Below are 144,179 nucleotides of genomic sequence, written 5' to 3'. Positions count from 1 at the left end.
TAATATCAATGGTCTCACTCTATTTAACGTGTCTGTGCTAATTTTCATGCTGTTGTCTCTGTTTCTGCCTTTCCTCTGTTTCTTTCGTACCTCTCGTACCTTTCTTTTCTCTTTATATTTTCCCTTGCCCATTTCGCTTCTCTCTTTGTGATTTTCTTACAATATAATGGGAGGTAGTGAGGAAGGAGTGGCTGCAGGATGCAATCCTCACAGGACTGTGGAGAATATAGTTCTCACCAACTTTCTTTCAATCCCCTTTCTGAAAGTTTCCTTCCACGATTATGCTTCCATCATGTCCATGACCCTGTTACCATTGAACGAACCTCAACAATTAAGTGATGGGCAAGATGGTACATTGAGAACTTTATTGGCTCACCAGCAATTAATACATCAACTAACCACATTCCGGATTGCCTACCTTCCCTCAGGTGGGAAAATAGCTGTTTTCCCAACTGGCTAGCTAGGAATTCCTGAAGACTGAAAATCAACCGGCAGTCTTTAGGACTCGAGGCTGCAAGAATGTAAATGGCCGGCAGCTTCACGTAGACAGAATCATAGAATCCCTACAGTGTGGAAACAGGCCATTTGGCCCAACAAGTCCACATCAACCCTTTGAAGAGTATCCTACCCAGACCCTTCCCCTACTCTATATTTTCTCTGACTAACACACCTAGCTGACACATCCCTGAATACTATGGACAATTTAGCATGGCCAATCTGCTGAGCCTGCACATCGTTTGGCTGTGGGAGAAACTAGAGCACCTGGAGGAAACCCGTGCAGACACGGGAAGAATGTACGCACTCCACACAGACAGTCGCCCGAGGCTGGAATCAAACCTGGATCCCTGGTGCTATGAGGCAGCAGTGCTAACCTCCAAGCCACGGTGCTGTCCTCTAGAGCTCCACTATGAGGCCAACAATTGGCTCAGATGCTCATGAATCAATTCTTAACAAACTTATTGGCACTCAATCTAGTGAGGTTTCTCAGTCAGCAGTTCTTGACCTTTTCAATAACAGGGCACGTGTCAAAAGACAAATAATTCCATACCCACTTTCTTCAGCTGAATTGGTTGCTCAGAAACATCACATTTAGTTACATTTACTATGGTTACAGCCTTACAGAGAGATCTGCAACATAGTGCATACAAAGTTCAGGAAAGATCAAATGCATTAATGTTTCAAATCCAGCACCACTGGTCTTCAACTGTGAGGACAGACACAGTTTCAAAATGTGCTCAACTCAACTCGTTCTAACTATTCGTGGCTATAAATCTGTTTCAGGTACTGCATTTGGTTCAGGGATCTGACTTTCCCAGGTGATATTTTGTATTTGTAATATTTGTAATGGTATAATTTTTACTGAATAATTGAAATTCAATGGATCAGAACAAAGCACAAAGTAAATTGCAATTCACCGAGCTAGTGAGTAACCTGAGCTGGATGGTGTGCACGGAGTATTTTGATCCAGGAAGGAAGTGATGAGAGGGATACCCCGAGCTCTGGTTCTGTTGACAAGGTTATGGTTTGTCTCTGTAACCCAGTGTTGAAGCTTCGAGCTAGCAGAGGTATGTTGTCACAACTGGTGAGAGTGTAGCATGGGTTAGAGATCCTTGGTTATTCATGTACCGCAGAAACACAGAGAAAAACACTTGTCCAAACTTCAGCTTCTTTGTTCAGTCCACAGCAAAAAAAAGCACGTGAACACCGTTACCTGATTTCTAAGGTCACGAGTGAAAACTATCATGGGATCCCAATTTTGCCCTTTGGCCACCTGCATTTAGAATATTGGCATTTTAGAACTGAAGGAGTGACATCTCACTTTTAATCTGCTGATTACTTTTTCACCAGCTTTATGAGTTGCAATTTTGCTTTGGATAAATATTGTTTGAGGTGAAACAGTGTTTGTTTTAGAATGACTTTCATTCCCTTTGTCCAAAATGTCATGGCACACTGGACAGTTCTCACGGCACACCAGTGTTCTACATGCAGCAGGGAATTCATGTTGACATGCCCAGCTGTCAGTTCAAAAATGAGGTTTCAAGACTATTTATGTACCGATCACTTCCAAGATTGTCATAAATGAAGCTATGACTGTGAATAATTTTTTGAATTTTTAACAAGTCAAATTAAACACTGAATACAAAGAAGTTTTAATGATTCGGAGTCCTGCTTTGTGATTTTATTGCAAAAGCCTCACTTGTGGAATAAACTGTACATTTATTGTGTAATGTAGACGATGTTTTAACTTTCAGGCACTGCCTTTCACCGAAGCGAGCCAAATACTATAAGTCAAAGTGGGGAGGCTTTTCCCTCAAACTATGTGCACTGAAATCTGAAACTCATTTAAAATGCACAGGTTTATGACTGCTCCACACACCGGTTATGAAACTCTTGCCCCCAGTCTAACTTGTGGGGAAGGTGCAGGGAGTCAGTTAGCATAACTTCTTTCGAACATAAATAAATTATCCGCACTTGTCTCATTCTTCATCTTTCGAGCTTTTTAACTCCTTTTCTGCAAATCTAATTCTGCATGTCCTCCTCCAGCTAAGATGGTTGGGAGCACAGATGTTTTTTGTGAATTCTGCCAGTGATATTCAGACATCATTTACTGTATGCAGTGGGGACGAGGCCTCACAGCTAGGTTTTTCCCTTCCTGTCCACACACTGAATGATGTGAAGGACTTTCCATCCTGAGGTTATCTACTTTGTAAGCTAGCTGAGAAATGATTGAACTAATCAAGGGTAACTGAATTCAGACTATAGTTTGATCCCAGTCCAAACTAATTGGCAATCTGATACTCTCACTTTAACATGACTGAGTAATGTAGATCTGAGAGATAGCAAGTATAATTTGAAATTGATGCAATCAGGACCTACAATGATTGTAAATCAAAGACGCTGTTGGATTTATAGTTTCACACATCAAATCATGTTCACTACAGAAATATCACGCAAAAGTTACGGGGTTTGCAGGGAAAATGTGACAGCCTGTCCCAAATTATGAAAGCAGGCACAAGTTGTCTCTTCCCATAAAACTGCTCCAAAGTGACTGCTTCCTCCATTAACTCATAGTGACTTTGGCCAGCTTTCAGCGGCTTTGTGAAGTCAATCCAAGGGCCCCTGAAATATGTACTGGGGCTGAACTAAGTCCTGTTGATAATTTTAAAGAGAAGGTCAGTGTTGATAAGGAACCAAAATGGATAGCTTTTACCTAGTGCCTAGGAATGGTCCAAAGCAAACAGATGCAATGAATTAATTTACTTGTTTTTATGAGAGCAAGTGTGGCAGCCATTTTTGTGCACAGGCCAAACCCCCTGAAGTTAAAGCAATCATTGATCAAATAACTCATCTTTAGTGTTCGTGTTTAGACAGGACAGGGAGAGAATTCACTAATTTCCTTCAAATATAGTGGTGTAATATTCATCCAAAGGCCAAGATAATTTAGTGTCTCATGAGTAGAGTGCTTCTCTTTCAATACATTTGCTCACTCCTTGCAACACTAGGGTTTCAATCAAAATTTTGAACCTAACTACCCAAGTGGGGCTTGAACTGATACAGTCAGTCTTAGAAAATCCTGATTTCCAGCAAAAATGGAGATGGATGATTGCTTTATATTTCTCCAATTGTTTTGTGTGTCTTGTTTTCTGCTGTGTGTATATCCATAGTCTGGGGATGCAGTAATTTTCCTGGCTAATAGTAACCAGTGAAATATTGTATCATTATTTTTCTAACAATAGGGGTCACTGTTTTGATTCTTGTTGCCACGGACAGAGATTGCTCTGAGTATATTCATCTTCAAGGATTCATTACAGAAGGCAACATATTGTTGCTGTGCACAGCAACTTGGCATATTAGTCAAAAATAATAAGGAGGTGATTATTTACATGTATGACTCTAGAATTCATAATGAATGAATTGTGAACTGTGTCAAGTGTCTTGTGGCATGAAATATGTCATGTTACAGTGCATCTTCTTAAAATGTGACTCACTTACTTTCTTCCTTGTGATCCTTACATGCAAGGTCATTTAAGCACCTTTTCTTTGGCAGTGGTACATTCGGCAAACTTTTCATCCTGCTAATGCACTGATACCTAAGAGAAAGCACGCTGCTCAAAGTGTGCAATGGAATTGCTTATTATCTGAAAAGATTTCGGAGCAGAAATAACTTGTCTGGCCTCAGCACAGATGGGTAGTGAGTTCTGATGAAGGAATGTGTCAATGAAAGACTCTGAATCGGCAAGAGTGCCAGCATGATTCCAAACAGTGGAACGTAGCTTTGCTTGGTGATCCTTTACAGCAGTGACAGTTAGGACCCTCGCCATAATGGTTTGATTTGGGGCCTTGACATTTTCCTGGGCAGTGATTCAAAAGCGTGAGATTTGCTGATGCTGACGTATTGGGCAGAACCTTCCCAGCCCCTGAGCGACATGGGCATTGGTGAGACAATTGCGAAAAAAGGATGAGATTGGCAGCAATAAATAGGAGATGCCTCGACTCTCCAGCCAGATGTTGAACCGAGAGGTGAGAACCACGCTTGCGAGCACCAGGAGGTCTGATTTACATCAATTTGAATGTATTAGGGTGCCATTGTGACACAATCCCACCTCTTTTGTCAACAGACTCTCATTATGCCACCCACCGGATAGATGTGGACAATTTCTGACATGTAAATCAGAATGGTCACCTAGCAACTCCAGATCCTGTTTGCACCTCTCGTCATCTATCTCGGAGGGTTATCACCAACATCTGGGAGCATGCTAAACATGCTCCCATCCCCACTATCCATGCTTGTTGGAATCAGGCATATACCATTTCCTCACATCACCCTCCCAGCCCTGAGGGGATGATTCTTTGCGGCCATGGCTGAAGACTCCATTTACACAACTCCCCTTGCCTGACACCCAGTCAATGTTATATTTGCTTACTTTCATCAAAGGCAGAAGTAATTACCACTGTCAGGACCTCCTGAGATTCCTGGCACTGGCGCCATGTACCAAATCAAGTGGTGCCAGCTGGGAGGTCCTCTTCACCCTAGTACACTGTTACAGTGCATCCCATTCCCCGAGCAGGACCAGGCTGGAGCAGAAATAGGTCTGCTCAAGGTGAGGCCCTGCTGCTTGTTTTGGTGTGGGGGTGTGTTACCACACAGGCAGACAGAGTGTGCAACCCAATCCTTGCATGCTGTGGTCTACACTACTGGAGCAGGTAAAGAGGGGTTCAGATAGATGCTGAAGAGCTGTGAGGGCAGCAACAGTCTTCAGAGACAGTAGGGGAGGACATGGAGCAGGAGGAGCATCACCTGAACCATGACTGAGTGCAGCAGCATCAGGAACAACAAGCCAGACAGGTGTTAAATGATACTTGGTTCCAGTAGATGACAGTCGAGAGTGTGGTGCTGGAAAAGCACAGCAGGTCAGGCAGCTTCTGAGGAGCAGGAGAATCAATGTTATGGGCATCACAATGATTAAAGATATGACGAGCTGGTGTCATAGAGAAACGTAGGTAATGAGACAAGTATAGAAAATAGCATAGAAATCTCACTGGGGCTCCTGGATAGAAGACCACAATTAAACTTCGCAAAATTGACAACCAGGGCAAATAGGGAGAGTGATAAATGCCAGCCGAGCTGGTGATACTCACATCCCGTAAATATATACAGCACTAGTTCACTCAGTGACAATGTACAGAGCTATAGGGAAATAACTACACACAATTCTAATCTATCAGACTAAATGAGAATAAAGCAGCAATTGGTATCCTTTTTATCTGGTCTAAGTCACATGACATTACTTTGAGATGTGAATACATTAATGTTCTGATTTGCAGAAATTAGGTCAGATTTGAAATCAAGTAGCATTAGTGTGAAGGAGATTGTGTGCTTCATCTGGTGGCAAACTCACCTCAACTTGGAAAGGCTTCGGGAACCTGGAACATGGTGTTGGATAGAAATAAATTAATTCACATTAGTTAATCAAGATTTGTACAAAATCGATTTCATGTTTAGAAATATATATACTGTAAGAAATTGGACTTTTATTCAATTACACTTAAATATTGCCTTCACGAGCTATTGTGATCAATATGCACTCTGTATCCCATCTGCTCATCCCTGGGTATCAGAGAACTACCCTCAATTGCTATATACTTTTCCTGTCTATTAAGCTATTGTATCAGATCTAAACAATAGCTTCTTTATAAACTATCTTAAAATTAATTACAAATAGTCAACTGCCAACTTTTAGGTATTTCTGTGCTCCTTCCACAAAGCCTCACAACACTGGATCTGCTTGGGACTCTGTTTAATTGCATCAGATACAAGACCCTAACACCAGGCTGCTGATTTAATTTGACCAGACATGATGTCCAAGGTGTCCTCTGGCATCGGTCAATATTTGCCTGAATGGCTTCGTTCAACACTACAAAGATAATACTGATCTTATTAACAGATTCAAGTAGAGTTTTAGAAAGTACAATGGGCATATTTAATTGAGAAAGACTGTTGCAGACTTTAAAATGGAGGCAGGAATAGTTGTGGACAGAGGCCGGGGGAATGGAGTGTAGACACTGCTAATCACCTGCTCCCATACCGTCTGGAGTCCAGCCTCAGACAGCAGCACCATCCCTCTCTCAAGTGGCTGTCCCTTGAACATAAGGCGCACACAAGCATCATGAGGTGATAGCTCCGCTCTGGAACAAAGTTCTGGTACTTACATCCCTATTGTCCTGTAGTGAGTGCCTGACTCAGTGGGCCCATTTGTTTGGACAGATAAGGTGTATTCTGAGTGATGTAGTCCATGTCTGCCCTGGGTTGCACTCCAGCTCTCCCACACAGACAGCGACTCATTACAGGTCTCCGCAGTATGTTCTCATCCATGGACAGTGGAAACATTTTCATCAGAACTTGGCAGAATGAAGATGTGGGTAAGTCCTGTGAGTTTTAAGTTTCTTAACTTGCCTCCTGTACAATTTCCTCTGATTTATCACAATAGTCTTAGTATTGTTTTAGTTATAGCCATGCACAACAGGCTTCATATAACTAACACACCATGACTGGTGGACTATTGCTCTTTTACTTTCCTCATGCTCTCATGCTCCTTATTATTCCTCTGCTTCGTCTGCTCTTAGTCAGATACTACTGCTGTACATGTGTGATCCGCATAGAATGCTCTCAGCAAATTTATTTCCAATTAATTATCTAACTGATTCTTAAATTACCTTTTTGATTTGAACATTTGTATTTCCAAAACAAAATAAAATGTTTTGTGTGTATATGTGTGTGTGCGCGCGTGTGTGAGTGTGTGAGTGTGTACGTGTGTATGTGTGTGTGTGTGTGTATGTGTGTGTGTGTGTGTGTGTATGTATGTGTGTGTGAGAGAGAGAATGAATGAGGGAGAAGGTGCATGAAGGAGAGTATGTGTGTCAGAGAAAATGTGTGTATGTAAAATACAGGCTGTATGTGGGAGAGAGTGAGTGCGATTATGAGTGTAAGAATATGAGTGAGGGAGTGGGTGTGGGAGTCTGTTTATGAGGGAGTGTGCGTTCATTTGTTACTGGACAAATACACGACATGTTGCTCCACCCTGCCCCACTGTAGCCATAACAAGAATAGGTCATGGCTTACTCTGCACAATACCGTTGAGCACACCAGTGTATGGTGTATGAAACAGAAGCTGACTTACGAGAAATCTCTGGTGACATCTTTATTTATCCTCAGAAATTCCTTTTACAATTTGGCAAGAATGCTGCAGCACAAAGACAAAACTGCCAGAAGCATATCACATGACATCACGTGCAGCAGACACTTATCTGGCCCTCTTTCGGGGGGTAAATGAGAACTGAGCGGAACTTTGTTCCATAGGAAGGTAGTGTGCAACTGAGTGTTGCGACAAAAATCTTGGGTGAACCTGTCCTCATTGCAGGTCAAAGGAAACTGTTCTTCATTGGCTGGACTTGATATGGATTTGTTGTTCTTGGCTGAAGCCAATCGATCCAGCTCCTGGGATCTGGCTGCTGGAGGGTTATGATGTTGTCCAACAGCTCGTGGCAAACAATCATAGGGATTTGGACAATATTCAGACTTAAGATGATAAGTGACAGGCAATCCCCATCTCTAAAGAGAGCTACTACAAGAATTATTACTGTAATGCTCAATCAAGTTTTCCATTTCAAAATTCTTAGAACTCAATTCTACTTTTCTCCCTGCCAAAATCCTCGAGCTTTTCCATTCTGACAAAACTCCTTCTTTGTGCTATGGAAATGTAATAGTAGCTGAGAGGTTTTACTTGTTTCCCTCCAGTTAGCCCTGCACACACATAAAAACCAGCCTGTGCATTAAGGTGTTGTTATGCTTGTTTTGTTCTAGAAGTAAAACTGCAGAATAGATGCGAAAAATGATATGCACTCCATTAATACAGACTCATTAATTCATTTTCTTTTCTTGCTATTATTGTGGAGGGCTATATTGCAAAACATCAGTGGAAAATGGAACTCTTCACCTCGCATAGCATTAGCTCTTGCCAATTTGTTTGAAAACATTCTCTTTGTGTTGTCAGTTGTGGAGGTTTCATGACATTGAGTCTTGCTCCCAATTGTTTCCCCTGTTTTTACATGTCCATTGTTTTTGTAACTAATAATCCCAATGTTCAAAGAGAGTTAACAGAAGAGAGACATTTATTCTTTCACATGCCTCTGTTTTGCTCCAGAATTGCTTGCAGCCGTGCACAGGAGATGAATTTAAATTCCTAGCCAAGGATAGTGGAGAGTTGGCAAGATGGAATTTGTTGGTACGAACATGGCCAGAGGATATTTTGACATTTCTGTGTATTTTGATCCAATTGTTTCTGCACCCTACATAAAACATTCTTGGGAAAAATTGTATTTGTAGCTGAGAGTTGCTTCTTATGGGACTCCTGACAAGCCGGATTTATGTAGTTTAGTTCCTACCATCTGTGTTAACAATCAGATTTGTAAAATATGGCCTGTTGTAATATGTGCCACGTGGTTATCATGAAGAAAATAGAGCCCCAATTATTTAGGGTCTTGGAAAAGTAACCAAGAGCTATTCACACCTTTTTGTTTCCAATAATTTTCAACACGATTGTTATTGTCTTCATGATTTATTATTTTTATTGTTTTTTTGTTTTAGTCACAGCTGCCTTACCCAGACACTAAGCTCCTGGCACATCAGAAGGTCAGCAGCAAATCTGCTGTGGCAACCACCCATTTTCTGCCTACTGTAGCTTGGTCAAATTGTCTCCAAGGAAGCCCATGGGATTAAATGTTTCGTAAGTTAAAAATGAAATCAAATCAGATTTGGATGATCTATTGCATAACTGTAACTCCATAAATGAAGTCTAAAAAGAAATCCGTAATCCTGGCCATTAGCATTGGTGCATAGCCCAGTGTCTCCTGCAAAGGAAATTATAGACTGTTCACTGTTTACTTTGTGCAGGAATGTGGCTGCTGGTGTGGTTGAAGTTCAAAGTCCATGAAGATGTCTGTCTTACAAGAAAACACAATAGTAGTGATTGGCCAATGGTATTCACCTCACATAAAATTCCTTGATTTAATTGGAATCAGTTTTTGTAGTCAAATTCATTATTGCCCAGTAATCATCTATTTACTCACCTACACTCTACTGTTTGTGTGACTACATTAAGAGCACCCTCTTTGTTGAATAAACAGTTCCTATCTTTTAATGTGTGTCCGGTCACAAAATAGCTCTCTCCTCCAAAAAGTCAAAGGATTGTATGTTTATGTTTGGATAGGCGTGCATATATTTGTAAGTGCATGTTATCGTTTTTCTGTGCAAGTATTGATACTCCCATGTCTTTGTGTTTGTGTCAGGTTACATAGAGATTCCTACATGTAATGTGTTAGTTTCTGTTTATCCTGAGGAAAATATAATAAACTAATGAGAAAAGCAAATGTATCAATTAAATTTTTAACTCTAAGTGAGCATCAATTTTTACAGCACTTTGGAAACAGTAAGTTGTAAAAAGAGATATGTTTTGAGGTGTTGGCTGAAAATATTTGGCTGGAGTTTGCTGTGTTTCTGTTCAGTCTGCACCGAGTCCGGTTAAGGGAAAGGAATCTATGCATCAGAAGCTTGCAAACTGGTCAGATTGTGTTGTCAAAGAATGATTCTGGGTGAGATGCCGTATGTATTTTGAACTCAGATTGTTCAGATTCACTGGCTGCATCCGCTGGCCACTCATTTAAGGAAAATACACCCAGCCACAACTTGGAGTCGCTGTCTCCCTCCGACAAGCAAAATGTGAAAGGCTAGTCATCTGATAACATGATTTATTGCTCATTGTAATCACTAACTTTGTGGAAGTCCTCTGCAGGGTTTTTGGAAGCATTGTGTGGAGGAGTCCCTGTATTTGCCAGGGAGTATTGCTGCATCTTCACTGAGGGGACGTGATGACCTGCCCATATAAAAGTTGGAGCAGTAGTTGGAATGAATGTTCATGGCATGGAAATGGAGCAGATGTTCCATGATTATTCCATCCTGCAGGTCTTCTTGATGTCACTGTGACAGCAGACTGTGGACTGTGCGAGATGTTACTTTTCTGCCTTTTATAGATTGGCCAGAGAGACAGCTGTAGTCTTGTGAGTGACTTTCAAACTGCACAGTCATCGTCCCATCAGGCAGTGGGATGTTCACCTGGCACAAGAAGCTCTTTATATCAAAGGCTAGCAAAAACCAGTCAATTTTGTATTCTTTTTCTGACAGTACAATGTGTGTTTCAGTTGGAGCTGGTGTAGTGCCTATGTGCACTCTGATGCGATATTCTATGTCAGCCCTATATGCAGCAGGGACATATGGCAGTCTTGATCTCCCAGGAGGTGATGGTCTTGCATTTGTTGTAAGGGACAGTCAGGAAACCTCCCCCGCTATGCACTCAGAAATATAGCTGATGGATGAGCTCGTGGCCTTGGAGAAGGTGCTGAGCTTAGGCTGAACCTGCTTCATCACCTTGTACCTATAAATGGCAAAACCTTCTTTCCTGGACTTTGTCACGCTTTGCTGTCACCCTCTTCACTGCTTTCTTAACATTCTTCTAGGGCAACCTGTCCTTCCTTCTCCTCAAGGAGAAAGTGAGACTGCAGATGCTGGAGATCAGAGCTGAAAATGTGCTGCTGGAAAAGCGCAGCAGGTCAGGTGGCATCCAAAGAGCAGGAGAATCGACGTTTCGGGCATAAGCCCTTCTTCAGGAATGAGGAAAGTGTGTCCAGCAGGCTAAGCTAAAAGGTAAGGAGCTCTTAGCCTGCTGGACACACTTTCCTCATTCCTGAAGAAGGACTCATGCCCGAAACATCAATTCTCCTGCTCTTTGGATGCTGCCTGACCTGCTGCACTTTTCCAGCAACACATTTTCAGCTCTTCCTTCTCCTCAACCATGATTTCAGTCAGCTTCAGACACGATCCTGGTGTAGCCAAAGGTGATTAAACATTCATTTCTCAGCTATCGTTCCTGAATAGCGAATCCTCTATCAAATAAAAAGAGACTGTTCATACCTTGAGAAGGTCTATTCAAGATGCAGTAAACTAATGTCTTCACAAAAGCCATTTCAATTATCTTAATGCAAATCAGTTCCTCCTCAATAGAGACAAAAAGTGCCAAAGAAATTCAGCATCAGTGGAGAGAGAAACTGTTAATATTTTGAGTCAAGATTAGAGTGGTGCTGGAAAAGCACAGCAGGTCAGGCAGCATCCGAGGAGCAGGAAAATCAATGTTTCGGGCAAAAGCCCTTCATCACCACTCTAATCTTGTTTCAAATCTCCATCATCTGCAATATCCACTTTCACCTAGTTAATATTTCGAGTCATGTTTGACTCTTGTTCAGAACTGGGCATGAAACATTAACTCTGTTTCTGTGTCCACAGATGCTGCCAGACCTGAAGAGCTTCTTCAGCAATTTTTGTTTTCTTTCAGATTTCCAACATCTGCAGTATTTTATGCACATTCCTTAGCAATGCCGTTCAGGCATCCACTTTGTAATTTATTCACCAGCTTACAGGTCAGGTAGTTTCGACAGCCATTTTAAGCCACAGTGACCTGGCTCATTTGAAGTTATTTTCTTTCGAATGAAAGTCCCAGGTATCAAAACAGTCAATGGAGTTAAAATTCAATAGTTCATATTTTACGATTTTTTTTGACAAATTCTATCAACTTGGCCTCTTGCCCAGAATCCTTCATCAAGAAAACTATTGCCATGACACCTTTATCCACAATGTATTCAATTATGTAATTGGTCAAACATGAGATAATAACTGTTTTTTATTCATTCATGGGATGAGGGCATCACTGGTTGGCCTGCATTTATTGCCCACCCTTAATTGCCCAGAGGACAGTGAAAGTCAAGCACATTAGTGTGGGTCTGGAGTCACATGTAGACCAGATCTGGTGAGGGTAGCAGTTACCTTCTCTAAAGGACTTTAGTGAACGAGATGGATTTTCCTGACAATCGACAATGGTCATCACTGGGCTCTTGATTCCAGACTTTTACTATTGAATTAAAATTTCACCATCTGCCATGGCAGTATTTGAATCTAGGTGTCCAGAATACTATCTGGGTCTCGAGATTAATAGCCCAATAATAATACCACTAGGCCAACACTTCCCATGACTTATTTTAGTAATTATATAAGCAAAGATGAACTAACGACACTTGTATACTCTTTTAGTAGCTGTCATTTGTGTGGTCTTGCCTGCCTAGTGCTCTCCCACACTGTTACCCCAGTAGTTATATAGAATAGTCAGTGGAAGGCTGCTGACTTGCAGTAGAGGAGATTAAAGGTCCCCTTGGAGGATGACTTCAACTGTTCTGAGCCTTTTGCAACTGGATTTGGATTGTATCCCCTCAGTAGTGGCAACAGTAGGGGCTGGCTGAAATACAATGAGGACAATGGTAGAGTGGCAATAGTGGGAGCATGAATGTTGTCATCCTGAAGGTTGGTGGTCTCCAGGGCCCCTCCCATTCGCCAGGATGGGGCCTCATCAATCCCAACGACCTGCTGGTGAACAAATTGCTGGACTCCAGGAGAATCTGCAAACCTCTTTGAGCACTGCTACCATGAGGATACGGTCTGATGCTGCAAGGCAATAAGCTTAGATCCATCTGGGTTCCCACTGCAGGTTATTTTACAGGAGATGGCTACTGCCTGTTCTGCTATGGATGACAAAGACACCGACCAAACCTGGAGTCATGAAGTTAGCTGTCACTTGGGTCGACAACTTGGTTTCAAACTCTAAACACGTAATGGTAAGGTCCTGGTGAGTGTTGCTGGACAAAGAGACCTTGGAGTGCAGGTTCACATTCCCTTGTAAGTAGAGTTGCAGCTAGATAGGATAGTGAAGAAGGCATTTGGTATTGAGTACAGGAGTTGAGAGGTCAAGTTGCAGCTATACAGGACCTTGATTAGGCCACTTTTGGAATATTGCATAGGTTTAGGGTGAGAGGGGGAAAGATTTAAAAAGGATCAAAGGGGCCACGTTTTCACAGAGAGGGTGGTGCATGTATGGAATGAGCTGCCAGAGGAAGTGGCGGAGGCTGGTATAATTGCAACATTTTAAAGGCACTGGGATGGGTATATGAATAGGAAGGGTTCAGAAGGATATGGGCCAAGTGCCGGCAAATGGGACTAGATTAGGTTGGGCTACCTGGTTGGCATGGACGTGATGGACCAAAAGGTCAGTTTCCGTGCTATATACCTCTATGATTCTACAACTCTGTAGGATGGTCTGTGCCATATTAGAGCCAGACTCCTCCATTCTCATTAACAGGAATAGAAAATGGTCTGTTTGTTTTCCAATGTACACAGCATTTTGGTGAGCATTCTCATTGGCTTTCTCATGCCAGGGTGGCATGGTGGCTCAGTGGTTATCACTGCTGCCTCACAGCACCAAGGATCTGGGTTTGATTCCAGCCTCTGTGTGGAGTTTGCACATTCTCCCCGTGTCTGTGTGAGTTTCCTCCAGGAGTTCCAGTTTCCTCCCACAATCCAAAAAATGTGAAGGTTAGGTAAATTGGCCATGCTAAGTTGCCCATGATGTGTGCTCAGGGATGTGTAGATTAGGTGCACTAGTCAGGCTTAAATATGGGATAATACGGCAATGGGTCTTGGTGGGTTACTCTTTGGAGGGTTGGTGTTGACTTGTTGGGCCGAAGGGCCTGTTTCTACACTGTAGGGGTTCTATGATTCTATGTTGCTCCATTTCATCTGAGTCCCCCAGAGCATAACTCCTCTGCAACCTCAAGTTGAAACACATACAATCATTTCTTTCTAGCCTGGCTGCAGTCCACTCATGACTGGTGACTCACCACATGCATATTCCTCTTAACTACACGGATTGTTGAGCTACTGAGGTTGTCCTTTGGTCAGTGAGGTCTTGCTTCTTCCTGTGGCAAGTCTTGGATCTCTGAGTCTGGAGTAAATCAGATGAGGAAGAGGTTAGGTTTGCAAGCATATCACAAGAGCTCCATGGCCACAGCATTCTCAACTTACCCATAGTGTCAGAAAATAGTGTGAGGATGAGCTGGGAGTTGAGAAGGAACATCCTCCTCATTGTTCTCAGTGATGCTAGATATCACAGGCACCTTCATATCATCTCCTTCATGCTTAGAGTCAAGAGATGCAAATAAGCTTGTTCCCTGTTGGTTCTTCTTTGTTCCTGGCAATTACTGCCCACCTGCAGGAGTGAGAGAAAAGTAATTTCTATATGGGGGCAACATGTAGGCACATCTGAATGGTCAGGAGTGTGTTGAAGCTACAGGAGCTGGATGTGATGCTGGATGTGATGCTGTTATAAGAATGAGATTCTGAGAGTGAGGTACCATCTGGTTACTAGGCCTCAGGGAGTGCTGGGCTAATGGTGCATCGAGAGGTGTCAGAGTTTGGTGATGCCATTAAGAAGGAGGTGTCATGCCCATCTGTGAAGGGTCATTGAACTTGTGGCACTGACTGCAGGACAATGGGGCTGGACCCTGGGTATAGATCTCCTTGGCTACTTCCACCCACCCCATTCCTTTCTGAAGGCTTGACAATTTCCTAGTGCAAGCTCAGACTAACAATACAACATTTAGAATGAAGTTTGCATGCTCCTTGCCTCAGTGGCAATGGTTATCGTCAAGTCAAGAATCCCAAACAAAGCATTCGCAAATAAGAGTTGATGAAACTTTGACCTGGTAATTTTAAGAGAGCATTTGGTTACCGTGAAGCCCAGTATAGGGTTTTAATTAAACGATAGTTCACATATTCCATTGAAAATTGTAAATCGGCTTTGTAACTTACAGATGACGTTATTGGACAAAAGCTGTAATTTTATCATGATAACCTCATTGTGATGAAATTTAAATAACTCACTCAGCTTTAAGACTTGATTGCTGTTAACATTGAACCACAGACTACTTTCCTTCAACTTTGTTAATGAATAATTAATAGTAAATGTGAGCATCAGATAGAATATTAATTTATGAAAGGGCAATCAATTAAATTAATCAATGTTTTCTTTGTAATCTGGACAGAAAGAAAACAGAAAGTTGGCAGGAATTAAGTTTTCCTCAATAGCAGAATATTCATTTCAACATTAAAAATGGTGAAGAGTGAAAGAAGTGATGGCTTGACCTATGAACTTCTGTCATTTCACGTCTTCCTGTACTTAGCAATATTCAGGCTAAACTACATTTGGCAGAGGCTGACTTATACTAATGCTAAACGTAGCTCACAATGCTACAAATTGATGTTGGCTGAACTCAGCACATTAAAAGGGGTGGGATAGGAAGGCCCTTGTCAGCAAAGTGGTCAAAAAGTGTATTTTACTGCATTCGGTGGCAAGGATTCAACTCTTCTTGTCTCCAGGACAGCACTTTAAAACAAAAGTTGAAATCAGCACCCAGGGAGGATTGGGAGAAAGCCAATGATGGGCTGGTTTGGTCCTTGCCACTGATGGAAAAGCCTGCAGGCAAAGAAGCCCTGCTGGGCAAACTTTGCATAACCCTTTGTAATAGAAACTGCAAAGTATTTTTAGAGAAGTGAAATAGAGCTGATGCAAATTGTTAAATGTTTTGGCTCAAACAATTAAGATCAAAGGAGCACTTTTTCAAACAAACTATTGAAAAGATATCTGCACGTCAACAGTTAGGCATGCCCCTCCCCCCATCCTCTTCTTTTCATTTAACCCGATCTTTCTGGATTTTTTTGAAGAGGTTTGTAAAATAGTTTGCATTCAAGAATATTGGAGAAAAGGAGTTTGTAATTAATTGAAGCCATTGGGCCTTTTCAGAGCTCGTCTACTAGTCCATTTTCGCCTATGATTTGTGTTCTTGATTAATATAAATCTCTTTTACTCTGTACAGCAGGAAGGATGGATCATTGCAGACCATATCATTGCTTGTTTGAACATTTTCCTTCTTTTATTTTTGGCTACCCAACGGGATAAACAAGATCCTGCACCCGGCTTCAGCGAGTGAATGGCTGCTTGGGTGGGCTTTGGAGGTTGTCTTTCTCCTCGCTGGGGAACATGTGATATTCCTGACACCAACGCATCCTGCATCACTTGACACAAATATCAATGATGAAATAGCCATCAACACAGACAGAAGCTCTCTGCCCATTTCCTGCTCTGAAATTATGCACACCATCAGAGTGAAGGGTAGCAATGATTTACCATCAGCACATCAGTATCTCTCAGTGGACAGAAATGAATATCTATCTACAAAAGCAAAGTTAATTAAACACTCCATGCATGTTGCAGACAAGTGAAGAAGCCTGAAAGTGCAAGTTTTGCAAATTAAAAATGTGTTGTGTCCCTTCAAATACTCAGTATTCAGATAACACTCTTTTCTCATCATTATTCATGAAGGTATAGTATATTGCTTGCAAGACTGGAAGTTATAGAAATTAAATGCTTTTGAGTTAGCTAGTTAGTCAAAATTTGAACCTGATGTTCCTCTCAGTCTTCTGGTTAAACTGCATCCTTTCCACATCACCTTAGTGCTTTCCCTTTACGATGGCTTGTACACTATAGTTACCATTTTCCCGACCAAGGTGATTTGTCTCTCAAAGTAATTTGTTAGTTGTCACCTACCTCGGGCTCCATCTCTTTTTTTTTTGCAAATATATTTATTTGCAAATTTTTAAAAACTTTACAAACATATAACATTATTGAAAAATAAAATCAATAACAAATATCAGTATATTAGAGTTATAGAGTCATAGAGATGTACAGCATGGAAACAGACCCTTCGGTCCAACCCGTCCATGCCGACCAGATATCCCAACCCAATCTAATCCCACCTGCCAGCACCCGGCCCATATCCCTCCAAGCCCTTCCTATTCATATACCCATCCAAATGTCCCTTAAATGTTGCAATTGTACCAGCCTCTGACAGCTCATTCCATACACGTACCACCCTCTGTGTGAAAAAGTTGCCTCTTAGGTCTCTGTTATGTCTTTCCCATCTCACCCTAAACCTATGCCCTCTAGTTCTGGACTCCCCGACCCCAGGGAAAAGACTTTGTCTATTTACCCTATCGATGCCCCTCATAATTTTGTAAACCTCTATAAGGTCACCCTTCAGCCTCCAACGCTCCAGGGAAAACAGCCCCAGCCTGTTCAACCTCTCCCAATAGCTCAAATCCTCCAACCCTGGCAACATTCTTGTAAATCTTTTCTGAACCCTTTCAAGTTTCACAACATCTTTCCAACAGGAAGGAGACCAGAACTGCACACAGTATTCCAACAGTGGCATAACCAATGTCCTGTACAGCTGCAACATGACCTCCCAACTCCTGTACTCAATAATCTGACCAATAAAGGAAAGCATACCAAACATCTCCTTCACTATCTTATCTACCTGTGACTCCACTTTCAAGGAGCTATGGACCTGCACTCCAAGGTCTCTTTGTTCAGCAACACTCCCTATCACCTTACCATTAAGTGTAGAAGTCCTGCTAAGACTTGCTTTCCCAAAATGCAGCACCTTGCATTTATCTGAATTAAACTCCATCAGCCACTTCTCAGCCCATTGGCTCATCTGGTCAAGATCCCGTTGTAATCTGAGGTAACCCTCTCCGCTGTCCACTACACCTCCAATTTTGGTGTCATCTGCAAACTTACTAACTGTACCTCTTATGCTCGCATCCATATCATTTATATAAATGACAAAAAGTAGTGGGCCCAGCACTGATCCTTGTGGCACTCCACTGGTCACAGGCCTCCAGTCTGAAAAACAACCCTCCACCACCATCCTCTGTCTTCTACCTTTGAGCCAGTTCTGTATCCAAATGGCTAGTTTTCCCTGTATTCCGGGTGCTCTGGTTTCCTCCCACAGTCCAAAGATGTCCGGGTCAGGTGAATTGGCCATGCTAAATTGCCCGTAGTGTTAGGTAAGGCGTAAATGTGGGGGTATGGGTGGGTACCGCTTTGGCGGGTCGGTGTGGACTTGTTGGGCTGAAGGGCCTGTTTCCACACTGTAAGAAATCTAATCTAATCTAATCCAGGAGATTTAATCTTGCTAATCAGTCTCCCATGGGGAACCTTGTCGAACGCCTTACTGAAGTGTATATAGATCACATCTACCGCTTCTCCCTCATCAATCCTCTATGTTACTTCTTCTAAAAACTCAATGAAGTTTGTGAGACATGATTTCCCATGTTGAAAGCCATGTTGACTATCCCTAATCAGTCCTTGCCTTTCCAAATACATGTACATCCTGTCCTTCAGGATTCCCTCCAAGAACTTGCCCACCACTGAGGTCAGGCTCACCGATCTATAGTTCCCTGGCTTGTCCTTGCCACCCTTCTCAAACAGTGGCACCACGTTTGCCAACCTCCAGTCTTCTGGCACCTCACCTGTGACTATCGATGATACAAATATCTCAGCAAGAGGCCCAGCAATCACTTCTCTAGCTTCCCACAGAGTTCTCGGGTACACCTGATCAGGTCCTGGAGGTTTATCCACCTTTTCCCATTTCAAGACATCCAGCACTTCCTCCTCTGTAATCTGGACATTTTGTAAGATGTCACTATCTTTTTCCCTACAGTCTATATCATCCATATCCTTTTCCATAGTAAATACTGATGCAAAATACTCATTTAGTATCTCCCCGTTTTCTGCGGCTCCACAGAAAGGCTGCTTTGCTGATCTTTGAGGGGCCCTATTCTCTCCCTAAAAACAAAAAAAACACAAATTACAGTACAACTACTGTCTCACAACTACTAACCTACCCTATAATACAAAACAAACCCTAACACTGTGCAAAGCAACACCAAAGAAAATAAAAGATAAGCAAAAAAAACAAATAAAAAAACCCATAAAATACAGAACAGCTAAGCTCAGCGCAAAGCTCTGGAATGGGAGCATTGTATACATACCCGTATTAACTCAGGTGATTCCCTCCAGGGCCCAGGGCTTGACAAAGCTAGCCAACCTGGTTAGACAAACACCCTAGTTAAGACAACTGACAAATCTATATCCAAATAACGCAGGTAGGGCTGTCATGTTTTATAAAAATGGTCTGTTGTGTTTGCACCATGTTTGTAAAAAATTCCAAGGGAATGTGCTCCATAATTAATATCTGCCATCCCAGCAAGCCCAGCGGGTTCTCAGACACCCAATTCATCAGAATATTCTTCCGTGCACAGTGTGCAAGAATATTAAATAGTTTCTTCCCATGCCCGTCTAAAGATGGTAAATTTGGTAGACCTAAGAGGAGAGATATCGGGTCTGCTTTGGCTTCAGTCCTCAATATCCTCCCTATCTCTCCTGTCACAGTGCTCCAATAAACACGGAGCCTGTGGCATGTCCAGAAGCAATGGGTAAGAGTACCTACACTTATTTTACATTTGGGGCATTCTGAACATGCCCCCTTTTTAAACTTCGCCAGACGGTCTGGTGCCATATGAGCCCTGTTCAGAACCTTTAACTGCGTAGCACATGCCCAGTTACAGACTGAGATCTTTCGAGTATTCTCCCACATATTCTCCAATGTTTCAGAAGAGATCTCCACTCCTAGCTCTTGCTCCCAGACCTCACATAACCGGTTAATATCCTGCCAGGCCCTGCCACCCAGCAGGCGATAGAGGGCACTAACTGAAAGGGCGCTTGTGGAACGTAGCAACAACCTCTCTGTATTGGGCTTATAGGGCTCAGTGAGAAACGCAGTCTTCTTCAGGATGAAATCCCTAACCTGACAAAAACGGAAAAGGTCTCTGCTGGGCAACCTGTATTTGCGTCTCAGTTGCTCAAAAGCCATCATAACCTCCCCCTCAAACAAGTCTCCCAAACTAGAAACTCCTCTCGCTGCCCATAGTTTGAACCCTGAGTCCATCATCACTGGTCGGAATCCTGGCATGCCAACAATAGGTGTAAGTGGGGAAGACTTGGATAAACAACCCTCACTCTGACTCATCACCCTCCATGCCTTGACTGTACTAATGACAATGGGGTTCCGGCAATGGTCCATAACTGTCCTCATTTTATCCATGAACAACAGGTTAATAAGAGGGCACTTTGCTTGGGAGGCCTCAATATCCAACCATGCTGAGCCTGGATTGTTACTGACCCAATCACAGACAAAGGACAGCAGGGAATTGATACCTCCTGACGTCTGGGAAATCAACTCCTCCCCCTCCTTGAGGCAACTGCAATTTAGTAAGTTTGATGAGGGGCCGCCCACAACGCCAGACAAAGGAACCAAACCACCCCATAAGTTTCCTCAGCATTGACCTGGGAAACATTACAGGGAGCATACGCATCGGATAAAGTAAACGAGGAAGAACATTCATCTTAATGACAGATATTCGGCCCAGCCATCTCTGGCGATCTCGCTTAATATTGTCAAGCAAGTGAGCAAAGTTAGTCCGAAATAACAGATCAAACTCGGGGGTAATAAAAATGCCTCGGTATTGGAACCCTGCCCGTGACCACTTAAAAGGGAACTTAGGGCTACCTTCAACCTCTGGTACATCTTTCAGTTCCCCAAAGGCAAAGTTACTCTTATATCCTGAAATAACCCCAAATGAATTGATACATTGTATCAAATGGGGTACAGAGGTCATCAGGTTTGATAAAAACAGGACATCATCTGCATACAGTGTAATCTTGTGTGCCCACGATCCCACTTCCGGAGCGGTTATGTGGACGTACTGATGAATGGCCTCTGCCAGCAGCTCTATCACCAACGTAAACAACAACAGTGAGAGGGGGCAGCCTTGCCGACTACCCCTACCAATCGTGAAATTTCCAGACTTCACCCAGTTGGTGATGACTGCGGCCAGAGGGTGGTGATATAAAACCACCACCCACCTAGCAAAGGCCCCATCCAACCCGCACTGTTCTAAGACATAAAAAAGATACCATTCCACCCAGTCAAATGCTTTCTCTGCATCTAAGGAAATCACCAACCCCTGAATCGATCATTGTTGACAAACTTGGACCACATTCAGCAACCTTCTAATATTATTCGAGAACCCATGGCCCCTTATAAAGCCTATCTGGTCCTCTTTAATAATATGGGGCAACACGCTTTCCAATCTCAGGCTCCATCTCTTAATAAAATTTCTATGTTCAATTTTTTATTCCACATCTTGTAAAAGCTTCAGTTTACTTTGATAGACTCCTGGTGTCAGCTATTTGTTTGTTTTTAAAAAGTGGAAATTTTGATGAAAATCTAATGCAATTCAATTTTAATAACACCCACACTTTGCACTTCATCTTAGTAGCAAGTCTCCATCTGCCTTTGGAGAAGTCCTTCCCTTTATTACATTCTCCACAAGCAGCAGTCACAGCAGTTCCTGCTGAGCTGAACACGCCCTCTTCCCTGGAGTTGGAGGCTGGTACAATCGCAACATTTAAAAAGCATCTGGATGGAGTTTGGGGGGACGTGGGCCAGGTGCTGGCAGGTGGGACTAGATTGGGTTGGGATATCTGGTCGGCATGGACAGGTTGGTCCAAAGGGTCTGTTTCAGTGCCGTACATCTCTGTGACTCTATGACTCACTTTCTCCTTCTGCTTTCTCTGTCTTTTCTGCCACCTTCAATGATCCATGCAGATATACACCCAAGTATACATGGCTCCTTTAGTCTGGGGAAACGTATCCTCTTTTTAAATTAACTTTGTTGCATCTGACCAAGAGGGCGTGTGAACATGAAAGAGCTGCTAATTTGTCTGTCTTCACCCAGGAGTGTTAAGATTTTGGGAATCATAGCCATTCAGAGAGTGATCATAACATCTGTCACCCTGGAGCCACTGTTTGTGTCGGATTAAACATTCTCATAGTTGACATCACAGCAACATTTTTGCATGGCTTTGCTTTGAAGATATATCCTGCTTTTAAGAAAAGCAGCCTGGCTGTGCCTCACGGTTTATAAACATCACTGCTGCCTCCTCGTGCTCGGGACGAGAGACAAGAAGAACTGCAGATGCTGGAGTCCAAAGCAGGCAGGCAGGAGACTGGAGGAACACAGCAAGGCAGGCAGCATCAAGAGGTGGAGAAGTTAACAGTTCAGGGTGTAACACTCCTCGCTGAGCTCAGGGGCAGCAGCAGGTAGCATTCAGGAGGAGAATGTAGCATTGGTACTCTACAGATAAAACAACATTCATTCAGAAAAGGTGGGTCGGCAGGTACCGTTTCATTTGATTAGGCATAGGTGGTACAAAGATCCTGACTCCTGTGCTCAAGATGCATGGCTAACCTATATCTAGCACTCTATTCCAGTGGATGATATGTTTTCCTTTCCTTAGTTGTTCACAGATGGCCTCCTGGCTCTTGGAGCTTCTCAGCAGCTGCCAGTATGAAAACGTACACAAACATACTGCAACACAGAGGACACTATCTTGAATATGGAAAATGTAATAAAACCTATAAATAGCTTGCCACAATTGGCCATAGGATAAGATGTCATGTGATTAAGTTTCTAGAAATATCTACAACCACTATTGAAACCCTACTGAGGCACTGGGCTTAATGGTGCAGATCTGATGTCAGTAAAAAAGGCCCACTCTGGAATTTGAATCAAATAATTATCCCTTGAATTTTTGTCTCAGAACTATGTAAGATAACTAACTATCACAGTGACCCTTCTTCAGAACTGATTGCAGACAGCAAATATCTAGAAGAAATGCTGAAAGTTGGTTGCGGGGAGGGGTGGTGGGGTGGAGGGGAGGGGGGGTGCAATGGGGAGTACATGATGGATGGTGATAGAGCCCAGAATGAGAGAGAGAACAACAGTTAGACAGACAATGGAATGGGGAAAGGTCAGTCTGGGGGAATGACTAGCTGCTAATGGGGACCATTAGAGCTGATCATGGGATGGTTGTGATAAGCAGCCCATGTGATGACACAGCCTGGTGTGTGGGTTTTGGGGGAAGGACATAAGAGAAGATGCTCCAGCTCTAAAATTATTGAACTTGATATTGAGTTCTGAAGGCTGCAGAGTTCCCAAGTGGAAAATGAGATGCTGTCCTACCAGCCTGAGCTAAGCTTTGCCGGAGCACCGCAGCAAGCCTGAGACAGCGATGTTGGCCAGGGGACACCACGGTGTGTTGACGTGGCAGGCAACTGGAAGCTCAGGGTCTTTTTTGTGGACAGAAGGTAAGTGTTCAGCAAAATGGTCGCCCAGTCTACACTCCGATTCCCCAAAATAGAAGAGACCACATTGTGATCAGCAAATACAGTTGACTAAATTGACTGAAATGCAGGTACAGGTAAATCACTGTTTCACCTGGAAGGTGTGTCTGGGGCCTTGGAAACTGAGGAGGGAGGAAGTAAATGGGCAGATGTTGCACCTTCTGAGATTGCACAGGAAGGTGAGGTTGGGGTGTGGGGAGGTGTTGGGAGTGACAGAGAAGTGAACCAGGGTGTCCCGGAGAGAGGAGTCCCTGTGGAAGACTGACAAGGGACGGGAATGTGCATCCAGTGGATGCATCCATTGTAGGACACCGTACTGAAGAAGGTGACTGGACCCAATACGTTAATTCTGTTTTCTCTCCACAGATGCTGCCAGACCTGCTGAGTTTTCTCAATAATTTCTGTTTTTGTTTCTGAGTATCCATTTTAACTCTGAGTGTGATATGTTTAGTAGTCATCAAAAAAATAATCCAGAAAAGTGCAATAATTTCTAATTTTTATAACTGATTCTGAATCTTTAGTAGTATGATATACAATACACATACATACTAAACAGTGAAAGTTGGCAGATATCTTAGGACTAAACCACATCTATAAACTGTTTGAAGTCATCCCAAAATCAAACATGCAAAAAGTTAAGTTAGTGAAAGACTATTATTATTCCGTTTCTTGTCGTGTTATTTAGTTTGTTTATATCAAACAAATCCAGGTGGAAATGTACACCAAATATGGGATGGTTTAATTTAGTTCAGTTACTTTTAGTGTTATATTATCACTGCATTTTTGACAAAATTTAAGATTGACAACAGCTTTCAATAACCTTCCCTGAGATTCTTCTGCCATTTATTGCAGTACTTCTGCTGCTTTATGTTGATGCAGTCACTTTAAAGGGGCATTGATGCTTGTATTATATCTGGTCAATATGGCAATTCAAATAATAGCTGCTTGCATCGATGTCACTTCTATAATTCAAAGTGTATAAAGTGATCTCGCCTGTATAAATGAGCAGGGGCAAAAATTGTTGCCAGAGCAAGATGGATGAAAAGACTAAATAGATATGACCACAAAGGATAATATATAGAGTGAATATATAGAGTGAAGGAAATGAATGCAATAAAGTCATGGAATAACGTGATGCCTAAAGTTCTTTCTTCATTTTCCTTAAGAACACATAAATTAAAACTGTATCTTGTCAAGTAAGATACTATTGCCGTAGAATTTGTTATATTTGATTATATGTTTGTCCTTGCTTCTGCAGCCCTGATATACTATCGTCCCAATCTGTACGATGATGAGTACAATCCAATGTCCATCCAGAGAATGCTGCAATGCGAATTATGTAATTGCAATACAAACCCGAATTGTGAACGCTGGACTCAACATTTTCTGAAAGGAAGTGGTTGTTCACTTAGGCAACAGGTAAGGAAGCTGTAAGTTGTAGAATTTAGTTAAAGAGAAATAAAATTCTTTGATATCATCGCAAATTCTTTGATATCAGTCTAAAAAGAAAAGGAAATGAAATCAAATGCCAGCCTTGGTTATAATGAGCACGTTTTAATTTTGTGATAAAAACAGAAGTTGCTGGAAAGGCTCGGCAGGATTGGCAGCATCTGTGAAGTGTCTGAAAATTCTGAGGAAGGGTCACTAGACCTAAGACATTAATTTTGATTTCTCTTCTCAGATGCTGCTGAGCTTTTCCAACAACCTCCATTCTTGTTTCTGATTACAGCATCTGCTGTTCTTTCGGTTTTTACTTTGTGATGGTGTCTTACTTTCCTCTCATTTTTGTAAGAAACAAGAAAAGACCAATTGATCTACTCAATATTTCTGATACAAGGCTTCATACGCAATTTGCTGATAGAAATATGGATAGATCTATGGTTCATCCAGTTTATTTGGAACTCCTTGCCATAGAGAAGGCAGAGTTCCTTGTGTATATTTAAGGCTGAGATTGATAAATTCTCGACCAGTAAGGGAATCGAGTGTAATGGAGAAAGGGCAAGAAAGTATACTTGAGGAAAATTGGATCAGCCATGGTCATTTGATTGGTAGAGTAGACTCAAGGGGCTGAATGGTCTCGTTCTGTCCCTATTTCTACAGCGTCTGATTCATGATATTGCAACTAGGAAGAATTATAACAAAGAATCGTTGTGGAAGATATAGAAAATCTCTCAACATGTTTTCAGCGACAGGAGAATGCATAACTGTAACATTAGATTATTGTCAAAGAGAGCACAAAACAGCAATAGGAATAGGGGAGAACAGCATGTGCTGTTAACCTGTTCTACCATTCAATATGATCATGCATTTTAACTCCACTCTTGACCTGCTCCCCATACTCTGAGACACCAAATACCTGTGTATTTCAGTCATAATATATTCATTGATGACAAACTAGCAACCCAGATTCATTAACTGAATTGTCATTCCGGCAGATGAGGTGAGGTTTGAACCCATGGAACTAGAGCATGAAACTAGAGACCTGTTGGACAAGTAGTCCTTGACATTACCACGACACCACTGTCTTCCTCCTCTATTGTCCATGACATTAAATCTTGCCTTCTAGTTACTGATCCTTTTGTCAATGGAAACAGTTTTCATTTTTGCTCAAAATCTTCATGATTTTGAATATCTCTATTAAATCTCAATTTCATTATATCTTCTCTTAGGAGGGAACAGCAGAACCTTTAATATCTCCACACAACTGAAGCCTTGCAATCTAATTACTTAAATTTCTTCTGCACCTTTGTTAATGCTTTGTTCAATGAAAATCACTGAATGCTCTCACGGCTTTGGGAGTGAAAGATTATTGATATCAGATTAAATATAGGGGCTCTTACAGCAGAGTGGTAGTGTCCCTACCTGTGAGATAGCAGGCTCGGGTTGATGACCCCCTGGTTTGGGGGTGTACAGGAACATCTCTGAACAAGTTACTTACACGCTATCTGTAAGATGAAGTGTAGAAGATATCATATATAAGGCAGGCGAAGCTTCTTTATGTGGGTATTGTGAGACTGTAGAATTCTCTTTAACGGTTAATAGTTGAAGCAGGAACAATGCCAATTTTTCAAGAATTGTTTGGATGAAAAATAAAGGATTTGAGGGATATGGGAGCAGGTTGACTAATAGTGATTCAAACTGATGGCTTATGAAGAGGGTAAGTCCAAATATGGTCCTGTTGATCTAAATGGCCTTTTGTACTTTGGATTCTATGAGTTGACATTTCTTTCAAAGTTGCGGCAGATCTCATAAACACTGTTTCAATTCAACAAACTATAAATGCACTCATCCATTCCGAAGACTCATCTGGTCTCCTGTTATTCTGTCAAGTATGTATGTGGCTCCATTTCTCATTGAGCTCATCTCCTTTCTCCTTCCAGGGATTTGACAGGGGATTGACGAGAAGAGAACTGCCTGCATGACTATATCCATGTATAAACTTCGATTGAGAATATGAGTGGAATGTTCAGCTGCAGAGAGCATCACTGCCAACATTGTTCCTGGCATTATCTGATGTGCACACTTCAAACAGGGGTCATGAGACAGTGAAATAGAAGTGGGTAAACTGATGGATTTGTGTGTCTCTGATCTGAGAGGTTCTGAACCAGCTTGATGTGGTACAAAGGGGGCATTGCAGTGAATTGGGGAAATTTTCACAGCGTTCTGTAAATGTCAGAATATTCATGTCTCTGCCTTATAAACTTGAACATATCTTCTCCCTGGACGCTTTTCTCTTGGATCTTCGCAATTCCCTTGTCCATCCAGAGTTTGCTGAGTTGAACCAACAGTAAGATTTCCTGAAATTCTGCTTGATGTGAAATTGATGATGAAAGGAGAACAAAAGTAAAGGATATTTATTGAAATTATGTTAAGGTCACTTTAATGATGAAGGATTGCAAAATGCGTGCATCTCTAATTTAAAGCTACCATCCATTTCTAGTTATCTCAGATTTGTCCACTGTTAGACAATGGCTTAAAAAGAGTTATTTACCTGCAATTTGTTTTGTCTTCTTCAAGATGTGGACTATATAGATGAAACGAAGTTGTACTTGTGTTAGGTTTGAGACTACTCAGACTGCGGGTAACTTTCCACTCGTTTGACTGTTATGAAGAGTTACGAGGTGTAAGTCTTTATTTCTAGAGTTGACTTAGAGAACCAAAAGTTCAGCCACAGAAGGAGGAGAATACAACACATTTCAGTGCAAATGCCAAAGTCACCCTGTGAATAAAGTCACATAGAGGGCAAAATGTGAGTCGATTCTACAAAGGAAATTTATTTTTAAAATCATTTTGAATAACTTAACTCAAATGGAACCTCCTGGAAGTGCTCCTGCATTTAATAAACATGTTGACACTCTAGCTTTCCTCATTAAGTGATTGCAACCCCAAGTTCCCATAAATCATGGCCCAGGTTATCAGCACCTCTGATCTTAACTGTACTAGGGCGCCCAACTGTCTACAATAAAGAACTTGAAACAGCAGGCTATAAAGGATTAACTCACTGCAACAATTTATTTTTCGTAAAAGATGCCAAGCCTTTGGTTCAAACTGCAATTAAAGGTCTCTTAAGGTGAGCAAACAGTTCACCTTCTTCGAGATTAAAATGATTTAATGATTGTGAAGGGAATTTGGAACAGTTTGCCGCTTAAATGTTTTGTCCGTGTAGTTAAAAATGTTACTACCGACTGATTTTTTTAAAACAAGAGATGCCGACCTGCTCTACAGATCAAAGAACAGCAGCACATTGAGTAACCTGACATTAGACACGCCTTTGAGGAAAATAAAAAAAATATGCACGGTTCCATGGAAACATCACTGTACTATGCTTACAAGCTATATTAAAAAAAACTATACATTATAATGATATAGAACTGAATTTCCAAGTGGGAATGATTTCCTGCTTTAGACCAATGGCACTGTAGAGCTGGATTTATGGATGGTCCAGAGAAGCACAGTCTTATTAAGTGTATTTTGGATGTTAAATCATGAAGGTTTATGAACCACAAATGTTTTCAGTCAGTTAATCATGAGATAATAAATGTTTGTGAAAATTGTAATTGCAGTTTTGTCTCATTTCTGACTCTTTGTTCTAGAGATTATAATCTTCAAAGGTCATATGCCTGAGAAAAGGGTTATCTTACAGTCTCTTGTTAAAAAGAGAAAACAGTTGCTTTGTTCCAAAATTAAAATAGTCATCACTTTGTTGTGCAGTGTGATTGTTTACATAGTGACTTATTTCACACACAATGTCCTAAATCTTTGATTTGAGTGTGTGTGCACTCATGACCCAGTTTAGATTCCATATCAGACAAACAGAACAATACCTGTGTGAACTGTTCAGCAAATTAGATTGCAGACTCTTGGGCATTGCAAATGGCTCCTCAAGCACGACTGATACTTGTGAACAAAACAACATCATTGAACAGCATTGTATCAAGTGCCATAGGCAATTTAGAAGGGACCTCAAAGAGACTATAAGCAGACTTCCCATGAGAGTTGGCTTCCTTGTAATGGAAATCGAAAAAACCTATGGGACACCATTCCCCAGATATTTTAGATGCAGAAAAGACCTTGAGGTGGCCAAGTGGGATGTTGATTTAGCTCTCATTTAGTGCACCTTGGTAAAGGACTCTAAGAAATTTGATAGCATTGGAAAGGGTGGGAGAAGAGCAAAATCCCATATTCTCAGGATTTGCTGGGGTCTACCAGTATTGAAGGGATGATAGGCACAAACTGCTTGTTCATCCTTTCAAGCCATCAGTCCCCAGCATGACTTGTTCCTGCCAGTTCTGATGTTGTGCCCTCAGCAAGCGACTTCCTTATCATCAGGGCTGTGTTTTTTTTCCTTCCTTACACAACCACAGCACCCACCTGAGCAGGATTGGTCACACTGTCAGATTGGCCCTTTTACTTAAAGAGGTAAAACTATCTACAACAATACTGGGGAGATAGCTTCCCATGTCTGGTCTTTAGGTCAGCTCCAACCTTCTGCCTGTTAATTATATGTTACACCCCAGTCTGTCTATTGCAAAGCAAGTTTCAATGCACACACCCCTTAGAGATTAGATTAGATTACTTACAGTGTGGAAACAGGCCCTTCGGCCCAACAAGTCCACACCAACCCGCTGAAGCGCAACCCACCCATACCCCTACATTTACCCCTTACCTAACACTATGGGCAATTTAGTATGCCCAATTCACCTGACCCGCACATCTTTGGACTGTGGGAGGAAACCGGAGCACCCAGAGGAAACCCACGCAGACACGGGGAGAACATGCAAACTCCACACAGTCAGTCGCCCGAGTCGGGAATTGAATCCGGGTCTCAGGCGCTGTGAGCTAACCACTGTGCCACTGTGCCGCCCACAAACAAGCAAACATGATGATATACAACAAGCAAACTGTCCCGCTAAATTTATAATCCTACTTGAAAGTATTTCAACAAAATTTTCAACTTAAAATTAACTGATGCAAAGCTGTTGGAAATGTGCCATTTCTTGATATCCAGAAGTGGAGCAGAAGTAGAAATCCCTTGTCCACATACACTGTCCTTAACTAAGCTCAGGCCAGGATTACACAGGCCCCTGCTGCTGGGTTTCCATCCTCAGAAAGACCCCATAAAATCCTCTGCGAGACCTTCCCACCACCTACACCCCACCTGATTCATGACCTGTGAGGAAGTTCATGGGCAACAGTTGAGGCCTATGCTGGCTGGTTGCCAGCTCTCTCCTTCAGTTGAGACCTTAAAATGAACACCGAAGGCTGATTGCCATTCAAATGTGACCTTTAATCCAGACAGTGAATGTCAGGGAGGTGAGCCTGGCAGTTTAAACAGCTTTAACATCAAAGGAGATTGCTGCCGCAATAGTCCCCTTGTTGCAATGGGGGACTTCCCCAAAGCCTACCCCGTTCTACTATGACATCCAACATGCCTTCCCTCCTCCTCCTCCTCGTGCTGGTGCCCTGGGTTCCTAACATTAAGAATCTGCAGAGTCCCTGATTTTCCAGCAATGGCCACCACTCCCTGCGGCACTACACAGTTGCTGGTCTTGATATGAGACTTCCTCCCAAATAAGAGTTTTGAGTTATGTGTCCAGCCAATTAAGGTTCGCAGAGCGTAAAATGGCTGCAGGGCTGCTGACATTGGCAGGGATACATTCCTCAGTGACTTGGTGGTGGGGGCGCAGGAAATCATCCTAAAATCTAGCCCGCAGTCGTGGAGCTACCGGAACAGTTCCAAAGAGAAATAGTTTCTGACAAATTTAAATAAAAGCCAGACTCTCCTGAAGTAAAATTCAATTGCCAGGTTTTATCCAGGCTTTTGGGGAAACCTAAGAAACTCTCAAAAGGAATAAGGGACATATCTAACAGTCACTATCAAAGCACAGATTGCGAGTTTGAAAATTTTACAATATGTATGTGTCCAACATGTACAGATATTGTCATAAGTTCATTTGAAATATTTTTGAGATGAGCTGAGAGCTTGTAGAGTACTGGTTTAATGTCAATAGCAAAAGATTAAAAGTCAATTCAGTAGGTCAATATTGGTATTTTTTTCAACATTTAATATTTTACAAGGTCTTATTCATGAGGAAATACATGAGAAATGGAAATTTTCAAAGAAGTTTGAATAGCTCACTTAGTTCATTGACACTTAGCTGATGGTGAAAGACTAGGAAATAATGGAGTTGCAGGAAATCTGAAACTGAATGATAGAGTATATTAAAAGCAAAATCTCAGCAGGTCTGGTAACACCTGTGGAGAGTGGATCAATTAATATTTGAGTTAAATGTGTTCTCCATTTTGAAGGAGGAGAATATTGGCATTCTAAATAATTCAAACTATTTTCTTAAAAGTGACATGTTCAGAGACTGACAACGACGGTGGTTTCAAGGCCCACCTAGATGTGGATTGAGGATTGAGTGGTTTACCTCAAGAGGAAACAAAGACGCACCTTACAGATTGGCATTGAGTCTTTGCTGTTCATGAAATTATTTCAGAAATAATATTCAGTGATGAGAGACTCAACAACACTCAACGTTTGTTGTGTAAATGTAAATTAAGAACAGTGGTGTTTCATCGTTCTGGATGGCTTTTCTTCAAGCACAAAGACAATAGCTGTTGCAGGTTTGAGGGTGTAAATATCCATAGCCACAGATTCTCTATTGACTACTTTAATTGGGAGGTAAAAACAATGATGATTACAAGATGATTAGGGGTTTAGATAGGGTTGACAGTGAGAACCTATTTCCGCTAATGGAGTCAGCTGTTACTAGGGGACACAGCTTTAAATTATGGGGAGGTTGGTATAGGTGTTAGGGGTAGATTCTTTACTCAGCGGGTTGTGAGTTCATGGAATGCCTTGCCAGTAGCAGTGGTGGAGTCTCCCTCTTTATGGTCATTTAAGCGGGCATTGGATAAGCATATGGAGGTTATTGGGCTAGTGTAGGTTAGGTAGGCTTCAGTCGGCGCAACATCGAGGGCCGAAGGGCCTGTACTGCGCTCTATTTTTCTATGTTCTATGTTCTATAATGACTGCAGATGCTGGAAACTAGATTCTAAATTAGAGTGGTGCTGGAAAAGCACAGCCGTTCAGGCAGGAACCGAGGATTAGGAAAATCGACGTTTCGATCAAAAGCCCTTCATCAGGAATACAGGCAGAGTTCCTGAATAAGTGAGAGGAGGTGGGGAGAAAGTAACATAGAGTACAATAGGTAAGTGGGAATGGGGATGAAGGTGATAGGTCAGGGAGGAGAGTGGGGGAAGGTAGCAAAGAGTACAATGGGTGAATGGGGTTGGGGATGAAAGTGATAAGTCAGAGGAGAGGCTGGAGTGGATAGGTGGAAAGGAAGATAGGCAGATAGGACAAGTCATGGGGACAGTGCTGAGCTGGAAGTTTGGAACTGGGGTGAGGTGGGGGAAGGGGAAAGGAGGAAGCTGGTGAAGTCCACATTGATGCTCTGGGGATGATGTGTTCCGAGACGGAAGATGAGGCGTTCTTCCTCCAGGCGTCAGGTGATGAGCGAGTGGCGATGAAGTAGGCCCAGGACCTCCATGTTATCGGCTGAGTGGGAGGGGGAGTTGAAATATTGGACCACAGGGCGGTGTGGTTGATTGGTGCAGGTGTCCCAGGGAAGTTCCCTAAAGTGCTCTGCTAGGAAGCGTCCAGTCTCCCCAATGTAGAGGAGACCACATCGGGAGCAACGGATACAATAAATGAAATTGGTGAATGTGCAGGTAAAACTTTGATCGATGTGGAAGACTTCTTTGGGGCCTTGGATGGAGGTGAGGGAGGAGGTGTGGGCGCAGGTTTTGCAGTTCCTGCAGTGGCAGAGGAAGGTGCCAGGATGGGATAGTGGGTTGTTGGGGGGGGGGAAAATGAGTTGGCACTTGTTACAAGGCCATCTGGGTAAGGGAGTCATCTTTGTTCCCTGCTAAAGGATAAAGCAGAAATTAAAACTGTCTTTCCAGCTTTTAAACTGAATTTCATGAGGTATAGAGAGAGAGAGAGAGAGAGAGAGACGTGCTGTGGACCACTGCAATCAAAATGTATCTGCAACAGATACTTGAAATAGAAAGAAATATTCCCTTGTCCAACCTTCAAGTTAACCTGAGAAAAGCAAAAGTGGGCAAGTTAACTTCAAGGATCATCACAGATTTTGAGAAACTTCTGCATTTTCAAGACCCTGATTCCAGCCAAAGCATCAACTCAACTGAGACACCTCAGTACGTCACTCTTGCACTGTAACAGAGAATGATATAGAGTCCCAACAATGTGGAAACAGGCCCTTCAGCCCAACAAGTCCACCAGACCCTGCAAAGAGTAAACCACCCAGACCCATGCCCTACTGCTCCACATTTACCCCAGACTAATATACCTAAACTGAGCTATAGGCAATTTTAACATCCGGCCTAACCTTCACATCTTTGGATTGTGGGAGGTAAATCCACACAGACACAGGAAGAATGTGCAAACTCCACACAGGCAGTCACCCGAGGCAGGAATTGAACCCAGGTCCCTGGTGCTGTGAGGCAGCGATGCTAACCACTGAGCCACCATGGAGTGAAATTCAATTTTGTCGGTTGTTGAATTATCTTCATCGGTATCACTGTGGAAGTGATAGTGTGGGTGAGCCAAATGAGTGAGACCTCAGATTTTTATTAACCTCTGGGGCAAGTGAATTAGAAATGAAATAATTTTCATTGAAAATACATGCGAGCTTGCTGCTGGCTTATTAAAAAAAGGGTCAGTCACTCAGAAGGTAGATTAGTGAAGGTGCTGAACAATTAAGTGGCTCACTAGAGAAGGAGGTTTCTGAAATATCCCAATCATGACCAACTGGAATTCCAGCACTGCAGGGAAAATAAAGCTGAGGCTGAAGCATTTTGAATGATCTTCAGTCAATTCTTCCAGCATTATGGGCACCAGCCTTCAGCCAGTTTGAAGGAGAAAGCGAGGACTGCAGATGCTGGAGATCAGAGTCATAAAGTGTGGTGCCAAAAAACCATGGTCAGGCAGCATCCAAGGAACAGCAGAGTTGATGTTTCGCAAACCTCAACCAATTTGATTCATTCCATGTGATGTGAATGGTGCTAGAGGAGCTGGTCCAGATAAACTGGGAGCCAAATGTTAGCAGGAGCAACAACAGCTGAACAGTTGGCGCCATTCCAAAAGGAGATCATTCAGACACACCCGCAGTGTATTCCCTCAATTGGAAAGATAGAGCAAACAAATCCTGAGCTACCTGGAATATAATGGAGTTTTAAACAAGATAATAAATATTATATAAATTAATGAAGAAAAGCTATATTTATGGCAGGTATTGGATGGTAAGTACAGTTTAGAACCAACCTGAATTCAATAGGTTCAGAAGAGAGGTGGAAAAGCAAATACAACAGAAAAAACTGGCAGCAAACAAAAAGGGAAATCCAGAAGTCTTCTTTCAGTACATCAGGAGTGGAACACTGATAAAAGGAAGAGGAGTGCTGTTTAGGAATTTAAAGTGGCATTTTGCGTAGAGGCAAGGGCCGTGGCTGAGGTGTTAAATGAATACTTGGCATCTGTCTTTGCCTCTGAGGTAGGTGACAGGTAGGCCCAGACCATGGTGATAGGAGAGGTATTTGATAAGCTTAAATTACTTAAAGATGACAAGGCACTGGGACTGGCTGCGATGCACCCAAGGATATTGAAGGAAGTGAGAATTGAAATAACACTGACAAGTCTTTCAATATTCACTGTATTCAAGGGTGATGCAGGAGGGGTGGAGAATTGTAATTATTGTATTACACTCTTGTTCATGAAATGGTGTACTGATTGGGGCGGAAATTATAGACCAGACAATTCTGACTTTACGTAGGTTGCTTTCAGCACAGCCTACTCATTCTCTCCTACTCCCAGCTCTCATCATCACTTTTTCAGCTTTTCTTCTATCCTGGCCTACTATCAATAATCTCCTTGTTTACCTATCCTTTCATATCTCGCTCACTGTCTCTCCTCTCTCTCTCTCTCTCTCTCTCTCTCTCTTCACTGGACGTACAGTTGGTTCTGCTTAAACATGTGTTTCTTCAAAGTGAATTGGCTTTAACAAGATTGAAGAATTTGGACCATTATTTGTAGAACGTGGATCTTCTTTACCTGTATTGACTATGATACAATTCTGGCCCCATTAGTTTAAATGGCACAGTTATTGCTCGATTTTCTTATAACGTGAGATTGCATGAGAGCGGAACTATTGTGTTATATCAGAACCAACTGTATATGTATTCTATTGAATGAAAAGAAAATACCACTCAGATCCTTTGGTGAGAAGCTTCCTAACTTAAAGTTACTCTTTTTTTCACTTTGGTGCAAGATAAAACACTTTACATTAGAATGAGTAAGGACTTTATCTGGTTACTACTTTCTTTCTGTTTTCCTCTCTTGCTAACTTTATCTTTCACACAACACTCTCTCAGCGATAAAATACAAATAGGTTTTACTTAAACATTTCATTAAAGCCAATTTAAATCCATCATCTAGTTTGTACTCAACTAATTGTCAAGAATGGTACATCTCTATGATTCTGAGTCCAGTTGCAATGGTCACATGGTGTCTTTATTGTACACATGGAGAACCAAAGCTGGACAGTCTAGGTGCTTTACCACCAAGTTTCAAATAAGCACAGTTTATATGTGTTTACAATATCAGTTACAGCTGGGTAAAGGGCAAAGCACAATGCCCTCCAATGGGTACAGTGGCTCAGTGGTTAGCACTGCTGCCTCACAGCACCAGGGTCCCAGGTTCAATTCCAGCCTGTCTGTGTGAAGTTTGTACATTCTCCCTGTGTCTGTGTGAGTTTGTTCTGGGTGCTCCGGTTTCCTCCCATGGTCACAAAGATGTGCAGGTTAGGTGAATTGGTCATGCTAAATTGCTCATAGTGTTAGGTACATTAGTCAGAGGGAAATGGGTCTGTGTGGGTTACTCTTTGGAGAGTCAGTGTGGACTTGTTGGGCCGAAGGGCCTGTTCCACTCTGTAGGTAATCTAAACGTACAAATATTATAAATGGAAGCACAACTTAACATTAACAGTGAGGCAAAAATTAAAGAAGGTAATTTAAACTCAACACACTTGCCAAGGACAGTGGAATAGAACTCAGATAGGTTCTATTACTTCCAACATTGGGCTAAAGATGGAAAATTTTCTTTCACGTATGTCCTATCTCCATAGTTCCAAAATAAAATATTCAATATCAATAGTATCAAAAACAAATTTCATTTACTTTTGCCTTCATGTTCCTCAAGATTATTTAAAGAAGCTATTGAGTAAAAAGTGTTAAGAGCTAAAGGATGATGACTAAAGACTAAATAGCACTACACAGCCAGATAAGTTAAGTGGAGAACTTCATGGATTTATGGGCAATACTGTTACAATGGGAAAAATCACAAGATAGTTTACATCTGTGTAGTAAGCCAAAATTGCCTTTGAGCTAATGGGGGAGTTATTAAGCCAAGTGACTAAGTGTTAAAAGAGACATGCTTTGAGAACGGTTAATATTGCTGAAGTATTAAGTAATCTGAAGAAACTGTGATGCAAACACAGTTTGCTAATGATAATACATTCACATCAATGAGAGCAAATTGGAATAAGAACTGTTGTAGGCAGAGTTTATTCTCTCAAGTATGACAAGAGTAGTAGCAGATGTCATTACAAAATAGAGTAAGAATGAAAAATCAGATGCTCAACAGTGAGAAGTAGTTTCTAGAATTTCCCATCAAGCCATAAAAGGTGACTTTAGAGTCTCACCATTGAGTAGTGACTACTTTATTTCTATAGATTTGCTTTTCCTTAAAGCCTCTACTCACTCTATTTGCATCCACCTTCAAATTCTCTCCTCCACCAAGAAGCTAGACTGTGTGACTTCACTACAGCTTGCTGAGTGCCTGCCCGAACCATCATGACACAGTTTCTTCTAACCACTTACCCAGCATGCTCTATGTCCACCATCGTCCTTGACCTTTCATCCACATAACACAGCGTCAGGTTACTATCAGCTTCCTCACTGGATGTGTTTAGGGCTGACAAAGACACATGCCTTCTTATGGCTTTTACCATGCTTTCTTAGTGTTCAGTCACTTAAGAACTTATTTGGAGCTGCCAGGCTGTGTCTGCTTCACATCACTTTCTTTATAGCACACTGGCATTGGTATGGAGTTACAGGTTGTCAGCCTTTAGAACATAGAACATTACAGCACAGTACGGGCCCTTCGGCCCTCAATGTTGCGCCGATCTGTGAAACCGATCCGAAGCCCATCTAACCTACAGTATTCTATTCTCGTCCATATGCCTATCCAATGACCATTTAAATGTCCTTAAAGTTGGTGACTACTGTTGTTGCAGTCAGGGCATTCCAAGCCCGTCCTACTCTCTCAGTAAAGAATCTACTTCTGACATCTGTCTTATATTTATTACTCCTCAATTTTAAGCTATGTCTCCTTCCTCACCATCTGAGGAAAAAGTCTCTCCCTGTCCACTCTATCTAACCCTCTGATTATCTTATATGTCTCAATTAAGTCACCTCTCAACCTTCTCTCTAGCGAAAACATCCTCAAGTCTGGCAGCCTTTCCTCCTAAGAACTTCCCTCCATACCAGGCAACACCCTAGTAAATCTCCTCTGCACCCTTTTCAAGCTTCCACATCCTTCCTATAATACTGTGACCAGAACTGTACACAATACTCCAAATGCGGCTGCACCAGAGTTTTGTACAGCTGCAGTATGACTTCATGGTTCTGAAACTCAATCTCTTGACTAATAAAAGCTAACACATCATATGCCTTCATTTTAAAAAATATTTTGATTAAAAGCTTTTCCGAATCTTTTAGAAAAGCAACTATGTATATATATTTAAAAAAAGATAGAGGTAGTACAACAGTGTCACAATACTATTAATAATAAACTACCTTCTATTCTACCAGAACAAGCGTATCTATATAACCTAAACTAAACTACAATCAAATTAAAGAAAAGCTAAATTAAGTTGAATTCAAATGAATTTAAAATAAATTACATCTCATTATTTTATTCTATTTCACTCACTGCACCTCCACTGAAGCTCCCACCCCTGGGAGCACCAGTCATTGTAAACATATTTTCCCAGCTTCCCATTCCCAGGGCCACATGGGCTGATCAATTGAACTCTCACAGCTATACCACGGCCCTGGTTAATATTGCCGATAAGTCTGCGTGAATGCAATTTAGAAAGGGCTATCACAACTTATAAAACTGTTCCGTTTTGTGGTACACCTTATTTGTGAGGTAGTCTTGGGAGAGATGCTCCATCACCAGCCTGCACCATCCCTGGGGGATGTCTCTGACATCCAATTCATTAAAATGTTCTTCCTCACATGTTACATGATCTCTTTCCGTGTTATCCCAGAGAGGGCAAATTTGGCAACCCCAGAAGAAGAAATATCGGGTCCACCTTGACATCAATTCCCAGGATTTCCTTCAGCTCCCTTACTTTGGCACTCCAGTATCTCCGGATCTTGCAACATGACCAATAGCAGTGTGTAAGAGTATCTATACTAATTTTACATTTGGGACACCCTGGAGACGCTCCTTTCCTGAACTTAGCTAGCCTCTCTGATGCGAGGCGAGCCCTGTGTAAAATCTTCAATTGCGTGGCCTGCATTTTTTTTAGGTTAGATTATTTACAGTGTGGAAACAGGCCCTTCAGCCCAACATGTCCACACCGACCCTCCGAAGAGCAACCCGCCCATACCCATTCCCCTACATTTACCCCTTCACCTAACACTAACAGGAATTTAGAATGGCCAATTCACCTAACCTGCACATTTTTGGATTGTGGGAGGAAACCGGAGGAAACCCACGCGGACACAGGGAGAATGTGCAAACTCCACACAGACAGTTGTCTGAGGCAGGAATTGAATCCAGGTCTCTGGTACTGTGAGGCAGCAGTGCTAACCACCGTGCCACTGTGCTGCCATTTTGTTACATTTTGAGATTTTCTTTCATTTTCCCATATAACTTCCAATGTTTCCAATGAAGTATTCTCAGGCAGCATGCAAGGAGCAGGAGAACTGACGTTTCGGGCATAAGCCCTTCTTCAGGAATGAGGAGGGTGTGCCAAGCAGGCTAACATAAAAGGTATGGAGGAGGGACTCGGGGGAGGGGTGTTGGGAATGCGATAGGTGGAAGGAGATTAAGGTGAGGGTGATAGGCGGGAGAGGGGGTGAGGGCGGAGAGGTGAGGAAAAAGATTGCAGGTCAAGAAGGTGGTGCTGAGTCCGAGGGTTGGGACTGAGATAAGGTGGAGGGAGGGGAAATGAGGGAGCTGGAGAAATCTGCATTCATCCCTTGTGGTTGGAGGGTTCCTAGGCGGAAGATGAGGCGCTCTTCCTCCAGGCGTCGTGTTGCCATGGTCTGGCGATGGAGGAGGCCAAGGACCTGCATATCCCTGGCGGAGTGGGAGGGGGAGCTAAAGTGTTGAGCCACGGAGCGGTTGGGTTGGTTGGTGCAGGTGTCCCAGAGGTGTTCTCTGAAACGTTCCGCAAGTAGGCGGCCTGTCTCCCCAATGTAGAGGAGGCCACATCGGGTGCAGCGGATGCAGTAAATGATGTTTGTGGAGGTGCAGGTGAATTTGTGATGGATCCTTCCATATCCGTCTGCCTATTAGACCTGTTAGACAATCCATTTTGCCCCCCACCCCATCCCTGGGAAGGAACAGCTCCCCAATCACCCATCTCCACTTCCCATCCCTGAGAAGAAATGGCTCTCAATCCCCCTCCCCTGCTCCTCTCAGGGAGGAACCACTCCCGGGAAGGAACCGCTTCCATTGAAAAAGGAGAAAAGAAATGAAAAAGGAGAAAGCAAAAGCAAAAGAAAGAGAGAGAGAAAGAAAATTGAAAGTCAGGTGGAAGCAGGCAGGTCCTGGGCTGGGGGCAGCTTGAACGCCTCTAATTCGGGAGGCACATTCATCCTAAGGAAGAAGTAACAAACAAAGAGGAGGATCAGGCAAATGTGACTGACAAGGGAAGTCAGGGACAACATTAAAGCAAAAGAAAAAGTACACAGTGTCGGGAAGATTAATGGGAAGCTGAAAGATTGGGAAGCCTTTAAAAACCAGCAGACAGTAACTAAAAAAGCAACAAGGGGGAGAAGATGAAGTATAAGAGTCAGCTAGCTCGTAGTATAAAAACCAAGAGTGGACTTTGGACGTTTGGAAAACGAGGCTGCAGAAATAGTAATGAGGAATGGCGGAGGAACTGAATCAGTACTTTGCATCAGTTTTCACAGTGGATGACACTGGCAGCACACCTGAACATCGACAGAGTCAGGAGGCAGAGGTGAGGGTAGTGGCCATCACTAAGGAGAAGATGTTGAGGAAGCTGATAGGTCTGAAGGTGGATACATCATGTGGACCAGATGCACTAAACCCCAGAATTCTCAAGGAAATAGCTGAGGAGATTGTAGAGGCATTGATGGTAATGTTTCACGAATCACTGGAGTCAGGGAGGGCCACAGAAGACTGGAAAATGGCAAATATAACACCCCTGCTTAAGAAATGAGGGAGGCAGAAGACAGGAAACTATAGGCCATTAGTCTGACCTCAGTCATTGGTAAGAGTTTAGAGACTATTATTAAAGATAATATTGCAGAGTACTTGGAAGTCAGTGGTAAAATAGGTTTGAGTCAGAACAGCTTCGTCAAGGGACAGTCATGAGCAGGTTGGACAAAGGAAAGCCAGTCGATATGATCTATTTGGATTTCCAGAAGGCCTTTGACAAGATGCCATATAGGAGGCTGCTAATCATGCTAAGAGCCCATGGTGTTCAGGACAAGGTACTGACATGGGTAGAGGATCGATTGACTGACAGTAGGGAGAGAATGGGGATAAAGGGGTCTTTCTCAGGATAGCAGTTGGTGACTAGTGGAATTCCACATGGGTTAGTATTGAGACCACAACTATTCACAATATACATTAACAATCTGGACAAAGTAGCTAGGACATTGTTGCTAAGTTTGTAGATGGCACAAAGATAGGCAGAGAGGCAGGTAGTTGAGGAAGCAAGGAGGCTGTAGAAGGACCTGGACAGGGTAGGAGAGTGGGCAAAGATGTGGCAGATGGAATACAATGTGCAAATGTGTGAGGTCATGCACTTTGGTTCGAATAAAAGAAGTGTAAACTCTTTTCTAAAAGGGAAATCTGAAATCTGAAGCACAAGGGACTTGGGAGTCCTAGGTCAGGATTCCTTTTAGGTTAACACGCAGGTTCAGTTGGCAATTAGGAAAGCAAATACAATGTTGTAATTCATTTCATGGTGGCTAGACTTCAAGAACAGAGATGTACTGCTGAGGCTGTATTAGTCTCTGGTCAGACTGCATCTGAAATATTGTGAGCAGTTTTGAGTCCTATATCTAAGGAAGGATGTGCTGGCCTTGGGAGGGGTCCAGAGGAGGTGTACAAGAATGATCGAGGGAGGAAGGGCTTATCATATGAGGAGTGGATGAGGACTCTGGGTCTGTACTCGATGGAGTTCAGAAGACTGAAGGGGGTTCTGATTGAAGTTTACAGTATCTTGGGAGGCCTGGTTAGAGTGGACATGGAGAAGATGTTTCCAATAATTGGAGAGACTAGAATCCAAGGGCACAGCCTCAGAGTAAAGGAACAATCCTTTCGAACTGAGATAGGGAGAATTTCTTTCAGCAGAAAGTGGTGAATCTGTGGATCTTATTGCTGCAGATGGGTGTGGAGTCATTGGGTACCTTTAAGACTAGATAGGTTATTGATTGGTAAGGAGGATAGGGTTGAGGCACATCAGCCACGATCAAATGGTGGAGCAGACTGGATGGGGCTAATTCTGCTCCTATACCGTATAGTCTTATGATCTTTTGTTTTAAACTGCATATGGGAAAATGTAGCCCGTGAGCGAAAACAAGAGTTTTTGATCACAGCAGCAAAAAAAATGTTCATGAATGTGAGCTATCCCCTTCAGGGTAAGAGATTAAAATTGCCTGGAATCTTCTGAATATCTTCATGAATAATTTATCGCATGTGCCCAAATGGGTTCCAAATACGGTAATAAAACGACTGGATGGAGCACCTTGGGGCAAAAAGAAACAGAAGTCAGGAAAATTACAGTTATTAAGAACGTATAAAAATACAAGCCAGGAGCAGGAATAAGCCATTCGTACCCCTTGAGTGTGTTCTGCACTATAATAAGAACATATCTGATCTGATTGTGAGCTCAACTCCAGATTTCTGCCACCAACCCCCCAGCTTCGATAATCTTTCACCTCCTTGCTTGCCAGGCATCTAACCCACCTCAATCTTGAAAATATTCAAAGGCTCCACCTCCACCACTTTTTGAGGTAGAGAGGTCATGACTCTGAGAGAGAAAACCATTCACCCTTATTTGCCTCCAAACCTTGGCTCCCAGGATATGTCATATGCTGAAGGAGCTCTGAAACAAAGACAGAAAGTGTTTAAGAAACTCAGCAGGTCTGGCAACGTCTGTGAAGAGAGAAACAGAGGTAACATTTTGTGTCCTACCTGATTCTCCTGTGGAACTGAGGAGAGGTGGAGAACTGATGGGTTCAATGCGGTAGAGGAAGGTGAAAAGGAGGGAGGGGAAGATCAAGGAAGGGAGACAGGGTGAACGCAAGTGTCACCGAACAAAAGGCAAAGGGAGTGGCATTGATTGGAGAGCAGGGAACAAAGCATGGATTGACTGTAACCAACACCATGAAAACAAGACCACTGTAGGAGACAGGGAAATCCCAAAACAGAAGGCAACATTCATAGTCTGAATGTGTTGAACTAAATGTTGAACCCTGAAGGTTGTAAAGGTGAAATTAGGGGCTATTAGTCTGGCTTGTGTTAAGCTTCACTGGAAGACTGTCACAGGTTCAGGACCAGAATGTGAGCATAATAGCAAGGTGGTAAGTTGAAAAGACAGGCAACTGGATGGTCTGGGTCATGCTTGTGGACCAGTTGGGTACTTATTGAGATCTCTGAGCTGCCAGCCCTCTGGTAGGCATTGCAGAATCAGGATCAAGATTAGAGTGGTGCTGGAAAAGCACAGCAAGTCGGGCAGCATCCGAGGACCAGGAAAATCAATGTTTCGGGCAAAAGCCCTTCATCAGGAATGAGCTGTGAGCCTCAGGAATGGAGAGATAAACCTCCAGAGGCTCCCAGCCTCATTCTGATGAAGGGCTTTTGCCCAAAACATTGATTTTCCTGCTCCTCAAATGCTGCCTGACCTGCTGTGCTTTTCCAGTACCACTCTAATCTTGACTCTAATCTCCAGCATTTGCAGTACCCACCTTCACCCATTGCAGAATTAGGAGGCTACTCCCTGTCCTGAGTTGGATAGCAAACTTGGAGGAAGGAACCAATTCAGAGGTAGGGTCTGGCAAGTAGGCCGAACTGGTGACAAACATAGACTCAGGACCCACTTCTTAGCCTGAGCCATTTGGTAATACTCAGTTCTAAGAATCTCTTGGCCTGGTAGTAGTACCCTATCTCTTAGCCAGGAGGCCCAGGTTAAAGTCCCACCTGCTTCCAGGGCTTCGTAATAACATATCTGAACGTCTTTGTAAAGTATCCAGTGGTAGTGTCCCTGCCTCTGAGCCAGGGGATCCAGATTCAAGACCCACTTCCTCCAAAAGTTAGAACATCTCTGGATAGGTTGACTATAAAATATGCGAAAGGAGAATAATCTCTGACTCTATTTGAATTTAGTATCTTCCGACTCTTCTTTCACTTTTGTTATTGTATTATTTGCTTGTTAATTTGTGTAATTTACCAACCAGATGATTTGGTAATCTATGTACAAAAACAAAAGAAGAATAAAATATGCTGGCATCTCCCCATGAGCTGCATTACAATATGAGATAGGAAAATAATATACATGGTGGAACCTGTTCAATTCTTTTATATTGCCCATCCAGCTGGGAAGAGGGAGAAATAGTATAATTGGAGGATAATTTACCCTGATTCAATTTTGCACATCTCGTATCAGTTAGGTAGAAAGTAGTATTGACACGCTTGTAAACAAATTATTTTTCTCTCTGTTGGGCAAGGTATGATGCCTTTAACCAGAAATGCCAAAACAGAAGAAGAGGTGAAAATGATTTCTCAAAAATGTATTAATAAAGATAGAATTAAGGGATTTGTTGGCAGAGCTCTGAGAAATTCATTTCTCCTAGAGGTCATCCAGAGGACTAAGGGCTGACAAATATAATTCTAATGCGCGTCAGAGTCAGAGGAAATTGTGACCCGATAGTTTGACATTTACAGTAGATTTCTGTCCGAGCTTATTGCGAAGAAAGAAACTGAGAGCAGAGTAAGAAATAAAGCAGTGAATCCAAGCCAGTATAAATACACGAACTTCAGATTGCACCAAACATTTGTTGAATCCTTTGAGTTGAATTATTCTTCCTAATTAAAGCCACTGTAGGTTGATTTCTCCTGAGTTGATTTCAATTGATGTCAATATTGTGATGTAAAATAGAATGGCAACTCATTAGCTTCTGTGCTACTGTGTACCAAAAAATAGTTGAGCTCTACCAACCTCAATGTATTTAATAAAAAACACTTGAAGAGAATCAATGAAAGGTGACAGTAAGGACATGTAACTTTCAATTACTAAGTTATAATAGAAGAAAAGGGAGCTAAATCAATCTTGTTAAGGGAACATGAAAGCCAAAGGGATATAATCATATAAGTTTCGCATGACATTTTTATGAGGACTTAATTTCATTATTTTTATTGTTTGAAAGTCCCTTGAAGATAATGCCATTCAATTGACAATAATTCCTGTGCACCACTATTCTTCATTGTTTGACTACTGTAAAGCAAAATGTGAAAGACATTTTCACCTTTTCCCCTTTTGTGTGCCATTTGTCTTCTTCAGTAATAAAGCAATCAGTTTTGCATCACTTTTAGCTGTGTATTTAATCCCCATGAAATACAAAATATCAAAGTAGCAATTAACATATTTTTGCTTGAGTATCCTGAAGGAACATGTAAAGAAAAGTCAGTCAAACAGAAAACATTTTGAGATTTAGCCATGATTTTAATCCTCAGTTTTGTTCCAGTCAGTTACATACTGAATGTATTAAATACGGGGACTGATAAATTACTGCCACTGCTCAATTTCTGTATCATTTCTCTTCACTGTACAGCGATGTCATTTCTTGGCAAACTGGACAAACAGCCAATTAATGTTCAGAGTGGAGACCGGTCCTGGATACCTTTCTCATCATCAGCCAAGATATCCAAGTATCGATAGAAATTAGTTTGCCCTTATGGAATTTTTGAAGTGAGCTGCTTGTGTTAATGGAGGAGCTAGAGTCAAAAAATGTGGTGCTGGAAAAGCACAGCCAGTCAGGCAGCCTCTGAGGAGCAAGAGAGTCGATGTTCTGATCATAAACCCTTCATCAACGGCTTTGGGCGCTGCCTGACTGGCTGTGCTTTCCCGGCACCACACTTTTGACTCTGATCGCCAGAATCTGCAGTCCTCAGTTTCTCCTAATGAACGGCTTATACAATTACACATTGCTTGCCACTGATAATGGTCCTCAGTATGTTCTGCAAAGGCTATCAGAGCAGCTGCAGGGTCAGCTGATTGTGATATCTTGAAAGTCAGTGGAACTCTGCTCTTTGTTCCTCCTGACTCCACAGCAAAGTTTTTTAAAAAAAAATTTTTTCTCCAATGTATAGTTCATCAGTACTCACAGGGTCCCAGAAGAATACGGAAGGCAAAGCCTGCACTGTTCGTGGGAAACTAATTTTGAAAATATTCCTTCAACAGATATTAGGCCTCTTATCAAACACTTACAAGATTACCTCTGGCATCTGTCCAGTGTGTTTACAAATGGACCCCAATAATTTAGCCAATGGGACAATGTATAGGCTGGACACTTGCTGACTCATAGCAGCATTGTTGCCGATTATACTCCCACAGTGGGTTTAGAGTGGGTGCAACACAAGCTAATTTATGCCACCCACACAGTCCACCCATCCATACCCCTGAACAACTTTGATTGAATAACTGATTTCTTTTCCGTCTTTGTGCTTCTTCGCAAGTCCCTCTTCTGTTCCAGGTAGTGCTTGTGACAATGAAAAACAGGTGAATGTCTGTCTCTTTGTAATCACTGGCCCCCTAAGGAAATTGCATTCTCAGAAATCAATGTTCCAAAAGCTACAGGTTCCTTTGATTTTTGTCAATGAATTGTGGATCAAAGCCACTGAGTTTTCTCTGATGGCCAGAAGACCAGATAACAAAGATGAGAAGTTATGTTGCAGCATTACGTAGCCCCATGGTTAGACTACACTTCGACTACTGTGAACTGATCTGCACATCAGATCTTGGGAAAGAAGTGTTGTTTTCTGAAAGACTGCAGCAGAATTTAACAGAATGATACTTGGGCCCTAATTGTTAGATTGAAAGGAAAGGTTATAGAAGCTAAGTGCGCTCCTTGGAAAGCAGAGATTAAGCGGTGACTTGGTTTAACATTTTCAAAGAGGCTAAATAAGCTGGGGCTGTTTTCCCCTGGAGCGTCCCTGTCATCCCTGGAGACTGAGGAATGACCTTCTTGAGGTTTATAAAATCATGAGGGGCATGGATAGGGTAAATAGATAGGTTAGACTGAGAGAAGATATTTCCCCTGACTGAGGACTGCAGGTGGAAGATCTAAAAGTTAAAAATAGTTCTTTCAGGAATGAAAATAGGAAATAGGAAACAGGCAAAGAGCAGTAGAAGTTAGGAATGCTCATCCACAAATATCAATTGATGGTCTCAATATAAAAGTCCAGAATTAAGATTCTAATGATGATCATGAATCTACTGTTGATTGTCAGGAAAGCCCATCTGGTTTACTAGTGCCCTTTAGGAATGGAAACTTGCTATCCATGCTTTGTCTGGACTACAGGCGACTCCAGACCCACAGCAATGTGGTTGACTCTGAACTGCCCTCTGAACAATTAGAGATGGGCAATAAATGCTGGCCCAGCTAGTGGCACCTTTATCACATCTATGAATTTTTAAAAATGTTCAATACAAATCGATACATTTTTAAGATCCATTGCAATTAAGGGGGAAATAGGGAAAGCATAACAATGTGGAATTAGGTATTGAATGGTGGTAGAGGCTGGATGGGCTCAATGGCCAATATCAGTTTCTATTGTTCACTTGGATCAAGCTTTTGGTCATGTGCTTTACAGTTTCTTTGTACGCCTCAGGGTCAAATTTTGCCCAGTAATTCTCCTGCAAAGGGCTTTGGGATGTTTTAATTTGTTAAAGGTACTGTTAAGTCCAAATCGTTGAGTAGAATTTGATTTTGAACATTTGAAATGAATCCTGTGAGGTGTGCATGATGTCAAGGGAGAGTGACACCCTGCTGCCATTTTGGACCAACAGTACACAGACGTGATCTCCTGCAGGATGTCTCACCAGTCTCAGCTGGACAGCCCTGGACACTTTGGATCCCACCTATTACAATCAGCCTTGAGAAAATGTCTGCCTCTCAGCTGGCATACTGTGTGATAAGGACAGACAAGAAAGAAAGAATGTTGCCAGGGTTGGAGGGTTTGAGTTATAGAGAGAATAAGCTGGGGCTCTTTTCCCTGGGGATGACCTTATAGAGGTTGTAAAATCACACAACACCAGGTTATAGTCCAACAGGTTTAATTGGAAGCACACTAGCTCTCTTATCTGTCTGCCAATTGTATGTTATGGAGGTACCTGTAATCCAGGCTGGGTTTGAAAGAAGAAGGATGCAACTTCAGTTGGAAGCATGAGGGTTAAGGTGGAGCTGAAGACAGTCACTAAGGAGAGGATCTGACTGTGAAAGTGAGTTTTGGCAAGCACTTAATCAAACTCTGGGAGGTAGAAACGTTCCTGCAAAAGAGTCAGATTGAATCCAAAACATTCATTTGGTTCCTTTCTCCACAGATGTTGCTAGACCAGCTGAGTTTCTCTTGTACTTTCTGTCTTTATGTCAGATTTCCAAAAACTGCAAAATTTCACTGTTATTTACAATAGCGCAGCGACTTGAAATAATTGAAACATATGCCAGTGGATTTTCAGTTTAAATTCACAGGCTGATGTTAACTCCCCTTTAAAACATGTTTTCTTTATAAATACTAACAAGATGACAAAATCTTTCTGAAAAATATTGCCAAAAAATATTGTAAGTACACCTACATGTTTACTTAACTGTTGATAATCAAGAGCTGGATTTATCCCAAGCAATTATATTTTGAAATAGTTAGTATTGAAATGTACATGCTAGAAGAAAGATATAAAAAGTGCAAACCTTTCTTGATACAATTGCTTGACTTTTATTTTCACGTTCCTCCAGAGCACCCAAGCACAAAGACTATAATTGCTTTTGCTTAATATTTATTTTTATTAGATTTATAGCTAAAAGTGGTGCAAACCAGGCTGCTTTGTTAAACACCAGACAAATTACATCGAAAGGGTAGAGGTGAAGCTATCCTCTGTTTTGTTTTACGTTTTTTTATTGTTTCAACAAGTTACAAAATGTATTAACCCCTGAATGTCCTTTCAATGTTCAAGTTATATGCATGCTGCATCGATAAATGTCAGATAATGGTTAATACAGACTATCGATATTCAATTTCCATAATTTGAGTTTAATAGCTGAGACTTTCATGGATTGAAGTGTTTTTAAAGAGGTCAAATACTGACCTTAAAATGGAAGCTTTCACCAGTTGCATACAACCAATCCGGGGAACACATATTGAAAACATGAAGGTGCTACATTGAAGTCACCATTTCATCTAAACATAGTGAAAGCAGAGAATTTTGTGTCAAGAAATTCACATTATTTTGGAAGATGAAAGATTGCCTACAGAGTATTCAACTTATTGGAAAGACAATAGATCTAGACTTGGGAATATATGAATAAACTATTTTTCAGTATCAACAAACGTCCCAAAATCAATGTAAAAGCACATAGTAAATAATAAAAACATAATGCAAGGCATTTCCATATCCAAATTGTTATGTTTATGTCAGCATAAATACTCGAATGTGGCGATCGATCACAGTATTTGAGGTATATCATTTTTACTGGTTTATCAAGGATGTCATTTGATAAGGTGTCAGTTAAAACAAAGTTTGCTATAATCAATCATTTAAGCTAATCAACTGGCTAGATTTCTCAGCCATGGGCTAATTTAACTGATATCATTTTTCTGACAATGATCTCATGGCACTATTTTAAAAAGAGGAGATCTGTGAACATTTGTCTGTTAACCAACACCACCAAATCAGAATATCTCATTACTGTTGATGGGAGTTCACTGTGTGGGCAAATTGCCTGCCTTGTTCCTTACCTTAGAACAATTACTGCATTTCAAAGGTTCTTCATTTGACTGTGAAGTGCTTTGGGATGTCTGGAGGGAATCAAAGGCACTACATAAATGCAATATTTCTTTAATTTTTTTTTCCAATCTTGATAGCCTACTTTTAGCAAGACTAGTGCAAGGAGAAATATTAATAATTCATGGGAAGCCCAGCGAACTGTCAGAAGTTAGAGTTTCTAAATCGCACTTTAGCTGACTTTGTCTCAGACCTACAAGACACATTTGGCATGGATAAGTGGTTGGTCATGCTGGCAAACTGCTGGCTGTATAACTGACCTGTCACTTTGTGGACCAACTAATAGAGACCGGACAATCTGCAAGGCAGGCCTGAGAAAATAAAAGTTTAGTGACATTTCCAATGAGAGTTTATTACTTTCAAAGACTTTCTCACTTAATGTTTGATCTATTGCCTGTTTGCTTTATTGTTATCACATGTCCTGAGACACAAGGAAAAGTGTTGTTTGTGTATTATACAGGCAGAATGTACCATACAAACACATCAGGGTAGTAGAATGGCATGCAGAGTACAGTGTTACAGTCGCAGAGAAGGTGCAGAGAGGGAGATGAACATTACAGTTTGAGAGGTCTGTTAAAAAGTCTGATGATGGTAGGGAAGAAGTTACTCTTGAATCTAACTTGTACATGTTTTCAGATTTTTATGTCTTCTGTCTGACAGAAGAGAGTGAAAGAGTGGATAAGTGGGCGGGGAGCAGATTTTGATTACACTGATTTCTTTCCCATGATTGGTGAATAAGTTCCTGCAGCAACTTAATTAAGTAATCCTAAGAATATTCATAAAATCTCTCCTGTTTCTCTTGGTTTCTGCTTCCATTCCAGTTACTAATTAAACAGCTCTGTTATGGCTTGTCTTTTGCTGGCATCTTCTATTATTCTCTGTTACCCATCATTTGATCTGTAGCTCTTTTATATCTTTATGGTTCTGTCTTATGGTGCAGTATCCCCTTTAATAATTTGATTTTTAAAAATTGTGTTTCATCTGTTTTATTCCATGCACTTCCCCAACCTCCTCTTTTATATTAACTGAAACTCATTGCCCAGGCAACATCAAACAGGAATTATAAAACTGATTATGTTAATGAGAAGATCCACTCTATCAAAGGAATACTCTAGAGGTAAGCTCTACAGCATCCTTAGCCGGGAGCATTCTGAAGCAATATATTTTGCTGAAAAGAAAGCAATTACAAGTCCTCTACTCCAACTAGAAAGGAGATTTGCTGGGTTGGGTGTAATGGATTCGATATGTTTTTTACTAGATGCTGAGATCCAATGCCAGTTCTGGTTGGATGGTACTACTCAGTTTGGATTGGCATAAATGATTGGTGATACTTTGAAGATTAACATATTCATTTTTCTTATCTTGACATTCATACCTTGGATAAATGGTATAAATTTGTGAAATAATTCATAGCTGACTTAACATTTTGATAATGGTTGCAATGCTCATGCCCATCCCAATGGCTGGTATCAGGCTCAGATGTAAGAGGGCCATTTGGGCTCTCACAGCTTCTTCACTTGTGGGAAGGCACTGGCGATGAGGGTGGGAAGACAAGGAAACACAATTGTGCTCACTCCCACTGGACATACACATGCTGCATATTGAATGTTGTACCTTCTGACTTGATGTGGAGGTGCTGGTGTTGGATTGGGTTGGACAAAAGTAAAAATCACACAACAGCAAGTTATAGTCCAACAGGTTTATTTGGAAGCACTAGCTTTCGGAGCAGTACTTCCAAACGAACCTGTTTGACTATAACCTGGTGTTATGTGATTTGTACCTTCTGATTGGGAGGCAGAGGTAGAATATAGAACATAGAACAGTACAGCACAGTACAGGTTCTTTGGCCCATGATGTTGCGCTGAGCATTTATCTTAATCTGAAATCAACCTACCCTACACACCCCTCAATTTACTGCCTCCATTTGCTTGTCCAGCAGCCGCTTAAATGTCCCTAATGTCTCAGACTCTTGTGGGTGGCACGGTGGCACAGTGGTTAGCACTGCTGCCTCACAGCTCCTGAGACCCAGGTTCAATTCCCGGCTCAGGCGACTGACTGTGTGGAGTTTGCACATTCTCCCCGTGTTTGCGTGGGTTTCCTCCGGGTGCTCTGGTTTCCTCCCACAGTCCAAAGATGTGCAGGTATTGTTATGTGCCCATAGTGTTAGGTAAAGGGGTAAATGTAGGGGAATGGGTGGGTTGCGCTTCGGCGGGTCAGTGTGGACTTGTTGGGCCGAAGGGCCTGTTTCCACACTGTAAGTAATCTAATCTAAATTACCATCATTGGCAGTGCATTCCTCACACCCACCACTCTCTGTGTAAAGAACCCACTTCTGACACCTTCTTCCAATCACTTTAAAATTATGTCCCCTCGTGACAGCCATTTCTGCTTTGGAGAAAAGTCTCTGGCTATCTACTCTATCTCTGCCTCTCATTACCTTGTACACCTCTTCCTTCTTCTCTCCAGTGTGAAAAGCCTGAGCTCACTCAACCTCTCTTCATAAGACGTGCCCTCCAATCTTGGCAGCATTCTGGTAAATCTCTTCTGCACCCTCTCTAAAGCAGCTGCATCCCTCCTATAATGAAGTGACCAGAACTGAACACAATATTCCAATGTGGTCTAATTAAGGTTTTATAGAGCTGCAACAAAACCTCGCGGCTCCTCAACTCAATCCCCTGTTAATGAAAACCAAAACACCATATGCCTTCTAAATAACCCTATCAACTTGGGTGGCAACTTTGGAGTATCTATCTACATGGACTCCAAATCCCACTGTTCCGCCATACTGCCAAGAATCCTGTTTTTAACCTTGTGTTCAGCATTCAAATTTGACCTTCCAAAATAAATCACTTCGCACTTATCCAGGTTGAACTCCATCTGCCACTTCTCAGCCCAGCTCTGCATCCTGTCAATGTCTTGTTGTATCCTGCAACAGCCCTCGACACTCTCTAAGCTGAAAAATGTGTTGCTGGAAAAGCGCAGCAGGTCAGGCAGCATCAGAATCGACGTTTCGGGCATAAGCCCTTCTCCTGCTCTTTGGATCCTGCCTGACCTGCTGCGCATTTCCAGCAACACATTTTTCAGCTCTGATCTCCAGCATCTGCAGTCCTCACTTTCTCCTCCTCGACACTATCTCCAACACCATTGATCTTTGTGTCATCCAGCCTACCCTTCCACTTCTTCATCCAAGTCATTTATAAAAACTAGAAAGAACAAAGGGCCAAGAACAGATTTCTGTGGGACATCACTGGTCACCAACCTCCAGGCAGAATATTTTCCATCCATACCATTTGCTGTCTTCTTTTGGCCAGCCAATTCTGTACCCAGGCAGCCAAGTGTCCCTGTATCCCATATTTTGTAACTTTCTGAATGAGCCTACCATGGGGAACCTTATCAAATGCCTGACTGAAATCCAAATACACTACATCCACTGCTCGCCCTTTGTCAACTTGTCTCGTCACATCCTCAAAGACCTTAATTAGGCTTGTGAGACATGACCTGCCCCTCACAAAGCTATGTGGGCGGCAGGGTGGCACAGTGGTTAGCACTGCTGCCTTGCAGCACCAGAGACCCGGGTTCAATTCTCACTTCAGACAACTGTCTGTGTGGAGTTTGTACATTCTCCCAGTGTCTGCGTGGGTTTCCTCTGGGTGCTCCGGTTTCCTCCCACAGTCCAGAAATGTGCAGGTTAGGTGAATTGGCCATGCTAAATTGCCCATAGTGTTAGGTGTAGAGGAATGGGTCCGGGTGGGTTGCTGTTCGGAGGGTCAGTGTGGACTTATTGGGCTGAAGGGCCTGTTTCCACACTGTAAGTAATCTTATCAATGCTGACTATCTTTATTCAAACTATGTTTTTCCAAACAGTCATAAATCCTATCTCTCAGAATCCTTTCCAGTACCTTGCTTACATGAGACTGACTGGTCTGTAATTCCCAGTGATTTCCCTATTTCTTCTCTTAAAGAGAGGAACAACATTCACCTCCCTCCAATCATCCAGTACTACTCTCGTGGAGAGTGAAGATGCAAAGATCATCACCAGATGCTTAGCAATCTCATTTCTTGCTTCCTGTAGTAACCTTGGATATATCTGATCTGGCTCTGGGGACTTATCTATCTGGATGTTTCCCAGAATTTCCAGAACATCCACTTTCTTAATATTAATCTGTTCAAGCCTATTAACCTGGTTCATGATGTTCTCACTGTCAACAATGTCAGCAATCAGCAGTGAATACTGAAGCAAAAAAACTCTTTTAGGGCCTTCTCTACCTCTTCAGACTCCAGGCAGAAGTTCCATCCACTAACTCTGATCAGCCTGCCCTCTTTCTGATCATTCTCTTATTCCTCACATAAGTGTAGAACGCCTTTTGGGTTTTCCCTAATCCTTCCTGCCAAGGATTTTCGTGCCCCTTCCTAGCTCTCCTCAGTCCATTTAGTTCTTTCCTAACTACCCTGTAATCCTCTAAAGCTGTGCCAGATCCTTGCTTCCTCAACCTTAAGTAAGCTTCCTTCTTCCTTCTAATGAGAAGTTCCTCTTCTTTTATTATCCAAGGCTCCGTCACCTTATCATTCCTTGCCTGTCTCAGTGGGATAAAGTTATCCAACACTCGCAACAAGTGCTCCTGAAACGGCCTCCACATTTCTGCTGTGCCTTTCCCATTGAACAATCCATACTCCATAGCTCCTGTCTAATAGCAGTATAATTTCCCCTACCCCGATTAAACTCATTTCCATACTGTCTATTCCTATCCCTCTCCATGGCTATGGTAAAGATACTGTTATTAAGCCAACACTCAGTTGTGGAAATGGTTGTAAGAGGGAGCAAATTACTGCAGATGTAGGAATCTATGTTGAAAACAAAAAATGCTGAAGGTCACAGCGGGTCAGGCAGCATCCATGGAGAGAGAGAGAGCAAGCTAATGTTTTGAGTCTAGATGACTCTTCATCAAACTGACGCAAAGTGTGGAGGGCACAGCATTGTGCAATGGTAAGGGCATGGAATGCTGTGGGAGAAAGGATGTTGCTAGTTCAGATTTAAGTGATCAGAATGTGAGTGGCAGAACAATGGTGTGTCTAACTACCAGACAGTCCCACTGCAGTGGGGGGTGGGGGTTCCCCTGCATTAAGTCCAGAAGGTTGTAAAGTGCCTAGTTTGAAGATGAAATGTTCTTCTTCCAGTTTGCTCAGTGATTCGCTGGAGCATTGCAGCATGTTGAGGACATACACACGGGCATGCAAGCAGAGCATTGTGTTAAAATGACCAGCTACAGAAGGTCAGGGTCCTGCCTGTGCACAGACTGGAGGTGTTCTGCAAAGCACTCACCCTGTCTGCCTTTGGTTTCTCCAATGTAGAATAGGTTGTAAAGGGGATTTGAAAGGAGAAAGTGAGGACTGCAGATGCTGCAGATCAGAGCCACAATGTGTGACGCTGAAAATGCACAGCGGGTCAGGCGAATGAAGGGCTTATGCCCAAAAGGTCAACTTTCCTGCTCGATGCTGCTGCGCTTTTCTAGCGCCACACTTTTTAACTCTCCTCAGGGGGATTTGAAATCCTCTGTAAGGATTTATCCTATCCATTATAAGAGACACTACTATGAAATAAAAATCATTTGAATAAAAATGAAAATAAGAGAGCCATGCATGATTGTTATGAAGTTCTTTTCAGCCTTAATGTGTGATCCCTATCTTGCTGACGCTTGGGATCATCTTGATAGAGGACAGATGGTCCCAGGCATGAGTTTTGAACTATTCTGGCCTCTTCACTCAACATGGTGATAGTGGATGTTTTCCTTGACCTGCTGCTATGAGCTGCCTGTACCTTACAAAGAAAGCTGATAGAAAAATGGAACTAGCATTTGCATAACTTCTTGTCACATTGTTCAGGAGGGCCAACGCTGAGTCACTTTGAGTTGCAGTTAATGCTGTTAGTCAAACAAATACAGCAGCCAAATAATGCAGGAGGTAAGATAATACAAAACTCAACTGCCTAAATGGCTAGTTAGTGTACTTGTTGGTGGTGCTGATTGAATGAGTACTCTCTGATCTTGAGAAAACACTATGAGACCATTAACTTTCAGGTGGAAAGGGAGAGGGATGTCACATCTACACATCACCGTCCTTCATGGAGAAGTTTATGAAGAAAAACACCTTTGACCACAAGTCCATCAGGAAGTGGTCAGTATGTAGTGTTCTTGAGACCCTTAAGGAAAAGGAGAGGGCGGATCCTATTGAGCGGTTCCCTGAGCAGACTGTCAAAGCCATTTGGCAGAATGCTTCATTGCCAGAACTTTCCAACAAGCACCAAGACATGGCTTGGCTGGTGGTGAGAAGGGCTCTGCCTGTGAGATCCTTTATGTACGCCCGGACTCTCTTCCGCACTGCACGCTGCCCACGAAGCGGCTGCGGGGGCGGGGGACGAGACTGTCACACACCTCCTTCTGGAATGTGCCTGTGCAGGACAAGTCTGGAGAGGAGTGCGGTGGTGTTTGTCGAGGTTTGTCCTGAGCAGCGCCGTGACGTGGGACTCCGTGCTCTATGGACTGTTCCCCGGGACGCACACTGAGACAAACATCAAATGTGCCTGGAGGATCATCAACTTGTTGAAGGGCGCTCTCTGGGCGGTCCAAAACCTGTTGATCTTCCAGCTGAAGGAGTTGACCCCGAATGAGTGTTGCAGACTGGCACATTCCAAGGTCCAGGACTACGTGTTGAGGGACGCACTGAAGCTTGGGGCTGCTGCCGCCAAGGCGCGGTAGGGAAAGACCACCGTGTAACATCTGCCTGCCTAAGAAGAACAAGGGGCCCAGTCATTTGGGCTCCACTGACATCTCAGCAGAAGAGCTGGATAGTAAATGTACTGACTTGTATACAGGGAAAATAAATTTCAATGTCTCTATGTAAAGAAATGTAACGTGCGCACAAGAATGGCATGACCAATTGTAAAGAGATCCAAATAATTTTATGAATAAAGTATATTGTTGAAATAAAAAAAAGTCACATCAGCACATTGGCTGTTCTGACAGTGCAGTGCAGCACTGCTTCAGTGATGTTCTGGACTGCCCACTTGCGTCCCATTGAATGAACAGTCTGGGAGAAGAATATAATCTCTCTCAATCAGTGGGAATGAAACAGGATCAGATCAGTTGCCTATTTTATATTTTGTTTGATACCTTATATAAAATTCTCTGACCCAGTTCCTGACATTTGCATTTCTAAGTCCAACTTCTTTTTCCCAAGTCTTGTGCACTCATTGACTAGGAAGTCCACCATTTCTTCTTCTTTGTTCCTAGGATGCAAGGGACACTAGCTAGCAAAGTATTTATTATCCATTCTTGGACAGAGTGCAGTTGAGCTGCCTTCTTGTACAGCTACTATCCATGTGAGTAGTACACCCACACTGAGGTTAGGGATGAAATTCCCAGGATCTTGACCCAGTGACACTGAGAAGTCTGGAATATAGTTCCAAGTCAGGATAATGAACAGCTTGGAGGGGAACTTGTAGGGAGTGGGTCTGCTGTCCTTGTCCTTCTAGATGGTAATAGTTACAGGAATGGAAGATGCTATGGAACGAAGTTTGGTTAGTACACACTGCCCGCTAAAATATTATGAAATTGGAAAGTGTAAAGATAAAATAAAGATTGTTCAAATATTAACTTTGTAACATAGTTTTATGGAAACAATTTCTATTTAAACAAAAGCAAAATAACGCCAGCTGGTGCTGTCATTCTGAAACAAAAATGGAAAAATGCAGAAAAACTCAGTAGCATCAGTGGAGAGAGAAACAGAGTTAATGTTTCCAACAAAAACAGAAATTGTTGGAGAACTTCAGCAGGTCTGACAGTATCTGTTGAGAGAAAGCAGAGTCAACATTTCAGATCGAGTGACCATCTTCAGAACTCTTGTGAATCTCTGATCTATTTTGCTTTCTTAAGAAGGGTCACTGGACCCCACAAAAAACCTGCTTCTTTCTCCACTGAGATGCTGCCAGAACTGCTAAGTTTCTCCAGCAATTTGTGTTTAGTTTCAGGTTCCCAGCATCTGCAAATCTTTGTGATTTTTGTTTAATGTCTCCAGTGCAATAGGTCTCTTCATCACAACCACTTCATGTCAATCCGGAAAGCCTCTGCTATTCTAAAATCTTTCTTTGAAAATAATCCTCGTAAATTATTTTCAAACTCCACACTACTGTATTTTCAAAGTGTGGACTTTTCAATTCCCATTGTCTGATAGGAATATCTGCCTGAAAGTGCTCATAATTACGTCAAACATAAATTTGTTTATTCTTTGAAACTGAATACTCCGAACTTGGAATGCTGAGTATTTTCAACATTTTGCTTCTAATCCTACATTCATATTCCTTTGTTGTCCCATTAATTTTCAGGCACCTCTTCACCAGCAAAAGTTATTCTTGGGCATTGTTTTCAAGTAGCTATATGTAGTCTCTTGTGAATTCCTGAACTATTTTGCCTCCCGCCCCGATCTATTTTTGTCAGCTCTGTCTGTGGCTGCCTAAGTCAATGACTTCCCATCTTATTTCTATTGTCTCATTACCTTAATGAAAAAATCCAGCTCTTTGACCAGATTTTGGTCACCTGTCCTAATTTATCCAATTGTTACTTGATGGTCGGAAAACATTTTATGATGTTAACATAGCCAAATATAAGTTGTTCCTGAGTTTGCCAGTAAACATTAATAATTTATCAAAATGACCACAGGAGATATTACAACCCACTCTTAATTTTGTGTTGTTCAATTTGACATGACCAGGGCTCAGAACCACAAAGTAATACAGCCATTTTTAGCTTGTAATTCTAGCAATTGTTTTATTTTTAAATTGGGCTGACACAGTCAAAAATTATGATGAATGGAAATTAAGTGAATGTCTGCCGAAGACCCATGGAATGCCCCACTTGAAGATGCAAAAGAAACTTCAAACAACAAAGGGGCAAGTTGCATGTCAAAACAGACTGGACTGTGATCTCTTGTGGACAACAAAGATCATGAAGGGCTGACAACTCCTCAAGAACATCACGCCATCCCTGCAGACGCATTTTGCACTTTTCCCTTTGAAGAATACACAAAAACAAGGGTTAAACTATCAGTTTCACAATTTACTGGAGTGTGTTATTCGGACTGTACATCTTATGTGTGGCGATGGGCTAAAGTACCTTAGTGTACTAGCCTGGGTTCAATCATTAGCAATGCTCTCAATTTCACTTTGGGCAAACTATTCCTTAAGCACCCTAGCATTGCAGGCAAAATGATTATCTCACTCTGCTGCTAGAAGCCAGCTCGCTGGAAAGCAAGATGAAAGGAAACCAGACAATAAAAGGACCCTGCTTCTGGTAAACTGCATTGCAATAGCTGCAATGTTCAATTCTCCACTATTCACGAATAATTCCGAGACTGACTTGTATGTCTGTCTAATTTAATATTTCTCCTTTTGGATGAACGTCTTATGTATATGTGTGTACATGTACTATATTACCAATTCTTCTCACAGTTAGTGGCTAATATACTCAATCATAGTTAACTCAAGAAAGCCTTGTTAAATTAACACCTTTTCAAATAAAAAAAAATTTACGTCTGGGAGATGGGTATTCACAAGTGGAAAGGGTTGTTCTTAAAGTAACCTTTTGTGATCAACAAAGGGGGATAAGAGATCCAATTGATTCTCCACACCAGAAGCTTAAGGATTTTGCGCTTTCTCCCTAGAACTGCAAACCCCCAGGAACCTTGCCCAGGTTTCTGGGTGTAACAAATGGATTGGAAAGACCAATTGAAGTGTTTCAGGCTCCTCACCCAGGAATGATCAATCTGTTATATTACTCCTCTAGCTTCCCCTACTGAATCAGATATCAACCCTCTGTCCATTCTGAGTATACTATGCAAATAGATACCAAATATTGTGGCACAGAATTACATTATATTTTGCTCAAAACTGCATGAATCCATGCAAGATTCTGTAAATCCCTTTTTTAGATTAGAATCAGTCTGAACATTGTGGCACAGACAGCCTCACACAGGGCACCTCACGTCTTCAATGCATTATCTGGGCCAACATGGCAGCTATTGTTAATAGTTGATACTTGAGAATGTAACTTTTAAAAAGTTCTGAGATTTACATATGAATGAACTGAAGCCAACATGGTCATTCTAAAAGATGAGAGACTTAGCAAACAATCCAAGGCTTTTTCAATATATAATTTCAGTTACATCACACTGTAAACTTTTGCTACAAATTCTGGTGTCTTATGATCTTATACTTCACAACCACCTGATGAAGGAGCAGCGCCCGAAAGCTAGTGCTTCCAATTAAACCTGTTGGACTATAACCTGGTGTTGTGTGATTTTAACTTTGTCCACACCAGTCCAACACCGGCACTTCCAAATCCCAAATCTTCTGAGGTAAGACTTCTGAATACTTAGGCATGTTTCAACACAAAGCTGTTACATTCGGAAATACCATTTGTAGTTTACCTGAGTCTGGAAGCCCCCTCTCTAGCTATCAGCTTCACAAAAGGACACTCTCTGGAAGTTACAGTCAGGCCCCAAGGAATCCCAGACTCTCTGCTCTGAGAAGCTTATCTTCTACCCCAAGTGCCTGAGGAGCTGGATTCAGTGATCTAAACTTTCAGACTGCATAAGTGCTGGAAATTTAGAGGTTTCTTCTGCATTGAGAAACTTATACCAATCCAAACTCACTGCCTTTCATGTCTATAATTTACCTGCTTATTACCTTGACAGCAATTAAATTGACAAAGGCTGAAGCTATCACACTGGTAGAGGTTATTTATTGCACAGAATCGTGGTGCTCGCAGCTATGTCTCTGCTGCAGAAAAGTGACAAGTCAGCTTTGAAAACTGAGGGATTTTGGTGCTGAAGCCTTAGAACAGACTGTTACACAATGTGAGAATGTACTCCTCAATCATTCGACAGGCACCATGACTCTACCGACATGATTTTGCCTCGCATTGGGTGTTTTTACTTGATGCAGCAATGCTAATGTTGTCCGTTAAAATGTAACAAACTCGATGTGGACGTCATTCTATTGACAAATCCAACAGACATTTCTTACAGTCAGCCACTCTACACAAAAATTTCATTCCTCAGGCATATAGTTTCAGGGCTGGAATTGAGCTCGAAAGTTACACAGATTATCGTGCTTCTGGTACTATGCCATGCTTCAAATGACTTTGGGTAAAGTGGAGGACAAGACCTTTATACCCTCAGATCATGTGTTTTAACTCAGTGGTGATATAATGAGTGTGTCTCAAAAATGTTATCGTAACATACTGACCATCAGACATGACATTATAATTCATCATGTCTTCCACAGCAGTGTTTAATGAAAATAACACAGTTCGGGGGTTGGCCTTAGTTTTGGGAGAGGGAGACGTGGTCTAGGTGTGATCTAATTTAAAAAGTCATCTGAGAGGTGAGTGTGGTCTCTTTTATTGTTGTAGTTATCAGAGGAGATGCGTCAAATTAAGTTAAATATGCTTTTGTAACATTGTGGTTGTAGAGGACATTAGTTTTTACCTAGGATATTAGTTAGGCCACTTTTGGAATATTACATGCAATTCTGGTCTCCTTCCTATCGGAAGGGTGTTGTGTAACTTGAAAGAGTTCAGAAATGATTTACAAGGATGTTGCCAGGGTTGGAAGATTAGGAGAGATTAAATAGGCTGGGGCTGTTTTCCATGGAGAGTTGGAGGCTGAGGGGTGACCTTATAGAGGTTTATAAAATCATGGATAGGATAACTAGACAAGGTATTTTCCCTGGGGTGGGAGAGTCCAGAACTAAAGGGCATAGGTTTAGGGTGAGAGGGGAAAAATGTAAAGGGACCTAAGGGGAAACTTTTTCACACAGAAGGTGGTACGTGTTTGGAATGAGCTGCTAGGGAAAGTGGTGGAGGCTGGTACAATTGCATCTGGATGGATGTATGAATAGGAAGGGTTTAGAGGGATATGGGCCAAGTGCTGACGAATAGGGCTAGATTAATTTAGGATATCTGATTGATGTGAACAAGTTGGACCGAATGGTCTGTTTCTGTGCTGTACATCTCTATGACTCTATGACAATACTGCGGGTGGAAAATCATGGAGGCCTGAGGGATGTGAGCCGTGGCGAGGTTTGTGGCAGGAATAGGTAAAGTATGATGGATCCCATCTCAAAATTAGAATCATCTCAGTGTCAACCAGTTGTATAACATGGAGACAGACCCTTCAGTCCAGGTACTCCATGCCGACCAGAAATCCTAATCTGGTCCAGACCCATGTGCAAGTATTTGGCCCTTATCCTCAAAATCCTTCCTATTGATGTACCCATCCAGATGCCTTTTAGATGGTGTAATTGTATCAGCCATCCAGCAACTCCTCCAGCAGCTCGTTCCATACCTACACCACCTTCTGCATGAAAAGAATTGCCCCTCAAATCCTTTTCATATCTTTCCTCTCTTACCTTAAATCTGTGGTGTTTAGTTTTGGACTCACCTATCCTAGGACAATGGCTATTCATCCTATCTATTCCCCTCATGATTTTATAACTCTCTGTAATGTCACCCTTCAGCCTCTGATGTTCCAAGGAAAAAGGTCCCAGCCTAATCAATCTCTCCTTAAAGCTCAAACCCTCTGGTTTATTGATCAGACAGAGCCCCATGATGGTAGGCCCCAAACAGTCCTTCCAGGTGAGACAGAGGTTCACCTGCCTCTCGTCCAACCTAGTTTTCTGTATTAGGTATTCCCTACGTGGTCTTCACTACGTCGGGGAGACCAAACGTAAACTCAGGGCACGTTTCACCGAGCATCTCAGCTGGGCTTGCAGGGGCTGACCTGACCATCCAGTCACTGCCCATTTTAATTTCCCTTCCCATATCCTTTCCAATAGGACTTTCCTTGGCCTCCTTCATTGCCACAATGAATTGAACCACAAATTGGAGGAACAACACCTCATCTTCCGCCTGGGCAGCCTACGGCCTGGAGAACTCAACATTGATTTCTCCAATTTCAAATAGCTTCCCTTCCCAGCCCTCCCCCTCCCTTCCATTCCGCTGATTAACCCTTCCCTCCAGCCACCAACCAAATTCATTCCTCCCATCGACCAACCAGATCGTACACTCTACCTGTGTTCACCTATCCCCACCTCACCACTTTGCCGCCCCCCAACACCCCTTTCCCCCTCTAATCGGAAGCTCCCCTTCCACCCACCTTCACTCCTGAAGAAGGGTTGTACCTCCACCTCCTAATGTTGCCTGGCTTGCTGTGTTCTTCCAGCCTCCTGACTGTCTTCCTTGGATTCCAGCATCTGCAGTTTTTTTTGTCTCTTACCAGATTTGTTGTATATGCAGAGATTAGGTTGACTGCCTGTGTTCCCTGGAATGTAAAAGAATGAAATGAACTCGCATTACAATGTGTAAAATTCTTACAGGGCTGGACAGACTGGATCGGGGATGACGTTTTATGATTGCAACAAGGGCTCACATTCTCCGGATATGCAGTAGGCCACATTAGACTGAGATAAGAAGACATTTCTTCACTCAGTGGTTGTGGAGGCAAAGTCAATGATAGATTTAAGAGAGAAATAGGTTGATTTCAAGAAGCTAATGATGTCAAATGGTATGGCATTGAGATAGCAAATCCATCATGATCATGTTAAGTGTCGGAATGTACTTGCTGAGTCGATTGGTTCCTATTTTTATGTGTTTCTGTTACATTGAATTAGGCCATTTGATTTCCCTGTCGGGGTTTCTGGTGATTGGTGAGGTAATAGCCGTCCCTTTGACTGAACCCACACCCTGCATTTCTTTACAGATCAGGGAGACACATCAAAAGTTCACAAGTTGTGTGTAGAGCAGCCCTTCTAACAAACTGTCCAACAGACAAGCTCCATCCTGCCACAGACTGGAATGGAATGCTTCACTGCTTGAGTACCTTGTGACTAATAACGTGGATATGTAAAAGGTCAGGACAGCAGTTATGTGGTAGCACTTTATGAATAGAATAAGTGTTTGATTAGTATCAGAGCCTTCAAACTTTCATATCACTTCTGCTAATGTTCATTTATATATTAAGATAACAAGTGCAGCACACTGGTTTTACTTCCTGAATATTTCTGCATCATTTATATTGTGACTTTGAAGCCAGAACTGCGACTGTATAGATTATATTTAAAATAAAGCCATTTAAAGCTACCAGATATTTCAAACAGAAAAGGAAATCTAAGTTAGATTTTGCTTTTATTTCTTCCGAACATTTCGTATTTAAGACAAGCAATAGGCGAGATTTGTTTTAATTTTTGAAAGATGCTTTTTCTAAATATAGTTCATTTAACTTTTACCTGAGTTTCAGTGAGTGTTATGCATCCTTCTCCCATACACCAGCTCCCCAGCTATGCATTCACCTGCTCTATCCTTCTATTCCTGCCCTCACTAGCTCGTAGCACCAGGACTACTCCAGATATTACTACTCTCGAGGACCTCCTTTGTAAATTCCTGTTGAACTCTCTGTAATCACCCTTCAGAATCTCAACCTTTTCTCTTCCTATGTTGTTGGTTCCAATGTGGACAATGACCTCCTGCTGGCAACCCCCTCCCCCCCAACCTTGAGAACTTTCTGCACCCTCTCTGAGACAATCTTGATCCTGGCACCAGGGAAGCAACACACCATTCTGATTTTTCGCTGCCTGTACCTCTGACTACAGAATCCCCCTAACACAATTGATCTCTTGGAACCCAACGTACCCCTCGTTGCATTAGAGCCAATCTCAATACCAGAAACTTGGCTGTTCATGCTACGTTCCCCTGAGAATCCATCACCCCCTACATTTTCAAAAACAGCATACCTGTTTGAAATGGGGATAGCCACAGAACGCTCCTGCACTAGGTACCTACCTCTCTTACCTTTCCTGGAGTTAACCCGTCTATGTGACTGTATCTGAGACTTTCCCGCCTTCCTATAACTGCCATCCATCACATACTGTTGCTGTTGCAAATTCCTCATTGCTTCTAACTGTCTGTCCAAGTGATCCATTTGATCTGGGAAGATTCACAACCAACAGCAATTATTGCAGATATAATCTGCAGTAACCCTTAAACTTTCTTTAAACTCCCACATCTGACAAGAAGCACATATCAGTCTACTAAAGGCCATTTTTGCTTCTTCACAAATTACAGACCCAGAAAATAACATCATCTTATTCTTCTACAAAACACTTCCCCAGGTTAGATTAGTAGTTACAGCTTATATTTAAAATTTAATTATGAGACATATCTCAAAAAACATATAATCAAGAATGAGCCCACTCTACTCACTACTGCAGACTTTCTGTAGGCCACTTAAAACGATTAACTTACGTGATTCTGTGTTGTGAACTTCGCCCAAACAGTTCCTCCATGATCAGTTATGATCAGTTTTTCATTTATATAAATGATTTGGATGTGAGCATAAGAGATACAGTTAGTAAGTTTGCAGATGACACCAAAATTGGAGGTGTAGTGGACAGTGAAGAGGGTTACCTCAGATTACAACAGGATGTTGATCAGACGGGCCAATGGGCTGATAAGTCCCAGATGGAGTTTAATTCAGATAAATGCGAGGTGCTGCATTTTGGGAAAGCAAATCTTAATGGTAATGTCCTAGGGAGTGTTGCTGAACAAAGAGACCTTGGAGTGCAAAGTCATAGCTCATTGAAACTGGAATCACAAGCAGACAGGGTAATGAGGAAGGCATTTGGTATGCTTTCCTTTATCGGTCAGAGTATTGAGTACAGGAGTTGGGAGGTCATGTTGCAGCTGTACAGGACATTGGTTAGGCCACTACTGGAATACTGCTTGCAATTCTGGACTCCTTCTTATCGGAAAGATGTGTGAAACTTGAAAGGGTTCAGAAAAGATTTACAAGGATGTTGCCAGGGTTGCAGGATTTGAGCTATAGGGAGAGGCTGCATAGGCTGGGGCTGTTTTCCCTGGAGCTTCGGAGGTTGAGGGAGGACCTTATAGAGGTTTACAAAATTATGAGGGGCATAGATAGGATAGACAGTCTTTTCCCTGGGGTCAGAGAATCCAGAACTAGAGGGCATAGGTTTAGAGTGAGAGGGGAAAGATATAAAGAGACCCAAGGGGCAAGTTTTTCACACAGAGGGTGGTACGAGTATGGAATGAGCTGCCAGAGGAAGTGGTGGAGGCTGGTACAATTGCAACATTTAAGAGGCATCTGGTTGGGTATATGAATAGAAGGGTTTGAAGGGATATGGGCCAGGTGCTGGCAGGTGGGACTAGATTGGGTTGGGATATCTGTTTGCCATGGACAGGTTGGACCGAAGGGTCTGTTTCTATGCTGTAAATCTCTGTGACTCTATGACTCTAAATGTTTATGCAGAAGAAAACATGGGTAGAGTTTATGCTGTGAGAGCAGTGAGGAAGACAGGGGCAAGCTACACTTGAAATTGATTTGTTTCCAAAGTGACATTCTGGTTTGGGTTTCAGTGTAAAGTTTAATAAATAAGTGACAACTTTCAGAGATTTATGTATATGGACACCGAGATCTCTCTGATCATCTACACTACCAAGAATCTTACTATTAACTCAGTACTCTTCATTCCTGTTGTTCCTCCTAAAATGAATCACCTCATAATTTTCCACATTAAACTCCATTTGCCACCTCTCAGCCCAGCTCTGCAGCTTATCTATGTCCCTCTGTAACCTGTAACACTCTGTGGCACTGTCCACAACTCATTAGTGGATAGCCTTAGTGTGATCCGCAAATTTACTAACCCACCCTTCTATGCCCTTATCCAGGTCATTTGTGAAAATGACAAACAGCAGTGGACCCAAACTAGATCCTTGCAGTACAGCACTCTAGTGATAATACCATGAGGCCATTACTTCCCCACAGACATTAAAACACTGAAAATGACTTTGATGTAACAGATTCGAGTGGCGTTGAAAAAGCACAGCATGCGAGGAGCAGCAAAGTCGACGTTTCCAGCAAAACATCGTCCTCACTTTCGCCTCTTTGGTGTAACAGTTTATTAGCGAACTAAATATTTCTTAATCTTTGAAAATATTTAAGCGGTGTCGAGGTGTTAAAGGAAAGAGCTCAATTTGAACTGTGCATGGTGAAATTGGCTTGCTTTTTACTTTTAGCCCCTTTTGCAGACAGGACCACCTCCCAGCTCAATGTTTACTGAACAAGTCTTCAAAACTGTGGAAATTGGTGTTCCTCAAAAACTGAATTTCCCTAATATGTACTATGAGGCATGAGATTTCATTTAACAGCAAATACAATATGAACAGATGCATGAATAGTAACAATTTGGAGGTTTATGGGGCACATGCAGGCAAATGGGACTGGGAAACCTGGTCAGCATGGATGAGTTGGACTGAAGGGTCTGCTTCCTATGTTGTATGACTCTATGACTCAGCGCTTCACTTTCCAGAATTCTAGTGTATGGAAACAAAAGGGAAGAATTATGGAAAACATTGAGGTCAAAATGCCCATTGAACCACCATCAACAAATTATCTGATGCCAAATGTGCCCTATTCTCAGTGTATTGTTTGGGAAATTAAGGAGTATTTGTTTTTTGAAAGAATGCTAAACTAACCCTCAGATTAATGTCGGCAAGGGGACGATGGCCAAGAAAGTCACAAGGAGCCATCCCCATGGCTATTGGCTAAAAGATTTCAGGTAGTTGATTGACACAGAGTAAATGACCTGTCCCTAGGGATATAGCACAACAATGAGTGCTCAGGGCCAGAGGGATGTTCTCAGCAGGGAGGTTTCATCTGATGATGCTCAAAGATTTGTTTTCCCAGATGGAAGATGGATCAGAGAAGGGGAGGAAAATCAATGGGAGAGTTCACAGACACCTCAGCTAGAGAGCAAAATGCTACCTTCACAACGTTAATGTGATCAACAAGGTCGTATCTGTTCATTATCTCCTCAACTAATGTATCATACTGAACTGCTGATCTTAACAACTTCAATGACCGGTGACAAATTGCTATGAATTGTTGAATGCCAACATTGGGTAACAATCATCATCAAACCCCAAATGAACACATAACTATATAGAGGTTGCATGGAATATTTGCACTGGTTTTGTTGTCTTCATTCAGATTGCATAAATAAAACCATTGCAAATTAATGGAGCAGATTTGTTCACTTAGAGAGTGAGAAGTCACTGAATTTCCTCTGATCTAAATAATATTAGGCATTGGTCAGTGAATTAACTGAGGGGTTTTAACTTAGCGATAAATTTCCCACTGTCTTCTCTCACACTCTAATATCGAAATCACTTCAACATTTTGTGTAGTTGTCTTGCAACTAGTAATTAACTATCCACTATTCTTTATTTAGCTTCTAACGTAAATCAATTGCTTTTCATATTTCATTTAATTATACAGATGATGGAGCCAGTCCGGAGAAATTTAGGATTCCTGTTTTGTGGCCAATGAAATGATCTATCACATGAGGACTCCTACCTTTCAAGTATGTTATTCATCTGTTGAAAATGCTTTCTATCTTTAAATATTAAAATCTAGCTCATAGATTCTGGGCCCTTAGAAAATGTAAGCCTTTGAATGGAAGAAATAATGAAACAAAATCTGAATACATATAAAACCAAACATAACTGTTGACAACGATAAAAATGTTACATAAGAGAGATTCTGTTTGCTTTTTGTCAGTAAACATGAACTGAATTCAGATGGCTGTGTAGCAAAGATTTTTTGTGGTTTGATTAGAAACTACACCATATATAAATATTTATTTTGATTTTACGTAAGGTTGATATATATTTACCTAATGTTTGCAAACAACAAAGTGTGTGATTGATGTCGTGATTATCTAAACTGAGTTCTGTACGCTGACTAAAGTATTGTTTGTGCTGGAAACAAATAACAATTGGAGTCTTTTCGAAGTAGTGTTGCAAATTTTCCTTTCCTTTCTAAGATTGTCTTTTATCCTGTGTATTACACAGGAAACAGCCTTGTAACTCTGAAACTATGAATTAGGAAGGGTGGATGTGCATTTTGACTTTTAGAAGTATTTTGTTCTAATCACCAGCTCTTCCAACTCTACTTGTTTGGAGTAAGAAACTTAGCATGCAAGAAATTGAAAACGTAGATCAGTCCTTAAATACCATAGTCTGATGCGGTGTTTTGCTTCAGTAACATGCAGCACCATGGCTGTATTTGGTGTTCTACTAAGATTTCAAAGATTCACAATTTCTTCGACATTTTGGGTAAGGCATTGAGTTATAGGTCATTGCATATATGCTAAATAATAGTAACTGAAGCAAAAGCTCTGAAAACCATTTATTAGTCAAAAATAAAGAAACTGAAGATAGACAGGGCCTTCAAATAATAAAAAAAAGAAAGTAAGAACTCAAACCAGGAAATAAGAAGGCTAAAAAGAGCCATGAAACGTCTTTGGCAAATAGGATTAAAGATTATCCTGAGGCATTTGACACATATCTAAGGAGGAAGAGGGTACCTGGGGAACAGGTAGATCCACTCAAGGGCAAAGGCGGGAATTTAGGCATGGAGCCAGAGGAAGTGGGTGAGGCCTCTAGCACATACTTTGTATTGGTATTCTCAAAGGACATGGCGGATGGTGAGTCTCAGGTCGGGTATGTTGATATTCTGGGGCACGTCAATATAAAAAAGGAGGCAGTGTTGAGTGTTTTAAAAAGCATTACATTCGACAAGACCCCAGGACTTGATTGAGTTCTATCTCAGAATGGTGAGGGAGGCAGGTGAGGACATTGGTGGGGCCTTGATTTGTCTTTAGTCACAGGAGAGGTCCCAGAGGACTGGAGAATAGCCAACATCATTCTTTTGTTTAAGAAAGGCAACGGGGAAATTACAGGCCAGTGAGCCTTAGATTAGTGGATAGGGAAATTATTGGAGAAGATTCTCAGAGACAGGATTCACTCACATTTTAAAAAAAACATGGGTTTCTTAGGGATAGGCAGGGAAGGTCGTGTCTCATAAACTTGATTGAGTTTTTCGAGAAAGTAACAAAAGTGATTGATGGTGCAGTAGTAGATGTTGTCTCTATGCCCTTTCGCAAGACCTTTAACAAGATCCACCATGACATGCTGGTACAAAAGGTGAAATCACATGGGAGTTGCATTGAGCTGTTAAGATGGATACACAACTGGCTTGCTCATGCAAGACAGAGACCAGAGGTAGCTTTTCTGACAGGAGATCTATGACCAATGGTGTTCCACAGGGATGAAAAATGTGTTGTTGGAAAAGCGCAGCAGGTCAGGCAGCATCCAAGCAGCAGGAGAATCGATGTTTCGGGCATAAGCCCTTCTTCAGGAAGAAGCTCTGAAGAAGGGCTTATGCCCAAAACGTCGATTCTTCTACTCCTTGGATGCTGCCTGACCTGCTGTGCTTTTCCAGCAATGCCTTTTTCAGCTCTGATCTCCAGCATCTGCAGTCCTCACTTTCTCCTAGTGTTCCACAGGGGTCAGTGCTTGGACCACTTTTTTTTTGTCATGTATACAAATGATTTTGAGGAGAATGCAGGTCACCTGTATCGTAAATTTGTATACTTCACAAAGATTGGGGGAACTGCAGATAGCTGCCGAAGGATACTGGAGACTTGGGCAGAAAAATGCAGTTTAATCTGCACAAAGGTGAGGTGATGCATTTTGGAAAACCTTATGCAGGAAAGATAGTAAATGGCAGAACCCTTAGAAACAAAAACATACAGAGGTATCTCGGTGTACAGGTCCACAGTTCCCTGAATGTGGTAACATAAGTGGATAAGGTAATCAAGAAGGCATGTGACATGCTTGCCTTCATTGGTCGTGGCATAGAGTACAAATATTGGCAAGTCATATTGCAGCTCTATAGAACTTTAGTTACTGTGTACAGTTCTGGTCATCATACTACGAGAAGGATTTGGAGACTTTGGAGAGGGTACAGAAACATTTATCAGAATGTAGCCTAGTTTGAAAGGTATTAGATCTGACAAGAGATTGGACAAAGTTGGTTTGTTTTCACTTCAATACTGAAGGATGAGGAGCAACCTTATTGAAGCTTACAAAATTATGAGAGGCATGGATAGATTGGATAGTTGGGAGTTATTTTCCCAGGGTAGAAATATCACATACTAGGGTACTAAGGTAAAAGGGGTAACTTTAAAGGAGATATGAGAGGCAAGTTTTTTACACGGGGGGTGGGAAGTGTCTGAAATGCACTGCCAGAGAAGGTGGTGGAACTGGATACGATAGGAAGCCATTGTATCTTAACAGATATATGAATAGGCCAGGAATAGAGGTAAATGCACCAGGTAGAGGCAAAAAAGGTTTTTAGTTTCGAAAGGCATCATGTGTCAGTGCAGTATTGGTGGGCCGAAGGGCCTATTCCTGTGCTGTACTGTTTTTTGTTCTATCAGGTCACAGTTAATATGCAGATCTTCGAGACAACTAGATATGATTTCTAATGAGGATTAGATAAGATTGCTTACAGTGTGGAAACTGGCCCTTCGGCCCAACAAGTCCACACTGACCCGCCACTGACCTACATTTAGCATGGCCAATTCACCTGACCTGCACATCTTTGGACTATGGGCGGAAACCAGAGGACCCGGAGGAAACCCACGCAGACACGGGGAGAACGTGCAAACTCCACACAGACAGTTGCCTGAGGTAGGAATTGAACCCAGGTCTCTGGTGCTGTGAGGCAGCAGTGCTAACCACTGTGCCACTGTGCTGCTTGAGGCAGATATTGGGACAATTTGTACAAATACCAACTTTCAGTGCCTTTGATCTGGCACCTATTTTCGGCAATGCATAACGACATGAGTAGTGCAAATGATAGGTACTATTTACCTCATTAACCCCACAGATACTGAAAATTGATAACCTTGTCATGTCATGTTTCTGTGATCATTTGTGGCCCCTGTGCTTTTAGGAAGAAAAGAGCTGTTTTCTAGGGAAGACACAAGGAAGGTTGCACAGTAAACAATTATTTGATAAATCTTTGGGGTCAGGGTCTACGTATGTGAACTGGATAAAATAAATCATACATGGTATATGACAAGAACTGGCTTGGCTTTTATTGGTCCCCATTTACTTGCTTGGAACACTTGATAAGAACGAAGCATACAACTATCTACAGCATTTTACGATGAATAAACAAATGATTATTGGCCACCAATAAGGCTGTTGGTTGACTAGAAAGAGATATTTTGTCACTGATGCAGTGATAACAATAGAATGACTTGGTACAGAAGCCTTTTTGCCATTCCCTTGTTTACGGTTTTGTTCTTAGCTCTCTGAGACTCACAGAGGATGCAAAGGACATATTTTTGTTTGGGTTATCTTCAGTAAATGTGTACTGATGTCTGAAATCTGACATCTCTGGGAGCATGAGAGATCTGAATTCCAGATCTTTTGGATTCCTGCTTGTGTCTCAACTTCATTCTACCTTAATCTTGTCAATTTCATGGTTTCCTTCAAGTTGACCTTTTACTCACATTTTCAAAGTCTCACTTTGACGTTTGTACATTACTGGCTGGTGCAAGAGGCAGTTTTGTATCTGCAGCTTTGAGAAGGCCAATGGAAGGCCCTCAGCAATGGACTCTGGTCTAAGCTTCAGGCTAAAATGACACACAATGCCACACTTAAAGGATACCTGACTTTGATGAACATGTGATCAGCATTTAGCTGAACTAATTACAGGTACATAAACATTGTAAATGTGTGTCAGATAGAGAGAAAAATGCCTGGTTTTCAGACAGTCGGAACTGGGATACTGTACTTGGGCAATGGCTTCTCTTCATCATTTTTCTTATTTTACTGTTGAAATTAGCAAGGGGAGCAGTTTGACAGGAGATATTCATTCGCTGTGTTCTGTATTATTGAAGATTCCATTTGCATTGCCAGCCCCAAGGAATTAAAGCTCACTGGCATAGTACCATTTCTACCTGAATTAATCTCTCTTTCTTTTACTCTTACCATGTCTCAGAAGAAAAGAAATTGGCTATGAAGAAATGCATGATTAAACCCACTACTATTTATGAATACATAGAGGGTTGATCCGATTGACTAAACATAAATTTGTAAATGAGGGTGATAGTCATGTTTGCAGGACATTTCAATAATAAGGTTTGGAAGAGAAAAAACCTGCTGCAAAACTATTGCAGGCGTCAGTGTTCATGGCTGGCTACCTTTTCAATTATTAAATGAATCATTGATTTCCTTCTTGGACCAACACAATGTTTTCTTCCAGAATACATTAATGAAATGGTTTTTCATGAAATCGCCTGCAAATATACGGACTTCACTGATACAAATCAGTGTGCTCCAGTAAAACGGTAACATTTGGAAATGGGATCAAGGGCAAAATCCAATATTTGCACGAATCACATTTTTTTGATCTTTCCTGTAATGAAGTACGTGAATATTTTCCAACTCTTCAACAGTAACTGACTCAGTTAATACTCTTGATTAGAATGGCCTGTGTTGAATTATTCCTTGGATATCAAAAAAATGGGTACAAGTTTGGATATAAACGTCTGATGATAATGAATTTGAACACAGTGAAACTTCATATTTTGCCAAATATTGTCTATTAAGTGATGGTTATGAAGGGAATGCAGCTGAGATAACATCCTGTTGCATGTTTCAAAACCAAGTTATAGCATTGAGACGAGATAATATTAAAGAATGCCCAAAGGACAAACTCAGTTCAAACAATGGACTTATTCTCAGGATCATTTTCCTATGATTTAGTTTGTAGGGAAAAAACACTGTTGTGTTTTTGGGCATACTCATATTGGAAAGTTTTGTTTAATTCTACTTCTTCCTGTTACAACTCACTGGGGTAGCGCACTGGAAAACACACACAGCTATTCCCACAGTCACCACAGAAGTTAAAAGTTTAGTCAAAGTCCCCATCTTGCCTGTCCAATAGACCAGGTTATCGGAAAAACAAACCTGGTTTCACTACTTAATGAGAACTCTGATTTATTATAAATAAATAGATTGTAACTACAGGTAAACAGCTGTACATTTTCAACATATCACTCTATTAGTTAAAGCTCTAACTCCTGTCTAAATCCCTCTACACATATTTACAAACAGACAAAAAGCATTATTTCCTGATGAAGGGCTTATACCCGAAACGTCGATGTTCCTGCTTCTCGGATGCTGCCTGACCAGCTGTGCTTTCCAGCAGCACACTCTCGACTCTGATCTCCAGCATCTGCAGTCCGCACTTTCTCCTAAAAAACATTGGTGCCATGGATAGGGTGAGAAAGTGTGAACAGAATTCAAATACCCCTGTCCACAGGATTTGTTGAAATGATCCTTTTGCTTGCCAGGCCTTGTTGTTTTTTTCAGTGTTTCTTCCCCAGGGCATTTCCCTCTTCTTCACAATGCGTACAGGTGATTTGATACATTAACTATAAAGTTTCTTAATTACCAGCCTCACAGGTGAGGGAAAATAAACTCACTTTCTTTGGGCTTTAGGTAGTTTACTGAAGAAAATGACACCAAGTCTCCTCTTCTGGATTTCTGAAGGCATCTGCCAGTATCATGCCCAGGTATAAGCTGCTCAGTTACCCTGGAACCAAGCTGATTGTTGCTGTCAACTCGATAAGTCAATCACCAAATGTTACCAACTGGATCTCACTTCGTACATACTATCTGGTGCTGGCCTGTCTGCTCGTCTTCCTCCCTACTTGAACAAAGCAGCAGGCGTAAATACAACTTTGCAATGAGTTTCAGCAACTTGATTTTGAAGAGTGCAACAATTCCTTCTATAATCCTTGTTTGTAAAGAGTAGATTTCTTGTTTCAGCACTGAGAAATGAAACGATACCTTCTTAACATCCCCTGATCAGGGATTGATAATTGAGTGATAATTGTGACAGAAGTTCTTAACTACCTTTGAGAGAAAATGACAAAGGTACGTTACTGCTCTACAATCGTAATAGGCTGAGTTGTAGAATCAAAGGTTGCAAAGTTGGCTTCTTCTATGGAACTCATAGCTTGCATGCCATCAGTGTCACCTTTGGTTCCAGTGCCACATGCCACCTTTGGTCCCAGTGACACATGCCACCTTGCTAAGAGTGTTAGAGTGAGCATGGGGTACCCCAGAGTTGGGGGATGAGAAGGAAATAATGCAGAAGGAGTAAAGAAGAGGGGAAGCTTCTTATAGCAGGGCAGAAAGAACTGACGGAAGAGATGGGTTTTCTCTACAGAAGATCTGGGACCTTCTGTAAGTGTTTCTCTCAATTCAATCTAAATCAGGAGCAGTTTAAGTTATCTGCTTCTTACAAAGAATGTGTGCACAGAACTGTGCCATCTCTTGAAGGCAGACTTGCAATCCCACAGCAAGACAAAGGTGGCACTGCCAATGGGTGTGAAGCCAACCATGGCCATGGTCTTGAAATTCTTCATGTCAGGATCCTTCTCACTTGTAGCAGATTGATATATCTAAGACCTTTCAGTTCACTGACCACTGATTCATTAGAGACACATGACAAATTCTCTTTATACATGGAGTAGGGACTTCATTTTGTTCTCTCCGAACAGAGAAGCAGGCTGAGGGTGTACGTGACTTTACCAGGGTAGTGGTCTACCCTACATTGCAACGTCCTATCAGCTGTCCACATTTGGCTTTGTAGGCATTGAATCTACACAGTAAGTGATAATTACCATCTCCAATAATGACCATATCCAACAAGAGGTAATCTACTTATTGCTCCTTGACATTCAAAGGCATTAGCATTGCTAAATCCCCCATTATCAATACCTCTGGGAGTTACCGTTGACCAGAAACTGAACTGGACTAGCCATAAATAAACTGTAGCTACATTCGTTGGTCAGAGAGTAAGAATTCTGTGACAAAGGACTCACCTCCTGTCTCCCCATTTCCTGATGATCTATAAGGCACAAGCCTTGAATCTGATGGGATATTCTCAATTTGCCTGGTTGAGTCCAGCTCCAAAATCACCTAAGAAGCTTGACATCATCTAGGGCAAAACAGCGTGCTTAACTGGGATCCATCCATCACCTTCAACATTGACTCCTTTCACCACCAATTCACAGTGACAGCAGTGTGTACCATCAACAAAATGGACTACAAAAAGAAATTGCCAAGACTTGCTAGACAGCATCTTCCAGGGTGAAACTGAGGACTACAGATGCTGGAGATCAGAGTCAAGATTAGAGTGGTGCTGGAAAAGCACAGCAGGTCAGGCAGCATCGAGGAGCAGGAAAGTCGATGTTTCGGGCAAAAGCCCTTCATCAGGAATGAGAACCTGTACCATCTAGTTGGACAAAGGCATTAGACAGAGGGGAACACTGCCACCTACAGGTTGTCACCACTCACCATCCGGAGTTGGAAATGTATCAACATTCCTTCACTGTTGCTGGGTCAAAATCCTGGAATTCCCTTCCTAACAACAATGTGGGTGTCCTTACACTTTGAAGACGACGGTGTTTCAAGTACGCAGCTCACCACTACCTTCTCTTGGGCAGTTAGGGATGAACAGGAAACACTAGCCTATATCCAATGAACAAAAGTTTTAAATATCCCTAGCATGTCTGTTAGACCTTGTGACCAACTCTTTGAGACCTTTGAAAATCCATGCATTAGACAGGACCTAGTCCTCTACCTAATACAAACTGCTCCACCCCACCCACCATGGCTTCTCAGGTTCTTTCTGCCAATTTGTGGTGCACAATGTTTGAACCACAAGACATACACGTTAATGCCTGACTCTGCCCTTTGATGGTCACATTTAGTTTATCTTCACTGAATGCATTCCCCCCCATCCCTGACCACATCCAAGTCACCATGCCCTGACTATTGTTCACTTCTAAGCCCAGACCTCACACTCTAAGGTCCCTCAAAGCTCTCTTCCGTTACTCCAAGCTACATCCATGCTCCTCCCTCATATTTCCTTCACACCTGACTTGCTCTTGCCAGTCACAAAACTCCACTCTGTATTTCTGCGATAATCTGATCTGAAATTTGTCAGACCCTGTCCTTGATGCAGTTCTCCCCTACTGCCTGACTGAGCATGACCCGAATGCCACCCTTAATCCTGACCCTCTATGTGAATTGCCTCAGGAAACTGACTGGTATTTACTTGAAAAGTAACATCTGATTCATATTTAACTTCAAAGTAATTTCACTTATCCGATGTTGCCTCAGTTGTTCACAGTCTAGGAAGCGAGATTAGGGTCCGTTTTGAGGAACATTGAAATAAAAACTTACCATGGGAACGATTTCAGAATCTTATAGGGTTTCAGAGAAGGCTCCCGTCTTTAGATATCACCTTCTACCATCCCCAATCCCATTACCTTCAACTCCGTGTCACATTTTCTAAATGGTGCAAGAGTAATTCTTAAAAGTTTTTCTGCCTTTGCCAAAGGAATAGATAATCGCCTACTTGGGTATCATGTCAGTTTGCACAGGTACAGACCCTTGATTTGATATTGTCCTGCAGGACGTAATTAAGAGAGGTAAGTGGGAGATGGCTACCCCAGGGACAGAGTCAGAGAGTTATACAGCACGGAAATAGATCCTTCCATCCAACTCGTCTATACCGACCAGATATCCTAAATTAATGTAGTCCCATTTGCCAGCACTTGGCCCATATTCCTCTAAACCCTTCCTATTCATATACGCATTCAGGTGCCTTTTAAATGTTGTAATTGTACCAGCCTCCACTACTTTCTCTGGCACCTCATTCCATACATGCACAACCCTCTATGTGAAAAAGTTGTCCCTTAGGTCCCTTTTAAATCTTTCTTTTAGTTTTGGACTGTCCCACCCCAGGGAAAACACCGTGTCTATTTACCCAATCTCCGACATGATTTTATAAACTTCTATAAGGTCACCCAGCAGCCTCCAACGTTCCAGGGAAAACAGCTCCAGTCTATTCAACTTCGCCCTGTAGCTCAAACCTCCAACTCTGGCAACATCCTTGTAAATCTGAACACTTTAATGTATTTATAACATCCTTTCTAAAGGAGGGAGACCAGAATTGCACACAGTATTACAAAAGTGGCCTAACCAAAGATTTGTACCGCCGTAACATAACATCCCAACTCCTATACTCAAAGCACTGAGCAATAAAGGAAACGCCTACTTCACTATCCCATCTACTTGAGACTCTGCTTTCAAGGAAATATGAACCTGCATTCCATGGTCTCTTTGTTCAGCAACACTCCCCAGGGCCTTACCATTAAGTGTATAAGTCCTGCCCAGATTTGCCTTTCCAAAATGCAACACCTCACATTTATCGAAATTAATCTCCATCTGCCACTTCTTACTGAAAGTCCATGATGCCCTCATCAATCCTCTTCGCTACGTCTTCAAAAAACTAAATCAAGTTAGTGAGATGGAATTTCCCTCACACAAAACCATGTTGACTATCTCTAATCATTCCTTGCCTTTCCAAATACATGTTGGAAGGTCATGATACAGCTGTACAGGTTTGGCCACTGTTAGAATATTGTGTGCAATTCTGGTCTCCTTCCTATCAAAAAGATGTTGTGAAACTTGAAAGGGTTCAGGAAAGATTTACAAGGATGTTGCCAGGGTTGGAGGATTTGAGCTATAGGGAGAGGCTGAATAGGCTGGGGCTGTTTTCCCTGGAGCATCGGAGACTGTGGGATGACCTTTTAGAGGTTTATAATATCATGAGTGTTAATGAATAGGAGAAATAGACAAGGTCTTTCACACAGAGGGAGGTGCATGTATGGAATGAGCTGCAAGAGAAAGTGGTGGAGGCTAGTACAATTCCAACATTTAAAAAAGCACTTGGATGAATATACGAATAGGAAGGGTTTAGAGGGATATGGGCTAAGTGTTGGCAAATGGGACGAGATTAGGTTGGGATATCTGGTTGGCAAGGATGATTTGGACTGAAGGATCTGTTTCCATGCTGTATATCTCTATGACTCTATGACATGCATATCCTGGTCCTCAGGATTCCCTCAAAAAGCTTGCCCACCACCGATGTCAGGCTCACCAGTCTATAATCCCCTGACTTTTCCTTACCACTTTTGTTAGACAATAGCACCATGTTAGCCAACCCCCAGTCTTCTGGCATGTCACCTGTGACCATCGATGATACAAATATCTCAGCAAGGGGTCCAGCAATCTCTTCCCTAGCATCTCACAGAGTTCTCGGGTACACGTGATTAGGTCCTGGGGATTTATCCAACTTTATGTGTTTTAAGACCTCCTCTTCTGTAATATGGACATTTTTCAAGATGTCGCTATTTATTTCCCCTCATTCTACATCTTTGATATCATTCTCCACAATAAACACTGATGCAAAATATTTGCTTAGTGTGTCCCCTATTTCCTGCGGTTTCACACATAGGCTGCCTTGCTGATCTTTGCGGGGCCCTATTCTCTCCCTAGTTACCCTTTTGCCCTCAAGTTTTGTATGAAATCCTTTTGGATTCTTCTTAACCCTATTTGCCAATGCTATCTCATGTCTACTGATTGCCCTCTTAAAAAACACTCCTACTGCTTTTATATTCTTCTGGGGATTCACTTGCTCTCTGCTGTCTATACCTGACATATGCTTCCCTCTTTTTCTTGACCAAAACCTTAATTTTTCCTGTCATCCATTTCCTACCCCTACGAGCCTTGCCTTTCACCCTAACAGGAACATACTATCTTTGAACTCTTGTTATCTCATTTTTGAAGGCGTTTCATTTTCCAGCCATCCCTTTACCTGCAAACATTCACTCCCAAACAACTTTTGAACCTTCTGGCCTAATACCATCAAAATTGACCTTCCCCCAATTTGGAACTTTAATTTTTAGATCCTGTCTATCCTTTCCCTGGGTGGCATGGGTGGCATAGTGGCTCAGTGGTTAGCATTGCTGCCTCATCGTGCCAGGGACCTGGGTTTGATTCCATCCTTGGGTGACAGTCTGTGCGGAGCTAATGCGTTCTCCCTGTGTTTGTGTGGCTTTCTGCTAGATGCTCTTACTTCCTTTCACAGTCCACAGTGCAGGTTAGGTGGATTGGCTATGCTCAATTGCTAATAGTGTTCAGGCATATGTAGGGTAGGTGGGTGAGCCATGCAAAATAATAGAGTAGGGGGATGGGTCTGGGTGGGTTGCTCTTTGGTGGGTTAGTGTGAGCCAAATGGCCTGTTGCCACGCTGTTGGGATTCTATGATTCTGCTTCTTTTCCATCACTATATAAAAACTAATAGAATTATGGTCACTGGCCCCAAAGTGCCTCCCCAATAATATCTCAGTCACCTGCCCTGCCTTATTTCACAAGGGTAGGTCAAGTTTTGCACTTTCTCCAGTAGGCACATCCACATACTGAATCACACTTAACAAATTCCTCTCCATCCAAGCCATTAACACTATGGCAGTGGGATGTACTCTGACTGACACCCTGAATTCACGCGTGAATTCATACCAATCTTCTCCGGAACTCATTTAGATTTCAGAATGCAGATGGAAACTGAGATGAAAAGTGGGAAACTTTGCAAAACCCTTTTCAATGATTTCATCCCCTGACGCAAAGCTAAAATTATGAGCTAAATTCCTCCACCCCCTATGACTTTTCAAATGAATTATGTTTGGCTGGGGTGGGAGGGGGGTTTAATGTTTTGAAAGTGCATATCTCTCTGGAATTTTCAGAACAAGTAGTACATTTTAAAATACATTATAAAAACTAATATTCAGTTTGCAGCAAATCTTTAACTCTGAGATGTGTAATGAAAAGTGCACATTGCTAATTAATATGTAGCTATGAAAGCAGAAACTCTCTTCTGTATATTTGTAGGAAGGGCAAGTTTGAACATGGGCGATATTTATGACCAATACGTATTAGGGCGAGTTGAGGTAAGAAAATAACTATTTCTGAAAACAACAATTCTCGTCAGGGAACAAGAGCTATGCATAAATGTGAGTATCTCCCACTTGAGTTTTGAAACAACACTGTAGGTCAATTTTTATGAATGAAAAGCAAACATCAGAGTTGCCTACTTTGGCAGTTGTGTGTTTTTTTTTCAGGGATCTCAGCTCGACTCAACTTTTGCCTGTACATTATGGACCAACTTTAAGACACTGCTGCCACTCCTTACTCAAACTGCTCTGTTGTCTGTCTGTCATCAAGTCTTATGAAAGGCAGAGCTGTCTTTAACATGAACGGTCAGAATGGTGAACTTGTTGATTTAAGCACCAGTAACATCTTGCATTTACACTGTGCCCTTACTGTAGTAAAGCATTAGTAAGCTTCCCACGACAAAGTTGCACCAGGCCACATGAGGAGATGTTAGGGATAACTGAACGTTTTGCAGCAGCATTTTAAACCTTTGTTGGTGATGGGAATTCATTTAGTACAGAGATGTAGAGTGGTTAAATGATGCTGATTGATTCACAAAACCCAAACATCTAGCATAATTTCCTAAATTCTGAGAATGGCCATCTCAGTGCTCTTTGCAGTGCTCCCCATGATATGCATGACAGCATCTGTAATGATCAGTGCCCCGAACATAATCAGACACTATTGGCTGATTTACATTAACCACAGGGCAGTTGTACAGTGCGCTGTGTTTGTGCCAAGTACAGATGGTGATTGTTTTTGCAGGACCTGGATGCACATGGCTGCTATCACCCATTCCATGGAGGTAGGTGTGTGTGTATATGTTATAGCCACTGCGTTAGTCAGAAATTGGGCAGGTCCCTTTGACCTTCACTCAGTCTGCACAAGATCTCTGACACCTCTACTGGAAGATCCACTGCTTACCTCAGTATCTCCATTAACTCATGATCAGGTCCACGCCCCCCTACAACCCACCCTCCCATCCTGGCACTTTCCCCTGCCACCGCAGGAACTGTAAAACCTGTGCCCACACCTCCTTCCTCACCTCTAAAGGAGCCTTCCACATCCATTAAAGTTTTACCTGCACATCCACTAATATCACTTATTGTATCCGTTGCTCCTGATACGGTCTCCTCTTCACTGGGGAGACTGGGCGCCTCCCAGCAGACCGCTTTAGGGAACATCTCTGGGACACCAGCACCAATCAACCACACCGCCCCGTGGCCCAACATTTCAACTCCCCCTCCCACTCTGCTGAGGACATGGAGGTCCTGGGCCTCCTTCACCGCCACTCCTTCACCACCAGACGCCTGGAGGAAGAACGCCTCATCTTCTGCCTCGGAACACTTCAACCCCAGGGCATCAATGTGGACTTCAACAGTTTCCTCATTTCCCCATCCCCCATCTCACCCTAGTTCCAAACAACCAGCTCAGCACTGTTCCCATGACTTGTCTGGACTTGTCCTACCTGCCTATCTCCTTTTCCACTTATCCACTCCACCCTCTCCTTCCTGACCTATCACCTTCATCCCCTCCCCTACTCACCCATTGTACCCTATGCTACTTTCTCCCCACCCCCACCCTCCTCTAGCTTATCTCTCCACGCTTCAGGATCACTGCCTTTATTCCTGAAGAAGGGCTTTTGCCTGAAACGTCGATTTCGCTGTATCTTGGAAGCTGCCTGAACTGCTGTGCTCTTCCAGCACCACTAATCCAGAATCTGGTTTCCAGCATCTGCAGTCATTGTTTTTACCATCCAGAGATTTATGATCAACTTTTGGCTCAAAAGGGACCTGGTCTCCAGCCATCATAAGTTGTACTGAGCATTGACTCCTCTGTATCCAAAGTGACCTCAAAGTTCTTGAATCTTTCTTTATCCATCACTGCTATTAGCAGCTACTGCTGATCCTGAAGAGGTGTGCTGACTGCGTTGTCACCTTGCCTCAAAACTCTGGTGAGCCAGGGCCATCATGTTTGCTCAGCACGTTCAATTTTCTCAATTTGTTAGTGGTGCTCGTTTCCCTGGTAGAGGGGACCGGGGACAGCAGGAAACTGATGCACCTCCTCCTTTTCATCCTTCACCACTTGAGGGGATGGGGCACCTAGAAGGAGGTCAGAGTCCCTTAGCTTTCTCTCTCCTGCCCAATGAATGAATGCATCCATGGCATGCACAATTGAATAAAACGTCTGAGTTTGAATTTTTTGAGGATGTGACAAAATACATCGATGAAAGTAGAGCAGTACATGGATTTAGCCAGGCGCTTAAAATCATCGAGATGTACAGCACAAAACAGAATCTTCGTTCCACCTTGTCCATGCTGACCAGATATCCTAACCTAATCTAGTCCCATTTGCTAGTCCTTGGCCCAAATCCACCTAAACCTTTCCTATGCATGCACCCATCCAGATGCCTTTTAAATCATGTAATTATACCAGCCTCCATTACTTCCTCAGGCAACCCATTCCATACACACACCACCCTCTGCGTGAAAAAGTTGTCCCTTAGGTCCCTTTTAAATCTTTACTCCTCACTCTAAACCAATGTTCTGGACTCCCCCATCCCCGAGAAAAGACCTTGCCTATTTATCCTATCCATGCCCCTCATGATTTTATAAGCCTCTATAAGTTGCCCCCTCAGCCTCTGATGCTCCAGGGAAAATAGCCCCAGCCTACATAGCGGCTCCCTATAGCTCAAACCCTCCAACCCTAACAACATCTTTGTAAATCTTTTCTGAACCCTTTCATGTTTCACAATATCCTTCCTAAGCAGGGAGACCAGTATTGCACACAATATTACAAAACTAGCCTAACCAATGTGCTTATTAGAAATGCATTGACTTTACACAATTGGAAAGGAGGAACCATCCTGCACACTGATTTCCACGTCAAACAGAGAAAAAACACTGGACTAGACAACACATAAAGCATTTACAGCTGGATTAAGAATACAAAGCTGTGAGTAGGCAAAAACACAATGCAATTCATTGAAGTTGTTGTTCAGGTTATCGAAAAATATTGGTGTGAAAATTGAGAACTCGTGTTAAATGCAGATCTCTGAGTAAAGCTGTTCAAATTGAATTATCTCCCCACAGCACTTTTGCAGGATTTGTGTGCTCCATATTCCTGCTTCAGATAGGAGTTGCGGCCTTTGTCAGTCAGTGCACCACATCAATGCAAAACACCTTTACCCAAGAGTGATAGCAACACTGAAGTAACAAATTGTGTGTGTGAAATTGTCTCCTTGAAGCTATTGTCACTTTGAGTTCCATTTTGTCATGTAAACACTGGAAAATGCAGTGTTAACTGTCACTTACTTAATTAGATTCCAGAAGCATCTATTCGGCAATGATACATCTCAGAATCTCAATGCATTTGTTGTTTTTCTTTCATCACAGTGGTTACCTAGGTCAAGTTTATGCCATGTCTCCCTTAGTTACCGCCATCCTTGACCATAATCTAGTTATAGCTCTCTTAAAAGCAAGATTTAATTTTTTTTAAAGATCACTTCTTTTGTTTTCCTATTTCACATATTTTTAATAAATGCTAGCTGTCATGATTGCTTTGTTTAAGGCCCCTTGTGATCACGTTTGTTCCTAATGTGATGATAATTGAAGATTAGTCTCAGGAAAGAAATTGAATGTAAAGTTATTGTAAATTCTAATTCAATAAAATTCCTACAGATTCCTACAGACGACTGGTAACCCTTGCCTCAGAAGTTCAGCAAGAAACCAGTTCTTTAGCCTATCCAGCTCAGGTTTCCTTAGGAAATCAATTTTTCCAAAAACAGTTTAGGTTTAAAAAAGGATTCCCTTGGTCCTCCCCCCATAATGCATCAGTCTGGTGACCAATGCCATCTGAGTATGATTACACTGATTCATTTTGTTTCCCAATGTTGAGGTCAGTGCTGTAGCCAGGGCAATAGGGTTTAGAAACATAACTGCATTCCTTGAGGTACAGGGTGCAGTACACTGCACACACATTGTACTGAGATGACAGTATTACAATACTGCAGAATTCATCATAGGAAGGGGTTTCATTCCATTAATGTTCAAGTAATCTGTGATCACAAATACCACTTCCTTAAGTTGTGTGTGCGCTACCCTGGCAGTTGCCATGACTCCTACAACTTGAGCAGTCTTATATATCAAAGGACAGTAAGACATAGGAGCAGGAATTAGTCCATTCAGCCCATCAAGTCTGCTCCACCATTCAATCATGACAGGTAGGTTTATCAACAGCATCGAGGAGAAAGTGAGGACTGCAGATGCTGGAGATCAGAGGAAGGGCTCATGCCCGAAACATTGATTCTCCTGCTCCTTGGATGCTGCTTGACCTGCTGCGCTTTTCTAGCAACACATTTTCAGCTTATCAACACCATTTGCCTGCTTTCTCCCCGTAACTCCTGATCCCCTTGGCATTCAAGAACTAATCAATCTCTGTTTTAAATATACTCAATGACCTGGCCTCCACAGCCCTTTGTAGCAATGAATTCCACAGATTCATTATTCTTAGGCTGAAGATGTTTCTCCTTATCTCTGTTCTAAAGGGTCATCTCTTTACTCTAAGGCTATGCCCTCGGGTCCTGGTCTCTCTTGCCAACATCATCTCTGTCCAGGACGCCCAGTATTCTGTAAACTTCAATCAGATTTCCCTCATCCTTCTAAACTCGGTTGAGTATAGTTCTAAAGTCCTCAAATGTTCTTCATATGTTAAGTCTTTCATTCCTGGGATCATTCTTGTGAATCTCCTTTGGACCCACTCCAGGGTCAGTACATCCTTCCTGAGGTATAGGATACAATACTCTAAATGTGGCCTGACTAGAACTCCACAAGGAGGTTGAACAGTTCATCAATTTCACAAACACTTTCCACTCTAACCTCCCTGGACCTCTCCATCAACATTTCCAATGACCAACTCAACATGGACATCTACTTCAAACCCATGACTCCACAGCTACCTGGACTACGCCTCATCCCACCCCCTCTCCTAAAAAAACACCATCCCTTACCCCCAATTCCTCAGCCTCTGCCGCATCTGCTCCCAGCAGGAGCAGTTCCATTCCAGAACATCCCAGATGGCCTCCTACTTCAAGGACCATAATTTCTCCTCCCATGTGGTCAACAATGCATTCCAGCGTATCTCCTCCACTTCCCGCACCTCTGCCATTGAACCTCACCACTCCAACTGCAACAAGGAGAGAACCCCCCTGGTCCTCACCTTCCACCTCACCAATCTCTGGAGACAACACATCATCCTCTGCCATTTCTGCCACCTACAAACAGAACCCACCACCAGAGATATACTTCTCTCCCCACCCCTTTCAGTATCCACAGAGACCATTTCCTCCGTGACTCCCTCGTTAGTCCGTGCCCCCCCCCCATCTACATACCCTCCATCCCTGCACCTTCTCCTGCCACTGCAAGAGGTGTAAAATCTGCACCCACTCCACACCCCTGCCCTCGCCTCCATCCAAGGCCCCAGAGGATTCTTCCACATCCGGCAGAGATTCTCCTGCACATCCAAACACCTCATCTACTGTATCCGTTGCTCTTGATATGGTCTCCTCTTCTTTCGGGAGACAGGATGCCAACTTGCAAAATGCTTCAGAAAACATCTCTGGGCCACACGTGCCAAACAACCCCACCACTCTGTGGCCAAACTCTTGAATTCCCCCTCCCAGTCCACCAAGCACATGCAAGTCCTGGGCCTCCTCCACTGCCAAATCCTAGTCACCTGATGCCTGGAGGTTGAACACCTCATCTTCCACCTTGGGACTGTCCAACCACACTGTATCAATGTTGATTTCCCCGGTTTTCTCATCTTCCCACCCCTTACCATATCCCAGATCCAACCTCCCAACTCGGCACCGCTATCTTGAACTAACCTTCCACCCATCTGCTCCACTCTCCAATCCAACTTCACCTTCACCTACCTATCGCATTTCCAGCAACCTTCCCCCAGCCCCAACCCCCTCCTCTCAGCCTCCTTAGGCCAGCCCCTCACCCCTGACGAAGTGCTTATGCTCAAAATGTTGACTCTTCTGCTCCTCAGATGCTGCCTGACTGACTGTGCTTTTCCAGCACCACACTTTTTTGTTTCTGATCCCTAGCATCTGCAGTCCTCACTTTCTCCGAGATATTTAAAAAGCCTAGTGTGTTTGAGAGCAGCCTAGTTTCTGCAGGACAAGGGCTACCTCTGAGTCAGGGCGCACAGATACAGTGCTGCCCTTGCTTTGACCCGGAGCAGGCAGTAGAGTTGATGAAGATATGGTTCTGTTGCTTGAACAGATTGGTGGTGTGTCCTCCAGCATAGCCTGGATAGAGTGTGTTGCATCATCCTGCTGGGCTCTGTTGCACACATTTGGAGCAGGTATTAAGGCAATATGTTGATTGTTGAGGAATACAGGGCGTGGGAGCAGTCTTTTGAGGAGAAGGAAGCAGACACTGAGGTGGAGAATGTTTTCTTTGTGAGTTCATGTATATCTGTTAGGCACTACCAAGCCGAATCAACCTGTTTGACTCCCAGTTACAACAGATGGGATTGGGTCCAGCAGACCATAATGGACTGTAAAATATTCATGGGCAATGATGCCAAAATCTGGCTTGCATTGTTGGGGTGAACTTTCCTCTTTGTTTATTTTCTTTGTGTTCCTTTCTCCTGCCAGTAAATATAAGCTCATCCTTAGAATTTATCTGATTGCCTTTAGGACAATGACAAAACGTGAATTTGCAGTGGACACTGGGAACAAAGTGGTGGTGACTTGGTGAGCTGTTCAGATGTAGTGAAGGTACAGGTAAACTGTGAGGGTGAGAGATTGAGCTTGGCTGTGTGAGGGACTATCAGCCATGATGGCTATGTGAGTGCAATGCTATTAAGTTGTCAGGAAGGGGCAATGCTGGATTGCCAACACTTATCATGGTGCACCTCCTTTAGATGGCATGGGTGCCAGGGGTGCTGGTGTTTTAATGAATATCTGCCAACGAATATCTGTGTAACAATTTCTCCCCCCCAACACCATCCAGCCATCGGACTCCTTAACACAGTATGAATAGACTCTTTCCACAACTTTGAATTGCTGCTGGAAAAATGTCTATTATTTATCATTCTTCTATTACACTGTAATGTGCATGTTTGACACTTCTTATGCACTTTACGCCATGTACAATTGTATAGTTTGTGCTGTCCATGTAGTACTCCTGGTCCTGGTCTATCTCATTTTTTTTACTGTATCAGCTGTAAACGGTAGTAATCACAAATAAAAGCTAGCCTCTACTCTACTAAGTGGTGGATTGTTCTGGAAATGGAGCATGGTAGAATGGAGCTGGAAGTAGGTGATTGGAGTGCTATGAGGGCAGAGTAAGTAGTTAAGGAGGTAGGTTTGGTAAAATACAGTGAGAAATCATGCTCGCGAAGAGAACCGTTCGAGGAACTCGACGAAACTGACACTTTGTCAAAAATAAACCATGAGATTCAGCCAAGCACGATGAACATAGGGCTTTCTTTAGCATTCATATTTTTAGGAGCTGACTGTTTTTTTGGCTTGCTATCAATTTGTCAAAACTGCACGATGGTCTGAATGTCGTGCACACCAAGTTGATTGACAGATGGCTCTGAATAAGGTGCCAACAGATCACTAGACCACGTGGATGGTTGGGGCAGTGTTAATGGACTTTCACTAATACTACATCCATTGGATTGATTTTTCAACCAGATTGTGTGACCTGGTTCAACAGATGAGCACTCAATGACTAACAATTTTTGTGATTAATTTTAAAACTTGAAAACTCAGTAAGTTCATGCAACTAATGGAAATCAACATTTAAAGTACATACATGGGCTTAGCTTATTAAACAGACATATGGAACGTTAAAAAGGAATGTTGGGATAAGCATTTCTTGAGCTGAAGGGCTGCTCTGTAAGGCTAGAAGCAAGACAGATGGTAGGAAAGGCAGCTTTCTCTGTAACCCAATACTTCAGAATTTCCAGAATCATACCTCCCCTCAGCTCTTTTTCCAGTGTCACCAGTGGTCAGTAGCTATTTCCTTCCTATCCAGTAAATTTTCAGGTGCGTTCCAGATGCTTGTTTTTCATGCCAAGTGCAAAAGATCAGTTCCACCAGCATGAATAGACTTTCTGAGAATCGAAAGGTGAGCTCATGTGTGCCGTAATCTGCAATATCAGACAGCAGGGTAAACTGATGAGGTACACATGGGAAAGAATATTAATTACTGTCATAAACTCCTGGTCTGTTGAGCTAATGGGCAAAATTTAGGACGTGTACAGTAGATCAGGCTTGTGGGGTTTATTAAAAAGTACAATTAAGATATTCTGCTTTCACTAGAATACATGACACACATTTCACAGTCATAACGGTCTGAGAGATACAGTAATCGCCATAATTTGGAACACGTCTGCAGAGAAAAGTCTTCTACACGTCTGATTGCTTTGTTAACTCCTGCACTTCTACAACTGGATTTCTGATAATTCAAGAAAATGTCTCAAGGTGCTTCTCAGACATGTAATCAGATATTAACAAAAATGGAAAAGGTCTGAAGGAGACAAGCAGAGGGGTAAACATGAGCTGTGTCAAAGACGTAGGCTTTAAATAGAGAGTTTCAAAGGAGGAGGGAGGGCCCACAAGGGGGACACAAAAAAAGGAACTGCCGAGCCAGCAAAAGAAATCAGGAAATCAGGCTCTGAGCATGAATCCACCAATCAACATGAACATCAAACACTCTGGAGGCAAAATAATTGACCAGAAGTGGAGGCAGATGGGATGCCCCCAAAGGTACCAGTACCAGCAGGTGGACTGCAGCAGCTCATGTTGACAATTCATCACCACCTTCTCAAGGGCAACGACGGACAGGCAATAAATGCTGGCCAGCCAGCAATGCTCACATCCCACCAAATGAATAAAGTAAAAACAAACTGGCCTGCTGGTTTCAAATCCCTGATCCTAATGTTTGACATGTTTATTTTGGGATTGCTAAATTAGCTCACCAGGCTGAATACGAGCCTTGGTAAATTGGATTAAATGCATTTTTCAGTTCTAAACTACTGGGAGGGGGAGGGGAATTGGAGGGTCATTATCAAACTTGAGTAGGGGCATCCATTGCTGAAAATGTGTTGCTGGTTAAAGCACAGCAGGTCAGGCAGCATCAGGAAGAGCGCCTCATCTTCCTTGTGGTCGGAGGGTTCCCAGGCGGAAGATGAGGCGCTCTTCCTGATGCTGCCTGACCTGCTGTGCTTTAACCAGCAACACATTTTCAGCTCTGATCTCCAGCATCTGCAGACCTCACTTTTTACTAGGGGCATCCATTGGCAGGCTGGAGGCTTAGGCAGGCCCTGAGCACAGAAATCCAGGCTAAGTCTGCAATGCAGTATTGAGGGGGCTCACTACAGTCAATCCAGAGATGAGGGAGTTTGTTTTATAAAGAGAGATTAAACATTTTAGGCTTTTACTCTCTGGAGTTTAGAAGAATGAGAGATCTAATTGAGGTATATAAAATGTTAAAGGGGATTGAACAATGTCAACGTGTAAAGGCTGTTTCTTCATATGGGACAATCTAGAGTGAGAGGTCATAGTTTTAGGATAAGGGGAAGTAGATTTAAAACAAGAGATGAGGTGAAATTCCTTCTCTCAAAGGGACATGAATCTGTGAAGTTACGACCCCAAAATTTGGTGGATGCTGGAACATTGTGTAAATTTAAGGAGGAGATAGATGGATTTTTTAAATTAGCAATGCGTTGAAGGGTTATGGAGAGTGAGCAGGAAAGTGGAGTTGAGGCCAAGGTGAAATCAGCCATGATTGTATTAAATAGTGGAGCAGGCTTGAGGGGCTGAATTACCTACTCCTGCTCCTATTTCTGAGGAGCTGTGATGTTTTGGTTGAGATATCAAGTAGAAATCCTTTCCCTCCTAGGAGGTGGATGTAACAGATTCCTTGGCACCACTTCAAACAAGATCAGGGAAGTTCTTGGTCTCTTGGCCAGTGTTTATCCCTCAATCCCTCAAAAGATAGCTGTCTGGTAAATTATTAGATAATTTGTAGAAGCTACTGCATATAAATTAGTTGCTGTGTTTCGTACATCACAACAGTCCTGGGGTTTAACAGGTGGGCAAGGTTTTAATATCTAGGCCTATATGTCAATATCGTGACTAGGTTGCAGGAGCTAAGATGTTTTCTGCTTCCACATGAATTGCATCAAAAAAATCCTTGTTTACAGGAAGAGTAATATCAAACCTTGAAACTGGTTGAATAAAGTCCTTTTAGTATTGTGCTATCAAAGAATAATGACACTATTCAAAAATTTCATTGACATCATTTGCAGAATTTCAGATAATAGTCGAGTAAACATTTCAACAGGTTCCGGTTAATATTCACAGCTTATCTGCTTAATTAGTTAATAACATAACTGGCTGCTGAATGGGAAAGTGTGACTTTGATCTAGTGAGTCACAGCACACCTTTGGAATCAGTATAGGTGCTGTTGATATGTACCTGAGTCAATAGTTTTTCAGACTATGGTAATGGATTGGGCTGCTATGTTAGACTCATGAAAATCTCATTGAAAGTTTTTGGTAAGGACAGAATCATAGAATCCTACAGCGTGGAAGCAAACCCTTCAAAGAGCATCCCATCCAGACACACCCACCTTCCCCCGCCACCCTATAGCCCTGCATTTCCCATGGCTAATCCATTGAGCCTACACATCCTTGACAGTGTGGGCAATTAAGCATGGCCAATTCACCTAACCTGCACATCTTTGGACCGTGGGAATAAACTGGAACACACAGAGGAAACCCACATAGACACAGGGAAAATGTGCAAACTCCACACAGGCAGTCGCTCAAGGTGGGAATCAAACCCGGGGCCCCTGGCATAATGAGGCAGCAGTGCTCACCACGAAGCCATTGTGCCACCTAGTTTTGGAGTCCATTGATTTGCTGTGGAATACTTTAAACATTGTAAGGTAACTTTATTTTATTGAGTGCCAGCAGTTCAGGATCCAGGATCTGAGCATATAATTAAGACAACCGTCTGGAGATTGGTGGAGTCAAGCCAAGTCTGGATGCCTTAAAATTGTGGTTAGGCCCTGATTCCAGATTCCTGGCTCCCCTTCCTGGTTCTGGCAATTTTTATGAGTGTGGAATAAAAGTGCAGGTGGCAGGTTCACACCCGAGCCTCCAGATTTAGCAGGTTCTATTGTGTAGATAGGCATCTCATAATTGGTCTCTGCCTCTCACCCTGCACAAGCTCTGGAGTGTGACCAGTCCTTCAAATGCTCGTGAAATTCAAAAGTCTACTTTGAAAAATCTGCTGTGCCTACAATATTTCAAAAAAAGCATTGACCAAACTCTGCCATCTTAGCTTTACTAACAGAAGCTTTAGAACATACGAACGTAAGAACTAGGATCAGGAGTAGGCCGTCCTGCCCATCGAGCCTGCTCTGCCATTCAATAAGATCATGGCTGATCTTTTCATGACCTCAGCTCCACTTACCCGCCCTCTCGCCACCTGCCAGTGGAAACATTCTCCATGCATCTATCTTATCCATTCCCTTCATAACCTTATACGTTTCTATAAGATCCCCCTTCATTATTTTAAATTCCAATGAACATAATGCCAGTCTACTCAGTCTCTCCTCATCAGCAAACCCCCTCAACTCTGGAATGAACCTCGTGAACCTCCTCTGCACCCCCTCTAGTGCCAGTCCATCCTTTTTCAAGTAAGGAGACCAAAACTGCACACAGAACTCCAGGTGTGGCCTCATCAGCACCTTGTATAGATTCAACATATCCTCCCTGTTTTTAAACTCAATGTCTTTAGCAATGAAGGACAAAATTCCATCTGCCTTCCTAATTACTTGTAGTACCTGCAGACCAACCTTCTGTGATTCATGGACAAGGACACTCAGGTCCCTCTGCACAGCAGCATGCTGCAACTTTTTACCATTCAAATAATGATCCTTTTTACTGTTACTCCTACTTAAATGGATAACTTCACATTTATTAACATTGTACTCCAACTACAGACCTTTGCCCACTCACTTAAAGTATCTATGTTCCTCTGCAAAGTTTTACAGTCCCCTGCACACTTTGCTCTGCCACTCATCTTAGTGTCATCTGCAAATTTTGACAAACTCCCCCAACTCCAAATCATCCATATAAATAGTAAATAATTGCAGTCCCAACACTGATCCCTGAGGTACACCACTATTGATTGCCAACCAGAATAGCACTCATTTATCCCCACTCTTTGCTTCCTGTGAGTTAACCAAACCTTTAACCATGCTAATACATTGCCTGAAATGCCATGCATCTTTATTTTATGTAGCAGCCTCTTGTGCGGCATCTTGTTGAAGGCCTTTTGGAAATCTAGGTACACCATATCTACTGGGTCTCTGTTGTCTACCTTGTTTGTAATGTCTTCATAGGATTCCAAAAGATTTGTTACACATGACCTATCCTTCATGAACCCATGGTGCATCTGCCCGATGAGAAAATTTCTGTCTTGATGACTTGCTGTTTCTTCCTTGTTTATAGACACAAGGTTCTTCCCCACTACAGAGGTTAAGCAACCAGTCTATAATTCTCCATCTTTTGTCTACCTCCCTTTTTAAACAGTGGCATCACATTTGCTGTTTTCTAGTCTGCTGGAACTTCCCTAGAGTCCAGCAAAGTTTGGAAAATTACCACAATTCCACTTGCTATTTCTTCCACAATCTCTTTTAGTACTCTGGGATACATTCCATCAAGGCCAGGAGACTTGTCTATCATCAGCTCCATTCGCTTGTCCAATGGTACCTCTTCTGTGATAATGATTGTTTCCACGTCCTCACTTACCTTTGTCTCTTTGTCAATGTCTGGCATGTTAATTGTGTCGTCCATTGTGAAGACTGACACAAAATACCTGTTCAATACCTTGCTTATCCATCATATCCCATAACGAAATGCCCCTTCGCATCCTCTAAAGGGCCAACATTTACTTTAGCCACTCTTTTTCATTTTATATACTAATAGAAACTTTTGCTATCTGTCTTCATATTCCGTGCTAGTATTTTCTCATGTTCTATCTTACTTTTCTTTATAGCTCTTTTTGTGGCTTTCTGTTGACCTTTAAAGTTTTCCCAACCTTCTAGTTTCATGCTGTTCTTGGCCACTTTGTATGTCTTGATTTTCAATTTGATAGTCTCCCTTATTTCCATAGACACCCATGGCAAATTATCCCTTTTCTTACAGTCTTTCCTTTTCACTGGTATATACTTTTACTTTTACCCCATTTCACACCTTTTAATCCCATCCAAATATACATAGACATTGAGATAAAACAAGACAGATGAACTTATTTTAATCTCTTAGAGATGTCAATCAATCAAAGCTAACACTACTTCAACCTACGTAGCTCACTTAATCCACTCATGATTCTTGGAGCTCTGCTAATGTCCATAATGAGGCCACATGAAGAAACAACTTTGAATAAATTGTCTGTTTGTTTCTATAAACTGTGTGTACTGTGTGTGTTGGTTTAGGAGGGGTGGAGGTCACATGGGTGTATGAAAGGAGCATTGAAGTTGCATGGGACAGAGGAGGGGTGTAGGTGGTAGGAAAGATGAGGGATAGTGGACCTATAAGGGGACCTATAATACCATTGGGATAAGCCCAAGCAAACTGATGTGGATCTTCTAAGCATCCCACCTCAACACCTACCTGCCTCTATGGCCTCATTTGATCTCCATTCAGGGTTAGCAGCCTGACTTGCTACCCTGCCTCCCCAGAATATAAGCATGATATGCAGGGGTCACTTATATGGAGATCGCTGTGCCAACTTCTATGCAATGACTTTGGTCCAGGACCGTATTGCCAGAGGTTTCCATTTTCAAAGGAAATATTAAGCATTGCTTACCATATTTCCCTTTTCATAAAATAACCTCATCCACTATTTGAATGAAGAGCTCGGAAGTACGTTATTACATTTCTTGAACCCTGATATCCGCTGACCATCAATGGCCCTCTTCCCATCCATTACATTCTCATATCACCCCCTTGCAGATACTGCTGACCCCTTCACAATTCCTATCTCTTCTGTGTATAGATACTGCAATGGAGTTTGAAGCTCGAACCTTCTACTTCAGAGATAAGAATGCAACTGACTGAGCCAAAGAGATGAGAGACTATTATTCATTAATAAACATAATTCTTGCACAACGCAACATGTGATGTTGTTTTAATTTTTCTCACAAATAAAAATGCATTGCAATGTCAAAAATACCATCTTACATGTATCTGTAGACCTTTTTTTCCCATGATTTTACCATTCACTAAATCTGGTGGCGTGGATTATATTGTTGGGGGTGAATTAAATTTCTGTAGGAATATTGCTGTCTGGGAATCCAGCTGATCAACAGCAGTGATGTGCTGAGGGGTAAGTTTAATGGGGTCCGAGTGGGATTGTTTCCGCTCAGGGAGAATAATCCTTGTCCAAGCGGCCTGCCGACCAATCAGATTGACTGGTGCCTTGGTGGTCCCAATAGAGCCAGACGATAGGAGGCAGCTTTCGAGAAGAAGAGAACCTGGAGGCAAGGTAGAGGTTAGTCAAGATCCTGCCTGATAAACGCCAGCAAGTGGGGTAAAGTCTGTGGGCCAGCCTAGACTCTGTGAAGAGAAGAATTGAGGATGGGTGAGCAATTACCATCCTCATGGTTTGCTCCTGTGAGCAGTGAGGACCCCAAAAGGAGTGAATCCACCTTCCTGCCTTTCATGCTGCCGGGCTGCTTGCCTTTCTCCTACGGAGGAGACAGAGAGAGATCCTTGTAGGTCTCGTTGGCTGCCTGATGCCTTCCTTACCCTCTGAATTTGGTGAACAAGGATGGGTGGGGAGGCAATGGGCTGGTCACCCATTTTGTATTACAAGTCCTGCTGCCTTTAAATGCAGTAGATGGGAGCAGAGAAAGTAACTCTGTTGCCTTTTACAACATTGGTTTTGAGACTTTCCCCTTTACCAATGGGTTTCATTTAGCTCCTTCAAAAAACCAATACAGATTCACCAGCCCGTATGGCCTCTCTGTGCTGCAGCCATTCTCTGATTCTAAGATTTGTGCTTGTACAGCCACAGCAGTTGAAATAATGTCATTTCTCATGGTTGCCTTTTTGTCCCATTGAAATTGTCCTCTCAGCTTCACAGATACCTCCTGCTGTCTCTCTTGTTTCCTGCCCTTGCATTTGGAATTTGCAAAGGGCACAGAGCACATTCCCAGCCTCACCAGAAGTTCATCTTCTCACTGTTAAACGTATGATAGTTTCTGCCAAATGGCAAATCTACTACAGTTTCTGGGAGAAAGTGAGGACTCTGATGCTGGAGATCAGAGTTGAGAGTGTGATGCTGGTCAGGCAGCATCGGAGGAGCAGGAGAATCAATGTTTCTGTCATAAGCCCTTCATCAGGAATTTCTGCATCACATTGTCACAATCATTGTGTCTCATTGTTAACAGTAGCTTTTTCTTACTACATGCTGTTGTGTACTGGATGCCTTGAATTTCATGCAGTGAAATTGCCTGGAAACTGTTGTAAAATGTCTGTCAGATTCACCACCTCGCCTCAGCCTAAAAAGATTCTAATGCATCTGTTTTAGCATTTAAGGAAAAACAGGGCTATGACAGTCTGGTGATTTGATCATAGGACTGTCAATCCAGAGACTCAAGTATTATTCTGGGGATCTGGCTTCAAATCTCTCTAGGGCAGATGGTAGAATTTGAATTCAGCAAAAGTCTGGAATTAAGAGTCTAATGATGACCACAAACTCATTGTTGATTGTTGGAAAACCCTATGTAAAAAGTGAGGTCTGCAGATGCTGGAGATCAGAGCTGAAAATGTGTTGCTGGTTAAAGCACAGCAGGTTAGGCAGCATCCAAGGAACAGGAAATTCGACGTTTCGGGCCAGAGCCCTTCATCAGGAATGAATCAGGAAAACCCTATGTGGCTCATTAATGCCCTTTAGGGAAGAAAACTACTACCCTTACTTGGCCTGGCCTCCATCTGAGCCCAGACCCTCTTAACTGCCTTCTGGGGCAATTAGTTGTGTGCAATAAGTGCTGGACTAGCCACATGCTGTGAATGAAGAAAATATATTCTTTGAAGAGGTGACAAGTAGGTTAGATCAGGGAAACCCAGTGCATGTGGTCTACCTAGACTTCCAAAAGGCCTTTGATAAGGTGCCACATGGGAGGCTGCTGAGCAAGGTGAGGGCCCATGGTGTTCGAGGTGAGCTATTGGTATGGATTGAGGATTGGCTGTCTGACAGAAGGCAGAGAGTTGGGATAAAAGGTTCTTTTTCGGAATGGCAGCCGGTGACAAGCGGTGTCCCACAGGGTTCAGTGCTGGGGCCACAGCTGTTCACATTATATATTAATGATCTGGATGAAGGGACTGGGGGCATTCTAACGAAGTTTGCCGATGATACGAAGTTAGGTGGACAGGCAGGTAGTACTGAGGAAGTGGGGAGGCTGCAGAAAGATCTAGACAGTTTGGGAGAGCGGTCCAGGAAATGGCTGATGGAATTCAATGTGAGCAAATGCGAGGTCTTGCACTTTGGAAAAAAGAATAAAAGCATAGACTATTTTCTAAACAGTGAGAAAATTCGTAAAGCTAAAAATAAAGGGATCTGGGAGTGCTAGTTGAGGATTCTCTAAAGGTAAACATGCAGGTTGAGTCCGTGATTAAGAAAGCCAATGCAATGTTGTCATTTATCTCAAGAGGGTTGGAATATAAAAGCACCGTTGTGCTACTGAGACTTTATAAAGCTCTGGTTAGGCCCCATTTGGAGTACTGTGTCCAGTTTTGGTCCCCACACCTCAGGAAGGGCATACTGGCACTGGAACGTGTCCAGCGGAGGTTCACACGGTTGATCCCTGGAATGGTTGGTCTAACATACGAGGAATGGCTGAGGATCCTGGGATTGTATTCATTGGAGTTTAGAAGGTTGAGGGGAGATTTAATAGAAACGTACAAGATAATACATGGCTTGGAAAGGGTGGACGCTAGGAAATTGTTTCCTTTAGGCGAGGAGACTAGGACCCGTGGACACAGCCTTAGAGGGGGTCAATTCAGAATAGAAATGCGGATACATTTCTTCAGCCAGAGAGTGGTGGGCCTATGGAATTCATTGCCGCAGAGTGCAGTCGAGGCCGGGACACTAAATGTCTTCAAGGCAGAGATTGATAAATTCTTGATGTCACAAGGAATAAAGGGCTTTGGGGAGAATGCTGGTAAGTGGAGTTGAAATGCCCATCAGCCATGATTGAATGGCGGAGTGGACTCGATGGGCCGAATGGCCTTACTTCCATTCCTATATCTTATGGTCTTATGGTCTATATAGAGTAGAGGCTGTGGCTCATCACTTCGGGTCATTTTTGATTAGTTTCATGGAGGGTTTGTCTCTCTAGGCCCGAGTAAATTTTCTTGACTGTCTTCCCAAACTTGCCACATTAACAACGCTCCATGCCCCTGTGCTTTCTCCCACTCACCACCTCCTGGTCTGCTGGCACTATTACTAAAGACTGGTTGTGAACTGGGTTGTCAGTGGCAATCTGTGACTGCCCTTCATGGTTCATTTTATTTGCCTCTGACCTGTCAGACAAAGAGTATTTAGCACCTTGCTTTGCTGACAGGGGACTGTATGACCTAGTCGAAGTGGGGGGAAGCTGCATGTTGCCATTGTCCATGGAAAGTGCCCTAGAGATTGGAAGTTACCAATCTAACTTTTATGTTGGAAATTGTTACCTTCGTGTTTCTATCAAATAGGTTGGAAAATGAGAAACTGTCAGTTCAGCAAAATCATAGAGGTGTTCTGCATGGAAACAGACCCTTCAGTCCAACTTATCCATGCAACCAGATATCCTAAATTAGTCTAGTTCCATTTGCCAGCACTTGGCCCATACCCGAGGTGATGGAATACTGAGGATGTAAATAGGCCTATTGTCATTCTCTAGTGAGAGTCTTTTCTCTCCATTCATCACTCTTTTTGGAAAATGGGATTCTTTGCTTTCAATGGCAGCGAGGTCCTCATAGCTAACCTCATAAAATTCTCAGAACTTTCTTGTCAATGACCATGTAGTACAGAGACTGGGAACTTAGGCTCAACTGTTCCATTTGGGAAGGGCAAAGGCAGATGTGCTTCAACATTCCCTCCCTTTAAGGTTTTTCCTTATGAGGATGGAATAGTCCAGGTTAGCTCTGGTTCTACTATTTTATAATGGCCTTTTGTAGAATGGGATTGACAAAGATCCAACTTAAAATCAGCAGTTTAGTTCCTTGGCCAGATATTATGTCTGTAACACCTGAGGGTTAGTACTAATTAATATACCCTACACTAGCAACTGCACAGAAATGTTAGGGACTGAGAGAGATGTCTAGATTTGTCCAAACAGTCTGCCCAGTATGATTCTTCACAAAATACCAATTAGTTGGCACTCTGCCCAATCACTCACATGGATGTAAGGAGTGAATATCATAGAATCGATACAATGTAGAAGCAGGCCATTCAGCCCATTGAGTCCACACCGACCCTCCAAAGAGCATGGAGCTTTGTTAATGCAGCACCCTCCTACCCTATCCCTGCAATCCTGCATTTCCCATGGCTGGTCCACCTAGCCTGCACATCTTTGTAGACTGTGCAAGGAAACTGGAGCATCTGGAAGAAACCCACACAGTTAAGGGGAGAATGTGCAAAGTCCACACAGCCAGTTACCTGAGGGTGGAATCAAATCTGCATCCCTATTGCTGTGAGGCAGCAGTGCTAGCCATTGTGCTGCCCTATAGTACTGACAGACAATGTGACCCTGGAGAAGATCATAGCTGATGCTGATCTGGTTCTTACCTATAGTTTACTGGGTAACAACTGAGAGCAGAAACTCTGTCTTGGTTTTGTTATTTTCCATTGCCCAAGGCCAACTAGAATGCACCTTATTGAAAGTATTTATCTAAAGGAAGTTTGTTTTTCAGATCAGAACTTCAGTTCTGCTGCTCTATCATGACTAATATTTTGAAGGTGACTGCATGCCCCCACTCAAGTACAACATAAGAATAATGCATAGCCACGTGGCCATAGTGATTGATAGCTGACATGCTAGTCTCATTGTCTCAGTTCAACTGACTTTCAGACAAGTTCAATAAATGGGACTTGTTGCATTAGCTAGTGGAATTAGTTTACTTTGTCATTTTAATGTAACAGGTTAACAAAATAGAATCCATATTAGGATATTTCGCAGTTAAAGTAAAAGCAAGGCTAGGGTTAGAACATAGTACATAGAACAGAGAAAAATACAGCGCAGTACAGGCCCTTCGGCCCTCAATGTTGCGCCGATCCAAGCCCACCTAACCTACACTAGCCCACTTTCCTCCATATGCCTATCCAATGCCTGTTTAAATGCCCATAAAGAGGGAGAGTCCACCACTGTTACTGGCAGGGCATTCCATGAACTCAAGACTCGCTGAATAAAGACTCTACCCCTAACATCTATCCTATACCTACCTCCCCTTAATTTAAAGCTATGCCCCCTTGTAATATCTGACTCCATACGTGGAAAAAGGTTCTTATGGCCAACCCTATCTAAACCCCTAATCATCTTGTACACCTCTGTCAAGTCATCCCTAAACCTTCTTTTCTCCAATGAAAACAGCCCCAAGTGCCTCAACCTTTCCTCATAAGATCTTCCTACCATACCAGGCAACATCCTGGTAAACCTCCTCTGCACCCGTTCCAGTGCCTCCACATCCTTTTGAAGTGCAGAAAATGGTGTGGCTGCTTGTGTCTATGGGCTAGCTCCTCTGATCTCTTCATGAATTTAGCCAGTAGGCATCTGAGCAACCCAGACCAAGAACACTCAATATGAGAGTTATCTGGTCTTAGTTGGGATGGCAGTGCCACCAGCTGGCATGTTTTCAGGGTTTCTGCTCCTGCACAATACACTGCTGGAAGTGGATATATGTGGACGTTGCCTGAGGACTCAATTGCAATGCCATTGACATGATAACACTAAGGCTTCACATGAGTAATATCTGCTCAGGTGGGGACACCAATGGAGTAACACCCCAATAAAGCATCAATGTCTTCACCAAAGAAGCCAGATTTTGCAGCATTAATGTTGGGAGAAAGAGAATAGTGACACATGGAACTTATATTATGCCCTGGAAGGATTTCCTTTCATCTTGAACTGCAAGTATTTGCCTCAGATGCTCTGATGCAATGCTGCCTTTCAGGGTGATATGAGTTGTTGTGAGACAAGGCGTGAGTAAACACATTTACGTTATCCAGCTGTATCTGCGTAACACAGGTTTGTGATGCATTCATTATATCAAATGTCCATGTAGAGGAAACCCATAGCCCTGCTTGTCCAAGTCTTCCTGCCCTGCTGTCTGGAGGACTAACCTAAAACTCATCATTGTGTGATGTGAATGCTGACTCTTCAAATTATTGGGGACCTGTGCTGTTTCCTTGATTGTCCACACAGGTTCACAGGAACTGTGATCAGTGGGTCTGGCAAGAACTACGATCAATGTCGTTGTTGTTGTGTTGCAATTGACGACAAGAAATGAGGAGGAACTGACACACCTGAAAGCCCAGAACAGCAGAAGCCATGATGTTCCAACATGGGAAAATACATGTATCAACAGTTTAATCTTGTCAATCATTATAATGTTTTTGATTTCTTTTGATAAGTTTGATCTGTATTTTATTAAGCCTTTTGGGGATGAATTATGACAAAGGGAAGCTGGGAAAATGATACAAGAAGCCATTGAAATGTCTTTGTACCACCATGTCCTTTTGTAGCAGTGGGGAGAAGCAACCGATGGACCAGCACACAGAGTTGGATTGAAGAGCCACTTCCTGTTTCTGAACTTGTTTCTGATGTGAGGAAGGCTTCTGCTTCATGGGGAGACTGTCAGTGTAACTCTGGTGGCTACCCATTGGGAGGACCTACCTTTCTGGGCACCTTTGATCCAAGGAAGAGTGCCATAGTGGCAGTGGCAATAAAATAGCCTATCTGCAAGGACCTCTCCTTCACTGGCTCTGCCTGACTGGCCAATGGGTCCCAATTATCTTTAATCGAGGGCATGTGGCCATTGCTGCACTCACATCCAGCAGATGCAGCCTTAGCTGAGGCCACTGCTGAGCTGGTATCACTCTGCTGGACCTACAGCATTAAGGGTTGGAGCCTCTTGTAGCCAACAGATTATATTCTGCAGCTAAAACCATAGTCCCAGATCCTGCAGCTCACAAAGTGGAGTCATCGCCTACTTTTGGCCCCATTGATGGAACTTCTGCCATCACAAAAATTCTTCAACCTATATCATTTTGACAGAAATTAGGCAAGAGAAGAGTTATTACATTTTTATTGAGAGTGTCGGATGAGGGTTGGAGTCCTGTCTTGTGTGTTTGATGATTATAGTCCAGATATCTTGCGGATTGACTGTGATGTTTCGTAAGTGATGCTGTTGTAAAAGAATATGTGCAGAGCTGACCATTACAGTCAATTGTATAATGTTTTAAAAATTTATTCCTGGAATGATTGATTGATTGACTTATTGTTGTCACATGTACCGAGGTACAGTGAAAAGTGTTGTTTTCGTGTTACACAGGCAGATCACACCATACAAAGTGCATTAGACCAGCAGATCAGAGTGCAGAATACAGTGTTGCAGCAGCAGACAAGATGCACGGAATGAGAGAAAGAGAGAGATCAGAATTAACATTTGACAGGTCTGCTCAAAAGTCTGATAACAGTGAGGAAGAAACTGTTCGTGAATCTACTTGTATACGTATACAAACTTTTGATATATTCTGCCCAACAGATATGGATTGAAGAGAGTATAACTGGGGTGGGAGGGGTCTTTGATTATATTGGTTGCTTCCCTGAGACAGCAGGAAGTATAGATGGAGTTAATGGTTGGTAGGCTGGTTTGTGTGATGGACTGGGTTGTGTTCATGACTCTCTGTAGTTTCTTGTGGTGTTGGGCAGAACAGTTGCTATACCACGCTGTGATGCATCTGGATAGAATGCGTTCAAGGGCGCATCCACAAAACTTGGTAAGACTTCTTGTGGACATGGTGAATTTTATTAGTCTGCTAAGGAAGCAGAGATATTGCTGAGTTTCCTTGACTGTCACGTCAATGTGGATGGACCAGCTCAGATTCTTGGTGATTGTCATCCCAGGAACTTGAAGCTCTTGACCATATCAACCATTGAGTCAGACAAGGACATGTCCTCCACTCCACTTCCTGAAGTGAATGACCAGCTCCTTCATTTTGTTGGCATTGATGGAGAGATTGTTGTCTTTACACTCTGCCACTAATGACTCAATTTCTTTCCTATATTCTTTCTTGTTGTTGTTTGAGATCTGACCTACAACACTGATGTCATCAGCAAGTGAAGATGGGGCAGAATGTTGTGAGTATACGGGGAGCATAGTAAGGGGTTGAGTATGTAGCTTTGCAGGGCATCAATGTTGAAGATTGAAGGTGGAGGAGGTGTTGACGCCTATTCTGACTGATTGTGGTCCATGGGTCAGGAAGTTGAGGATCTAGTTACAGAGACAGGAGCCAAAATCTAGGTCTCACAGTTTGGAGATGAGCTTGTTTCAAACTATGGTGTTAAAGGCAGAATTGTAGTCAATATACGTAGGAGTGCCCATTGTAGGAATTCATGCTATCCAGGTTCTTTAGGGATGAGGATAGGGCCAGGGAGATGGCATCTGCTGTGGACCTGTTGAGCCATTTAGCAAATTGCAAAGGATAAAGGCAACTTGATAGGGTGGAGGTGAAGTGAGCCATGACTAACCTTTTGACACACTTTATAATTATGATGTCAGAGTCACTGGGAGATAGTCATTGAGGCACACCACATGATTGTCCTTTGGCACTGGGATGATGGTGGTTTTCTTGAAGCTGATGAAGACTTCCCATGTCTGCTGCCCTAGTCATCCTGGACTGTCATTGGCAAAGAAGATATTTTCTAAAGAGCTTTCTGCTTTGTAACTAGTAGATGGTCCACACTGCTGCTAATGTGTGCCAAAGGAGGAAGTGAGTGGTTATGGTGCCAGTCAGGCGGGCTGCTTTGTTCTGGATAGCGTCAAAATCCGTTAGTGTTGTTGGAAGTGCTCTCTCCAGGTAAGTGGGGAGTTTTCATCAGACTCCTGACCTGTGCCTCGTAAATAATGGATAGGTTGGGAGAGTCAAGTGGTGAGCTCCCTGCTACAGAATTCCTAACTTCTAACCTGCTGTTGCAGCCATAGTACCATGAGTTAAAGTTTCTAGACAAAGGTAACTCCCATGTTTTTGATGGTGGGGGAGTCAGCCATTGACAGTCAAGGGGTGATGGTTAGATTCACTTTTGTTGCTGCTTTTTTTGATATATCTTGCAGAAATGTTTGCCTGCAACCATGTATGAAAAGCAATCAGTTAGAATGGAAAATTACTTAGCAGCTCTTGTATCCAGTTAAGCCTTGCATCCTGCTTCGTTCTATTCACACCTGAGAACATTATCTCTGTTAGAATCTCAGCACCTTTAGGGGATATTTTTTCAAATCAATGACATGAGTTTGATTCATAGGTTCATCCCATTAGAATTATGTTTCTCACCTCAAAATAGTTCGGGGAGGAAAATTATAATTTAGTAACCATGCTACAACACATTTTTCTTTCTTGAGGAACCAATTTGTCACAGAAACTGACACTACTTTTCAGTTCTCCTATTTCAGCTGTTCATGTCCTAGCTCTTATGAAAGACCTGTGGCTTCTCTCCAGAAAGGCCTGTGAATATAGAAGATTCCTACACTAAACTTTGCCACATATATGTCAGAATATCCCTGCTCTACATGTAACATTTTTGAAGGGAGAATCCTGTTTGTAGTGCTTTCTGTCCGTCTGCCATTTCCAAAGTAGAAAACACTTTGTATGGCTTTACATTGCTGATTCTGAAATGCAAAATGCTTTCTTTCTATATTAACCGAGTGATGTGTTTAAAAGTTGCAACTGCATTTATTCCAAATCCTGAACTGCATTCCACTTAGGATGCTGATTGTGTGGATGAAGGCAAAAAATAAGGTAATTGTGTGTTACACTCAATCACACCCATAATACAGCCTGGATTACTTTTTGGGTGAACATGCTTAAATAAGTGCGGCACTGTGGCACAGTGGTTAGCACTGTAACCTCACAGCGCCAGAGACCCAGGTTCAATTCCCAACTCAGTCGACTGACTATGTGGAGTTTGCACATTCTCCCCGTGTCTGCGTGGGTTTCCTCCCACAGTCCAAAGATGTGCAGGTTAGGTGAATTGGCCATCCTAAATTGCCCATAGTGTTAGGTAAAGGGGCAAATGTAAGGGAATGGGTGGGTTGTGCTTCGGCGGGTCGGTGTGGACTTGTTGGGCCGAAGGGCCTGTTTCCACACTGTAAGTAATCTAATCTAATCTGGCTTGGTGGTCAGTGATTGGGAGCACTACTGTGAGCGATTCCCTTCCTGACTCTCTATGACCTGTCTACCATCTACAAGGATTTAGTCAGGAATGCAGTGTACTAGGCTGAATGAGTGCAACTTGAAACCACCTGGGACCAAACAGCTCATTTGGTCCACATCTTAAGCACATACTCCCTTCACCACTGCTAGTGGCAGCACTGTGTAACATTGATAAGATGTACTGCAGCAGCTCAACGAAAGTTCAACACCTTCCAAAACTATGTCTTCTAGCTTTGAAGAAGGGGGCTAACAGGTGTTTGGGGACATCACCATTTTACAAATTCCCTTCACAGCGTTATGTCAGCTTGACTTGGAACTGTATTGCCCATTTATTTTTTTTCCCCCTGTCACAGGATCAAAATCCTGGAACTCCTTTCCGAAAAGCACTGTGGGTGTTCTGATATCACACGGACTTCAGTGGTTCAAGAGTTCTTCAGAGTTATTCTGCTGAGGGGATGCTGGTGATGCTCACATCCTATGAAAGGTTTTAAAGGGGTGCCATGCATCTCATTAAGTCTAATTGCTACCTGTTCTGTGCTGCACCTTAACAATGTTGGAATAATACTGCATCACCCTGCAGCCAGTTTAAAAGATAAGCTTATTCATTAACTGCTGCTGTTAAACTTTTATTATTTCTATTATGGGTTTTGTTGACTCTTGCCACTTACTTTATGCAATTTGTTCACCTCCCTTTTTCAGATATTAGTGAACTTACAGCTTGGAGGGAGAAGTGGATGGGGGAGAATGGAACATGGTAAGTGAGGCAGCATCATAGAATCCGAGTGACCACTTGTTAATATTTCACACAAAATGTTTGGTCTGATATCTTCAACTGAGGAGCAATGACCGTAGAGATTTGCAAAAGATAACTGTGCTAGGAAGGAGAATGAAAGACTTGCAATTATGCCTTACGCAATAACAGAATGGACTCGAGTGCTTTGAAACCAATGAAGTGCTTTTGAATCGTAGGCAGTGACATGGGCAGTGTGACAGTCAAAGTATGCTCATTAATTGCAATGGCACAGAATTTGCTGTTGGCAATGATTTTTTTTCATTGGAGTGTAATAGGTTGAAGGGTGACCTTATAGAGGTTTATAAAATCACAATGAGCATATATAAGGTGGATAATAAAGATTTTTTCCCTAGGGTAGGGGAGTTCAAGACTAGGGGGCATTTTTTTTAGGTTTATTAAAAGGACATGAGGGGCAACTTTTTTACACAGAGAATGGTTCAAGTGTGGAATGAACTGCCAGAGAAATTGGTGGATGCAGTTTCACCTGGACCAGCTCGGACACCTCCCTCCCCTTCCTCGATCTCTCCATTTCCATCAACGGTTATCGAGTCAACACAGAAATATTCTACTCCCAACGACTCCCACAGCTTCCTGGACTACACCGCCTCCCACCCCTACATCCTATAAAAACGCGATCCCTTATTCCCACTTTCTCCGCCTCTGCTGTATCTGTGGTGGAGGACCAGTTCCACCACAGAACACTCCAGATGGCCTCCTTCTTCAAAGACCACAATTTCCCCTTCCACGTAGCCGATGATGCCCTCCAGTGCATCTCATCCACTTTCTGCCTTCAAACCCTACCCTTCCAGTCTCAACAAGGATAGACCCCTCTCCTAGTCCTCACCTTCCATCCCACCAACCTCCGTATACATCGCATCATCCCCCGCCATTTCCGCCACCACCAGAGATATATTTCCCTTCCCACCCCATCCGCTTTCCATAAAGACCGTTCCCTCCGCGACGACCTTGTTAGGTCCCCACTCCCCCGAACAGGTTTCCCCCCCCCCCCCACCAACCCACCCTCCCCTTCCGGCACCTTCCTTTGCCACTGCAAGAAGTGCAAGACCTCCACCCAACCCTCTCCCTTCATCTCTGTCCAAGGCCCCAAAGGAGCCTTCCACATCCTTCATAGATTTACCTGCACTTCCACACATGTCGTTTATTATATCTGTTGCTCCCAATGCGGTCTCCTCTACATTGGCAAGACAGGACGCTTACTTGCAGAACACCTCAAAGAACATCTCAGGGACACCCGCACCAACCAACCCCAACGCCCCGTGGCCGCACACTTTAACTCCCCCTCCAAGTCTGCCAAGGACATGCAGGTGCTAGGCCTCCTCCATAGCCACTCCCTCACCACCTGATGCCTAGAGGGAAAATGCCTCATCTTCCCCTTTGGGACCCTCCAACAACATGTGATTAATGTAGATTTCATCAGTTTTCTCATTTTCCCTCCCCCCACTTTATCGCAGATCCAACCTTCCAACTCGACACTGCCCTCATGATCCATCCTACCTGTCTCTCTTCCTTCCTACCTAACTACTCCACCCTTCTCTCTGACCTATCACCATTATTCCCACCTTCATCTACTTATCACACTCTCAGCTAGTTTCCCCCCAGCCCCCCCCTCCCATCCCATTTACTCTCTACCCTCTTGATTCACAAGCCACATTCCTGAAGAAGGCCTTCTGCCCGAAATGTCGACTCTCCTGCTCCTCGGATGCTGCCTGACCTGCTGTGCTTTTCCAGCATCACATTCTGGATTCAGGTACAGTTACAACATTCAACAGACATTTGGATAAGTGCATGAATAGTAAAAGTTTGGAGGGATATGGGCCAATTGCAGGAAAGTGGGACTGGTTTCATTTGAGAACATAGTCAGCCTGGCCTAGTTGGACCGAAGGATCTGTTTCCATTCTCTATGACTCAGTGAATCTATGAATGTGTACTGCTAGACAATTCATTACATTACCTTTTGCCCACTGACTTTCTCATGCCTTTACACTGAGGTTTACAAAAAAATTAAACTCCAAAATAGCATGGCGCCTTCTACAGGTCACCTTAAAACTGTGTGAACAGAAGCAAGTGTGCCTCTTCTCAAAAAATTAGATTGAGGAATTTTGACTGAAACACATAGGTATGAAGTATGATAACTTTAAAATTGGGCTTGGGAGTTGTGATACTCTATTAACTATTCCCCTTCAACAGCGTACAGACTTGCTGCCGCCTGCTCTTGTCTCTGAATGTTGCATGCAGCCAGCACTAAGCACTTTGCCGAGAGACTGCATACCTTTGAAGAGGGCCCTTGTCTTCCAAGGCTAGCTGCACTGACAACTGACCTGCACTGCTTAAAGAACATTTGGTGAGTAGCACTGTGTTGGGTAAAGGTGCTGCTGGCTGTAAAGAAGAACTTTAGCAAGAGGAGCACTGAATAATGGCACAAGATGGCTGAGGCAACTCGAAGATATTCTGAAGCTACATTGATGCCAGAGGTGCTGAGATACGATTTGTCAGAAATACAGGAAGGAACAGCATGATGTTGCACTACCATTTTACCAAGTGATAGGATTCCCAAAAATGCAAAGAATCTTAGATGGCACCCATCTGACAGGATGTATTCCATTCATTCATGTTTCCTCTTGATACACAGACAACAATCAGGGAACATTCTGTCTGGATGTATCACTATCTAGTATTTGGATCAGTGGTGCTGGAAGAGCACAGCAGTTCAGGCGCATCCAAAGTGCAGCGAAATCGACATTTCGGGCAAAAGCCCTTCATCAGGAATGAAGGCTTGCTGATGAAGTGCTTTTGCCCAAAACGTCGATTTCGCTGCACTTTGGATGCTGCCTGAACTGCTGTGCTCTTCCAGCACCACTGATCCAGAATCTGGTTTCCAGCATCTGCAGTCATTGTTTTTACCTCACTATTTAGTATGGCAACTGGACAAACAAGATCGGAGACGGTTACAGAGAGTGGTGAACTCGGCCCGGACAATCACAAAGGCCAATGTCTCATCTACAGAATCCATCTACCAGGCCCGCTGTCAAATAAAGGCCACCAGCATTCTCAAAGATCCATCCCACCCTGGCAATGTTCTTTCTACCTTTACCATAAGGAGAAGGTACAGAAACCTGAACACATGCACAAACCGGTTTCGAAACAGTTTCTACTTGACTGTTGTTAGAATACTGAATGGACCAACAAACCCTTAACATTCACCTGTACCTGTGTTTTTATTTTTGCCGCTGTTTACCTATTATTTACTTATCTATGCTACTTAACTCTGCGATCTACCTGTATTGCTCACAAGACAAAGCTTTTCACTGTGCCTCAGTACACATGACAATAAATTCAATTCAATTCAGTTCAATTCAATTCAATTCAATCCAAAGTTAAAAATCACACAACAACAGGTTATAGTCCAACAGGTTTAATTGAAAGCACTAGCTTTCAGAGCGACGCTCCTTCATCAGGTGGTGATGAAGGAGCAGTGCTCCGAAAGCTAGTGTTTTCAATTAAACCTGTTGGACTATAATCTGGTGGTGTGTGAATTTTAACTTTGTACACCCCAGTCCAACACTGGCATCTCCAAATCAATTCAATCCAATCTCATTTCAAATATTAGGGGGCACAGGCTTATGGTGAGAGGGAAAAGGTTTAAGGGAGATGTGCATGTTTTTTACACAGATGGTGGTAGGCACCTGGAATACACTTCTAGGGAAGGTGGTACAAGCGGATAGGAGAGCCACCATTTAAGAGTCATTTAGACAGACACCTGAACAGGCAGGGAATAGAGGGATACAGACTATATACAGGCAGATGGGATTCTTTCAGAATGGCGTTATTGTCAGCACAGACATGCTGGGTTAAAGAGCCTGTTCCTGTGCTGTGCTGATCTATGGTCTATAATCTATGTTCTAAATTTTTTGTTTTATAACTGGTTTTCAGTTAACAACACACTGTTAGTCAATTCTCACTGCCATGATGCTTTTGCTTTAAGGAACTCCAAAGCATCAGCTCTCTGGAAAAATAAATCACTGGGTGGCCTTCCTGAGATAAAGACAATCCCTGACATATTGGTCCCTTTAGCTATCCATTACCATAATGAGACCAGCCCTGCACCACAAACCATTCTAAAGATGCAGAACCTTGATCTTTCTCAAGGTACCGTGATGTATAGAGTTATACAGTTATACAGCACAGAAACAGACTTTTCGGTCCACTCGATCATGCCGATCACATAGACTAAATTAATCTCATCTCATTTGCCAATATTTGGCCCTTATCCCTCTAAACCCATCTTATTCATATACCATCCAGATGCCTTTTAAATGTTGCAATTGTACTAGCCTCCACCACTTCCTCTGGTTGCTCATTTCATACACGTACCACCCTCTGTGTGAAAAGGTTGCCCCTTAGGACCCTTTTAAAATTACCCCTCTTCCTTAATCCTATGCCCTCTCATTCTGGACTCACCTCCCCTTGACTATTCACTCTATCCATGCCCCTCATGATTTTATAAACCTCTATAAGTTCACTCTTCAGCCTCTAATGCTCCAGGGAAAAATAACCCCAGCCTGTTCAACATCTCCCTGTCGATCAAACCCTCTAACCCTGACAACGTAATTACAAATCTTTTCTGAATCCTTTCATGTCTTATACCATCTTTCCTATGGGAGGGAGACTAAAAGTGAACACAATATTCCATAAGTGGCCGAATCAATGTCCTGTATAGTGGTGGAGTGAATGCCTCCTCTATATAACTTTGCTTTCTCTTGGAGCAAGGCAATCAGAAAAAGAAGAGTCAGACTTAAGAAGCAGAAAGAAAGACCCATTACCATTCGATGCGATTGTTATCCTAATTTATTATGGGAGACCTACAAGACTGCTCCATCTGACCGCTGTGTGCATTGTCTTGCATATCCCCTTCCCATTGTATTGCAACCGGAACCTCTGTGTAGCTCCCTTGTTTAAAATGAAGTTAATATGGAGAAATGACAGCACCATTACATTTTGGCTGCTTTTTAAACTGTGGCTCCAATGTTCTTTCAATTATAGTATAAAAGTTGGCATTCCGGTCTGAAGACCTGGAATTCTTTGATTATGTTACAAATGCATGAAAATCCATTTTCACATGTGCAATGTTTTAAAACAACTGCTATGGATACGAGAAGGGCAAAAATTTAAATGTTACCTTTCTGCTCTCTCTAGGATGTTTGAGTCACATTGCTGTATCTTATGGATCAGTGGACAATGTATATTTGCTAGCATCTCTCTGTTCCTGTGCACTAACAGCTTTGTGACTACTTCTAGCTTCTGCAGGTGCCTCTCTTTTCTCACGAACAGCTTGGAGCTAAATAGACTCATAATCATAGAGATGTACAGCATGGAAACAGACCCTTCTGTTCAACTTGTCCATGCCGATATGATATCCCAAGCCAATCTAGTCCCACCTGGCAGCACCCGGCCCATATCCCTCCAAACCCTTCCTATTCATATACCCATCTAGATGCCTTTTAAATGTTGCAATTGTACCAGCCTCCACCACTTCCTCTGGCAGCTCATTCCATACACGTACCACCCTCTGTGTGAAAACGTTACCTCTTAAATCTCTTTTATATCTTTCTCTTCTCACCCTAAACCCTCTAGTTCTGGACTCTCCCACCCCAGGTAAAAAGACTTTGTAATTTTACCCTATCCATGCCCCTCATGATTTTATAAACCTCTATAAGGTCACCCCTCAGCCTTCGCACTCAAGGGAAAACAGCCCCAGCCTGTTCAGCCTCTCCCTATAGCTCAAATCCTCCAACCCTGGCAACATCCTTGTAAGTCTTTTCTGAACCCTTTCAAATTTCACAACACCTTTCCGATAGGACGGAAACCAGAATTGCATGCAGTATTCCAACAGTGGCCTAACCAATGTTCTGTACAGCTGCAACATGACCTCCCAACTCCTGCACTAGTTTGAGTTTGCTATGCAGAAGGCAGTAACCCATGATCGCCACAAGTTTGCATCTGCTACTTGACACAGTTCATTGGCACCTCAGAGCTGTGCCATTTGATTTTGTTTGAATTTTTTCTATGGAAATCAGACGCACTGCTTAATCTTACCGCAGCTAAAGTAAGAGGGTGTATTACAAACTTAGGGAAGATCTGGGGTGGCACAGTGGCTCAGTGGTTAGCACTGCTGCCTCACAGTGCCAGGGACACTTATGCTGAAACATACGTGTTCGTACAAAATTAATCAATTTGGGGAAATATTATCACATTCAGAATTCAGTACAATTCAAACATCCTATGCTGCATCAATGTTTCTTTGACTGAACTCAATATTGTTTTGGGAATTTTGCCACCATTCACAAAGTCACACGTTCTAGCTGTGCTTCATAATTGGTTTTAAAACATTGATAGCTATTTCTATTTTATAAAGCCAATTGGTCTTCATCCTTTCACAGTGAATTGAAGGCAGAGCTGACAAAAAAAAGGTGGACAACCTCCTATAGTTCACTTTGGCTGCTGCCTGTGTACAAAGAGGTGAACAAAGAACCACAGCTTTAAAAAGAAGTCGGTTTCTGCTCAGTCAGTTTATTTTATCAATGATCCACATTTTGTGGAAGATGAGTGAATATGTGAAACGCACAATTGAAAGGGCAGAATCCAATGTCACCCTGGGGTAAGATTTGTGGCAGGGGTGCATTTAACTGGGCAGGAGGTGTTTTAGGTGAGTACGTGGCAGCCTTCCCATCTGTACCTTGATTTAAGCCGAGTTTGGGAAAGATTATGAAAAGTCTTCCCAACTGGTTACCAACTGAGGTCCTTAATAGGGCAATCCACTCCCACTGATATTCACCCAGCACTGACTGTGGCCGTCACCACTTCTCAAGTCTTAAAAGCAATCCTGATGGGGTTTGCTTCCTAACTGAGCTCTGGGTCAGGGAATGCAGTGGGAGTTAGGGACCTTTGCTCAAAGTAATTTACTGCCTGATTGAGAGACCCAGCGTTAGGAGAGGATGGCCCATTGGGAGCCAATACCTAATCTTTTGCTGAATCCCTGGGCAATTCTGGATGGCTGTTGTGTGAATCACCAGCAATCGTCACTGCATCCCAGTGCCCCTCAACAAATAAGGTACAGCTACCAATGTCTGAATGGACAGCAACACTCAGACAGGGCATCCTTTCCACCCTGGCACCCTTTTTTCTAGGCAAGACCTGGAAAGGAGGCCACAGGGTGATATCTCCAGTTGGTGGACAACACTAGTAAACCTCTCTCAAAGTTTTTTTTCAGTCTGACCAAGATTATTATAATGAGGAGATGGAAAATAGACATTTCAGGCAAAAGCCCTTCATCAGGAATGAGCCCTCATTCCTAAGGAAGGGCTTTTGCCTAAAACATTGATTTTCCTGCTCCTAAGATGCTGCCTGACCTGCTGTGCTTTTTCAACACCACTCTAATCTTGAGTCTGATCTCCAGCATCTGCAATTCCCACTCCTGCTAAGATTTATATTACACCAAGTGTGTTGGTCCTTTCTATTTTACACTTTCTTGAGGCTGAAGAAAATTAAAGAAATACATTAAAGACATTTTTAAAATTTCACCCATTCAGTCAATCCTCCTGTTTCTGTGGTCGTCGGCATGTGGAAATTCCCTTCCACTATCATCTGTCCGTGTGATCTTAAGCGGATGAATAACACTTGATGGATATACTCTTTGATTTCTCATTTCCTTTCGGTCTTTACATTTTGTGCTCTTTTTGCCTAACTGAGAGGCCTTCTAGAAGGGGAGCTGCTCCTTTTCCCGCTGAGCCTCCTGATCCAGGGGTTGGGATATAGGTCCTAAATTGACACGACAGCGAAGCATTTCTCTTGCTGTACATAACAGTGAATATCTGTGATTGTGGATGGTAACCGGTATCCTTGCATGGTCCAGCACAATGGAACTGATGTGCTATCATCACATGTGTAATCCTAAAAGTGTGCTAGGGTAGTAGGTATCCCAGCAATCTGGGCTTCTCTTAAATTTTGAAACTTTATTAATTTTTCAGCAATTCTATTTCAAATAAACCTCTTAGCTAGCACTTCAGTGCAAATGAAAATATTCTCGTGACTGCATTCCTGTGGAAATTATGCAAATTATAATGCCAATTGGTCTTCATCCTTTCACAGTGAATTGAAGGCAGACCATCAATGTTCTTGTGAAAAGTAACATAAAATGACATTGTGACTCATTGGGGTCCTGATATTATTACTTTGATTTCTTCCCCCTCCAGATTTCACATGAAGGGCTTATGCCCGAAACAATGCTCTCCTGCCCCTCGGATGCTGTCTGACTTGCTGTGCTTTTCCAGCGCCACACTTTTCAACTCTTCCTCTGTGTCTGCTTGGACATTCTGCAGCTTCTTGTCACGTACTGAAATAAGGCAAATTAAAATGAGGTGGCCTGAATTTAGTTCTTTACAAATTATTCCATAACAAACCAACTGTTTTTAATGGTTATGTACTTAGGTGTGACTGAAATGGAAGGGAGGATCTCAAGAAAATGACAATCACCAGAGAAGTGGTACATTGCTTGAGCTGCGGCTTGGATCCTTATGGACATCATCCCATGATCTTAAAAGAAGTGATGACTTGGATATTTGATTCTAATTTTGTCAAGTTCCACAGACTCAAGGCAGATTTTTTTTTAGATTGGTAGGGAGTGAATCCAACTCCTTTACTCAAAAAACAAAGGGAACCAGAAAACAAGAAACTATAAGCTAGTTAGTTCAACATCTGTCATCGGGAAAATGTTCAATGAAAGAAACAGAGCTGCCCAAGCAGTTTTAATAGGGAATCGTTGTTTCCTCTTGTGGGTGAAACTAGAATTAGCGGTCACTGTTACAAATATAAGCATTGCTCATTGTGGGTGCAGGGGGCTTCCTTCCTCAAATGACAGTGGACACAAGCTCCTTTAATACTTTTTCAATGTAAGTAGATGGATTCTTGAAACAAATGGGTGAAATGTTACTCGAGATTAGCAGGCATATGTAGTAATACAATTAGCCATGATCTAATTGAATGGTGGAGCAGGCTCAAGAGAGTGGGTCACCTTCTCCTGCTCTTAATTCATATATTTGTATATTCATATGCGACGTACAGAATAGGCCTCACTGATTGGCATGATATAAGTTCATGGTTCAGTTGGTTCTACCCATTATCCTGATGTCTCCACTGTCTACAATGTGCAGCAAGGCATTATACTCTAGCTTTTGTGAGGAGAGAAGATGTACCTGTACCAACTCCCTGGATCCTAGGAATTACGCCTAATCAAATGAATTGTACTTACTGCTATCATGCAATAAACCTTCTTGTTATCCAGGAACATATGTTGATGTATCCTCTATCACTAATCACTAGATGGGACTAGGACAGAGCAAAAAACTTGATTGCTGTCAGTGAACTACTCCAAACCGTCTTTACATAGCAACTCATACTGGTACAGGTGACAAATAAGACCATACCAAAGAAGAGTAGGCCATTCGGCCCCTTGAACTGCTCCACCATTCAATAGGATCATGACTGATCTGACATTCCTTCCATCCATTTTATGCCTTATCCCCACTTGGTTTCCCCAAATGATCAAGCAACTATCTCAACCTTAAATATACACAAGGGCTCTCACCCCACACCTCTGTGGCAGGGAGTTTCAAAATTCTACCTCAGCTCAGTTTTGAATTGGCACTCATTTATTCTGACACTATGGCCTTCTTGTCCTAGATTCTCCCATGAGATTAGATTATTTATAGTGTGGAAACAGACCCTTCAGCCCAACAAGTCCACACCGATCCGCAACCCACCCAGACCCCTACATTTACCCCTTCACCTAACACATTGGCAATTTAGCATGGCCAATTCACCTGACCTGCACATCTTTGGACTGTGGGAAGACACCGGAGCACCCGGAGGAAACCCACGCAGACACGGGGAGAATGTGCAAACTCCACACAGTCAGTCGCCTGAGGCGGGAATTGAACCCGGGTCTCTGGTGCTGTGAGGCAGCAGTGCTAACCACTGTGCCACCGTGCCACCCACAAGGTGAGAGGAGACATCCTCTCAGCACGTACCTGTCCAGTCCCTTCAAAGTCCAATATGCTTCAATGAGATCACCTCTCATTCTCCTAAGTTCCAGTGAGTAGAGTCCTAAACTGCTGAGCCTTTGCTCATGAGACAACCCCTCCATACCAGGCACCATCCTAATGAACCTTCTCTGAGCTGCTTGCAACAAAGTGACACCTTTCCTGAATAAGTGGACAAAAACTGCTCACAGTATCCAGATTGAGGTGCATGGATATGGTACAGAGCCAAGATCTTTTTCTGAGGGTGGGAGTATTCAAAACTAGAGGGCAGAGGTTTAAGGAGAGAGGGGAACAATGTAAAAAGGACCTGAGGGGTAATGTTTTCACCCAAAGGTGGTGTGTGTATGGAATGAGCTGCCAGAGGAAGTGGTGGAGACAGTTAAAAGGCATCCTGATGGGTATAATAATAGGAAGGGTTTTGAGGGATATGGGGGAAGTGCTGGCAAATGGGTAGCTTGCAGATGTTTTCTAATGTCTTTCGTTGGACAGTAGACATGGCGTCGCTAGGAAGATACCACTTCAATCCTGCCGGCTGTCAGTGCATGGTCAGGAGCCAGGTATTATCCTGATATCACAACTCGCCCTGTGTCAAAACAATCCCTGAAGTGAAGAGTTACAAAGATTTTATTAAAGTATGATGCTTTTGAAAGGTAGGCCAGGTCTCCAAACACACAAATTGTTTCTGCCTCTTGATGTCACATGCCATTTCGCGATTCCAGGTTTTCCACAGTACTAATTCTATCAGAAACAAACCCACAATAAAACAGCTCTGACATTGTTTTTGTTATATATTTGCTTCTATCAGAATCTGCCATAACTAGTCCTGCTTTTAAGTCAGTTCAAGGATGTAACATTTGTAATGACTGTAAAACTAAACAAAGGTCATGCAGTATTAAATAGCTAAAAGAAAACCAACTGTTTTGGCTTCACTTATATTGAAGGAGGCACATTCAGCTTCTTTGAAATTGACTGAGGGTACGTTACATTGCTAAAGATGCTGCAGTTGAGCTATGCTATTATATTTAGTTGCATGTAAAACAAACCAAGGCACTTCTCCCAGTGTCTTGGCTAAACATCCTTCCCATTCACCATTGTGTTAAAAAACTGAGCTGTGGGAGGATCTAAGATGGCGGCGATCTGAGAAGATCACACTGCAAAGCTTCGCATCGCAGCAGGAGCAGGACGGTCTTTTAACCCACCCAACCCAGGTCATCAGGATTTCTTGGGGTGTTGAAAAGATTGTGGAGCCTCAAGAAACATTTAAAAATTGACTTGCTTGTATTTTCAGCTGTCCAGAAATGCCTCAAAAGGGAGGAGGAGCATCTGAGGTCGGGCCTGCAGCTCAGCCTGCAGCAGCCTCAGAGCAGATTACTCTCCAGGACCTGGTGAATCAGCTCTCAAAATCTCGCGAGATGTTGGGGAAACAGATTGAAGAGAAGCTGGCTCCAGTCTCTCTCATGCTGCAGAAGCATGAGCAGCAGCTGGGAGACCTGGAGAAGAGGACGAATGAGGTGGAGCACAGGGTCACAGTGGTGGAAGCTGATGCCAGATCATTCAAGGAAGAGATCCAAGCCCTGAAGACGCAGGTTTGTAATTTGCATGACCAAGTGGATGATCTTGCAAACAGGGGCAGGAGAAAAAACATTTGGATCATCGGTCTGCCTGAGGATAAGGAAGGTGAGCGGCCTGCGGAATTTGTTGAAGATTGGCTTCAGAAATTCCTTGACTTGGAGACTGGTATGAGAGGATTGAAGATAGACAAGGCTCACCGGGTTGCAGCACGGAGGTCGGGTCTGGGTCAACACCCTCGTCCTTTCCTGGTGCGGTTCCATCATTACCGGGATAAGGTGACAGTCATGGAGGCTTCCAGACTCCAGGGGAAGGATTCAAAGGGCCTAATTTACGAGGGGTCTGAGATAATGTTTTTTCAGGGTTTTTCAGTGGCAGTGATCCAGAAACAAAAATCGTATGATGGTGTCAAGAGAAGACTGAAGGAGCTTGGGATTCAGTACTCCCTGAGATAGCCGGCAGTGCTTCAGATCACCTTAGATCGATCCATGCATCTCTTTGACACATCAGAGAAGGCAAGAGACTTTGTGGACAAACTAATCTAATTTAAACAATTGTAGTATGTATAAATATCGCTGCTTGGGTAAGCGTTTATCATTCTGTAAAAGAAATGGAACTTTGTTTTTCCCCTTTTTTTTCCTCTATTGATAATAATTTGGTTCATACAATGTCTGGCGGTGGTTAAGATGTACATTTTAAATTTCTAAGTTAGGACATACCAAAGGATGGATGGGGTATTTATTCCCCCTTTTTTTAATAAAAGAATGTTTTTTTATTCATATTGATATTCTATGGGGTGTTTATTCTTTTTAGCTTGTGCTTGCGATGCGGCTCTAGCTGGGAGAAGTGAAGGTGGTTGAGATGGTTAGATGCCTATTTATGGGCAGTTCGGGGTGGGTAGTTGCCCCCTCTGGGCAGGGGGTGAGTTCCCCTACTCAGTGCTATTGGCGCTTTATATGTTGGTTTGTTTTCTGGTTTTTGTTGTCTTTTCTTTTTAATAATTTTGTATGTTTGTTAAATGTAGTGGTTTTAGTTTATGTAGTTTTTATATTTGGTGGACCATGCGACGCTAAGACTCAGCAATTTGTGGTTCGGGTTCCTCCTCTCTGGAATTTAAATGTAATTGCAGAAGATTATGGCTAATGATTTGATTAAATGGTGTACCTGGAATATCAAGGTAAGTCACTCACCAATTAAGAGGAAGAAGGTACTCTTGAGTCTTAGAAAGGAGAAGGTGGATATTGCTTTGTTACAGGGGACACATTTGGATGACAAGGAACATCTGAAATTACAGCAGAATGGCTTTGACTGAGTTTATTTTTCATCATTTACTACCAGAAGTAGGGGAATGGCTATATTGGTAAGGAAAAATCTCTCATTTAAATTGTTGGAATATGTCAAAGACACATATGGGAGGTTTGTAATTCTTAAAGACTTGATAAATGGGGAAGAATATGGCATTTTAAATGTTTATTGTCCCCCAGCTCATCCTCTTAAATTCTTGGTAGATGCTTTTTCTAAACTGATAAGTTTCAAGTCTCGGCACATCATTATAGGGGGAGATTTTAACTGCCTCATGGACCCCACAGTAGACAGGTTGCCTAAAGGCCCCTCGATACCCCTCGGCACAAACTAAACAGTTATTGGGTTTGTGTGGGGAATTAGGATTGGTGTACGTCTGGAGGTATCTCCACCCTACAGGTAGGGATTTCACATTTTTCTCCAATCTGCACAGATGTCACACGAGGATTGATTTTTTTCTGACCCCTGCAGTAACTCTGGATCTGGTGGCATCCTGTACGATTGGTAATATTGGCATCTCTGATCATGCTCCAGTGTACCTCATGGTTAAAATTAAGGATGTTACAGTGGATTCAAGGTACTGGCGAATGAACCCCTTTATTCTCATGGACAACAAGTTTGTGGAGTATTTCTCTAGGGAATTTTGGAGATTCCTAGACATCAACATAGGCTCGGTTGATAGCTCATCTGTTCTCTGGGAAACTGCCAAAGCTTATGCCAGAGGGTTAGTTATTTCATATTCCACAAGTAGGAAGCGGCAGAAGGGTGAGCAGCAACATCTCCTTGATACACGGTTGAAGGCAGCCGAGAAGGCCTATTTTGACAGACCCTCGTTGGTCAAACTACAGAGGATTACGGCACTGTGGTCTGCGCTAAATTCCGTGCTCACGCAGACGGCAAAGAAGGAGTTGGCTTTTGCAAAGCAAAGTTATACGAGCATGGTGACAAGCCAGGGAAATACTTAGCATACCTTGCCAGAAAGAGAAGTGCCCCACAAACTATTACAGCGATTAGGGAAGGGTCTGGGAACCTAACATGTGATTCTAAAAAGATTAATGTGGCGTTCCAGAGATTCTACTCTAAGTTATATCAGTCTGAGAATTGTGAGGAGGGGCAGGCCAAAATGGAATCCTTTTTTAGAGATCTGAAGCTCCCGGGTGTGACTCCCGAACAACAGTCCTTTCTCAATGCCCCATTATCAGAGCAAGAAGTGCAGGAAGCTGTGAGGCAGCTTCAGAGTGGAAAGGCACCCGGTCCTGATGGACTTCCCAGTGAATTCTATAAGGAATTTATAAGTATACTGTCAGGCCCAATGCTGAATATGTTTAATGATTCATATAGTCATGTTTATCTCCCACTATCTCTGAGAGAGGCCAATATTTCACTTATCCTTAAAAAAGGGAAGGATCCGGAAGACTGTGCTTCATATAGGGCCATCTCGCTCTTAAATGTGGACTTTAAGATCTTCTCTAATGCTCTTGCGTTAAGGCTGGACACTGTGTAACCCTCTTTTATTAAAGAGGATCAGACGGGTTTCATAAAGGGTTGCAGATCATCCAATAACGTTAGGAGGCTGCTTAATGTAATTCAAGCATGCTAACAGCAGTCAATACAGGGATTGGTGATTTCTTTAGATGCAGAGAAGGCATTTGACCGAGTTGAGTGGCCGTATCTTTTTTATACTCTAGACTGGGATTGGTCTGGGCGAAGTTTTCATAAGATGGGTAAAGGTTCTCTACAGTGTACCTCTCGCTGCGGTCATTACCAACGGGGTGCAATCAAGCAATTTTAATATTTCTAGGGGCAGCCGGCAGGGCTGTCCCCTTTCACCATTACTTTTTACATTGGTGATTGAACTGTTGGCAGAGGCCATTCGTAGGGATCTCAATATATCAGTTCCAGAAGTGGGGTCAAAATTACATAAGATCTCACTGTATGCAGATGATGTTCTAATTTTCTTGACTATTCTAGCAGTTTCAGTGCCTTGCCTGATACAATGCATTCACACGTTTGGCACTTTTTCAGGGTATAAGATTAATTTTGTTAAATCAGAGGCTTTGCCTATGATGGTCTTACGAAAGAGTTGGCTCTTGAGAGTGACTATAGATTCCCATTTAGGTGGTCACAGGGGGGTTTTGTGTATTTGGGCATATTCATTACTCCAGCTCTGGACTGGCTGTTCAAAGCCAATTTTACTCAATTATTTGAAAAAAATTAAACAAGATCTCCAAAGATGGGAGGCACTTCCAGTTTCATGGTTGGGTCGGATAGCGCTTAATAAGATGAATATTCTCCCTCGTTTGCTATACCCTATACGGATGCTCCCCCTGATTTTCAATAAACAAACACTCAGGAGACTGAACAGTTTGTTCAGCTCCTTTGTCTGGCACCGTAAACGGCCCCTCATTAAATTATCCAAACTGCAGTTGCCCCACGGATTGGGAGGAGTAGACCTGCCAGACATTAAAACTTACTAATTAAGCTCGCTTTTGACCTACGTAAGTGATTGGGTTTGTGGGGACCCTCTTTCAATATGGCTAGATATCGAAGCCTCCAGGCAAGGTGCCCCCTTACCAGTTTGCTGTTTTTGGACAAGGTGAGGACAGTTAGGGAATATTGTCATAACCCAATAGTCATCAATACTGTTAAAGCATGGAGGGCAATTCAGCAGAGGGAAGGTAATATTGACAAAACATCTCTGTTTACACCTTTAGTGGGCATGGCGAATTTTCAACCAGGATGATAGATTCAGGATTTAAACATTGGGCAGCTAGGGGTATATCTTGCATGGGTGATTTATTTGAGGGAGATGTAATGATGTCCTTCGATCAATTAGTACGGAAATACAAGTTACCTAATAGAGACCTCTTTCGTTTTTTTCAAGTTAGGGATTTTATACAAAAAAGGACCACACTTTTGACTAATCCCTACAAATCTGATGCAGAAAGAGGGATACTAAGGGCTAAGAGCACACTCTCTGTCAGTACTCTATATCACCAAATGGGGGGTGCCACCTCAGATGAGTCTGATCGACTCTGCAAGATGTGGGAAAGAGAGCTGGATGTTGAGAGGCATGAGATGATATTTGGGGGAATGCAAGGAATAGGACCCATGCTTTACAGTTGAAGATTCTCTACAGGGTCCACTTAGCCCCAGACCGTTTGTCAAAATTTAAACTTGGTGTATCTTGAGCATGCCCCAAGTGCAAGGTCTGTACGGGTACTCTTTCCCATTGTCTTTGGTCTTGTGACAGGCTTCAAACATATTGGAGCGCTGTGGTGGGTGTAATGGAGAGGATTTTAGGTGTAGGGGTGGAGAAGGACCCTATTTCGCTCCTTTCGGGCCTACCCATTGTATTTCCTGCAGACTCGCATAAGGCAAAACTTTTCAATATTCTTACATTCTGTGCAAGGAAGAATATCTTGCTAGGTTGGATATCAGAAAACCCCCCCAGGCCTGTCGAGTTGGCGGAAGATTGTTATGGAGCATATTTGCCTGGATTTTCTCACAAATATGGTACACCACAAAACTGAGAATTTTTACAAGACATGGCAACCCTTTTTAAAATACCTGGACACAGATTTATCTGCCACACTATCAAGGGCTTTTATATCGCCGTCACGATTGTGTTTCATGAGTCCAATATCCAGGGAGGAGGAACTGTGAATGTATGAGTGTTTTGTTTGGCTGGGCTGAGTTATTACTATTTACTTGTTTGTTGTTAGGTATTTATTTAGTTAGTTAAATAGCTAGTTTAGTTTTTTTTAATTTTATACTTCTCTATATATGTTTATACATTCATATAGGAGGGTGGGTTGGGGAATTTTTTTTATTATTTGGGTTTAGTTTTGTACTATTTTTGTACTGTTTTGAATTGCATTGTTTTGTATTTTTTGTAATATTTAAAAATCTATTTTTTCTTTATAAAAATATATTATTAAAAACTGAACTGTGTCCTTTTGTGGGATCTTGCTGTGTTCAAGATTGTTATCATGATCAATAAGGCTATATAATATATTATATATATATATATATATACACAATCAGTAAGTTCACTCCAAAATGTGGTCCACTTTGTGCTCTGATATATTTTGAAGAAAGCTGTTAAAGGAGTAGCTTGGCACAAGTTCCTTTCTTTGTTAAATTCCTTCAGCTGTAAAGGCACTTAGCTTTAATATCTGTTAGTGCATTCGGTTCCACCCAACATGCAGAATAGAAAGTTTGGTTACGCATTTTATTGCAAGAAATTACAAAGATGGTAAAAGAACTCAGTTTCCTTTCCCCTTTTAGAGTTCCAGTGAACTAAGGCGACCTTTTACTCTCTCTGTCCTGCACTTTGCATCATTAATCCCTGTTAATGACTCCTAGTCACCTCACAAAAACCTCAGAATGTGTTAATAGCCCTGTCATAAAAGGTAAAATTAGGCTGGTGGCGTCATCTTTAACAGCAGGTATCCCCGTACTTAAACTGTCCCCAATGACATGTTTGCCAATTATATAATCATGTTTGCTCTAGTCCCTAAAACGTTATTACTGCACGTTGTACAAGTCACTAATTGAGTCCCACAGTATGCTGCATGGTTTAGATCAATTAGTTACCAAAGGGAAATCACTTGCTGGGAATAATTTGAGATCGGAGCCAACTTTCTCCTGTTGGAGAACATGTTATAAGGAAATGAGCTTTTTACGTTTTAATCATTTAACACCAAACTACAGAAAGCAGTAGATCGTTTTGAGTGTAGTCCTCCAAAGAATGTGGGTCATATTTCACCACCAGCAGTGCGAACAGTGGAGGTCACCCGTTATGATGACTCGCAATTGTCATAGCAAGCCAAATGAACAAAAATCTAAAGGCAGCAGAAGGATTACAGTACATATCACACAATGAGCAGTTTGAATGTGTTTTGGTTTGTTCAGCATGTTCCATTTTCGATAAAGTGAGGCTGTTGGCAAGAGGAATGTAAAAGTTTCACCCATCTGCTGAGTGTTACTGCTGCTGCCACTTTTGAGTTTATTGCTCCTGCATTATTACCTTTTTAAAGCCTAATGGACAGCAACAAAGAAATATCACCCTTCATGGGAATGTTTGCAAGATGTGCTTTGCTTTTTTAAAACAGTGATGGAAGCAATTAGCATCCTTCTCCTTCTATAGATCTGCTTTGAAATTAGCACGATATAATTTTTAACCACAGACTACTTAAATACTTAAGGGCCAGGAGACAGTAATGCCAAGCAACGATTTTTATTCGAATTATTAGCTGTACTCAGTAATAGATTAATGTTAACTGGTAAGTAGCAAGTTAAAAACTGCACGCTTTGTCAAGATAAAGTGTGTATAATGAGAGTGTTCTCATTTAGAAAAGTGTTACCAAAAGAAGTGGGTTGGAATAATTGACTTGAAAAGTGGCTCCAGTGTTTGGTTCCTTCATTTTGTCTGTCTGAGTTAGCTACAGTTATCATTAACATTGCACTATGCGCTAGGGGGCGGGGTGGGAAAGGGACAATGGTAAGGATCACTATCTCTGTTCTGGTCCATGAACCTTGTGGGAAGGTGACTGCATGCACATTGGAGTGAGGAGTAATAATGCAGTAAGGTGCCCATGCCTCAGGAAAGCAGGGGGTATGTTGGAAGGGAGGAGGAAACTGGCAACCCTGTCTCTGCAACGTACGACATTCATGAAAGATGGTTTGAGAGTTGGAGCAGAAAATACAAAATAGCAATCACTGAAGTGGTTCATGTCACAGAACGACAGAGTAGTTATAGCACAGAGGGAGGCGATGTCTGTGCTAGCTCTCGGTAGAAGCAATTCGCCGGGTGCCACACCTTGGTCTTTTCAATACATTGGTCTTTTGCAGACAACAATCCAATTCACTCTTGAATGCTTTGAATGAACCTTCCTCCAGCACACTGTCAGGTAGTGCACTCCAGATCCTAACCATTTGCTCAATGGAAGCATTTTTCCGCATATCATCATTACTTCTTCTGCCAATTGCCTTCAATCTGTGTCCTCTGGTTCTCCATCTTTCCACCAATGGGAAAAAAATTCTCCCTTGCTACTCTGTCTGGATTCCTCATGATTTTCAATGTTCAGTTTGAATATCAAATCTCATCTCAAGTTTTCAAGGAAGGTGGTGCCAACTTTTCCAATCTATCAACATAGCTGAAATTCTCCAACCCAGGAAACATTTTTGGGAACCTTCCCTGCACTAACTCCAATGTCTTTACGTTCTTCATAAAATGTGAAATCCAGGATTGGATTTGATAGTCCAATTGATGCAGAACCAAGTTCAACATAATTTCTTTGCTTTTGTACCCTGCGCCCCTATTAGTCAAAACTAGGATATTGAATGTTTGGTTAACTATTCTGTCAGCCTATTGTTGGTATATTCAATGATGAATGAACAGAGACACTCAGGTCCCTCTATACCAGTACCTGTTTTAGACACATACCCTTTATAGACTCGTACCCTTTACACTCTGTCTAATTTTACCCGTTATTTATTTTATCTACATGTCTTCTATTTTACAGCAGATCACATGGTTCAAAACTCTCATGGAAAACTGCTCCAAGAAATCTATAATTATCACAACTGATATCCAGTTTTCCTACTACATCATATTTTGGCTGTGCAGATTGCAGTCTGCACAGCATACGTTTTATGTTTGTCATGAACAATGACATCTTTTATTACTTCCAGATAAAAATATTAGCACAGGAACTTGTGGCAATTAAACAAGCATTGCAGGCATAAAAAAAGTGGAAAAATGTAGCTAATCTATAAAATAACAAGCTGCAGGAAGTTGCATTGATCTTCACCTTCCTCTGTCAATCCCAGGGAGGTTGTTATTCTGTTATGGTGACTGGCAATTCCCACTGGCAAAAGGTTACATGTTATTCAGTGCATGCAAAGATCATCAAATATCTCAAATTGCAGATTATGGATTTTGAGATAACACAAAAAAAATCGTATTGCATGTGTAAATCATTCAGTTTCTGAAGTAATAATTATAATCAAATGCTGTCTGGGTTCAGTTAAGTTCAAATGCAAGTCAAAACTGTACACTAATTATCACAGATAGGCTCCTCTATGTTTATATGCACCCAGAGTGTAATGGGAGTATCTATACATTATGGATGAGTACATTTTTAAGCTGGAAAGTCATGTTGACCTGAACAGGATGAATGTTCTGGGCCAAAGCCAACATCCAGCTCTCATCTAAAAAGTGTGGTCGTTGGGAGGGCAGAGAAACAAAATCATACCTGAGTGATCATGCAGAGCTTGTATATTCGTTTCCTGGAGATCAGTGTGTCATGGCTACAGGAAGATTTGTCAGTTTTAAGGTTCAGAAATGTGAATAAATGGTTTCAATTATGGAGAAAAAAAGACATTTGAGAAATCTCGAAGAACGGGAAAATGTTTGAAACATCCAACAGGTCAAACAGCAGCGAAGAGAAAGACACGTTAATGTTTTGCATGTGGCCTGTCATCAGAAATGAAGTGTCAATGATGAGAGGTTTGTTTGGTTTAATATTCAGTCCAATAAATGGACTTCATCTGCCAGAAGAAGCTTCAATTCTATTTCTGGTGAAACGATCATATTCAAATATGAACCTACCATTGCTTGGTACATTTTCAAATGTTTCTTTTAGAAACAATTTCTATTATTGGGAGAATCACAGACATTCAACTTATTCTGTAGTCAAAGCAATGATGGTAGTGCCTTGGCCAATTACAGGTGAGTTGCCAACCAACTAGTGCCCTTTTAATTTCTAGTCTAAATTGTTGTGATAACTTACAAAGTTGGAATTCTTGCTTTTGTCCTAATAAGTGCAAGGCAGAAGGTTTCTGCAGCATGGCTGTCTTTTTAGCATTCCCTAATGCAATATATTAGACTATCCAGTATTTTTTTAAAGCTCCATGACTTCTTAAACAATTGAATACAAATGTTCTTTTGTTTCTACTATATTAGTTTTCATTTTGCTTTGTGCAATTTCCTTTTAACCTGCAGTATGTGTTATAAAACCTCCTTGCAGAAATATGAGGTGTTCCCTGGTTTATTTTCAATAAAGGTTAACTGAACATCTCTTTGACTTGGCAAACTGCAAATGAACAATTGAGATCTGTGGAATAGATGGAGCGCAGAGAAAAGCAAGATGGAGAAGTGATTAGTTTAATATCAAGGGACGAGCTTGAGCACAATACTGTGAGCGTCACTAAACTTAGCTTTGTATCTCATCATCCTCGTTCATTTCCAGGACCTGTTGTTGACAATGTTTCCTGCACAGAGACAGAAGACTTGAATGTTGATGATTATTTTTACCCAAGCTGTCGAGAACCACAGGAAATGTTTTCATGGCTTAAGTTGTATACTTTTACAGCAGTCATGGCTTTAGCATAAGATATCGACATTCAAGCCACAAAAATGCTTGGCTTGAATGTACTGTTCAGATTTGCAAGTACCGTGATGTTAATGTTTCAAAGGTTCAGTAGATTTAGTCGCTTACGGTAAAAGGATACTTGACAGGGATGGATGGGAGTGTGTATAAAATCGACAGCATCATGTACAGGCTGCTATTTAGATCAATGCAAAATTAACTAGATTCGAATAGTAACAAAGTACTTCTGACGCTGGAAGTTTGAAACAAACACAGAAACTGCTGGAGAAACTCAACAGATCTGGCAGCCTCTGTGGGGAGAGAAACAGAGTTAATGCTTGGGGTCCGGTATGCCTGCTCTTTCAGAGTATTACTTTGAGTCCAAATTAACTTAGTCAATTCTGAAATAGAGTTACAATGGACTCAAAATGTTAACTCTGTTTCTCCCTCCACAGATGCTGCCAGACCTTCTGAGCTTCTCTGTGTTTGTGAAAGGAAAATACGGCCTAATCCATCACAGGAGGCTGTTAAAATCCTGCTCTGAGTTAAAATCAGCCCCATTAATTTCAAGTTTCTGTTGCTCAAACAGAACAAAATTTTAAGGATCTGGCAGGAATAGGTTGACATGGTGTGCAAGCTCTGCTAGGAACTCCTATCATAGTGTCTCCACAGAGGACGTGAGCCACAGATGTTGATGAGTTTTTGGGTTTGTATGTTCTGCAGCATCTGCAATACAGCATAATGAAAAACACATCTGTTTGCTGAGTCTCTCTAGGTAAAGCAGGACATTCTCAAGAGCTCAGCATTTGTTGCTACTCTGTTACTAATATTTACCAATCAAGATTATATTTAGCTTCTCTCAGCTAACCATTGTGACCACTACATTTAAAATGAAGCAGCTACAGAAATATGGAGACATCAACTTTTGTATTTCAGTATTTTAGATTATAATGTTCAGTGTGGTAACTTACCTCTGCCAACCTTTCTCCACTACTTTGTTTCCTTCTTTCATTCAGTCCATCTGCCTGGCTTAGTTTTCAGTCTTTTTGTCCTTTTTTTTGTTACTTTTTCCCAGTCCTTAATGGCAGTAATTCTCCCCCAAGCTCTGTAGGATAGCTGAAGCTGTTAACCACAATGCATTGTTTGGAATGTTATCAGCATTTGGCTTGTCCATTATTCCAGTAATAACATCATTTAAATTTTACCCGCATATAGCCAGTTTGAGAAAGTTGGCTCAAATACTGAATCATTCTTCCAAGATCTTACAGTTTATGTGTCTCGGTGGTCTGCACTGGGCGCACTCGTATTACTGCTTTGAATTGATGGCCTTCCAACTGTGTGGAGTGAAGCCAGAGTTTACACTGATTTTATATTCCGATAGCTCCTTCTTAACTGTTAGTTGGCAGCACTGTTAATAGCAGTAAACTGGATAATTTCTTTTTAGAAAGAACTGCAAATAGTTTACAAATCTGGTTCCTGCGTCCATTCAGAAGAGATGGTGCATTATGTAGTTTTGTGGATAAAAACAGAGTTGGACACATCCTCTGCTCGTTCAGTTAGACAATAACATTGCCAATGGTAAAAAGGAGGCTCAAACCTATCAGGTTGAGAATATTTTTCAAAAACATACCATTGTCTAGTATTAGAGAAATATAACATCACTGCTAATGCAATAGTTGCTATAGTTACCATTTATAAATCACATTGTGGTTTAACTTGGATTGAAATGGTGTTGATCCCCTTAAAAGTTGGTAATATTTGTAATATAACTGTTATACTTAGTTTGAAGGTTTGAAATCCACTGATGCGCTCTATTCTTTGAATTCTAGCTACCCTTCTGTTACTATGTCAGATTATGGGACATAAAAACATTGGATATGTCATTTTACATCTCATATTTCATATTTGTACAAGGGCAGGTTGTGGTGTCGTGGAAATTTCACTGGGTTAGTAATGACAAAGGATTGATAATTTTTGTAATAATCCAACTTCAGGGAGCAAAATTTGTTCTTCTTACCTGGTTTAGCCCACATGTGAATATGGTTCATACCTGTGATTCCAGGTCCACAGCAATGTGGCTGACTCTGAAACGTCCTTCAAGATGGCCTCCACTTGATTTTATCAAACACATTACTTGGCCTGATGCAACGAATGAAACTGGATGGAGCAGTTCACATTGTTGTTTCCGATGGTCAATGACTCCGCAAAGACATCCTGATGTAGTGATTTTAATGAGGTCTGCAAAGTGGACCTCATAGATACCCCAAATGACAGTCTCATATATTGGTACAGATCCTTATGAGTATTAATTGTCGCATACTTCTGGGATACCTCATCTAACTACAATTGCAAGTATGCATGGCTCATGCCCGTCTTCGTGAAGGTCAACCTCCTGCCAGCTTTGCTTATAAACCCTGTCTATGAGGGATTGGGTATTTATCCAGTTGCTAAAAAGCACTTTACCATTTGTTTAAAATCCCCACAAAGGCGAATTAACTGGTTGAACTCCACAATTGGTGTGATTGGTGCTCCCCATTCCACAAACTGGACTGGTTTGATGATTCATTTGCTTTCCAGGCTTCTGATTTCTACTTGTGCCCATGGCAAATGGCACTGAGCAGGCCTTGCAGAATAATAAATTGCTTCCTGGTCAATAAGCAAGGTGGCCTGGGCTCCTTTGATAGTCCCCACCACCTTCCTGAAAAACATCCGGCCATATAATTAGGACTTCCCTCAGGCAGCCATTTCTAATCAAAAAATGTTTGAGCCCGTCTAGGTGAATCTTTTTCAACCAATTTCATCCCATCAAGCTTGGGCCAGAGCCTTTTACTATAATTAGTGATAACTGAACCAACTGCTTCAAACAAAGTTTTACCCTTGATCTGTAAAAGTTCCCCGGTATAGGTTCACAGTCTAGTCGAATCTTCCACAAACTTAAGGGTAAGAGACAAGAGCAAATTTTGCTAAAGACTTGTTCTGCGATCACTGAAATTGACCTCCATTAAAACTGGGTGACCATTTAAGCAGACGCTTATTTTGAGTTTGTTGCTGAGCAACTTAACTGTTCTAAACCCAGATGTAGATGGACTTTCCATTGTCAGGTCACACGTGGAGATATTGGCTGATGGTTGCACAATGTTTAGTACCATTCGCAAGTCTTCAGGTACCAAAACAGTCCATGTTCAAATGCAGCAAGATTTGGACAGTATCCAGGTTTGGGCTGACAATTGGCAGCAATATTTGCATCGCACAAAGGCCAGGCTATGGCCATCACCAATAAGAGATCATCTAATTGCCATCCCTTTACATTTAATGCTGTTACCATCACTAAATCCCCTACTATCAACTGGTTACCATTGACCAGAAACTCAAACTGGACTTGCCACTTAAACACAGTAGCTATAACAGCAAGACAGAGGCTAGAAATACTGCAGCGAGTAACTCTCCTCCTGACTCCCCCAAACCATGTCCACGATCGATAAGGCACAAGTCAGGAATGTGATGGAATACTCCCCACTCATCTGGATGGGTGTAGCTCCAGCAACACTCAAGAAGCTCGACACCATCCTGAACAAAGCAACAAGCTTGATTGGCACCATATCCACAAGCATCTACTCCCTCCTCCACTGACACTCAGTAGCAGCAGTGTGTACTATGTACAGGGTGCACTGCAGAAATTCACCAAAGATCCTCAGACTGCACCTTCCAAATCCATGACCATTATCATCGAGACAGAGAAGGGTAGCAGATACATGGGAACACCACCACTTACAAGTTCTCTTCCAAGCTACCCCCAATCCTGACTTTGAAAGATATTACTATTTCTTCACTGTCTCTGGGTCAAAATCCTGGCATGCCCTCCCTGAGGGCACTGTGAGTCAACACACAGTAAGTGGACTGCAGCAGCTCAAGAAGGCAGCTCACCACCACCTTCTCAAGGGCAACTAGCCAGCCAGCAATGCTCACATCCCACAAGTGAATAAGAAAAGAAATTGGAGCTAGCTCCTGAGGTCCCCAGCATCACAGATGCCAATCTTCAGCTAGTTTGAGTCAATCCTTGTGATAGTAAACAAAGGCTGGAGGCCGTGACAATATTCTAGCAATAGGTGAAAAATTAGTGTTCCAATTAACTGCCCCAGCTAACTGTTCTACTGCAGTTACAACACTGGCCTCTACCCAGCTATATGGAAAATTGCCTAGGTGTGTCAGGCCAAATCCCACCCAGCCAAGTTCTGTTCCATCATCTCTCTTGGTTGTCAGCAAGTTAAGGATGAGTAATTGCTTAATAACAACCTACTCACTGATATTCAGTTTTGATTCTGTCAGAGCCACAAAAATTCTGTCTTTATTACAGCCTTGTCTCAAATGTGGACAACAGATTGGAGTTCTGAAGTGAGAGTGACTGTATTTGACATCAAGGCAACAGTTGACATAATATGGCAGCAAGGAGTCTGGTAAAACTGGGCACTGGGGAGAGAGTTCTCTACTGGTTGGAGTCAAACCTAGCATGTATGAAGATTGTTGTGGTCATTAGAATTCAATCATCTCAGTCCCAGGACGCCACAGCAGGGAGGTCCTCAGAGAAACCATTTAAATCCAATCTTTTCAGCTATTTCATTAATGATCTTTCCTCTAACGTAAGTCTGATGTGCAGATGTTCAGTCAATACATTCACGGATGATTGCAGAATAATGTACTACAACACCATACATGACTTCTCAGGTACTGAAGCTGTTACTGCTCACATGCAGCAAACCTGAACTGTGGCTGATATGTCGCATAAATGATACTGCCATTTATATGCCAGAGCTCAATCAATAGAGAATCTAATCATCTCCCCTTGCCATTCAATAGCATAATGACCAGTGACACCTTCATTATCAGCATCAGGAACTAAATTGTAACACTAAAGAAGCACGACCATCCAGGAGAAAGCAATTGGGTTAATTGATATGTTATTCACCATCTTTATCATTCACTGTCTTCACCACTGACACACAACAGCAGCAATGCATACCATCTACAGGATGTACTGCAGTAATTCATCTAGACTCCCTCAACAGCACATTCCAAATCCATGACTTTAGTCACCTAGTAGGCTAACTAACATGGGAACGTGACCATCTGAAAGATGTTCTCAAGACACATACTATCCTGATTTGGAACTATCTTGCTGTTCCTTCACTCCTTTTATTATTGCTGGGACAAAATCTTGGAAATCCGTCTCTAACAGCATTGTGGGTGTAAGTCCCAAAGATTGCATTGGTTCAAGAAAGCAATTAATCAGAACAGTCTGAAAGGCAATGAGGGAAGGGTAATAAATGTTTGTCAAGCCAGTAACACCACAGAACTTATAGCAAAATTCTGTGTCTTACAATTGTGTACTCCACAACCACCTGATGAAGGAGCAGTGCTCTGAAAGGTAGTGCTTCCAATTAAACTTATTATATTTAATGATAGCATAGTTCTGTTTTCTTAAAAGAAAGACCTTCCAAGTCATCATATATATATAATATATATGAAACACTGTATCAGCTGCCAATGGTAAAGAGGAGAGAGTGAACTTTTAATTCCAACATGTGCTTTTTTTGGCTAATTCAGCTAAAAGATGACTGCTAATGTAAATTCAGTGACTGTCTAGGAGAGTCCTTTGTAGACCCAAGGACTGTAACAGCTGTACAAAGTCAGGGACACTTCAAAGAGAATGCTTAAAAATAAAGACATAATTAGATGCTGACTACCCACCCCTTTCTCATCTGGAGGCAAACTCCTGCCAATATATTTGTGTTTTATCTTCCTATTGATAGACAAAAAAAATCTAACTGCAACCTCAGGTCTGTGTGTGCTCGTAACTTGACATACCAGTGCATCAACTAGTGCAGGGTGAAGGTCACAGTTTGAGAACAACTATTAACACCCTTGCACTGCAGGTAAAGAATCACAAGATTTCTTTGTGACTCTTAGCCACTGCCAAAAGGAACCAACACAAAAGAATTTCAAGCAACGTACAGCCTACAAAACTAAGAATAAAAATGAAATACTGGAAAACTGAAAATGCTGGAGAAACTCAAGAGTATCTGTAGCGGGTGCTCCTGAGTTAATGTTTCAAGTATTCACTCTTTTCAACCTTTCCCTTATTTTGGATACACTTCATTTTCCTAATCTTTGTATGTGTGTTATGTTATTGTTTCTTCAATATTTAGAAACCAGTAAACACGTCATTTTGTTAACTGAAGAACACTGGTGACATTGGTTCCTTTTAAAGCATAAGTTCATTTGGTTTGAGACCACAGGGCAAGGGAACCCTTTAAATTAACCTTGTTGTGACAACTAGATGAAGAGGAGACAGTTTATCCCTCCTCAATCAGAAACTTAATGATTTGTGTTAGCCCCTGTGGGATTGTTCATAACAATTGCTGATATGATCACCAGTTGTAAGGAGAAGAAGGAAAACTGTATGTTCGAGTTGGAAAACTTAGAGTTACGGAGGTTGTAGGGTTTGCATGTTATCGTTCAAAACAGAAATTGCATATAAACAGAATTCAGGTCCATTCTTTTATGAGAGAGTTGTATTTCAGTTAATCACACTACATAAAACTCACCTCCTACTGATTACTAGTCTCCATATTTATACAGCCAATTCAAATGTAATTAAATCTTAATTAATATACACATCAACTGTTCCATTATTTCATGAGGTCTCTGGAATTAGGTGATAGCAACAAGTTCTCTTACTTACAGAATCTAGGTCTAAATTGAGCCAATGATTGTGGGAGTTTCCTACTGAAACGAGAGAGAGAGAGAGTTTTCACTCCAGTTCCAAGTAAAGGCCTGAGCAATCATTAACTACTCATAAAATGTGAGGATTATTGATGTAGAAAACTAGAAATGCTCATTTAGGAAATGAATATGGCATGCTTTTTGATACAAATGATGTGCCACACACATTGTGCAATATCTAAGCTGATAAAATGATATCTTTTTATTTTGTGTTTGCAATTATGACATGATAATTGGAAAAAAAAGTATCAAGATAAAGGCCTGAATGTTGATAGAAATGAAAGGCTCTGCATTTTAGACAAAATGGGGTCTCTGTCCAGAGGTCCCACTATGCCCCTTTCCTGCAGCCAGCCTGTGTATCACAGATGCAGCATCACATTTCAAAATGCATCTTCCTTTATGCAGAAGAAATTTTCATCACCCAGCTTCCTGAAATGCTACTTTGTAGGTATTATTAAGTTGACAAAAAAAAGACTAAATTTGCCAGACACCTTTGAAGCGATCAGGTGGAATTTTTGGAGAAACTTTTGGGATTTTTGCATGTAGACAATAATGTTTATCAAGGGTGGACACGGTCTGTGGAACTGTGAAGTCACTTTAATCCCTGGCTCTTTAAAATTTGAAAAAAAAAGCTTTGCCTCAGCTGGGAAAATAAATCCATCCTTATAATATCAAAAGTTATTTGTTAACATCAGTCTAAGGACTATTATTGCAATTTTAGTATTGCTTGACCACTTCCAAAACCCATCATTATCACACTGGGCCTAGATTTCAGTGTAAGATTTATTTAAATCAGTGCAAATATCTGTGGAAATTCAAGTTGTCACTTGTAATGTAACTGGTGCTTGAAATTCCTTAATTTATTTCTGCTGGCTTGGCTGATTTCAGGAAAATTGTGGTGGAACCATCATATTCTGAGACTTCAGAGAGACCCTTTGGTCAAGATTGCATGAAAGTAACCAAGTAATGGAAATAGCAGAACTGAAAGCAAGCCGTGGATGCTGGAAATAACAATAGGAATTGCTGGAGAGACTCAGCAGGTCTTCTGAGAAAGTGTCATATTGGACTCGAAAAGTTAACTTAATATTTCTGCTGCTTTATCTGTTGAGTTTCTCCAGCTTTTATGAAAGGCATTGTCTTCAGAATTAGTGCTTTCAAAATAAAATAAGATCAATTGTTCTCTGCTAAATAATGGAGACATTGGATGAGGTGGAGTGGCACATTGACAGGCTATTCTCAAATGGCATAGATGACTGTCATGTTCTTTCTCTTTCTCTTCTGTGGGAACATTCATCCTCCTCTCATGACCAGGCTCCACAGATCACCTGAGTAATAAGGTATTTTCATTGCTTTGTCATTCCTGCCATCAGCCTAATAGTGCTTTCCATAAGTGGACTTCTTCTGTAACCACCTGAAAGCTTTTTGAATAGCTTCCTCAATGAGGCATATCCCGGAGGAGTCAATATTTACTTTCAGTGATCAGCTTATTAGTTTTAACATAATTTCACACACAGTTAACAAACTCTCTTCACAAATACAATGGGGCACATCACGACGGATGGAACCACTTCTTATTTGGGCTGGTCATACAGCAATGTAGAAAATGGCACAAGACCAGTCTTCAGTTCCAAGGAACTATATTACTAGCCATGAAGAAAAGAAGTGAACTGATCTTTTAAAGAAGGCTAATGGATCTCCGGTTGTGTTGCTTATAGCAAGTCAGAGTACATGCTGTTTAAAAAACACAGGGTCACTCCCGCTTAGTTAGACCTGTGTCACATTAAGGCCAGAAAATCTCAGTGTGTCTTCTCCCTGTGCTTACATAAATAATAAATTTAATTGAAGCAGACTGGAAGCTGCTTGTTAACCTTAGGTTTCAGGTCATTGACTGTCTTTCTCTTCGGAATTGGGAAGCAGATCCAAAGGCACAAAGAAAATCTGTGAGCGCCTGATGTTTTTTAATCACCATCGCTGACTGCTTCTCTGGAAGTGACCAAATTGCAGCTCACCATTTTAAGATGAAAAGCTGGAAGGAAAGCACCCTGGAGTAACTAGTGACCGGCACAGCTTGATCGTCCATGTATGTCACAACCCCACCAAGCATATCGCAAGATATTGTTGTACCCGAGTGATTGTGGGGCACAGATAATCCAGAAAATCAGAGTTTTGGGGGCAAATCTGTACCAAATACAATAAGAACATAAGAGCATAAGAATTAGGAGCAGGAGTAGGTAATGCAGCCTCGCAAGTCTGTTCCACAAATTAACACAATCATGACTGATCTTATTTGGCCACAATTCCACCTTCCTGCCCACTCTCCATAATCCTTTAATCTATTATTAATTAAAAGTCTGCCTACCTCCTCCTTGCATCTATTACAATTCCTCAGATTCATGACATTTTGAGAGGAGTAATTTCTGCTCATCTCTGTTCTAAGTCTCTGACACTAAAACTATGACCACTCATTGTAGATTGTCCCATTAAGGAAATATTCTCTCGACATCGGTTTTGTCAATCCCCTTTAGCATCTCATATACCTCAATTATATCTCCTCTCCTTCTTCTAAATTCTTGCGAGTATTGGCCTAAACTGCTCAATTTCTCTTCGTAAGGCAAACTCATGAATCAACCTAGTGAGCCTCCTCTGAACTGCCTCCAGTCCAACAACCTCCCTCCTGAGGACCAAAACAATACACAATACTCCAGGTGTGATGTCCCAAATGCAACTATAGAGTTATGGAGTAACATCATGGTGGTTCAGTAAGTAACAATTATTGGCCTGAAATCTGTCTCCTCCTTCCCTCTATTGCTTGATACAAGGCAGCCCTTTGCTGTTGATATCATGGAATGACTAACCTACGTTTGTAACCACCTCATGCAACAGATATCTCCACTGGAATAACCATTAGATAAGGGATTGAGTGCTAGACTACGCAATCATCTTGAGCTTCTTTCCTGCTTAATTTTGCCTGACTCTTTGCCTTTTCCCTTTGCGGTCTTGGCCATGCCTGCCAATGGATTGAAATGTTTCGTATATATTGCTATGATGGTAAGGATTTTATCTCACCTGAGCTTCCATTCTGATGACATATCCTTTCAAATTTCCTCTTATACTCAAACTTCTTCCTGATGCAACCATCACAATTTGTATCTGAAATTATGTACAATTACAATATTCATCCATTAGGAAATTGGATGGGAACAACTCTGTATCTACATGGACATCATGGCACCATCCAAAGGAAGAATTTTACTTTTGATGGAATACTCTTCTTACTGACTTGAAATTGAAAAGAAATTTTGGTTCAATATGAAACATTTCACACGGGAGTTTATTTGTTGAAAATCTATCAGAGATATCATTTGTTTTACTTGAATTCTTAAGAGTAAGTTGTCCAGAATATCAAGGTAATTCAGGCTCGTTATTACATTTGAAGATACTGAGCTATCCAAAAGAAACTGAGCCATTGGCATTTTCAATATTAAGATGCTATGGAATTTACACTTGAATATGTTCTTTGTCATTTCAGTGTGCAATTTTAATTGCTTCTATCACAATGCAGCAAGGATTTCTGCTATCTTTGTAATTTCATCTGTCTGATTTGTCTGTAAATGTATCCAGCAGACAAAAAATATATAATTGCCATGTTAGAGCCTTGTGGAGCTATTTAAGGATATCTTCTGAACTTGCATGAACAGATATAAAACCACGATGAGATTAAAACAAAGCAAATCTTTTTTTGCAAAGTGAAAATTGCATTTTTTTTCTGACCCTTAATTCACAGCTTTTGGCCTTTATTTGTGAGTTTCACCTTCACTTATTGATAATACTATGTGCAACATTGTCACAAAAAGCCTGCTTGAATTATTCCCCTAAGACATGGAAGTTACTCTGTATATTACACTGAGATTCTTTTTCCCTATGGGGGCAAGTATAGGAAAGATCAGTATGTACATATTCAGCAAGACAGACACTTACTCCTGCTACCGTTTCATGTAGTGCTTTGAAAATCATGCTGTAACTTTCAAAAGCTGTTGATTTCAAAGGCTGTTTTCACGATGTATGTGCCTTGTATTCTTTGTATGTCCATTAAGCTGTACTTGATTTTTACATCTGAACTGGGAAAAGCATTTTGCCTGAATAATGTTGCATCAAAGGGGGATTGATTTGAATGGATAAAGGTAAAAGAATATGCTTAAGCTGTATATAAAAGCTGTAGTTGAGAAAGGTGCTGCCTGACCTGATGATAAACCAGACGTGCCAGAACACCTTCAAATTCAGTTCTTCATTTGTGTTGAATTAGATGATCCCAGTCAATCAAGTGGTTGTGTATGTTAAAGAGGAGGAACAAAATATACTGGCTGCTTCTACTAGCTTTGCACATTGAACCCCGACATAAATATTGCTGATTATAATCATTAGGTTGAAATTCTTGTTATCCCTTTGTTTGGTTATTATTGAAAACTTAATTCTATGCAAACAAAATCATGAAAAATTGACAGATCGGGGGCAAGTATATACGTTTCAAAAATTTCAAAACCAGCTCCAACAGATCTTGAATCTTGAGGATGATCAGCCATGATCATAATGAATGCTGGTGCTGGCTCGAAGGGCAGAATGGCCTACTCCTGTAGCTATTGTCTGTTGTCTATTATCGCCACTTCTGGAGGTGGGTAGAGTAAAGGACACTCTCAGAGGGTGGATTGTTCTTGCAAGATTATAGTCAGGCTGAGGCCTCCGAAACACAGGAACTCAAGGGCTGTGAGGACAGCTTTGAGAAATAAGTGCTTTTACAGTTCTCGATGTGGATGAGGAGAAGCAGTGTATCTCTTCCTGTTTCCTCCCTCTCCCAAAACCTTAACTGCATTTCTGGCATCACAGCCTATTTTAGATAAAGATAGCTGCCTACCAAGTTTGGGGATTGGATTATAATTGGATCAAGGATCTAATCATCAGTCTCCAGAGGTAACATGCATCTCTCTGCAACCTCTGACCGCTTTCGGTAGCTCACCCATTGATCAGAGTGTCATTAGGGCAGATACCTGCTTTGAGAAAAAAATTGCCATCATTGAATTGGATGGCCACCGGTCAAAGTCCCAAAGTACTATGAACACTTTCACCTCAGAATTCCTAAAAATGAATTCTCTTAAAAGAGGGCTGATGCAGCCAAAAAGTAGGCTGTGGATATAAATTAAGTTGCCGCCTGGACAGAGAGAGAGAGAGAGAGAGAGAGAGAGAGCCATGGGTATCACATGGAAAGATGCAGAGGAAACTTTGGACAACAAGGGGGGAAGAAGCAATTCAAAACTGACTGGGCTGTGATGTGACAACGAAGATAATAAGTGTTGATGACCTCCTGCTCACTAGCAAGTCAACCCCTGCAGGTTATATCTCAAGCTGCAGACATATTTTGTATTTTTTCACTTTTGAAGAATATGTAAAAATAGGGGATTAAAAAACCACTTTCAACTCTACTGGTGTGTGTTAGTTAAACTGAACGATCTTGTATGAACTAGTGGGACTGAGGTTACACGTGTCTACGAGCTTGTGCTTATGTAATAATGTGCTGTGAAAATCAGTCTACAGACCATCTCATTCCAAATGCTAAAAGCCAGCCAGGCAAAAAGAAAACAGGATAACAAAAGGTCTCTCCTTCATCCTGAATTCCAGACTTCAGTCGCAGTTGAAAGGAATCAGAACAAAACCTGCAAAGTTAAACACGTTGAAACCAACTGTTCAACTTACCAATGTCAATGGTACCAATAGCCTCCTTTGTTCAACTGTCCACTTTTCCACACAATTCAGAGACTAATCTGCATATCTGCATTATTTAGCTTTTATCTGTTTCGACTCACCCCTTATTTCTAATCTGTACATACATGTGTTGTGTTACTATTTATTCTTGCATTAGTAATTAATGAACATATTCATTGTTAACTAAAGAAAGCGGAGTTAAATTGGATCCTATCACCACCGCCCCCCCCCACCTGCATCTACCTATCACTTTCCCAGCAACCTTCCTCCCTCCACTACTCCCACTCCCCTATTTATCTCTCAGCCCCTTTTCGTGAACCCTACCCCCCCCCCCCCCCACCCCCTACAATCCTGATGAAGAGAATCTAATCTAAACTTGTGCCTGAAATGTCGACTCTCCTCCTCCTCGGATGCTTCCTGACCGGCTGTGGTTTTCCAGCACCACACCTTTCGATTCTGATCTCCAGCTTCTGCAGTCCTCCCTTTCCCCTTTAAAATATCAGTTCATTTGGGTCTAGGAAGAAGGTATACCCAAGGGAAGGGATCCATTTATCGATTAACTTTGTTGCGATTAATTGAAGGGGGGACATGTGAATAAAGAAGGGCAGCCAATTCATCCGTCATCACCTGAAAGGTTTATGATTTGTGTTATCCCATCTTAAACCATAACGAATTGGGCAATCTCTCCTGGAGTCCATATGCACTAATGGCAGGTGGGGGAACCTGGCACTTTAGTCAGAATCAGACTGCAACTTAGCTATCTGAGAGAAAAAAAAGTTAGCGCTATCAGTTCCTATGTTGTCTGCTGTAAAAGCACAGCAGGTCAGGCAGTACCCAAGGAGCAGATTCTCCTGTTCCTCAGATGCTGCCAGATCTGCTGTGCTTTTCCAGCACCACACTCTCGACTCTGACGTCCAGCATCTGCAGTCCTCACTTTCTCCTATGTTCTCTGCTGCTAGGTTTTGCAATTGAGTATTTTAGATTGTGTATTTGATATATTAATAAGAGTGTCAGTAAAGTTAATGCCAAACGTATTGGTAAGGTTGCTGTGATAGGCTACTAATGTCTGAAGTCAGTACTAGGGAGTGCATGTTCTGTGACTTTTTAAAAAAATGTGAGTCCTGTTTGGACTGGTTTATTAACTTAAAGCAATAGCATAAGACCATTTTTGGCAATAAAAGTGGTGATCAAAGAGTTCTGGTATTTCTCCAGCTACACCATGGTAATAAATATTTTTATTTACAAGCCAACTACGCACATATTTTAATATAAAATAATTACAAGTAATGGATTCGACCCAGTATCTTGTCAAAGCGCATCACAGTTTTAGTATTGCCTGCTGTACAAGACCCGCCTGACTAATTTCATCCCAGATTTGAAGTCTGGTGCTTTTTATTGGCAACTGAACTACTATTTTGTTGAAGAACAGATGCTGATGGGAAGAGATGTATACAGGTTTTGCAATACACAATATCAAAATGGAAAAAAGCGATTAAAAATAATCTCAAGAGTTTAGAAAAACTGTAATTCCTCCAGTAATGGCTCAGAAATAAATTCTGTCTCATCTGATCAGTGAAAAATAACTTTACATTGTAAACATGCAAACATTACTCCTGGAGTGATGGCACTCTTAAATTAGATAAAGACGAGATAATGGAAAAAATTAAGTATTTATAAATAGTTATATTGTGTCTTACAGAAACAGCCTAAAGTAAGATTATGAGAGAAGTTGGCCCATTTTATATTATCCACTCAGAAAGGTACTAAAGTCCTTTCTTGCAGCAGCAAATTGTTAGTTTACATCTCTCCCATTGTATCCAGGATGCCATTCAAAATGCCGATCATTCTGCATAAAGAGAACTACATGACTTTTATTCTTCTTTAACTGATGTGAATCTATTTCTTTTTGTCAATTTCGCACGATTTTGTTCAAAACAGTTGACTTTTCCCATTGTGTATACTATTTCATGCAGTTCTATAAATTGTCTCGTAGAAATTCCTTTCATTGCAGGAAGCTCAAGATTTTTTCAGTTTTTTATCAAAACTCACACTTTTAAGTTTACAATTCAGCCCTTGGGCTCTTTTCTGTACTTAGGCCCAACACAAGGTCTCCTCCCTTGTGTCAGAAGTGGACACAGTATTCAAGGTGCAGCCTTTCTAACACTGCACAGTTTGCTCTTGGCATCTTTTCACTACATTTTGTGAGTCTTTGTTTTGTTTCAACTTCCTGCTTGGTGAGCACAAGGTTGTTCATGGAGTATCTTTGTCGCTAATATTTCTAGAATATTCTTTGTGCATTCCAAATGCCCATTCAGCATTGTTATGTATGCATACATGTTTTATAAATCCTGAGCTGCCTTATCCAAATCTATTTTGACTTGTGATTTGATGCCATGTGCAAACTGGACCAATTTGTAATATGCTTCTGACTATTCATCTAAATTGGAACAGTAGTGATCGTAAAATCGATGCCCAGTGCGCCCTACCTCATACTTCACTCCCCACTCCAACAGCCATCCTCCTCATTCTTCAGCATGTCACTGAAAGTGAACTCCTTTGAAATGCTGCCACTCTGACATAGATGACTACGTTTTGCACACAGCAATGCCCTGTAGACTGTAATAAGATTGCAAACTTACCTTATCCATTTATGTGCACTTTCAATTATAGAATAAAGTTAACTAGAACATGAGAAAAACTTTCTGCTGTTCAGGTTGTGTGACTTGGTTCTTTGATCAGAAAGTGTAAAAATTCAACATCAAACTGATTTTATTACTTAGAAAAATTGTTGCCACAAGCAGAAACCTTGCAACTAAGTGACTGACTAGACTGATTCACTGAAAAATCACTGAGATCAATATTGAGTCTGATGGACTGAATTTTTAAAAAAGAAAATGCAATGATTGACAATGTGACTTAATGATTTACTTAACTAAGGATAATTGAGATCAATGTTGGATCTCTGTGATTGACTCCGTAAAAAAAAATATGGAAATTGCCTTTGGAACTGCCGAAATGAGTGACTGGACTGTTCACAAGAAGACATTGAGCCTGAGACCCAGTCTGATAGGCTGCAGTGTCTCTAACTTGACTGAACAAAAATGCTAGATTGCATTTGGATTGATGGACTGAGTAAATTCACTCAGTAAAATTATGGAGATAAGTGGTTTTACAGTGTGACTTGATGGACTTGAAAAAAATCTCCGACGTATAATGGGGATGAGTGATTGACTCAGTGGAGTAAAGAGACAAAAGCAACTCTTGCCATGACCTCAGCATACTATCGCCGTGACTTTCCATTTCGTGATCGGAATTGTCCAGCAGCATCTCTGTTCTTTGTTTCAAAATGTTCCTGTGCTTTTCCAACAAGAACTAATAGTGTATGTAACTGCTGTCTTGACCTTGGTCCAAAATGGATAGAATATACAATGCAGAACAGGCCCTTCGGCCCTCAATGTTGCGCCAACCTGTGAACTAATCTCAGCCCATCCCCCTGCAGTATCCCTTCATCCAAGTATGCTTATCCAAGGACTGGTTAAGTGTCCCTAATGTGGCTCAATTAACTACATTGGCAGGCAGGGCAATCCATGCCCTTACCACTCTCTGAGTAAAGAACCTACCTCTGATACCTGTCTTAAATCTACCACCCCTCAATTTGCAGCTAGGTCCCCTCGTAAAAGCTGACATTATCATCCTAGGGAAAAGACTCTCACTGTCCACCCTATCTAATCCTCTGATCATCTTGTAAGTCTCTATTAAATCTCCTCTTAACCTCTTCTCTCCAATGAGAACAGACTCAAGTCCCTCAGCTTTTTCTCATAAAACCTTTCCTCCAGATCAGGCAACATCCTGGTAAATCTCCTCTGCACCTTTTCCAATGCTTCCACAACCTTCCTGTGATGGGGCGACCAGGACTGTACACAATATTCCAAGTGAGGCCGCACTAGTATTTTGTGCAGTTGCAGCATGACATCACAGTTCCAGAACTCAATCACTCTACCAATAACCCCTTACACATGCCTTCTTAACAGCACTATCAACCTGGGTGGCAACTTTCAGGGATCTATGTACGTGAACATCAAGATCCCTCTGCACATCCACACTTTCCAAGAATCTTTCCATTGACTCAATCTTTCCTGTTATTCTTCCCAAAGTGAATCACATCATATTTATTTGCAATGAATTCCATTCGGCACCTCTCAGCCCATTTCTGCAGTTTACCCAAGTCACTCCGCAATTTGCAGCATTCTTTCTCTCCACCGTCTTTAGTGTCATCTACAAATTTACTAACCCATCCACCTATGCCTACATCCAAGTCATTTATAAAAATGACAAACAGCAGTGGTCCCAAAACAGATCCTTGTGACACATCACTAGTAACCGGACTCCAGGCTGAATATTTTCCATCAACGACCACTTGCTGCCTTCTTACAGAAAGCCAGTTTCTAATCCAATCCCTCAATCCCATGCCTCCACATTTTCTCCAATAGCCTACCATGTGGAACCTTGTTAAAGGCTTTACTGAAGTCCAGGCACACCACGTCAACTGCCCTACCCTCAACCACATGCTTGGTCACCTTCT

The 144,179-nt window shown here is 42.0% G+C and overlaps 1 long non-coding RNA gene across 1 annotated transcript; it reads right to left on the bottom strand.

Moving 5' to 3' along the window:
• Positions 1-58,449: 58,449 nt before the first annotated feature.
• Positions 58,450-128,100, bottom strand: LOC132827161 (uncharacterized). Its single transcript, XR_009645980.1, has 3 exons — positions 128,035-128,100; positions 62,760-62,924; positions 58,450-58,613 (listed from the first exon to the last, which is right to left on the bottom strand). It is a non-coding gene; the product is annotated as an uncharacterized LOC132827161 (long non-coding RNA).
• Between the last annotated feature and the right edge of the window lie 16,079 nt (positions 128,101-144,179).

This window comes from Hemiscyllium ocellatum, chromosome 24 (assembly GCF_020745735.1).
Source record: "Hemiscyllium ocellatum isolate sHemOce1 chromosome 24, sHemOce1.pat.X.cur, whole genome shotgun sequence".
Taxonomy (NCBI): domain Eukaryota; kingdom Metazoa; phylum Chordata; class Chondrichthyes; order Orectolobiformes; family Hemiscylliidae; genus Hemiscyllium; species Hemiscyllium ocellatum.
Note: the sequence above shows the minus strand (reverse complement) of the source record. Positions and strands in the feature narration are given on the sequence as shown.